Here is a 119322-nt window from a genome sequence, read left to right as displayed (position 1 = left end):
TCTTATTTTTTGTGTTTGGTTCGGTTTTTTCTGATTCTGCACTTGGTTCTGTTGCATTTTTTGTATTTTGGTAATTGCTCGCCATTGTTGGTGCAGGAGATTGCAGGACGAACTTTCCCCCATGGATCTGGCAATTTTTGAGCATTGTCCGACTAAAGTAAACTCTTTAAATATCCCCCGAGTGGAAAACAAACCCATCACCCATTCCGCCCATTACTTCACTTCAATAACGACTGGTGGCACTCCACAGTCAGTTATCAATCGACAACGAATCAGGATAAAGTTTTCCCTTCAGCCGGGATGGGCCGAAATCTGTGCCTTCAAATTAACTCGTACCCAACACGTATCTAATTTCATTTTCACTACATGTGTGGCACATAAAAAACTAATTCAAAGCGCTCAATATAATTTATATCCTATCTGGACAACAAACAAACCAAGCGACGTGTAGGGGAAGGACCAAGCACCAGCACAACAGAAAAAGGACGAAAGTTAACGCCAGGGGACCAGGACGACCGATGCTCAATCGCACACAGCAATCAGCCCAAAAAGGCAAGAGAAATTTTTTGTAATTTTTATGACCCCAAAAGACGCATCAATTCCAAAGGGCAGATCTCCGAACAAAGGACCCCAATACACACCCAATAAGGAGGCGGCCAAAGCAAACTTATTTAAAGATGTAAGCGCAATAAAATAAAATAATAAAAATACAACTTTTCGGCCCGCCCATCTCCAGGGCCGCACTCTACGGCTTGAAGAGGGCAGGCCGCCTCTTCTCCGACTATAAACTGTTCCAAGTTATCTAAAGTGTTAAATCACCTGATGCCGTCAGCATGAAATTTACGCACATAAATCTTTCGGGGCAAGCCCAAGTCCAGAACTGAGAATGGGCCGCAAAAAAACATAAACCAAACATAAGCAGGACCTTCAAGCCGAAAAAACAGGACACGAACAACAACTCAAAAGCCTAGAACATCGAGGGTTGCTTAGAGGGTTATATTAACTTTACTTTTAAATTAGTAAAGGTTATACTAAGACTCAGCTACAACTATATACATGTATAAGTCTGGATTTTTAATTTTAATCAAATAATTTATTAAAATAATATTTTAATATATCACAGTTTCTCAAACTCACCCCGGGATGTGAGTTGTTCAAAAGGTTACCCAGCCAGGCCGTTGACAGTCAACAGTCCCAGACTCCAGACTCCAGAATCCCCTTTACGCTTCGATTTTTACCCCACTCCCGGTCCAATCATGCGACCCACCTTGCCCTCCGGTGGCGTAAAACGTAGCGAGCGGCAGTGCGTGAGGGTCCCGACCTCGAAGTTAGTTTGTGTATATTTTATGGCTTTATAAAAACGCTTTGACCTGTCCAAGTTGAGCGGGGTCAGCGATGAGATGCATGAGCCTGGCGTGTCTGGATTTTCGGGCCTATCATACGGCCATTGATTGATGCGGGTGATGGGACGGGACGAAACTGGAGCGGACCGGAAGTGCGCGTGATGCTCCGCCGGGGAGATGGGATTGGATTGGAACTGCTTCCGTGGAGCTTCTGATCAAATAATTCTGCAATTGCTTGCCCCATCGAAGCCCCAGCCAGCTCAGCGCGATTGCTGGGCTATTGTTTCCGTTGTTGTTGCTGATGATGCGACTCACTCCATAGCTCTGACCTCCCCCCCACTACTTGTGATGTTTTTTAACGACAAAAGCGTAAAACTTTTGCCCCTGCACCGGTGGCTGGATTAGCGGGGCTGGGGGTGGTGGCATCAATGGCAACATCAGCACTGCAAAATCAACAAACAGCGCCGTAAAACTGTGGCAAAGGCAGCCAGGGAGGAAAAAAGAGAGCCAGAAAAACAGCAGTAACTGGCGTTATAACACAAACAAAAACAGGTAAGCGATGCACATTTCAGCGGATGAAGGCGGCAGGCAGAGATGGGGGCGTGGTCGGGCGCTTTGGTAAGAGGTTAATGTAATGAATATGGCAGCGGCAATAAAAACAGCATTTGATGCGTGGAGGAATAAAGTTTTCCTGCTCGATCTCAATCGCTACAAGCTGTTTTCACTTTACTCCGTTCGGGACGGACCAATGGTAGAAATAGATACTGAGAGTTACCGGGAAAAGCCACCTGGCAAAAGCCATTTTTCGTAACCCTAGCGATTACTTTGCCAAAACATTACTTTGCAAAGCTAATCAGATTAAAAATTGCACAAAAACAAAATGTTACAAAGTCATATGGCTACGTATTCTTTAAAAGCTCTTAGCTTTTGATAATCTTCAACCTTTTCAAATCACTTCCATATTCACTCAGACTAGAAAATCTATAAACTCTAAATGATCTTTTGCAGAGCAGCCGTCTAAACACAAAGCACTGCCACTTTGCTCCTTTAAAGACAAAAAGATATCGCCTCAGTTGTTCCGGCTGAGCTATCTTGTTTGGAATGTTACCCCAGAGGCCTTCAACCGAACTGAAATTGAACCGAGTGAGTGAGCTGAGGAAGGTGAAAATAAAAGAAGCAGGAGCAGAGCTAAGTTGCCTGTGAATTACCTTGGAAAAGTTGCCGACAAGTTTGTGCATTTGCCCCCTGGAGGCCCCTGTGAACTCAATGATGCCCCAGACTGTGTGCAACAAGGTAGAGCCAATAATGAAAAACTACTTCAACATGCAATAAAGCAAAGTGGCAGGTTTTTCGAAAGCAGAATACGAATAATAATGAATTAATTGATTACAATTAAATGGGAATAGAGAAACTAACCGAAGGTTACCAATGCTGGGTGCTGCTGGTGCTGTGTGGCAGGTGGTGGTACCCTTACCCCCTAACGACTAAATGAATACCAGAGTAAATAAAGCGCTTTGGCGAAGGCAACAAATTTTCGTCGAAAACAAACTAAAGCGCACACATCAAGGGTATAATGGCACGAAAGCCCCAAAATGAACTTTTACTAATTAAAAGAATTTCGATAGAAATATACATCGAGCTAAATACCGGAGCGCTCAAGCCCTCTAATTTCCCGCCACTCGTTGTTCCGTGAATAGATATGTACCGAAGGGAAGCTAATTAAAATTTAATTGCGCATCTAAACGAAATTTACAATAAACAAGTGAGGAAAGCTGACCCATTAATGCAAACCAACAGGAGCTGACTACCAATAATGAGTCGGAAAGATACACGGCCGAATATCACGCATACGCAACGTTGAATCGAAGAGGTGTAATGAATCCTGTTTCCTGTGAGTGACAGCAGGAAACGTCGTCATGTGATGAGGCTATTTATAGGATTAAAGCCACATGAACAGGAAAAAGAGTGCTTCATTCTAGTTTGATCATAAAATTTTATAAAATAGAGCTGAAGATGAAAACAAAATGTATTGTTAGACAACCACTTGGCAAATCAATAGGTATTTCTGTGGGTATTATTCGATTTTAAATTCAATTGCATTATGTATTGACCAACAAGCTGGCAAGAGGCAAACAGCACCGTGATACTCCTCTAAATATGTACATTTAAAGTGGTCTATCGGTCGGTGAGTTGGCGGGGAAAATGAACAAACCATTTGGCTAAAATACTTTTCCAAAAACCAAACCTAACCAACAAAACAACATTCATGCGGGACAGACTACATACTACATACTATAGTTCATAGAAAACTCTGCGCCAAAAACTATTCTTTACATAATTTATACAAAATTTCGCACTAATTGCAATAGTTAATGCAGATTTCAACCGCATTTGAATGTGTACGTGCCACGCCACTCGCCTGCCCCTCGACCGCAAAATATCTCATTTACATACAACGCAGAAGGACATGCCCCACGCTGCATAGCAAGCTCGCCCGGCCACCGCGCATACCCCCCCTTCAAGAGCGCACTGACCAAAGGCGAACAGCTGTGGACCGCTCATGTGAATTGCATGAAGTGCTGCCACGTGCTCCTGTCGCTGTTGCCGCCCTCGCCCCTCTAGCCACTCCTGCCGTATCCTGCATCGTCAAAGAGCAGTGGCCAGTGAACCAAACAGTAACACGAGCAACCGCAATTGATTTTCGAGAGTCCTGTGACGAGGGGCGGGAGTCGCGGCAAGGGATATCATGTTTGCCGAATAACTGCGCTTTTACCACTTTATTAAATTACACGTTCTCCCCAAAAAACAATAATATTAAAACAATCCGGAAAACATAAAACGCAAGACACATGTAATTAATTTAGTTTTTGATTCAGAACGAATTAGGTATAGTGGGTGATTTAGGGCTTTAATTGGCACTGCACTTTACCGACTTAAATGTTTCTCTGAAATTATTCAAATTAAAGTCTATAACTATATCAACACCTAAGCATACATTTGCTCTAAGTAGACACAAGTATGAACTTTTCAAATAATTATCCAGGAATTAGAAGAGCATACTCCGATGGCAATCGATTTCTCCTTAAATACACACCCGACAACCAGGATACTTGAGCAAATACAAAGCTTGTGTCCAATAAAGGTATTAAGTGCTTTATTAAATGCATGCGATAATTGAAAATTCACAATCATTTTAGGCGTCGGACACTTGCCAGTAAACAGGGAGGACATTGATGGCTTGAATCGGTGTGTGGGTTAAGCAGCCAATTAGCAGAACAACAACAGCAATGTAGGACCGGGACTGGGACCGGAAGAGGAAATGGCAGAAAACGCAACCGGACAGGAAATAAAGCCGCTCATGGCAAAACTCCAGGCGAACAAGGGACCTCAGGCTGGGAGGCTGAGAGGCTGGACCATATGGAGATTGTTAGGTGGGAGGCAAGGGAATGGGCAGACAAATCACTGGGCTAAATAGACAGCCAAAAAGACGTCCGACGTTCTTGGTCAGTTACAGTTACATCAATTGGCAGGAGCAAACACACTCTCACAAACAGATGGACAACACTCGTCGGGGGACATGTTGGCCTGGAATAAACAGCCCGGCCAGCCAGAAAGCTAGACAGTTTGGAGCGGGAAACGGGGCCAACGGGACCAAGAAGGGGGGGGCTTCAAATAAAGATTATTATTGTTTGGGGGCAGCTGAAGCGGCATCTACACTATAACTTCAACTCATTCACATTTACGTCACTCCATCTGCACACATCCTCATCCTCATCCTTCTCCTCAACCAACTGCTGCACTCAAAGGAGAACAAAGAACCTGCTGAATGGCTGGGCGTGGTTTTGGTTAAAGGACCATTTAAGCTGACCCTTAACCGCTCTTTGTATTATTGGTGTGTGTTTACCAAACCGATAGTTAAGCGTAAAAAACACCAGCCGAAAGCAGTTTTCCATGTTTTATTAGCTCATGTTTGCATTAACAATTAGGGGTCGAGTGGGTGGAGTCCGGAAACAAATATGTGTTTTTAATAGATGTTTCAATAGAAGTACCTCGCAGTTGTGCAAATATTTGTCCTTTTATTTATGAAAATTATTTCATTTGATTTCACAATTTAATATAGGAATATGGACCTACTTTTAGGGAGCTTAGACCTTCCTTTGTAGTCAGTTTGCAAAAAAAAGGTAATTATGGGGAAATGCTTACTTAATTTACCAATAAGCCTCGTATGCCCACAATGATTTGTGGTCGCAGGGTGCTTGGCTCCCATCTGGCTGGTTTATTGTACTTGCTATTAAAATGGAAAGGGGAAGTTTTTAGCTTTGAGCATGCAATGCTTACGTTTGCTCGCCGCCCACATAAAACGATGTGAGGAAACATCGAGCCAGCCATGAACAGCAACATCAAATACGAATTTTTTCCCCTACCATACACTTGTGGGTGTGCTTGTGTGAGCGATGTTCGAGTGGCTGTGTGTGGGTGTGTGCAGGACACTCTCCTATAATGCAGTCCAACCGAAAATATGGAGTACATACTTGTGTAGGACATGCTTTTCCATTTGAGGCCATTGAATAATTAATGCCACTCAAAATGTTTGTTTCCCCATTGATGTTGTTGTTCTAACATTATAATGCAACATTCACGTATTCGCTGCATGTATGAATATCCATAGTACTGGTCAGTTTGCCATGAGGGTAACTTGAATGATAATTGACACTTAATATGACTGTTTCTCTACTATACTGGCAACAATAGAGAACCAATTCTCATGCAATGCAATTTTTGAAAGGTTTTTAATAAAATGGGGAAATGTCATCCTGAATAGTTTGAATCCACTTACTTACGCATAGTAGCCACTGGCCTGAAGTGCCTATTTGTTTAGAATATTTTTCCTTTGATCGCCGGGCAATCTGCAGAGCAATTCAATTTATGGGAGATACTTAAATTTTATATAGTTGTCGATAGCCGACAATGCCCAGCATAAACCGTGGCCGGGCACAAAAGGAAGATGGTTAAGTGGCCCTCCAGTATATAAAGAATATGCGGCTTAATCTCTGAGCGTTCTGTTCTTTCGGTGCCATGACAAATCGTCCTTATCGCTGGTCATATAAACATACAAAACCAGGGGAGCAATTCACACGCACCACACACACAGCACCAGCGACGGACAAAAAGCTGATAAAGATGTTTCTAGATGCTGTTTTTGCTACTACTGCTCCGTCTGTCGTTGTCTTTGCTTTTTTTATGACTTCAATTAACTCAGCTCTGCCGTGTCCTGTGATAGCCCGGCCAGGGCCAGCCCTGGCAGTGGATGAGAGGATTTGCGTTCATAATTTTTTATCTGCTCGGCTTAAGTTGTTCGCGTTGCTGTTCTCCACATTGTTGTTATTGTTGTCCTTGGCATGCATCATTAGTTAGCTTAATGTACTGTATGGATATCCTAGTAGTGGGCCACGCCCAACCAAAGCAGGTGCCTGGCTGCCCAACCAACTGCCTAGGCAGCCTCCTGCCATACTCCTGCCAGCTACTAGCTACTCCAAGCTGCCATGAGTGGATAGCTCTGGTCATCAGCAAGAACAATAATGACGGCGTTGCCATGGATATAGATACCAATCACGATTCGCACACACTCAGGGCCCATGCACACAGCAATACACAAGAGAGAAATTTCCCATTGAAGAAAAACGGCAATCAATTGCCAAAATAGAATCGCCTTAACGTTTCGCTACTTTGCCCTGTTTGTTGGTTACAGTGAGTACCTGCTAAAAACGTTACTCCTGGCTCAGTCGAGTAGAAAAGATTCCTTTCTCTTATTTATTATTGGGTTCTCTGTTCGCTTTTTCTGACATCTTGACTGCAAGACAAAAAACAATGAAAATTCAATAAATTTCTCGTATAGACTTTAAAAATGGCTTTAAATTGGAAGCTAGGTTATTCTAGGTTCTAGCCAGGAGTACAAAACAACACAATGTCAGTTTATACCTTAAATTCCTCTTAGCCATTGCCCACTGTATTTAACCAGCAAAGATAATCGCAAACAGAACGGCTCGCTTATGCTCACTGAGCCATTAAGACGGAACTCCCAGTACCAGTGGCAACAGCATCCCTGCTCCTTTGGCGAGACCAGAGCCTAGTTTCATGGCTGCACTTCACCTCGATTACCTACACTCCTCCTGTAGGACCTGGCTACCTTCATTTCTCCTCGCTCCTCCAAAATAGCGCTCATTTCGCGGGCGGCCTTTGTGTGTTTGACGTTTATGTTAACATGTGTGTTGTCTGCCAACGCGTGTCTCTGCGGTGGGTTGCGTGTGTGTGTATGAGAGTGGGTAGAGGGGGGTGTGCGGTGGTTGTTATGTGCGTGTGGGTGGCTGAGCATCTGCGGCGTGCCAGGAGCCCAAAGTCTGGGATCTGAAGCCCAAACCGGAGCCGGAGAAATCCCTCTCCTCTTGCCATCCGGCTTGTGCTGTGTCTGCCGCGCGGCTAACTCGCTTTTGTGAAAGTCGAAGAACAGTGGAACAAATTGTGCGGAAAATCGAATGAACATATACATATGGCACTGACTGTCGCCCATTAATCGTCTAAAAATAAGGTTATCGTAATTAATAATAGCTGCTAAGTGGGAAGTGAAAAAATATCTAGTCTTAGATATACTATATAACCTTATTGTTTATTAATCATTGTCAAGCATAGTTAAGGAAAACTTAAATAGTTTTAATATTTAAGTTTTAACCTTCTTTTTATTGATTTTCAAATTCTTACTTTTTCGTGGTATTGTATTTAAGTAGAATTATAAATAAATACTATAAACATAACATTCCATTTTTAACCAACAGTGCGTATGATTAATATTTAAATAAGGAATGTTTTCCATATCATTCTAGGCCTTAAAAATTCAATCTTTATTTTGATTTAATTGTTCAATATTGTATTTAAACTGTTGTTATTAAATATTTTATATTTTTTAATATTTTCTTTTTTATTTAAATTACTGGATTCATGTTTCTCATGCCACCTCCCACAGTGCATTTACGGCCTTTGTTTAACTTTCCCCCTGCCCCGGATTGTTGCTGGCTTTTGTTGTTATTTTGTTTTGGTTAGCAGTTGGAAAAGCGGCAGATACCAGGCTGGCCCTCTGCCGCGGATTCAGAGATACGGAAACCAGCCAGCAGGGTTCGAAGGGGGAGAAAGGGCCATAAAAAAGCGCTCGAGGTTGTTAAATTGACAACGTTAAACACTTTGTTTGGCATTTTCTGCATTATTAGGCCAACTGCCGCCGCTTGTCGCTGTAATTGATGCCAAAACCCAGTCAAAGGGCCGACCGTCTGCCCACCCCCGCACTGAGTCTTCTCCGAAACAGTGATTTAAATGGCTCAAAAGTTAAGTTTTCGTAATGCGTAAGCGGCTTAGACGGGTTCCCATATATGGGCCAACGATTGAGTGAAAACCTTTTTAAGGACAATGGGACTGGCTGACTGGCTGGCTGGTGTCGTAAACTGTGCGAACAAACATTTCAGTGTTACAGCTTCGTCAGTTGATTTCGCTGTCAATTTAAAATGACATTATTATATTGAAAAGTTTTTAATCCTTTTAAGTGGCTGCCACTGAGCGGAAGGATGAAATGAGATGAGATGCGATGAGTTGAGTGGATCAGAGCAATGAAGCAAAGGCCGGTGCGAAGCGAATGATGGGAGAAGGATTGCTATTTTATGCATAAAATTCGATTAAATGCCAGAAAGGTTAAGAACAAAAATCTCTGAATCTGACATCCTGCGCATCCTGATACGCTACTTTATCCTTAAATTAGGCACGAGCGCACGTAAATCTGTTGAATGTCATGTCAAAAGGGCAAAAAGTCAAAGCTCGTAAAGTCTTCCACTTCCCCTTCCTCTTAACATTTTTTTTTTTGTTTTTATGACAAAAGGAAAAAGGATTATATGCCAGCCAGACCCCAAACTTCTCTCAAGCAAATCGCATAAAATGCAAAAACGTATTAAAATTGACAATAAAGCGAATTTTTTATGTTTATGTGCAGAGTAAGAGTCAAAGCGGAAAACGCTACAGGAAAGAGACTGGGCGACCGTTTAAATTTTTTAAAATGCCGAACCACTTTAAAGCTCGTTATGCATTTTTTATGCCGCCTCAAAGGGCCGAACAAGCGGAAAAATAAGCATGAGCATAAGAGAAACCAAAGGAATAAAGGAAGTAAGGTTCTGTTTATTTGCCACTTAATTTGCCTCAGTCTGTTGGCAGTGCCGTACCTCCTACGGAAAGGAGGTTTCACCTTCTGCAGCGCCACTCGAGTACAAAATATCCGCTCAGCTGCAACTTATGAGGCACCTGCTACGAGCCGCCCTACTCCTTATTTTTCCATATGCATAAGCACGTGTCCGCCCAGCCGCCCCAGCATCTTTCATCCACCAGCTCTATTTTTGGCGATTTCAAGTTGAAGTTTGTGCAATTGAGGTTTTTCCACTCTCTACTTTCAAGGCCTTCTCGGAAAATAGATCCTACAACATATAAAGTATAGATTTCATTTGTGGGTAAATATTCTCTTATTTTATTAAAATTTATAAATAAGCATTTTAATCATGAATAATAAAAACACATATGCCCAAAAAAACATGCAAAATATTTTTCCATTCAATTAAATGTGCATATTTTTATGAAAGTACATCCCAACTCACTTCTATATTCGTGTATAATTTATTCATTTTAACACTTGTTCCAATTTATTTTTGTGGCCTCCCTATAGGGCATTTATCTCTCGGCTAGCAACTCTAAACTATTTTTTTCCACAATTTACCTTTGTTCTTTTTGGTTCGGAGTTATTATAGCAAGTTTGGAAGCATAAAAATTTCTTACTACTTGTCTGCAACGAACCGTAAAAACTTATGACTTGTCTATTGGGCACACACACACATGCGGTACGTGTGTGATGGAGAAAGGGCTTTTGCGAGGCGGGGGATCTATATCCGCTTTGTCTGCTAAACTTAGACCTGTGGTACTGTTGTTGCCGCCGATGCTGCACTTTGTTTGTTTGTGCCGGTAATATTTCCTTAAATCGAGTAAACAAGTGGAATTCAACAAAGCGGAAACGGAAGCACAATGCGTAGCTTTTGTAGCTCACACATACACGCACATACAAGGGCGCAGGATGGGGAACACGCTAGTAGTGTACTTCACATCCACACATGAGTGTTGCTTCCTTGGTGTAAGCTGCTTCCCAAACGCGAGGATATTGTCTCAAAATATGGCGGCAAATATATTTTTGCTCAGCTGCAACAACATCCCGGCGAGCAGCTCCTTTTCACTCTTTTCTCCATTTTGTTTTTCTTGGAAATTGCTGTTAAAAATAACAAAGCACGTCGTGAGTTCTCCTTGCTTGCCTGCCTTCTGCCGGCTGCCTGCTTGCTTGCCAAGTTACTTCCTTCCGTTTTCAGCCATTGTTTATCTTAGTTGTACCTACTCCGATCTCCCTCTAAGCCATCCACCCAGCCACCCACACCCCCTCATTTATCTGCCCGATTGAAATTGAGACAGAGAACGAGCCAACCGGCAATCGTATTTATTTGCACAGCTAAATGGCATAATCGAAGCCAACTCGGGTCAAGGACTGTCGACTGCTTCTCGGCAAATTCCCCAGCGAATCCGGCCGTGACAGGCTTTTGTTGTCGTGTTGCCTCAATTGCAATGGATCTTGGCATGGTTTTAACTTCGCATTTCGGCCACTTTAGATTGACACTCTCCAGGGTTAGTGCAAACAAATCAGAGAATCTGATGAAGTCGTTTCACGTCGCCGAGATTTTTGACATTTTAAAGAGCTACTGGTATTGTGGGATTATTTTAAGACTCTTGGCACAAAAGGAACAATTTAAATCAACTATTTCTTTTGGAAACAAGACGAAGGAATCATCTCTGACCTTATATATATCATCTCTTTCTTGTCTATAAGGCTATAGAGCTTCTGAATAAGATTCGTTTAATTTAGACTTCTTTGTTTGTATTACATTTTAAATACTTTTCTTTGTATTTATTTTTGAAATTTTTAAATAAAGAAATAGGATGGATTGCAGAAAGAGTACCGTGTATCATATTGTCAGGAAACTAGAGTACAGCAGTTCTTTCTGGTTTAAAAATCTTAACTTTAAAGCTAAGGTTTGTTATTATTGATTTTATAATATTAGGATAATTTTGCTAAGTACCTACAAAATATCATTTTTGTTTACTTGTAATCACAAACAACCACTAATTTTATCCAACGAAATTACTGTTTACTTTTTCCTAATGACTCATAATCAATAAACGAGTGGCTGCTTAGATGGTCCTCAGTTTCGGAGCTGTTGACAGATTTTCCCTCCCGATTTGGGGGCTGGCCTGGTCCTTGATGTCCTGGACGGAACGACAAAACCAGGCAACAACTTCAAAGTAATTTTAGGTAAGTTAAAAGGAAGCATTTATTAAATTCCACATAACTCGGAGCTGGTCTTTAGTTTTTGCTGCAAAAGAGCAAGGCAAGTAGGCAACTAAGAAGTTTCGGCTGCTGTTGATGCTTTCACCGGCATGCTTCGAATGCCTTTCAGTCTCTTTTAGAAACTCCCCAGCATAGCAGAGAAAAACTTGAAGCTCCGACCGGCGGCAATAACTTTAAAAAGAATACGCAAGTTGTGCCCAAATTGTTTGTCATCAAATTATGTGAACGGCGATGGATGTGGCCGGTTCTGTTGCCATTTTCCGGCTAGGTATTTGGGTTCGGACGAAACCACGAAAGCAGGAAGAGGGCCAAAAAATGGCCATCATTAAAATGCTGTTACCGGCCTCTGGACCCTGGCCACTGGGCTGTGGGCGATGCCGTGGCTTGACCCCAAGTCTCCGATTCTCTGTCGACAGAGGGCAACCGCAACCAAGATTGCTCAGGCATATACCCTTTTTTAATTTGCAACATGTCATTGGCAGAGAGACAAGCAAAAAGGCCGTGGTAACGGGGAACGCTATAGTCCAGCCTCTGCATCTGCCACGCCCCCTCTTAGGCAGCGCCCCCGTCAGAGCACGCTTTGTTGCGCCTTTTGTTGGGCCTTCTTCGCTGGGCTCCTTTTTTGTGAGTCCTGGCCAAATAACCAAGCGAAGCAAAAACAGAATTAGCAGCAACGCCGACGACAGCGATGGGAAAATACAAGATGGAGAGCAGGCAGAGCAGGATGTGGCGAGGGAGGGTGAAAGAGTTCCAAAAGGTGTATTCAAATCTAGAAAAAATAACTATCTGCAGGAAGGTGTAGGCTATTTGTACAAATCTCTATAATTTTCCCATAACTACACGACCCCTCGAAGGCAATGCAAACTGTGCTGCTCGATTGTTCGATGATTCGATTGTTTGTTCTTTTTAAGATCCAGTGTTGTAAAAGGAAAGTTAGGAAGTGGGAAAACACCTCGTCAAAAGGTGGTACTAACCATAGCTACAAGATGAAGTTAGTTTTTATTAAAATAGGGGCTTAAAGAATTCTAATATACTCAAAAGAAAATACAAAATGTTGCTGGAGAGAATTTGTCAATTAAATACTGGAATTTATTTATTAAACTCTATTTTTTCTAAAAATCTGAGTAAATCAAAAGCTCACAGCCATAAATCGAACCACAAAAATATTCAATCGCCCTGCGATGGTCACCGCAAAAAACATGTAGAGTGTGATAGACGATGGGAAATGACCAAAAAAGTACAGAGAAAGCTAAGGGAGAAAGGTGGAATAGGATAAGGAAAAAGTAAAAACAAAAGGAGGGCGGCAAAATGAAGACTTTGGGAGCAAGTGGGATGCCAGATACAATGTCATACAAATGACCCATATTAAATTTATTACGGCAACGGGAACAGCACAATGAAATTCAATCGCCAAACGAGGAGAGGGAGCCTAATGGCAAACAAAACAAATCACCAGCGCCTAACCCGAAAGTCTTTTATACACATAAGAATATACAAATATATATCTTTTTCTTTCGCCTATATATAGCCCAAATTTTTTATTATTTCCTGACGGGGCGGAGGAAAAGCAGCTTAAAGTCGATTTTTGCGGAAACTTTTTGGTATCGTTTTTCTTTTTGATTATATTGGGTTTCCCGCAGTGCCTGTTACTTTACGGCAACTCCTGTTCGGTTTTCGGGCCAAATTGATTTATAATCCTGTCTTAAATTTCCCCTTTTCTTCAAGTGTTCCTGAGTTGTTTTGGCCAAAGTTTTGTCTTTCGGCACCGTGCTCAGATTTTAATGAAATATTTCAATTACTTTGCGATTAATTGGGAAAACATTTTCCGCTGCATATTCGAGGTGTCGCGTCGCATCGAGTCGTGCTCGCTGTAGCGTTGAATTTTCCTTTTGTTTACCTGTGACATGTGCACGAAGCCCATTATCCTGCAGCTAATTAAGAAACGTGAGACAAATGACAAGCGCAGGAATATTGTCTGTTGAGCGGCAACCTCAAAAGAGACATGTACTGCAAATAAAACTGAAAGAAAATCGCAAATTGAAAAGATATTGGAGAAAATGCGACAGCGAGATAGCTTATACCTTACTAAAAATATTTTTATATTCTAATAAATACTTCTAACATATTGCTTTAGAACCGTAAGCTTGAGGACATAGAACAATGACATATTTTTGAGCGTTGGATGGTCCTATTAAGTACCGATACATCATACTTTTTGATACCCTGGTTATGTGTGGCCAAAAGAAACAGAAAACATAAGCCAAGAAACACACACTCGTCTATAAGTATGAACACAACCCAGAGCGTGCTGGGCTTAAGACTGAACCAAGAAATTTATTAATTATCAGCTGACCGAGGTCGAGGTTGTAGAGATATTCTCTGCCACTCGAACTTGGACGGGACTCTCAATCCGTACAAACACCCACAGACAATCACAGCAAAGTCCTGATTGGCATTTAAAGCTCTTTAGGAGAGCTCTCCATGGCATCCAGGGCGCAAGGAGGACGCCATGCCGGGGTCTGAAGAGGCTGACAGCAAAAATCGAACCGGAGTGACTACATTGAGCCTCAGCTGAGCTGCTTAACGCTGCCGGAGTTCTGACATAATCCATACAATTGTAAATTTAATAAGACCTCCTTCGCCAGAAAAGGGGAAAAGGTGGAGATTTATTGTGGCATTGAGGGGAGATGACTTGAGCAGTCAAGCCAATTAAGCAATCCAAATGCCTTGATTGTGGGCTTAAGAAAATGCGCTGGAAAAACATTCAGTTGGCCTTGTCGAAAACTTGACAGTCCTGTCCCACACTGTCGTCTTTAGGCCATTTTCTAACACTAACAAGTATTTAGATGAAAGTCATCACAATATCGTAGACAATTGTGCTCATTCAGTCAAATAAAAAGCTTAGGAAGTTGATTTTAAATTTGTGTAAATGAAAACAAGGAATTTCGGATAAACATTGAGTTCTCAATTCTACTTTTCGCTGCAAAATAATTTTCTCTTTTCAGAGGAAGTTTACTTTTATTTCGAGAGCCAAATATCGCCGGGACTACCATCATGGGGACTCAAGAAGACGTGAACACTGTCTGCACCAAGCTCGTTACCTTTTATTTAATGGACAACGAGGAGAAGTCGGCCCAGGTGTTCGCCGAATGGGTGCTGGAGAGCATGGATTTATTTTGGCAGGGCAAGATTTCTGACGCCCTGATGACTTACCTCACTATTGACAAGTTAACCGAGGAGCCGCGTCAGGCCGTCAAGTCTCTGAGAGTACTGCACGAGGTGACCACGCACTGCACTAACGCGGACCTGAAGCGCCTGGTGCTGAATACTGGACTTTTAGGAATTTTAAACGACATTCTGGACGCTCCCAAAGTACGTGGTTTGATTGTGCGCTCCACCCTGACCCTGATCAGCAACATTGTGGTGGGTGGGTGGCGTTTACGCGATGCCATCGAGGATTCTGGACTGCTAAGCGCCATGGTCAAGCTAATGTACCACCAATACAACGATATTTCCAGGCACAAGACCATGATGAGCCAGTTGGTGTGGCTGCTGTATCAGTTTCTCATGTGCAAGATGCCAGGACCCAGCGAGAAGGCCGTTGCAAGGATTGCCAGGACCGTGGCAAATCATCTGAATCCCAACCAGGATGTAACCATACTTATTCCACTTCTCAAGCTGGCCCGGCTTATTTCGGAGTACCAATCGGTCATGCTCTCGTCCATGATCCAGTCAAAGCTCCTCGCCAGGTCGGCCCCATTTGTTCGCAGTCCCGTTGTCGAAGTCAAGCGTGAGGCCATCTTCATTTTGGCCAACACCTGCCAGCAGCACAAAAAGCGGCAGAAGCATGCTCTCTACCGGTTCCCCAAGAGCATCATTCTCTACATCCACGGCCTGTTCCTTTACGGTCCCGTCGAAATACGTGTTCTAGTGCACCAGTTGTTGGGTGGGATCATTGACAATCGATGCATTCGGACCGGCATGATGCTCGGACTTATTCCGAAGGTCATTTTCTGCGCCAGCATGCAGGAACAGGAGGAGCAAGTGCGCAGCGCAGCCAGCTGGACTTTGGTCAGTTTCGCTATGCACCTGGAGCCTCGCAATTGGCCATTACTTATGGAGACCAAAGGATATCATGTCATGTGTGAAATCCTTCACCGCCAAAATGTGCCGGTTCAATTGACTCGTAATATTCTATGCGTATTCCTGAGGATAATGGAAAACTATCGCGTCCTCAAGCCATTTCTGGTTAGTTTGTTATATCAATGCAATGTCTGGGATCTGTTGGTGGACTATGCTGAGGGTGTAAACAGCGCCGTTCGCACTCTAGCCACACTTCTGTGCTATCATCGCAATAGAGACGTTTGTTGGATAGATGTTTTAGCCTAGAAATGCTTTAGTTTCAATTAAATGATTAGTTTATAAAAATAATTTTACCCATGTTTTTCATTTAAAAATTCGTTTTGTTCTTGGTCAATGTGTGAAACCTTATAACGATGGTATTTTTATAGAAATACTTTTAGATTTTTAATGGTTTTATAATATGGAACTTATATACGAACTAAATCCTTAGCGGAAAAGTTTTGACAACGCCAATTGTGCCTCGTAATGCTTTGATAAACGTGGTTATACGTCGATACTTTCCAACACTCTTAAAGTACATCGATATTTTTCGCATCTTTCCAAATGAATCTATTGATAACTACAAGTCGATAACTCTGTATCGAACGATAGGGATGATAAGATGTCTGGAGAAAAAAGCAGGGGAAGTCCCGGATTTAATATGATAGATAGAATACATTACTTCCCCGAATTGTTCGCGATCTCAAGCATGAACCCTATTTAAAAGCATTTTTAAATAATTAAAATGTACTAAAAACAGATGGGATTTGGGAATGTTAAGTTCAAAGCACTATTTTTGTTTCTACTCGAACCATATTTAATTTGTTTCCATTTAACCAATTATATATGTATATATGCCAGGCCAGTAGCATTATTTCAGTACATTTTTGAGTTGAGTTGGGAACGATTCAATTATTATTACACACGCTAATTGAATGGCTGCCAATCTATGCTAACACATACATTATTTATGCATTTTTCGCAAATTCTGTTTGCCTCCTTATTGTTGTTGCAGCACATTTCCATCCAGGAGTAGACCATAAAAGTTCCTCCTCGGTTGCTACCGCTTTACCATTTCAATTTGTTTGTTGATTTCTTTTTTGCGATTCAACTTTTTTTTGTGTGTTGCGGTTGCTGTTTTTGTTTTGTGTGAGTGTGTGTGTGTTTGTGGAGGGGAATTTACATTTTCGTTTTTGCGCAAAAATTTTACAAACTAATTGTATGTAAATATGTCAAATGTATGTCGTCAACACCTGCAGGTTGGTGTGCGTGTGTTTGCCGGTGTGTTTGTACTGCATATTGACAATTTCATAAATGCGGTAACATTTTCAATTAAATATGCGCAGCTCTGGCAAACACAGCTGCACAAATCGCACACACACACACGCATAGATGGATTTTCCGACACGCCTCTCATAGTATAGGCAACGCCCTTGCCTATACACTGACTATCCTGCCCACCCCTCCAACCCCCCCATACAGCCATGCCATCAATCCTTGGAAAGTCGATTGATATGTACATATGTGCAGGTGTGCAACTTTTGGTCGGTTACAAATTGCAAATCAATCAATAAATAATTGAAATGAAAATCATTTTGCTGGTTTCAACTTATCTTCTGCAGACGGAGCCCACACCCACTCCCACGTGGGAGTATATAGCCCTGCCATTGCGTTACGCTTCGGTTTGACTCTACTGCGTATGCAAATGGGCAAAATTGTGTACATTTATCACTGGGATCGCATCAGAGCCCAAATCGAAATCGCCCACTCCGGGCGGGCTCACTCCGGAAAAAAGGTGACAGACAAAGAGGCTGGAGAAAGGAACAAGGGCGGGGGCCAATCGAGTGTGAGTCCTTCGCCAGGTGTGTGAGATTAGTGATGAACTAAATTGTGAAATACTTTTCCCTTTTCCACAATAAATTTTCAAACGCTTTCCCTGAATGAATTGCTTCCAAAAATAAATTCAATTGCACTTGGTAATACTTTTAATGAATGAAATTATTTATGTAGGATTTTTGGTTAGGGTAACGAGTTCTGTACATCAAGTATTGAAAATTTCAATATATTTTGTAAAATATAAATGGAAAGATGCATATAAAAAAATATGAAGAATCATAAAGGTACTTTTGTAATGCCTCGCAAAACATTTAAAAAGCTTAATGTTTCGAGTTAAATTCAGTTGCAAACTTCCCGCTGTCCCTCTAAAAAATGTTTGTCATTTTCAATTTGAAATTCTTTCAATATTTCGGCAGCTTAGGAAGTAAGGGCCGAACTTGGCAACTCTTTGGGCGGAAAGGGCGGAAAATTCGCTTAGCCAGCCATTCCCAGACAATGCTGCAGCTCCATCTACGGGTTAAATTTAATTTCAAAAAGTTCGTTTTTTTTTTATATTATTTTTCTTGTAGCTTTTTTGTTTTTTTGGCCAATTCTTTTTTATTCTCAGCTCTTCGTTTTTGTCGTTATGCCAAAATCCCGCACAAATCCTTTGAGCTAGCACACGAACAGCTGCTTTTGGCCGGAGTCAGGGTGTTGTTGGCGCTGCCGCCTTTGTTGTTTTAAGCGATGCTGCTTTGGTTGGAGCTTTACGCACCAGAAATCCGTGGAGTTTTATTTTTAGCAGCCGAATAGTGCGCCATTTGGCCGGGGGGTCCAGAATCGGTCCAGAGGCCAGGGGTGTGACATTTTCAATTTTGTTACTGCATAAGTCTGACGACCCACAAACACAGACTAACAGACTCACGCGCCCGCCCATCGATCCGATCTTGATTGCATTTTGTAAATACCAACAGAATCAGACAGAGACTACACGCAGAGCAAAGTCTCACCGCTGCGGCGACAATTCAATCAAATTGGACACCCCAGACAGCCCGGGGGGTCGTGACCTGACCTGATCCGGGCCGAAGTTAGGCGGGCTGGAGGTAGGCGCTTAATTTGTTGAAGGATTTTGCACTGAAAAATTCTCTCTGAGTGGAAATTAAGTCTTGCTTTGAATTGAGTTTAAAATTGAAAGCTATTAGTCAATGGCAATTAGGTTAATATGAAACTAATTAGGTTAGAACTCATAAGCCCCAACACACTAGTATGAGATTATTAAAAACTAAAAACAAATTGTTAAACAGTTGTTCTCATTTATTGAATAAATTATTACATTATAATACACATGCAATTTATTTTCCAGGATCACAAATTTGAGGGGATTTTCGTGGAGGCGTCAAACATTATAATTTCTAAATAAACTTTGTGGTTTCGGCGGAGGAGACCACGATGGTGTCGGCGTGTCAAGAGCAGGACCTCCAACCAAGCCCCCTGCTAGGCCCCCTTCTCAGCCTTCTCAATCTAAATAAAGCCGAAAAATAACCCCGAAAAAACCCTTCAGATGAACTTTTGCCACTTGCAACAGCGCAAATGAAGTGCCACATGAGCGAATGCAAAAGTGAGTGTAAGTGCATTTGGGAGAGTGTGTGTAGCTGTGTGTATTGGTATGTGCAGCGAGTGTGATTGTGCAAGTGTTTTTATTAAAACCAAATGACAAAGTTTTCCCTTGAACAGAAGCCAGCCTTCCACTTCCACTTCCACAGGCGGAGAGTCGGAGAGCCCAACAACGTCAACAACAGGCAAAAGCTAATTTACACTTTTGTTGTTTCGGCTACTTTATGCTCATGAGTGTGTGTGTGTGTGCGAGGCATTCCCCATGCCCTGCCAGCCTCCGTTCTCCACGGCTCTATGCCGCCATAATGGAAAAACTATTTTGCGAGGAACAAATGTTGTCAAAAAATTTGTGAATGCTAAAAAACAGTCAACACAGCCAAGTGAATGTGAATGAAGGAGGCGGACTGAAGTTCGTGGAAAAAGCGGAAAAACTGAAATTCCAAATACAAAAACAAAAAAACAAATCAAATGTGTGAACTTTAACACTATTTACCGCCCAAAAGAGTGTGCAGCGGAAAAAGTTTATTCATTTAGCTCAACGAGCGCAGACGGCAGCAGCCAACCGCCAATCCCGCTTGCATCCTCCGTCCTCCGGCCACCGCCGTCCTCTGGGCAGACACAAGCACTTGCCACGCCCCTTTATATAGGTGGGATCTGTTTATTCAACTCTACCCTCTTGAGTTATAAAGCATTTCGAGTTCATTTTACTCACAAGTGGTTTTAATTTGAATAACTCATATTGAGGGAACTCTTCATAATTGATACAAACACGAGTTAAAGAGGCTTTTGCCTATATAAAATTCTTCTAAAGAGGTTCAAGGCCTAAAAGGAGACCGATATAAGATACTATATCTTAACTTTAGTATTCGTTTTTATAGTAAAATATTTAATAAAAAAGCTTCCGCTTCGTCACCAACTAGGACTGCTGTCTATAGTGGTTAGGTGGAAAACTAGAGAGCTATATTTGTCGTTTAAGTAAACCTTTTTGTAAGTAAATTTCAGACTTAATTTTTGAAATATTGTATTTATTTAAAAAATACAATATTTTTTATACAATGTTTTTTTAAATATTCAGAGAAACATTTCATTTAAGAAGCAGTGGCAGTGATAGCAACCACTTTTATTCACGTTTTTTAATTCTTCACAGTATCGTGTAACCTTAAAACACTCCCGGAATGCAATTTAGACAAGCAAGATTCATACAAATAAATAAAAAAGTTTTAAAAATAAACCACTGGCTGGGCTTCTGTATATTCATCCAAAAACCTGTCGGCGACAGTCGTCGGGTGGTTGGGGTTGACACCCTGCCGCCAACAATGAACAATTTATGTGGATGTGAGTGAACAAGAAAACGAGTCACCAGCCCGCCACTGCGGTGGGAGAACAAAAAAAAAAAAAAATAAACATAGAAAATGCATCCCGTGGGACAAAAACCGTCCGATCCCCAGGGAAGTGGCCAGGGGGGACAGAAAATTAAAAAAAAAACCGCGAAAATCTGCGGCGAGTCAATGCGGGAGACCAACTCTTTTAAATTTTTGCTCTTGTTTCGGACTGGTTAAATTGGTTAAGGTGTGGGTGCTCACAGTTAGTTTGGCACTTTTAGTTATTCTGACTCAGCTCGCTTGGGTTAATTGTTTTTATTTCGCTAACTCGCAGCGACTTACCGTAGAGCGTAAAAAATTTCAACAGAATGAAACACAAGCCCCTCGCAGAGCTTTGAATAACTTTCAGCAGCCACAAAATATTGGCTTAACGTGCCGCACCGTGCCGTGTCGGGGCGTTATATTTTCAGTTTTCTATGCAAGAAAAAAGTGAAATGCAAAAAACCCAGAATAAAGTAAGGAAAAATGGGAAGAGACCCGTGGCTAAGCCAGAACATGCGGTGAGGCCAAAAGAGCAGCCACAACGCTTCTAACATTTTCTTTTTCTATTTTTTAAATTTTTTTTTTGACCCGGCCAAAACGACAACGATGACAACAGTGGCGCCCGAGTTCATTTGCAGTTTTTCTCCACTGATCCAACGACAATACAACAGAAATTATGCTTAGGCTTGGGGTAGTCGGGGACCCCAAGGTAGAGTCTACTCGAAAAAAGTTATGAATGGGGCGAAATGCGAATGATGAATGATGTGCAACGCCGACTGATCCGAAGCCAAAAGGTAAACAAACTAGGGATTCGCTGGATGATAAATGTGAAATCTTTTTCATAAAAAATCTACACGGAAGTGCTTAAAAAAATGCATTTCCAACAACACCTACAAACCTCAAAGTCAATATTAACCAAATATGTCTTGATTGAATGAGGAACTATCAGCTCAAAACAGGCTCAATGAATATATTGGAAAAACTTTGACGGATTTTAATTAAATTAACTTTAATATTGTATTACGACTATAGAATCTGTATAAGCTTTCAAGGAGACTAAACTGGAAAGAAGCCAAAATTTAACCAAAAAAATATATTTTTATACTGTTTATAAATATTTGTAGATGGTCTTCAAACTAATAAACTTTTTTCATGTTAAGATTTATTTACTTTTTGTATATTGGATTACTTTTAATTTATTATAGGTACCAGGCTTCAAAGCATATTGAGTATCCAAAGTATTAATTGCATTTGTTCCCTGAACAATACCGAGATGTTGTATCCAAACCCCATATCAGTTGAAGTAGTTATTTAAATCTTTTAACAACTTACCCCTTTATTGACTAAATGTTTTTTTGTTTGTTGTTTAACCCTTTGTGGATTTTATTGTTTTATATTTTTTTCCTGCAGCGCAATTACACAGTCGCCTATGTAGTTAAATCCTTTTTTCTTGAATTTTCTCGTTATTCAACTTCTCCATTGCAATGGCAACAATTGTTGTGCGGCTCCCGTTGATATGGTTCTTGTTGTTGTTGCTTTTGTTGTTATTGTTGTTGTACATTCCTCCCCCAAAGCGAATGTATTCCCTATAAATTTTTTACGATTTTATGCAATTGTATAGTTTGCAAAAGTTTGTTGCAGCTATTTTTCGGTGCCTCCGTAGTGCCATTGTTTTTAACAAAAACAACACCAACAACATCGACGACAATGCACCAGCCGACCAGAGCCGAAGCGACACGCCCACTGGACGTCCTTCCCAGCCCCTAGCTCCCGCTCGCCCCGAACTCGGCGGATCCCATCCCGCCGGCTCTTTGGCCACATCCCTTAACCATGGCCTGCCGCAAACGCGCCGAACAAATGAACTCGAATGTCCTTTATATGCGTTCAGTGTTTATTGTGCCATTTTCTATGCTTCTGTGTCCTAGGCTCTGCGCTAGAAAACTTGGCAACAATTTTTTTTGTTTTGTTATTTGGGCTCTGACGCTGCTGTTGCTGTTGCTGTTACTGGTAATGTTATTGTTGGTGTTTTGTTTTGGTTGTTTGCTGGCACAAAAAACACATCTTCAAGGCCCCACAGCGGGCACCAAGCAACATCGATCCGTTTCGCAAAAGCTTTCGGATTAAATTCTACATAATTCATGGCGCTTTCTCCCTCCAATGGAATAGACGCACCAAAACTTCTAGACTTTAATGCGGCCAAGAGTTCCTGCAAGAGTTCGGCAGGAGGTTGTCGGAAAAGTTTTTGACAAAAATATCCCTTCCTGTTTGCTGACAAAATGTGATTGCCCCGAATGTTATAGCATTTGTTGTCTGCATTGGTCTGAATGGTTTCTAGGAAAATCATTGAATCGAATCATTTGAATTTTGATATTCGAGGCAGTCTCTGCTTGACACGCATATATTTTATTTGAAATACCCAAGAAAATATTAAAAATTCTTGTTTTCCTTTAATAAATTATTTCGAAACTTGATTTAAACAGAACTTGTTTGGTAATAAAAAATGGTATTTTTTTGAAGCACTGCTTCTGGTGATTTGTAGTTTGTTTTTAAAACATACATGTTGCAACCACCGTCATACATTAATTAAATATTTTGCTGTTTCAGCTATGAGCCCATAAAGGGAAACTGTATTTTTTAAAGCTTTATTAAGCAACTGCAATGCATCCGCTGGGGCATTATATTGGCAATGCAAGCCGCATCCATCCCCCGCACCACTTTCCCCACAGTTGTCACGGCTTCCTTTCATAGACAAATATTGCACAGGCAGATGCCCTGCGGCGGACCTTCTGCACTTTCCCCATGCACGGGCACGTACTTTTTTTAACGGCGCTTTCAACGATCTGTGTAGCCCCCACATGCCGTGTGCCGACCGTCGCAGTCCCAGCCCCAGCCAAGCCCAAGCCCCAATCCCATACACAATCCGGACCCCAACCCCTCATTGCATTTTTTTCACAGCATGGAAATGTCGCGGCTTTTGCTTTCCTCTCCTTTTATTCAGCTGATTTTTTTATATTGTGCTTTTTGTTTGGTTGCCCCGCTCATGTATTGCTGTTCTGTTGCTACTGCTGCTGTGCCCCAATGTGTTGCAACTTGCAATGTGCTGGGATGTGTTGTTGTTGCTTTTGGTGCCGATGTTGCAGTTGTTGTTCATGGCAGTGGTCAGTTACGGCTACGACTATCGCTGGCGGCTCCGATGGCCGCGGAGGACCGACCGTTCGCTTTATATTGAAAAATTTGAATGCTAGTAAAAAGTTTTAATTGTCGCCGCCACGGCTGTCACATGTTGGCCTGTATGGTTGGGTCATTTAAAAATGCCGCCACCATTGCTGTTGCCAATGCCGCGGCTGCCTGTTATTGTTAACAATATTTTTCAATACAATTTTCCCTTGATTAAAATATGCAATGCACTTGTTTTCCGCCCAAGCATCCAGCCGAGCCATATATTCCCTTGGCCAATGACAATCTACGATGCTTGCCACTTTGCCGCTTAACTTAATCGCAGTCTATTTACTCGAGCATGTGACAAGTGCAAGGCGCTTTAAAACGAATTTATTCTTTTGCGAATAAATCAGCACGTCTTATTTCTCAATAAGTTTCCCGTATCCTGTTCCAGTTTCATGTTTCCAAAATATTTCTCGCCCTTGTTGTTTACTTTGTGCATTTATAATTTACACTCCTTGCCTTGTTTTTCTTGCTGCTTATCTCTGGGCTCAGAAAGTTCGAACTGGCTAAAAGTTTTTAATGAGCAACGACGTTGGACGTCATCGTCCTTGCCCCAGCAGCTTCCCTTCGTTCTCCACCCGCTACAAGCACGCGGAATTCCTTCCCAAATTTGTTGTGCATCTTTGCAAAATGTTGGAGTGAAATCGTGACAGGGAGATGGAGGGCAAACAATTATCAAAAGCTTTAACTTTTTCAACAAGTATTGTTTCTTTTTTTCATCAAAATTGTATCCAATTTATTTTAAAGCTAGAGATGAAGCCAAATTTAATTGCATTTATGGTAATGGTAAAGGGTCATACCGAATGTTATGAGATACTGCATAAGAAAAAGTTTGGCAAATTGTTTAATTAACTAATTTCTACAGCCACTAATTCATACTAACTTTTAGAAAATAAATAAATTACTAATTTGTAATGTAGGTATTATAGGGATATATATAGGGAGAAGGATGTATAGTGGGAAATCGATCTAGAAATCGTTTAAGGTACTCCGCTTGAGAATCGGATGAGAATTGGGGAAGATATAGCCATCACTGTGGGCCAAATAGGGGAAAACCCCATTTTTCAAGGGCTCCCATCACAAAAAATGGACAAAAAATCTTGAAAATATTTTGTATCAAGATTTTAATGCAGTACGGTGCGAAATCAATCCAGAAATCGTTTAAGATACTCTGCTTGAGAATCGGATGAGAATTGAGGAAGATATAGCCATCACTGTGGGCCAAATAGGGGAAAACCCCATTTTTCAAGGGCTCCCATCACAAAAAATGGACAAAAAATCTAAAAAATATTATGTCTCAAGATTTCAATGCAGAATGGTGCGGAATCGATCCAGAAATCGTTTAAGGTACTCCGCTTGAGAATCGGATGAGAATTGAGGAAGATAGAGCCATCACTGTGGGCCAAATAGGGGAAAACCCCATTTTTCAAGGGATCCCATCACAAAAAATGGACAAAAAATCTAAAAAATATTTTGTATCAAGATTTTAATGCAGTACGGTGCGAAATCTATCCAGAAATCGTTTAAGGTACTCCGCTTGAGAATCGGATGAGAATTGATGAAGATATAGCCATCACTGTGGGCCATATAGGGGAAAACCCCATTTTCAAGGGATCCTATCACAAAAAATGGACAAAAAATCTAAAAAATATTATGTCTCAAGATTTTAATGCAGAATGGTGCGAAATCGATCCAGAAATCGTTTAAGGTACTCCGCTTAAGAATCGGATGAGAATTGTGGAAGATATAGCCATCACTGTGAGCCATATAGGGGAAGACCCTATTTTCAAGGGATCCCATCACATTAGTACTTAGTATTAAGTAGGAATTTTTATAGATTTCAGTTATGTTATGGGCGGGCGCAAGGATATATCTATAGCGAGGAGGCATCTGCCAAGAAAGAGGTAACTTTTTCGTTGAGAAGAGAAGTGGAAGGCCAAATGCTTAAATTAATACCTTATGTCATAGCCGTAACAAAGTGATTCAGTTACGGCTATTTAATTAAATTTATTCAAAAACTTTAAAAGTGAGTTTTTATGCTTCATCCCGTCATTGCAATTCTAACTTTAGTACAATGAAGTTGGCTTTTCTTATCGTTTCTATATTGTCCTTCGTTGGTGTTTCCTTCAGTGCAAAGGATCGTAAGTGTGGAAAAAAACCTGTGAGCCTAAAATTAATTTTTTTTTTTAACTTTTGTTTTTAGCAAGCTGCGTCCTTGAACTAAGTTATAAGGGTCTTTGTAAAATGATTGCTTTTGGTTTTACTTATGATAAAACTAATAACAAGTGTATTCCCACGGAGGGACAGTGTCGTGGCATTGGAAATTTCTTTAGGGAAGAAAATGATTGTGTGTCTAAATGCACAAAATAAGAAAATGAATTCTTCATCGATATTACGTTATCAACTTCCATTATATCATCTGTAATCTGTAAAAAATGCGAAGACGTAACCATATAAATCATATGTGTATAACGAAATAAAAAATATAACTTGAACTAACTTTTATATTAATGTGAATTGATTTATTTTAAATTAATTAAAGCCAATTTTAATTTTATTTTTTCGTATTAATTCTGGTGACGATGTTGTGTAATTTTCTTACCAAATGTAAGGCCAAATGTTTGGTGTAATAGTTATACCATAACGAAATTATTCAGTTATAGTTATTTAATTTATTAAAAGCCTTGTAAAACTAATTTTTTTTTCATCTTGTCACTGCAATCCATACTTTAGTATAATGAAGTTGGTTTTTATAATCATTACTGTATTATCCTCTGTTGGTGTTTCCTTCGAAAAGGATCGTAAGTGTCGAAAGAAAAGCGTGGGACTAAAAATTAATCTTCCCCTTTTTGTTTTTAGCAAAGTGCGGCCTTAACCTACAATATAAAGGCTCTTGTAGAGTGATTGCCTTGGGTTTTACTTATGATAAAACTATTAACAAGTGTACTCCCACGGCCGGACCGTGTCAAGGCACTGGGAATTTCTTCGTGAGAGAAAGTGATTGTGTGACTAAATGTAATGACATATGTTATGACATTTGCAAGAAAAAACAAAAAGGTTGAATTTTTTGATATATTGGGTCAAATTTTATTAAAAACCTGGTGGTGTAAGCAGATTAATTTTCGATCGATGTAGGTTGAACAAAATGCACTATATGCATGCATATATGTATATGCATCTGTAAAAAGTACCAAGCCGAAAAAATAAATCATAGAAGTATAATAAAAAAATATCACTTTCACTTTTTTTTTTTTGAAAACTATCGTGAAATAATGAACGGTTTTGTAGATATTAAATTATTTGACTCAATCCCCACACTCAATATCTCTACATTTAAAATTTTAAACCTAACCTTAGCCTAAATTGAAACCTAAACCATTTTTAAGCCTTATTTAAAAATCAGGAAATTAAAAAATTTGAATATAATAAATGAGGATAAAACTGGTTTCGAAACATAAATGACCTTAAAGAGGCTGCAATAAACATACCTCTTTAAGTATGAATATTTCGAAGTGCTTTGGAATTCCGAACATTCTTGGTCGTGTGCAAAGTGCATTTAATTGCAACTGCAGGTCAAGTGGCCGCCAAAGCAAAGCCGCAACGCGAACACATGGTCTAAACAAGGCTCTCGGCCCGCCATCAAGTTGCTCTTTTTGTCATTTATGCTTTTTAGAACTCTCGTAGCTGCGCATGCGTAGGGAGTGGATTGGGGAATCGGAGTGGATGGGCGAGTGGGTGGCTCGTTGCCACTTTAAGGGCATTACTGCACTCCAAACGCTAAGCCGCAATCTTGGCGAAGGTGAAATTCGTGGAATTTGTTCAAGGTGACGCTGGCGGTGGCGGTGGCGTCTTTGTTGGCTGCCAAAAGGCAAATCCGTCAACAAATTGGTGGTGATTAGGCGCCAACTCCCATGTGCCCGCTCCCGGAGGCGCGAGAGCCGACAGCGGCACTCCCACATAACACCGCCCGCCGGCAAGCCGCTCAGACAGTCACTCGACCTCCCTCGGTCATCCTAGCAGCCAGCCATCCAGTTTGTCGGTCAACAATTTAGACATAATTTGAAACGTTGCTTCGTTCCACACGCAATGCGCCTGCCTCGACATAAGCGACGCTTACGCAATGGCCACATGTCCAAATTATGCATAATTTGAGCGTTCAGTGCGGTGGGTGGTGGGCTGGTATGATGGTTTGTCCCACAAATGTGGGGGGCGACAGCCAGCTGGGACGAGGGAGTCACAGGTAAGCCGCCCGCGTGTTGATGGTCTGGGACTGGCCAGTGGCCCCCTCCGCCCCAGTGCACCCCCCATAAATTGGCATTAGTTTTGGGCGCGGTGGCCATTTTTGTGTGCATCGCCGAAAGTGGCAGCCATCGGTGGCTTAATAACTTTTATGCGTGTTTGCATATCGCTCTTGCACCGGGATTGATCGAAAATACAGACGAAAAACTCTCCACCCCATTGCACCACGGGGAATTATGAAAAATTTGTTAGAAAAAGTGCATGAACTAGATAACCAAAGAGATTGCGACTTTGCCGGTAAACTCGTTAAAAAATGAATTTCGATTAAAGCGATTGACGACGGGCATATGTCAGAAGCAATCCATTTCAAAGTTGATGAGGTTGTAACAATTTTAGACTGGACTAGCTGATGGGTTAATGTGTCTGTGGTCAGTGGGAAATTAATGTAACTTAATGAGATTATTAGATTGTGGTGGATCGTTAATCGCTTGCGGTTCAGAGCATGTAACTTCATAGCTAGTCTATAACAAATAGATACCATTTGCAGTCTAGCAACTTTATCAATTATTAAACCAATTCAAAATCCAGTACTTCTCAACTCTAGCAAGTCAGGGCTGAAAAATGTCGCTTGTTTCGTATTATTAGGGTTATTACTTCATGAGAATTTATCAACATCATCCACCGCCACCAGGGCCACCTGTTTATGATAAAGGGCAGCTTGGGATGGGTGGATGTATCAACATGTAAAGCAGATTATGTTAAACAGCTTCATGAGCTTGACACACGGCGTCGCGTCAGTGTGATAAGCCGGTAAACACGCAGGTAAGTTAAGAAAAAAATCAAATCAAATTTTATTATGGTACTTTGTGGCTGATTTGTGGTCGTCGAGAATTTGATTACTCATTACATTTTATATATGTATGTACGTATATCTCGGTAACACAAAATATTTAATATATATCGTTGAATATACTTTGGAGTTGAACGAGAACTTGCTTCTTGTCCAATATGGGGTCACTTTTCGGGTACGTTGCACTGCAGGCAGCTCTCCATTTGGGCGGTATAGTCCTCGATCTGGATGGTCGTCTCAAAAAAGTTGTAGCGCAAATGAACCGCCGAAGTGGCTGCATCCAGGATCTGCTTTGGATTTGCATTGGCAGCTACAGGGGAAGAGAGAGTGAAAGAGAGAGAGAAGGAAACGATTAGCCAGCATCACAAGGATAACGTTAATGGGGGGTGGACAATGGCCAATGGGCAACTGCCAACTTGCAACTCCATTCACTGGTACTCGCCCTCGCTCTATCAAAATTGTCCACGCTTAAAAAGCCATTTCAAAAATAATTAAGCTAATTGCTCACTGTCTGCCCATGGACATGGACATGGTAGGGACTAGGAGCAGGACTGCAAGGGGGACCAACGCTTAAAACAACAACAAATCCATTGGGATAATTACCATCCATGCCCAAAAGCACACACACAATCCCCCCGGACGGCGGACAAACACATGCATCAGCGCAAACGGCGCCCAACGACGACCTTTCTGGTCTGATTCGGTTTGGTTTGGCCTGGTCTGGTCCGGCTGAGCCACAAGGCCAAACTGAACGCCAGTGCCCCCGGCTGGTACTTACCAATGGCCAAATGCGCAGATAGCGCCACTTTATTAATGCTCAGCGCCCAGATGCGCAAATTGTGCACCCGCTCAACGCCCTCGATGCCTTGGAAAATCTGCAGGACCTCCGCGTAGTGCATGTAGTTGGGGGTACCCTCCATCAGCACCTGTCGGGTAACGAAACAACGTAATTTACATTTAATCCGATCTGGCGCACAATACGCTCAAGATTGCAATATGAATGGCTGTTCTTTAATTGTTTTCATTGCAAACAATTTTACATTACTTCTCCCATAACTCAATTATATTAATCGAGTTGTCAATTAACGTCGGCAATTTAAATGCAATAGACTTCGAATTCATAATTTCTGATTTTTTAAACCGCTTTAAAGCCTTCATATGTTTTTTAAGTATGTATAATTGCTTTTGGGATTAACAACCTAAAGCAATGCAAAGATTTCAATTATTTTTTATTGTCGGCTTTAAAAACGTGTTTATATATTTTTAATTACTTTATGCAAATGCCAGAAATTCAAAAGCCCTCAAACATTTAAGTTTAACCTTTCAAGCCAAAAAAAATGGAAACCAAATAAATATTTAAAAAAATGGCATGGTACATAATATCGAACCCCAATACTCACCAGTAGGGCATCCTTCATGATCGTAAATGTGGTAAAGAGCACAATGATGGAGAAGACAAACGTGCAGATGGGATCAACGATGGCATACTCCGGCCAGAAGTATATCACGCCAGCGGCGACAAACACTCCCACACTCTGGATGACATCGCCAATCACGTGAATGAGAGCGGCCCGGACATTCATGTTGACGGCTTCGCGGCCGGCGGATCCTCCATGATGATGGGCACCGGGTGCAGTCTCGGCCAGAACGGCGGCGATTTCCAAGTCCAGACTAGGATCGACCAGCTTGGCGTTCTGGTAGGAGTAGGTCGGCAGTCCGCTGCCCGGCAGCTCGGCATCCTCAGGGGCAAAGGTCACTCCGCCCTCAATGCGTTGCGTGGGCGAGGCGGAGCAGGGCGTGGATGTGGCATGGACGTGGGGCGGCATCTGCTTTAGCTTTTTGGACTTCTTCGAGGGTGCACCATGGCTGTGACCATGTCCTCCGCCCAGGCCATGCGAGTGCCCGTGCTGCAGCTGGACGCCCATTCTGGCCAAAACGAAGGGTTGGGAAATTGAAAACGTTATCACAAATATTTAATATGCTTGAAAATGTTGCAAGCTATGTTGAGCCGGTCGGCCAACCGGCTCTGTGTCCAACTTTCAACCCAACTCCCAACATCCCATTCCTGTCTGGGCCACGTTAGCCAGGCCACAGTACGAAAACAAAAACGCACCCAAAATGTATTTTTTTTTTTTTCGTTTTCCTGTGTTTTATTTGCTGGCCCAAGAGGGGTGCTCCGGTATGCGGGAAACGCTTTTGCATTGTTTGGCATTTTATTTCAGCATTTTAATGCACCAACAACACTCGCACCGCACAGTCAAGCAAACACAGCCAGGTCACGAACAGTGGGATCAGGAATCACTTTTTCTATGAAATTATTCCTCTATAAAAGATTTCAAAATTGGCAACTACACTCTACACACCAACTAAGTAATAGAAAAATTTCTCTACAAAACAACCCCGAAAAAACTTGTTTATATAATATTATTCATCATATAATATTCATATATAATTTGATCAATAAAGAAGTACCAGTATTCTTTAAAGATCCATACAAATTATTTTTAATTGATCCATTATGACCATTTGGCAACCATTAGCTAAGTGTAATAACAGACTTTCTCTCGCATTTATTTCCAAAACCCTTTAACTAGACTCTATAGGTTTGCAGTCATTTCCATAAATCAATTAAATTTTTCTTTGCAAAAATAAATAATTTTAGGCACTGTTCTCCAGCTCCGGCCGGCACCACGGGGGGAGCCCTGTGTACCGGAAGGTGTGTGCGAGCCCTGTGCAAGGGATCCTCCGAGCCGACCATCCAAACTAACCGCTCCTGTCCGATTTCGACCGACCCGACCCCAGGCCCATCTGGGCTGCTCCAGTTCAGTACGTCCGGACACATTGCCGCATGCAAATACAAATGTATTGTCGAAAATGGCAACCGGTTGACTAACCCACTCCCGGTTCCACGCCTCACAGCTCCCGCGCCACCACCCCCGGGGTGCTCTCTGGCCGGCCTCTCGGCTCACGGCATGCATCAGGCAGTTAATAGCTCGGCACATTGACTTTTTATTCATTTTAAATGCTCCGACATTGCAGATTTATGGGTTTTCTATTTGGGGAAAAAGGCCATGGTCGACCAACCGACATACCAACGGACCAGCGACCGGGCTGGGGGACACTGGACGGAACCGAATTCTCTCTGTGCTCCGTCCGCCGTTGCCAATGCCGCCGGCTGCACTTAGGCGGCTTTCGGCCGAAACAATGCAGTTTCGAGCATCAATAAATAAACTCGCATAAATTACGCACAACCATTGGCAGGACCAAACACAAAGCCCAAAGTGAGCAGTCTTTGGCGGCTCAAACGGATAAAGCTGTTTGGGGCTGCAACGCGGTTCCGACCATTCTAGACGACCCTGTTCGGATGTCAACGACTTTGGCTAATTGACGTCAAACCTAATACGGACATCTTGGATACGGATAGAACATAAATTATTCCGTAAATTATATAATATATTAACTGATTTGTAGCAGAAGCTTATTAATTTGATTGGATGTCATTATTTCCATAACCATAAGTGGACTTCAAATCAATTCACATTGATAACATTCCAAACTAATGAGAAATGAGTAAATTACATTATCTAATTGCTGCTAAAATTGCTGCTATCCACACATTACAATCGGAATATTAAATGCATAAATTTCATTTTTGATAGTCCCATAAATTTGTATCTGAAAATTTAACGGCAATAGATTTATTCGTGGAACGTAAAAGTAAATTTAAAAGTTACTCCGCTTTTGTGGCCCTTGGCATTTTCTCGATACAGTCATAGCGAAAAAGCTTTTTACGAGGTTCCGTCCCCTTTTTATTCGCGTGGACTGTCTTAGACACACTGCAGGTCAAATAAATACCAACACTCGGTTGTAAAAAGCGCGTTAATACGAGTGCAATAAACGTGTCCGGCTGTCTTTATTCTTTGGTCTTGTGGTCTTAGTTCTAGACGGAGCTCTGCGCTGGGCTCCAACCCCGTCCTTGTTCCAGAGTCGACAGCTTAACGAGCCACTCATCCGGGTGACAGATCAGACCAAAGCAGACCACACCAGAACCGGGCAAACCAAGACCAGGTCGTGGAGCAGAGCTCTCCCATCATGGCCCAAGACATTCTCAGTGGCTGCAAATCCTGGCAACAGTCACATACGCGACCAAAGCCCAACCAAGCCAAGCAGAGCCACGCCAAGGCGAGCTGAGTCAAGATATGCGCTAATATTTATGTTCCTGTCAATTAAATCAGGACATGGCACATACGCTGCCAGGGCTGCCGCCCTGAGCCAGGAGCCCGCCAGGATTCTTTACCCACCGCGTGCCCCGTGGCTCGCCGCTGAGTCGCTGGTCCCGGCACCGAGTCCTGGTGTTGTCATGGCTGATGTCGTTTGTTGGCCACTAACGAGGCGAGTAAAGATGCCGCAAAATCAAGGGGAAATGCTTCATTGCGCGCTACAAATTACAGCGACACAGTTGGAACAACAATGCCGAGCTGGCGGAGCTTGGGCGGAGGTAGCGGAGGTGGCGCGGCTGCCGGGGCCAATGTCGCTAGCATTGGCATTTTTTGCGCTCGAGGACACACACACACAGACGGGGTGGGAGTGACGAGGGGCCGTGGTCGGAGTAATGCCTTGGCAATCGGATGTTCAAAGTCGAAAAGCGTATGTGCACGGCATGGAATCTCTGGCACCACCATGGGAGCCCCACCGCTGACCACGTGGCCACGGAACTGGGATCAGTGGTGAGGGAAATTGCCGGACTCGGGGGTTCCTACTGCCAGTGTTGGTTGTTTTTAAGAGGGGCGAAGTAATACAAATTTGGCAAGGATAAGGTCATATTTGGTTAGATATAGGGTTTATTAAAAAGTGCACCCAAAATGTACAATGTCTTCTAAGAAATAGTTTTTAACATTTCCTATTTTCTACTTGACATTTCTAAGCTTTTTCTAATGCTATCATTTGGCAGCACTACTTCCTAGCGCTCGGTACCATTCCGTACAATTTATTTAGTGCCCATCAACGCACTGGCCCACAAGAAGCAGCCCCTACCGTGGCCCATCCTCCATCAGCGCTTATATTTATTTGCTCCTTGCTTTTCTTTCTGGTGTCTCGTATTTTTTGTTGCTGTTTGACAAATTATGGCCACATTTGGCCTGGTAGCTTCTTCGCCCAGTGCCGGCCGGGCCATCGCAGCGTGGTCTTAGAAATTGAAAATGAAATTGAGTTGTCAGGCTAACAAGCTTTCGGCTAGCTTCGGTCTCAAGTGGCTGGCCAAAATGGAGAAACGAATGACTGACGACCAGTCTCAATATTCACATGTCGAACACTCAGTACAAGTAAGTATCTGGTAGGAGGCACGGTAAGTGGCCAATACATCAAAGAAATTATTGAGAATAATGAAGAAAATAACGATGAGGCTTCCCCGACGTACATACTTCAAATTGTGACCAAAACACCAGAAACAATTGATGGGAATGGAAATGAGTAAGAAGGACCTTGCAAGATGGCTGCCTTGAAAAATGGCGTCAGACTCTAAACTTTAAGACTCTGAAAATCACCTTGTTTAAACTTTAAAGTACAAAACCGTCAGGAAAATAAACTTGATTAAATTTTCAAGATTCCACCTACATACGGTCCATCCTTCCCTCTTTCATATCAAATTTATTTGATTGCTTTAAAGAAAAAATTCCGTTGTGCATTCATCCATCTGTCCTAACTGCCATTCCCGTTGCTAAGCGCCTTCATCGCCACACTCTGGTTGTAATTGCTTTAGCACCTCTCTGCCACAAGCTGTCCCGCCCCCTGTCTTCCCACCACAGGATCCTCTCATATTTCACTGGCATTTGCTCTCGCTAATGTCCCACTTGCAGTTTAAGGTCAGGCTTTATGAGAGCTTGTGTGTGTTCGTGTATTGGTGTGTATGATGTGTACAGTAAAGCTTAAGTTGGACGAACCAGATATACGGGCAATAAATCGGGTATTTCAATCAATAAGGAACATATTGAAACACTAACATTTTATCAATTAAAATTATATTTTAATAAATATTTACTAATTGAAACACATCATTATATGATACAAACAGATTTCTACTTTTTTGATGGTCCTTCTCTAAACTTAAATGAAATGAAAAGCAATTAGATTCAATTTAGTCTTTAATATCACAATATCTTATTATGATAGGCAACATATATTTTCTTTTTTTATATTCCTGGATTTTCTTTCTTTAGATTTAATGGTATTAAATTCCTCACGGAATGTTATAAATTGATAGTATATCATACTATGAATTGTATGTAAGCCTTTTCAATTGGAAATATATATTGTAAAAATTAGGAAATGAATAGATATCCTAATAGAATCTTTTTTAACATCTTAGACGTTCCTAAACTTAAGATGGAGTATATTTTTTTAGTTTAGAGTAGACTCGATTAGATTCAGCTTAAATCTTTGTGTACAATTTCTTGTATTCTTATCTATAATTAGGCACACCGTATTAGTTTCTTGCAATAAATTAAAAATAAACATATATTTCGAACATGATGGATCAAATTCTTGCCTTTTGATTGCCCCCCTTCAGTTCTAAAATTATAAATCGAGTTCCGAATTCGTCCAATAAAATTTTACCGTACTAGAGATTTTATTCGACTCTCTCTTTTTTTGCTTTCTCCGACCAATTTCTGCTTTCTCCATTTGCCTCGCCGTCGCTGCTTTGGCCGTCCTAATGGGCGTTTTAACGATGTGAAGTCGACGGACGTCGTTGGCGCCACTCAAAAGTTAACCCAGTAACAACAACAAAAACAACAGCAGTTCACAAAGCAACCGGAAACTTCTGTGCGTGTGTGTGTGTGAGTGCGGTCTGTGTGTGTATGAGTGTTTTCCTGCTATTTTCGGCATTGTGCTAATTGAACTAAAAACTGGGCAAAAAAAAAAAATACCCAGAGAGCGCTCAACGACTAAATGAAACTAAGTAAAAAGCCTTCAATAACAGTAAGAGCAACTTGGACTGCAAAATAGTTGAAATTTGCTGCAAACTCGTTCACAAAATCGCATAACGGTAAAAGGTGGCCATTTAATTTCGTTGTTCGAACACAGGTTGAGTCCCGACGATGAAGAAGAAGAAACGGAAGTGGAAGACGTTAAATGGGAAGCGGACGAGAAAGAAGCTACAGCATTGACTTGACCTAACTTTCTACTTTTATGGCAGCATCCAAAGATGGCCTTAGCCACACCTTCCCCCATACTCGGCCATAGTCTTCTTGGCCACAATCTCTAAGCCAGGAGAGTTGCTTCTGCTGCACGTTTTTCACAATCAATTCACGTAATCAAACAATTCAAGTGGCAAACACTGAAAATGCCAACGTCAACTGGAAAATTTTTGCGCTACCCGACCAACTGCCAACAACAGCAACAGCAACAGCAACATTCGCTGAGCATAGGTGAGTGCAAAATGCAGGGGGAGGTGGCGAGAAAGCGCCACACATAACGTGTGTTTGTGTGAGGATGAGGGTGAGAAGCTGCCGCTCAGCTCGCCATTGAACGTTGCGATTTATGCGCCAAAAACTATGCTTCGACAGCCACATGAATGAGCATCACAGAAGGCGGGGGCTGCTGAGGGATAAGGACGCAAGAGGAGGCGTTGCATGCTTGCAGGTGCACTCCACGAAATCAAAACAAGTGGACCGATTAACTATTTAAGTAACGAATATTAAATACTCTTCAAATAATACAAAAATAATAAATTTTTAGATCAACCAAATTGGAGCTACCTTTAAAAGCAAAAGGCAATCGTAAGGTATCTTATAACATGAAACTAATCAAATTAAATAAATGAAAGCACAAAAATAAGTATACCTTATAGACAGTCTTTTAACTTAATAAATAAACCAACAAATTGTGTTATGAATTACCTTTAATTTCCTAAAATCAATTATACAAGTACAATAATTATTTACAAAAAAAAACTGACAAAGCTAGCAAGAGAGCTCAAAATTTCTGGCTAAAACTCAGAATAGCTGTGTAAACATAAAAGCAATTGGGAAATTGAAATAGAATTAAATAAGGCGTTCAACTTTGCTGGTTCGATTTATTTTTAGGTTGCTAAAGTAAAATGAAATCCTGTGGCATGAGACTCCCCATTGGCTACCGTTTCGAGCCATATCGAAGCCCTCTTCGATGGCATGCTACCCCATTCCCGTTTAGAGAATTCTCCACCTCTGGGGCTGGCCAACACAAACACAAGCAAACTCCTTGTCGACGTCGCTTTTGGCTTTTGTTGACGCAAGAGGGAAAAATAAAAAAAAAATGGGAAAAAAAAGAGAATGAAACGAGAAGAAATTCTAAACTTGTGGAAAAAGTTGTCGCTAAAATGTGGAGAAAGTTGCCGCAACAACTGGCAAATACGTAAGGGAACGCTCGCCGAGAATGGGAATGGGAATGCGAATGGGCCAAGGGATCGGGCCACATTTGCAGTGCAGTTCTGACCCATTTGCCGGCCTGGCCCTTGCCCGGGACAAGTTGATTGCGGCAATTGCAATTGGAAAACTGCCCGAGGGAAAACAGAAAAACTTTGCAGTCACACGAACAGACAACCGGTCGGAGTTGGACTTAGACTGACGTCCCCCAGACAGTTTGGCATCGAAGATCTGCATATCGGATGGGCAGTACTTACATGACATTAACCAATATGGCCAGACCCGATGTGATCAGCATGATCTTGGCATCCACTTCGTAGTCGCCGCTAATGAGGCGTCCGATGGCCAGCCAGACGAGGATTCCAGTGATGACCCAGATCATGAAGACAGAGGCCATGGCTCCGATGACCTCTGCGCGGTACCAGCCGAAGGACATCCTGTCAAAGATAAAGTTAAAAGAGTTAAGTTAATGAAGTCTTGATAGGAAGTCGGAAAAAGTTTATGAGAAATAAGTTAAGAATGTCACTTATAGTAAGAGCTGATAAAGTTTAAAAAGATCTAACTATAAGGGTCTATACGCGCTTTAAAAGTTAAATACTTTAAAGTACAGATACAAATTGCAATAAAATCAGAAACAGATTAAGCCCCCAATTGACAACCCGTCAAATTTTAGGCATAAGCTGGCTCGCATTGTAATTCTACATCAATAACCTTCATAAACCCCTCAAAGCACAATTCTGACACATGAGATAAGCTCCTCAGCCACACAACGCAGTACAAATTGAAGTTGACACTGAGCCTGGCGAGTGCGGGGATGTTAAAAATTAACATGAGTTGATAAATGTGACCAAAATTTGTCAAATGCTATTTTAATTTCAGTCTCACAGGTTTGTACTTTTTGGGGCGCGGTCTCGCCCCCCAGATGATAATTTTCGGGCCCGAAATGAGCCCCACTCGAGGGGGGAGGGTTTTTTGAATTTCCCTAATGTAACGAGCGTTTTGCATGTGCGTCCCCGCTGCTAATTTTTTTGTATATTATTTTTTGGTTGGGTCAAAGTCAACACCTGAACGACGGCAGCGGTAACGGAGACGGTGACGGCGACGGCGACGAAGTCAAGGGTCGTTCAATTAAAGCCAAACCCAGACCAGAAAACAAGCCATGCCGCATCAGAGCGAACCAAAGCCACCAGACCATACCCACCGAGCCACCAACCCACTAGCCCACCGAACCACCGGTAACCGACAGGTAAAAAGGGGGCGGCTACGGGGCTACCACTCTCGTTATAAAATTGAAATAATGGCAAAAGGCAACAATTTTGCCAGCCTGCTAACTAATGCGATGCCAGAAGGCAGCAGGCAGCTACAGCAACGAATGTCTCGCCATAATAATACAATTTAATTTCCAGCAAACATCCGTCGTGTCCCTCATCCTCCCAGCATTCCCTCATTGTGTCAATGTATGGTGGAGCCCTCGGTATATGTGTATACAAATATATATATATACGTTAGTTGGGGCCTTGCAGTTGGCGTTGCAAGTGCAGCCATTTGCTTAATGACCGCCTGCTGCTGCCGGCCCAGACCCCCTAGTCCTTGGGCCTTCGCCCTAGTCCCTCCCAGATGGAGGGCCGCCAGGCAGCACCATCGCTACCTCAATGACGGCTCTGGGTACACTGGGTCTGAATCAAATATAATTAATATAAAGCGGCTGGGTCCCATAATTGGAACTAGCCATAATGGAATTTAATTGATTATCTGGTAAAAGAAATAACTAACTAGAAACTCATTTTAATAGAAATTATTTAATTAAGAAAGTTTAGCATATATGTGCATCAACTCCAAAAAAAAACTCTTAATGATTTTAAAAACCAGTCTAATATACCATATATGATATACATATAGATATATCTAATACTTATGATTATTCCGTTTAATCTATTATATCCAAAAAATACATATCTATTTGAGAAATTGCTCAAAGCTTTTTTGGTATAATATGTATAATTGTTTGCCATGGAACCTAAATTTATATTTAAAAATAATTAATTTATTTCATAGCACTATTCATAATAATAAAACTAATTTTATATAATCCACTGTATTTTTCTTAGTTGTCGTTCATTTTGCATTTCGTTTTCTGCGTTTGCCTTTGCAATTGTGCAAATGTGTTTTGTTTTGATAAATTAGGCTTGTCAACTCGGCAACGCCAGCGCTAGCGCCAAAATGGGTGGAGAGAAGCCCGAAGGAGGAGGCGGGCTGCGAACCGCACTGAAACCAAGCCCGACCAGAAGACCAGGCCCAAAAGAGACGCATTCAACCAGACTGAGCTTGAGACTGAGGCTTAGGCAGAGAGCCCTCGCCTCCGTGCAACATGCAGCACCAACAGCATCATGCATCTTGCACAGAAACACTAAGAACTTGAAAAATTTTAGGGTTCGATTATAAGTTTCTATATTAACATTATATCCAATAATTATTCGTCTTTGAAGTTGCCTAAAAAAGAATGGTAATTTTTTGGAAACAAACCGGGGCGTTGGCCAGAGCTGTTTCAGAAAAACGGGCATCCCTTGAAAACTTTGAGTATTTCTTTAAAATTTTTGGGTTTTTTTTATATCTTTCTGAGCTATACATAATTAGATCTATTTTATCACCTTTTTTTAAGCATATGATAAGCATATAATTTCTTAAAGTGTAGCTACAGCCACCAGAGAGTACAAGACCAACTGGAACAAAAACAGAAGCAACATCAACGCACACCGACTAGGAGATGGAGGCACAGTCTGAGTCTGGTGGCATGAGCGAAATTTACAAAATTACCATGCAACACGCTTGAAATTGCAAAAGTTTTTCATTATTCACTTTGTGGCTGCAGTCGAGTCGTCGAGTGAGTGAGATTTTTGCATGAATGAGCAGAACGTGCCGTTCGCCTCCCTCCTTCTAGTTGAGCGCAAGATGGATGCCATGGCAGGAGGGGCCCCAGTGGTAAAGGGGCAAGGATATGAGAGGGTGCACTGTTCCCAAAGACCAATTGAAAAATGTGCAACGGCCAAACGTATAGTACATAGTACGCAGAGGCAGAGGCACAGACAGAGGCAACAGCAAAAGCAGCAGCAGTGGCAGCAACAGCAATAGCAATAGCAACCATTGCAGCCACAGACGCTGGAGGAAGGCACTGAAAATTTGGAAACAGGCTTTTCGCCTAATTAGACGATGGCGAATGGGAAAATGCAGGCAGCAGCGGAGACACGGCTGCTTGGGAATTCAGAAACACAGGAAGAATAGTCCAGTCGAGCGACAGAAATTATGGTGGCAGTGCAAGCGTATAAAAGTGGAATATAAATTGCATGGCATTGCAGATACACTAGTTTGGAAAAGGGAAGCATCCTTTAAAAGCTTGAAAATATACATAATATTAAAATATAAACGACATAATATTAATATTAAATATTAAATCGTTTGTCATCGTTTGTCATAGAATTCATATATGTATATTATGTCATAATATTAAGTAAAAGTAAACAAATATATGTAGCATCGGTTCTTATTTTAAATAGTTCTTTTTAAAAAGGTTGAAAGATTAGTTATTTATTTACAGCATCACCTGGTAAATTAGATACAGAAATTGCATCCAAAGATTGAAAACAATCGTTACAAATGTTTTGGAGCTATTAAGGACACCTACTCTTTAAGTCCCGGCTATAAAAACTCCAAAAGCTCGTACAATAATAGATATATTATCGAAATTTTTGTCCTATTCTTGAAATATAATTTATTCCTTTAATGTTTAAAAGAAAAATTCTGAAACCTTACTCCTCAATTATTTTTTCATTTCTTTAAAAAAAAACGTTTTGTCCTATAAATCTATTCCCTTAAGCTTATATTATCCCTAATAGATAAATAGACAAAATAACAGTATAAGAAGTCTTCCTTAAAAACTTATTTTTTCAATTGACCATCAGATCTTGGTCATAAATACTCAAGTTACGTTTCAACATTATTTTTTTTTCCAGTAAAGACCCAAATAGTCTGGACCTGCAGTAAAGGAGGGGTTACATATAGCTCGAGGCAAAAGTTGACACCAGACAACGACTAAAAGGAATGCAGAAAAGATTGAAAGTTTACGTTTTATTGATTTCCCTTTCCCCCAGTGACTTCTGGCAGTGTCTTCATTTGCCGTCTCCGGCTGGGAGTACTTACCGCTGCGTAGATGGGCGTCCGGCAATCCAAATGGCAAACAACGAGATCATAAAACTGGCGAAATCGGTGAGCAAATGTGCGGCGTCTGTTGCGATGGCCAGACTGTTCGATAGGACGCCACCTGTTCCAGGTTCCAGGTCGGGTGCGAGAGTAAATAAATGCGCAAAAAATTAACTCGACAATCTGTGGGAATTGTGGATGCTGATTGGGGCTGGAGGTGGCTGGTAGGGGCTGGTAGGGGGGACAATCCCTCGGCTTTTCCCTCGGAAAACAGTAAAAGGGAGGAGTTTTCACTTGCTTACTCTGCTCTTTCGTTCTATTTTTACATTGGAGAGACCCCGGGCAAAACAATTTCGATTTGAAAGCACGACAAAAAAAGTGCAAAGTAAGGGACACAAAAAAAAAATCCTTTCCTCGGACTGGCCCCCGAGTCCTGGTTTCCGTCCGATCCGGGTATGGAACATTGTAGGTAATTGCAAAGCGATTAACGGCAACAGCCGTCGAAGCACCGACGACAACTTCGCCACTCGAAAATTAAATGTTTATTGTATAACCAACGAACCCGCCACCCATTCGCCCCGTGGCCGTCATAACTGGAGGAGGGTTGACAGCAGACAGTAAGCCCTTCCGGTCGCCATATTGTTGCACTTCCGGTCCTCAGTTTTTAATCGTCTCGCCGTTGTCGTTGTCGTCGTCTTCATCGTCATCGTCTCCTTCGTGTCCTTTTTTGCCTTTTATACTGTGTCCTTTTTTTTCCTTTCCCATCCGCATTGTTTGACTTAACATTTTTTTGCTTTTCCTCTTTATTTTTTGTTTATTTGTTGGCTCAGATTCTCAGAGGTGAGCAAAATTAGTTTGGGAATTGAGCGAAAAGGGGAAATAGAAAAAGCAATTGAAAGAGCAAGGGTTAAGAGGGAGGGACGCCACCAGGAGACAATAAAAAAGGGGATTTCCCTACATCCACATAAACATTAACTGGACTCACCCACAATTTCAGCAATCATAAAAACCAGACACAATATGCTGGCTATGATCAACTTCCGTCGTGCCTTGATGTCCACGCCTTCGCTTCGGGCCCGATGGCAATGATCTCGCACTGGAAAAGTTCAAAGATAAAGGATAATTAATACAAAAGAGGTTATTTTTCAAGACATATTTAAGTTGTATTGTTTTTGTAACAAAGGAATTTGTTGAATAACAGTATCAAGTATTATGCAAAAGACTTGTTTTAAACATTTTCAGACTTCAGGTTGGTGTTCGTGTTCGAAACAACTAAAATGTTTATTATTACATATTGGGTTGATTTAATACAAATCCAAAGTTTGATGTGCAGCTTCCCAAAATATAACAATAGCATATTTGAAACAAAAGGATCGCACTTGATTGATTTATTTACATCGTGTTTTCCTATTACTTGTGTATGGAATATGAGTCTTAACAATGTATACAATATCCTCCGCTTCATGTCATTTTGTGATTCTTTTAAGCCCCGATTAAGACTGCCAGGCATACAATTTTTGTTCGAAAGTGTTAAATTAACAATGGGGCTGTCGCCCTGCACATCCATGTGTGTGAAATCGCTCTGGCTCCCCTTTGGGAAATACGTTTTCCCTTTACCCATCTGTTATGCCGTTGCGCAGGCAATACATATTTACAAAACAGGCATTTAAATTTATTTAACATGGTACGTGAATAATGACCACCGACGCTGCTCCTGCTGCTCCGGCTGCTCCTACTTGGCTGCCACGCCCCTCCCATATGGATTCTCTATATGGCCCATTTCCTGGAGTTTCCAAGCTTGTTTTTTATGTTATATTTTCCTTTTGGTTTTATTCTTTTTCGGTGTCAGTGACAGGCGAAAGTTGGTAGTTGCTTGGCTTGGTTTGGTTCGCTGGTTGGCTGGTTGGTTGGTCGGTCGGTCGGCTAGGAGCAGTCTATTAAATACTTTATTGCATTTGTCGCAGCCGTATTTCATGCTTTGTCATTTCCGCTGCATTTTCTTTGCACTTGCCCTGGTGGCTCCCACTCACCCACTCCCGCACACCCATACTCCCTACACCCTCGACATCTCAGATTTTCCCGTTCTGGTCGCCTTGTAGAGCAGCTTTCCATTGTTCGGAGCGGGAAAAGCTGCAAGAGCGTTCAGAGGAAGGTGACTGCATCCACACACACATATGTATGCTCCAGCATATGCTCCACTGCTCTGCAGTTGGGAGCCTTAGAGATGGGCTCGTGATGGGATGTCCCTGATGAGATTTTAATTATCCTAATTACATGGAATTTAAAACATTTCCTCAAAATTTTATTCAGCAGCCCATTGTAGTTTAGTAGCCAAAAAAATCATCTTCCTTTATCCCTTTTTCTTCTTTATATCCTTTATGTTCGAGCGTGTCACCCACCATGTGTGGCATCTCATCACTGGCCAGTCTGTTGGAGTGAGCGCGGTTTCTTCATTTGAATCCAGCGCAAGGCCACCGACACCACCAGGCCTTCGTCTGCCGGCAACCTCTTCCTGCTCTTGCTCCTGTTCCTGCTCCTTCGCCCGTTCACGACTCTCCACAGCCGTGTCCGCATCCGCATCCCCATCCGAATCCTTTGCTTTCACATGCTCCCTCTCGCACTTACACAGTGGCAGTAACAATGCCAGCAGCGAAATTAAATTCCTGTGCATAACCAAAGCCCAGTACTGGAGGTACTGGAACAGCAATGGCACTGGCAGTGGCGAAGATTGTGGCACGTGGAAATTTCACCTATTAGACCCGCATCCAGTTTCGTTGCAGCCGAAGCAGCCGCATGCACTGCAGCCAGCTGATGCATAAGAATCATCATACTTGCAATTTAAACAACTCCGATCCATCTGCATCTTTAATTGGTCACCTTGGACCGTTCGCCTTGTTTGTTTGCGCAATGCGGAAAGTATGTTGGAGATCCAGAGTGCGACAGGTCTCGGGCTTGTTCTCGGTCTCTGGCTCTGGCCTGGTCCACGGGGGGATGGTGGGTGTCACATGCTTCCTTGGCATTCATGGATGTGATTTTTCTTCCTCGCATCCATCTCTTGTTTGCCATGGCAACAATTGTGCCCTGCACTTGCACTTATAAATAATTAATGATGTCGGAGGCAAGGGTCAGCTCCCGAACACAACTCGATCCCAAGTGTTGGCTTACGAGCATTAATTTAATAGACGGAAATCTGCGACAAGAGCCACTCTATTATGTGCAAATATTAAATTAATTCCAGTAGCACGTCTATTGCCAAGAATGTTTTTTAAATAAAGAGGAAAGGTTAAGCAATGTATCTTTAAGTATGGGAATATTTTACCATATATACCGAGGCTATCGATGCTTCTGAAGACTGGTAAACAATGAAGTCTGGACTAGTATAATTGAAACATTCAAAAAATCGTCAACTCCTCAAATGAATACTTCTCCTCGGCATTATTTATGAAACTATTGGACAATTGGACCAATACAGCCCTTGCCTTCCATCCTCATTAGCAAGTTACCTCTTGTTGGTGCCGCTTCATAGATTTTGTATATATCATTGGTAACAATGGGACTGGATTTTCCATTGGGAGGCAGGGAGAGGGCATTTGCATTGCTTAGTGCTCCGGTAATTGCAAATCCTTCCATCTTGACCGCGTTTACCGAACGACTAACTACTTGACCGGACTAGCAACAGCTCCGGGGCAACCTACTAGATGCTACTGACTAAAGCTATATAATTGAATGCACCGAAAGCCCCCCAGTTCGACAACCTAATGTATTCCATGTTATAGGGTTTATATGTTAGTGTATAAACAGTTTCGAGCCAGTGCTAGTGGAGAAGTTTACGGTTGTGGGGCGGCCTGCCAACGTCGAAAGTCTAAAGTCTAGACACAACGTAATTTCATTTCTGGTTCGTTCGTCTGCCAATAAATCGAATCATCCGAAAAAGAAGGAATATAAATAACGATTTTTTATTCGACATTTTCGACTAAAAGATGCCCCTTAATATTATAAATTAATAGAATTTTAAAAAAGAAAACATGATACTAATGAAATCAAGTAAAAACTAAACTTTTCAAGTAGCAGTATATGGAAGTGGGTAAATATTACACGGAATCCAGGTTTCTTGGATAATCTAATCTCTTTACCGGGTAGAGTGTCAAGTATGAAAAATGTAACACTACTCGACTCCGACGAGGAAATTAAAATATAAACTTGACACCGCCACATCGATTTCTATGTAGGTATCTGACTACACACAAAGTAACTCGCATCGGGAAAGGAATGAGCCAAACATTTATTTGGTCCATCGACGATGTCATACGTAAATTATGGCGCACTGGCTCCTCCGCTCCTCCGGCGATTTATGACATATGGCCATAGTCGGATGCGGTCTGTTCTCAGCAGCGGTGTGTCAGCAAAGAGCATAAATTTTGATTATGCCCCTATTTGGGAGGGAGGAAGCCTGACGATTGGACGAGGGCGAAGGCAAAGGCGAGGCTGGACCAGAAGCTGGAGCTGGATGGATAGGTTGGCTGCTCAGAGCCACCATAATTTGGTTTGCCTGCCTGCCCCAAGAACCATCAGCTGATTGATGACGGAGGCGGCGTTTGGCCGGGATATTGGAGTAGGTGGTAAATGGTAAGTGGTCGTCTGCTCACCGTATTCGTGCACCATTTCCAGGCGGCATTTGTCCAGAGCCGAAGTCGCCTTCATTCGATATGGTGGGGCGTCGTTCTCTTCCGTCGATTTCCGTGCCATTTTCCAATTAGCAAGCGTTTACCCAAAATTAAAGCTTCTCACTCACCCATTTAGCTGCTGCCTAAAGTTTCAGTCGGATTATCGAGCTCTCCTCGACAAAAAAGGGCATGGGCACTTGGGAACAATCAAACATCTACAATATTATCTATACTATATACACCCACACAAAATAAAACACGAAAATTACAATGTGAAAACTAATTTTGTTGATTCTGTTTTTTTTGTCGATTTTGATTTGTTTGCATTTGACTTTTAGTGCAAAATGCCGCTGCCTGCTGCGTTTTCTTGATAATTTATGAATGACTGCAAATTGCTCCGCTCCGAGGGAGTCCGCACTGATTGAAAGCGACACGAAAGTGCCCCACAGTTTGTCACAGTCACTGTGACCCCACCTTTAACCCCATGCACCCGACTTTCCTTACCTTCAATGTTGTTGGAGCGTCCGTGTAAACAAAAAATTTGTGCAGGTGTTGAGGGCGTTGCCGGGTGATTGTTGTTGCCATTGCCAGCGCCTCCAGTCTCGCCTGCCCGGCCCTGGCCCTGCTCCAGCAGGTGGAAGGAAGGAGCTGTGCCATAGTTACTCCGGTGCGTCCGATCTGAGTTTCTTCTACATGAAAAAATAGAGATGCTTTTGTTAAAGGCGTAGTAGGCAGAAATCTTACAGATAGTGAGTTTTAAAGGACGTGTGCTCTTAAGTTCTTCAAAAAAAAGGATATCAATTTCCAAAATCAAGATAAGATAATCTCTATAAATCTTAAATTAATATTATAATATAATCTTATATAAAATATTATATGGTTTACTGTTTATTATAAGGCCAACTTAATTAAGAAACCCCAACAATGATAAAATCCAGTCCCAACTCTATTTAATAGTTAGATTGCCATTTTTAATGTCACGTAAAAGTCTGCAAACTAATGTTTTAATTAAAGCGGTTTATTTTGTATTCTGGGGTTTTTTCCCCTTTGTTTCCTTAAGTTTCTATAGAAATGCACTTGTTTTCCACAGTAAACAAGTGAAAGAAGCACGAGAAGAATGAGAAGTAACTGCAGCCGCAGAAGCAAAAGCAGCAAGTTGGAGAACTTTTTTTGGAGAAGCTTCAACTCCAAAAACCCCAACTGAGAATTAAAACGTACCGTTGCCGGTGCCAACACAACGGCAACTGCGGCATTTAAGCAGACACAATGTAACCGGGGCGTCACGCCCCCAAGCCTCCACCTCCCAGGATTCGAGGCTATAAGGACCGGCCCGCCCGCCCGGCCATCAGCAGGCAGTTCCCACTGTAATGAGCTGATGCTTCGGAAAGCGAGGAAAGGGTTTTTTTTGATAGGTGCTAAAATGAAAAGTGCAGCGAAAAATTCAATTTGAAGTTTTGTTACTTAACGCAAACTACGATGACTACTTAAAGGCCACGCCCCCATGCCCGCCGCCTTCATCAGCAGCAGCAGCACGTGAGGGTGCGTGTGTGTGATGTGCCCGTTGATAAGTTTGCCGTATGTGGGAGTGGGCGGACGAGGGTGGGCACTGTCGTTCGGCTGTGGGAGTGCAAGTGCGCGTAATTTTTACTACGAAAAGTGCAAATGGCGCTAAACTACTTGCTCTGCAACTTTCCAACGCAATTGCAACCGGGCGGGCACAAAGAAAAAAAGTGCCAAAGCTGCCAGGGGAGAGGCAGCAGAACTGCAATAAAATATGGCTAAAAAAAAAAACGTGTATATATGTATAAGGAAAAAACGTAGCCGGCGCACTTTATTTAAGCTCCTCTATCCGAACTTTTCGAGGCCTCTGCGCACCTACAATCCCAAGGCCCGGGACCCGTCACAGTTGTCGCTGCTCCCACGCGGTCCGCTCTTACGCCTATTTAACAAATCAGCAGCTCATTTGGCGCTTTATGTTAATTTTGGCCAAAAGAGATTTTATTTTGGCCAACTTTTTGCGTCGCGAAACTTTTTGGATAAGGGCAGGAGGCGGTAAACCGTTTTCCTCTTGAACTTACTTGGCAATCGGCGTATCCTCGTTCCTGCTCATTGTATAATTAATTTATTTTTTAGTAATTCCGTCTGGATTAACAATAAATTAACAAAAAAAAACACGTACAACGTCAGCACTACGTTACTACACAAAATTTGAACGACAAGTGTTCATCAAAACGGGAGATCCCGTCTACCTACTTTCCTGATCAGAGGCTGGGAATGATAAGATCAAGTCAAATAGTAGATAAGCCCAGATAAAACTTACAACTCCTAGGGTCTACAAAACTGAGAGCCGAGTGCAGTGCATGTGTGTTTGTCTTCTTGGTGCGAGAAACGAATTGGGTGAACGGGAAGGGGAGCAGCGGGACAGGGCTTAAAGTTCTTATCGGAGGAACTCATCCAGAATGAATATAGCACACGGTCTGCTAATTGCTCCCTTCAATGATGGTAACGTGCGGTAAGACAAGACACGCAGCGTTGTTTACTTTTCGAGTGGAGATTTAGTAGGCCGCCAGACACGCCCGAGGGTGAGCCGAAATCCATGTCAAAGCTTGGCGCCCAAACGCAGGGCTGCCAGACATTCAGAAAAAGTTTAACCTTGGTATATTTGTGGTATATATCGGTAGTGGGGCGACAGAATTTTAAAACAGACACTTGTTGGAATTTTAATCATTTATTTTGTAGCTTAGGTAATAATAAGGAATTTAATCGGTTTAGGGCTTTTTTCTAACGAAGGGTTTAACTCTTCTCAATAGATTCTTCATACTGAAAGTTATTAAAAATCAAACAATCTAGTACTTTTGCTTCTTCTTAAAAGAGAGTCATTGAAGGATTTCCGAAAATGACTAAATAATCATCTTATGTAGATTTTATAATAAAACACGTTGTGAAAACTTAAAAATAAACAGTCCCCGTATAAACATACTAAAAAGGGCAGAGCGCCACCCAGAAAATAACGGTATCGTGACTATCGATTGACCCCACGATGTAACCGTTAGAAACAACCCACCACCAACGCACAGGCAATGTTTAAAAAATCAATATGGTGGGCACAACGTGCAGGAATTCGCTTAAGTTTAGCAAATGTTATTAGCCAATGATGTCGGGGAGTTGTGCAAACGAATGATAGCTAATAAATTGCCGAGACTGCGGTCGCAGTGACAAAATGCCCAACTAAACGGATCGAGTGCGCGAAACCCGAAAAAAGCGAGTCCGAAGCAACAACAAGGCACCAAGTGATGGCCTCTTCCTCTTCCTCTGCGCGTGTGAACAACAAAGCCGCCCTCGCTTCCGCTTCCGCCGCCGCTGCTGCTGCTGCCGCCTCTGCTTCTTCCTCATCCACCGCTCCTGTTCCAGTTCCTGCTTCAACTCCCACTCCAACGCTTGGTGAGCTGATTAACCAGCAACTGAAGCAACTCAACCCGGACGAGCTGATATACAAGGATGAGCTGCAACTGCTCCTGCTCCTGACCCCCGTCCAGCGTCAGAAGCTGAGCCGGGAGCTGGAGGATGTCGACATTGGGGCGAGCACCTCGTCGGCGCCACTCTCCCGCCCGGAGAATCCCGAGGAGGATGACGACCTGATGGGGGCGGTGGGCGGTTTGAGTCTCTCCTCCCCAACCACAACCACAGCGGCAACAACAGCAACGACCAAGGAGCCGCTGCTGGATTTTAGGTAAAACAAAAAATGCCTTAAACTAGTGTGTTGTGGGTAAAAGGATACATATATATATCCTTGAATATCTATAGGCCACACAAAAAACTTTTCACTTTCACTTTTTATTCGTTTCCAACCGACAGTAAAAAAAATTGAAACCGACAATTTTTTTTGTTAAATGAGTATTATTGGAACCAAAAATAGGTTAGAAACCAGTGAAGGACAAACGAGCAATTATGCAAATTCATAATCCCCAATGAAATTAATTTAATTTGAGTGGCTATGCTAATCTGCCAATAAGCCTCAGAAAATTGGTTTTGTAAATTTTCCAAGTTATCGTGTGAGTGAGTGGTAGCCGACAGTCGGTGGGTGGCTGACCAGGTGGCAACCTAGACCACTAGGCTAGGTAACTGGGTGGCTGGGTGGTTGGGTGACTGGGTGGTGGGCGTTGATTTATCACCCCTGGTCGTGGCTTTTGATTGCATGCATTCGTACGTTTCAGTTAAGCAGCATTGTTTGCTGTCGAATTCAGAATTTGGGTCACTTCGTTTTGACATTTGCCGTGAATAATTAAGCCGCCCTCCTTTCCCATAATTGCACAGAACCCACGTACTCAAATGGTTTCAACATCTACGCCACCAGACGGGCCACTTCAAGTCCGAGGAGGAGTCGCGTCGCCTGCGCGAGGCCGGAAACGATTCGTACCGCAAGGAGAAGCATCCGCTCAAGGCCAGCGATCTCTTCACGGAGGCCATATTCCTGGCCCCCGCCCGGAATACGCTGGCCGCCGCTCTGGCCCATGCCAACCGCTCCCTAGTGCTCTACGACTGCGGCCTTTATGCGGTAAGTCGGCGATATACATATTTCTTTCCTGTCATGATATATGTAGTTTCTTTCGGCCGTAGGTCTAACCATTTAAACATTAATATAATATCATATTTTAGGAATCCTATGACGACTGCCTATGCGCCCTGGATCTGGGCTATCCGGAGGAATATTTGCCATTGATTAAGCTGCGCCAAGCCGCCTGTGCCTTAAAACTGCGCAACTTTGCGCTCTGCGAGGAGCATCTGCATGAGCTTCTGCACGTAGAACTGAACCAGGTCTTCGAGACGCGTACCCACGAGCTCTGGCACCAGTGCGAGGTCCTCAAGGTGGAACGCTTCGAGATGGCCGTGCAAACGGGCGACGATTTGGACACCAACGACTCGAAAGCATTCGAAATGTGAGTGTCATTTGAAGCTACAGGAATTTTGTATTAAAATACCCAATTTTTCCACAGAGCATGGCTGGATAACTCGTCATCACTGCATACCACCCGAGCCGTGGCCAAGAACGCGCTGATCTTCGAGTCCGAGGCTGTGGCCATGGTGCCCAGCGGCAACTGCCGGGTGTGCGACCATTGCGGGATCACCCAGTTCATTCCCTTCCCCTGCATTTACTGTTCCAACCGCCTGGTGGTCTACTGCTCCCGCCAGTGCCGCTTCAAGCATGCTGCGATTCATGCTGTGGAGTGCTTCGGCCACCAGATCGAGTTGTTCGAGTCCTTTGGCGAGGTGTTTGGGATGCCACGCCTTCTGCAACTGGCCCTTCGGATGCTCATAACAGGACTGCCAGAGATGTTGGCTCACTGCCGAAAGAAACCGACGCTCAGCAAGCTCTGGTCAGCCATCAACGGGGGATTGGTGGAGCGACAGGACATCGCGTACAGTGCCGTTCTTCGTCTGGAGCGACTGAGGGAGGAGCATGCCTCGGAAACGGCGATAGCTCTGGCCCTGGCTTCCCATGTCCTGGCCATATACCTCAGCAAGTGCACCACCTTTTTCGAGCAGTTGGAGAAGAGCCTGCCGTCAGCCTCCCGGATGTCGAACGCCGAGTGGGAGCTGCTCTGTGCCGCGCTCCTAATGCGTCACATGGGTCAACTGCGCCACAGATCGCTTACCCTTTGCCGATCCTTCGTTATGCCCGCGGATCCGCACGTCTTCTCACCTCTGAACGAGTTCCAGCTGTGGGCTTCGCCCATGCGCCTCCAAGAGGGCCACCTACATCTGCTTGCCGGCGAGGTGGCCGTCGTCTCGTATGCCGTCTATCCAGATACTTTGAGTCTGTGCCGACACAGCTGCTCCTCGACGATCTGCGCCAAGTTGTCTGGCCGCAAGATGACAGCGCTGGCTCTGCTCGATCTGCCAGCGGGCTCCGGCATATACAACTGTTTCGCCAGTGGCAACTACCAGCAGCTGCGCCGGGAGGAGCGCAGCCGACAGCTCAAGGATCGCGGCATCAGGTGTCACTGCAATGCCTGTCAGCTTTCGCACGCGGATGATCAGTTCGTAAGTCAGGGAAACTGCATCATATAACTTGTTCTTTCTGGAACTAACTATTATTTAAATTGTACTCATGCAGCACAAGTTCCATCGCTACCGTTGTGATAACCCCAAGTGCATGGAAGTCTTCACACCCGACGCTCTGCCACATGCCCCCAATCTGCGTTGGTGGTTATCCGAGGACTACACCCAGCCTGAATGCAATGGCGCCGAGCTCATAGTGTGTCCCCACTGTGGCGAGGCCCAGAAACTGGAGTGGTTCTGGGCGTTCCACACCTCGCTCATCGATTGCGAGCTGATCGAGGAGCGCTGCAAGCTGTACGCGGCCATCGAACGGGCCGAGGGACACCTGATGGATCTGCACGAGTGCAAGGTGGCGCTGGCCAGGCTGCTGGTGGAGCAGTGCCTCATGGTGCACAGAGGTGAGTATGGTCTCTACCTGGAAGGGCATCAGGAGATCTCATTAAATGTGTACTCATTGCCAGCTCACTGTTCCCACTTGGTTCAGCACTTTTCCACCCCACTTGAGATGCTATTTTGTTTATCTTTATTGTTAATCCTTAAATTTAATATATTTTCGAGGTATATTTTGGCATTAGGGTCATAACTCAATCATTCCCCCCCTGCTTTCTTATAAACTATCTCTTTATAAACTACCTTTCTCTGTCCGCTCCCTAAACTCTAAACTCTTGAACGAAACCCCAAATAGAGGGTGCCACCGTGCTGGACGACTGGGAATTCAACAAGCTGGGCTCCATCATGCGAGCCGTACTCCCCAGCGTAGTGGCTCAGTACGGCGGGCAGTCGATCGAGTACGTGAAGTACTTCGCCTACTTCTGGGACGTGATGGCGCTGAGCAACTACAAGTGCAACGATAGGGAGCTAATGCAAATGCTTAACGCTTTGGAGTTCATAGCGGACGAGTTCAAGGATATATTCATCAACTACTACGAGGATTATATTGCGCCCAAATTTGCTGAAGAGTCCTATGGAAGTGTCGTAGATACGCAAGTTTAGAAAGTAAATCGATGGAGAGCGAGCCACTCAAAAATACTTAGATCTGTTTTACTCTGTAGAGAATACAAAATAACACAAAAAACCGAAAAACCGAAAATTTAGGAAAATTCTATTGTTGAACCCATGCGAGAGATACATTACATACATACATGCAAGCGTACTTTGTGCTATTATTAAAAAAAATGGTGCTGAGATATTAAATTGTACGAAACGAATGTTACATTCATTTAGGTGATTAAGTCAGAATCAGACGAGGAATCAAAACGATCATACATATTATTGTACTAGTAGGAGTCATATCATGCACATTTTGTTCATATCACACCTAGGAAATGATTAACTGATTAATTACTGATCGATTGATTGATTGATTAAGATGGCAAATGACTTTTTCATTTTGCATTGCGAGCAATATTTATGAATCAACCAAATGCTAAAGCTGCAACTTCCCTGGGGCTGCCCGCTGATCGCTTTTTTAAATTTAGTTAAATTGTAGGCCTAACCCGGAACATCAACACCAAACACCAAACATCTCAGGCGCGCAGTGAGCAGCCCCACCGGATTTATTAAGTAAACAAAATAGATAAACCAATGCAACTCTAATTATAAGCATTATTTTAGCTTCTGAGAAGCTTCTACCTAAGCTTAGACACCAATCCCGATTGTTTGCATTACACAAAACGATTAAATTATGTACACACCGACCGGAGAACCCCCGAAATGAATCCAAAGAAATCCCTCAATCACAGACATATGTATTTGCTTGCCAATGGGCAGCCTGACTGTAAGCTTTTAATGCTTAAAAATCAGATAGGAATCAAACGCAATCGCTGCAGAAACAAACAGACAGAAGAACAATTTAAATTAATTAATATTTGAATTGTATTTAACGAACAAAATGTTTTTCAAACCTCGCCTTAATTTTTTAAAAGTGTTTTGGATTACGACGAATAAAAGATAACGAAAATATTCGACCACAAAATGCACTGATAACGCAAAGACCAGGCCGATCTCACATCGACACACCCACATGTGGACACACAGAATCACACACGCGACGAATATAAATACCAACTACAAATTACAACAAGATACTTAAACCAACTTCTAGTAGCTATAAACAAATGCAATAAAAATTCTTTTTAACAACAACTGTTCAGACCTTTTACTGGGATGCTTAACCTTAACTTATATAACATTCTATTTCATGCCTGGGATTACTTCTTCTGGAAGAAGTTCATGATGCCAGCTTGCTTGGTTTTGGTTGCTTCTTTTCCACCCTTGGCCGCTGAAGGCGGGGACTTCTTCTTAGACGCCGGGGCTGCTGCCTTGGGAGAGGGCTTCTTCTTAGCCGGCTGGCCTTTGGCGGGCTTGCGCTGGGTAATCACGAATCCCTCATCATCCAAATAGGTTTCGTTAGCCGGCTCCGTGTCCATGGACTCGTCGGCTACAGTGATGGGCTCTTTCTCCGCTGCCTTTTTGGGAGGCTGTTCCTCGTCTTCCGAATCGCTGATGCGTCTCCGCTTGGATGTCATGGGCTTCTCCTTATCGGACTCATCCTCTGAGCCAATCACCTTGCGCCGCATTTTATCCAGTTTCTCCTCCTCGTCGGAGGACTCGGCGCTCTCCTCGTCGAACAGTTGGACGGAAGTGTTGGCTGGAGTTTGCTTCTTGGTGGGGGATGCTGATTTCTTTTTGTTTTTGGGCGACGGCTCTTTTTGCTTGGCAGCAGCAGTTTCGTTCTGCGCGGGTGGAGACTTCTTTGATCCTGCTGGCTGCTTCTTGAAGAAGTTGTCCATGGTGTTTGATGCCTTGCTGGGGGTAGCCTTAACATCCTTCTGCTTGTTGCCCGCCGGGGCTGCTGTGAAGAAACTACTGATGCTGCCCTTTTTGGCTGCTCCTCCTTTGGAGCTCGAGGCCTGCTCTTTGGGTGAGGTCTTCTTGGACTCTGGTGAGACTTTCACTGGCTCCGATTTGACTGACGACTTGGATGGCTCCGATTTGACTGACACCTTGGATGTCTCCTGCTTAACCGAAGCCTTTGAGTCCTCATTTTTCACACCATTGGTTAGGGAGGACGTCTTGTGAACACCATTTGTTGCTGGGGCAGGCTTGTCGACTCCGTTTACACCAGCACGCTGCTCCACCTTCCCCAGTTTGACCTCCAGATACTGCATGGGCTGGAATATGGTGGCAGGCGACTTGGAGCCCCCGGCTATTTCCACGCTGTACAGCTGGGACTGCGCATCCTTCAGCTTGGATAGCCAGTCCTGCAGTTTGCTCTCCTGCACCACAGTATACACCTCGTCGTCTGATCCGGCTTCAGATCCTTCTGAACTCCGCTTTCCATGCACCAAGAACCTCTTTTCGAATTTCGTTGCCGGTTCCTGTTTCTTGATGTACTCTTCCAGGGTCTTGTTGACCTCCTTGTAGGGCAGTTTGTACTCCTCCAGTAGGTCGGTCACCATGATACGGCGGTCGAAATCAATAAGACAATCTTCCAAAGCCTTTTTGAGGGACATTTTGCTGCCGCTGTTTTCGTAAATAAAAATTGCGCGAAAACAAGAGCGTACCAGATACGCATTTAGCTATTTTATTGGTAGATATGGATAGCTTGAAATTCTAGCTATTTATATATATTCCGATAGTTGGCAACACTACTCTGCCAATTAGAATATAATATAATTAGAATGGACGAATTATAAAATTAATTAGGAAACATTTATATTTTGTGTCATTATTTATTTATTTTATTTAAGTTGTAGGCCAAAAATTTATGGTAACCAGCCTCTGAAACCTTCAAATTAAATACTATCTGGCAACGTTGCAAAGTACGTCATGACAAAAGCTCATTGCTTCTTAACGTATTTTCAAAATCGAAATATATTTGTGAGCGTAACGATTTTAAATCAATTCTGATTTAAATTCTTAATTCTGATAAATACAAACTTCAAGTTTTATCAATAATATTTAATTTTATCCATGTTATCATTTATTGTTTTACCTTAAAGTAACAAAAACCCTACCTATAGATTGTATGGTTCAAGAAAGTATTAAATTATTATTATTATTATATCTATTAGTACACTTTTGAAGAGTAAAGTGTTCCATAAAGGGCATTCATTTTATAAATAAAAGCAAACGAAAGTCCTTCTTGTCTTCATCTTCCTCGTTACCCGGTAAAGAAAACTTGCATATGCCAGCAAAAGATTTCCACACCCGAAAAACAAGAAGAAACTGGCTTATTACCATCATTATTGTTATCGCTATTGAAAAGCGCTAATTGTGCGCAAATAGCGAGCGCGCTAAGCTCACACGTGGAAACCACACCTGTCGGTAAACTGCAAGCGCGGCAAAAACTGCAAAAGTTTGGCAGAAGGAGGCGAAGGTGTTGCGGGATGTGAGGAATTTCGGGGTTAATTAGAATGGTCTTGGGAGCAGTCGAAAGGGAGAGTTGCTAGTGGGGTTGGCAAGGAGATGCACCCTTTTCCGGTGAAATGTCACTTTCCCCCTGCACAATGTCACAGTCGACATGAGCAATGGCCAAAACAGCAACAACTGCGACAAGTGTCACGTGCATATGAAATCGTTACGGCGGGCGCTTTATGAATGAAACATCTACTAGTGCATACCCCGATACTTCGCCTCCGGGGCATCTTGACGACTAGCCACCCAGCCGAGCTCCCATCTCATCCGCCCAACCGCAACACTTACCGCCCACCCATCGCACGGCAAGGCCGCAGGACACATGCGCAACGCCATCGCCATCGCCATCGCCAAGCAGCATTTGAATTTTGAATATGAATTTTGACACTTGATTATCAGCGCCGTTCCGCAGTTCGCGGCCAGTTGCAAGAGTGTGCGGACGTCTGTCCGGCAATTGGCGGAAAGCTTAACCAAAAAACCGGAAAAAATAAATTCGCTTTAGTGCGGCGGAAACTAAACTTGGGCTATTTAAGAGTGAAAGTGCAAAAAAGAAAGAACAAAACGGAAGAGGGCATTAGAAAAGTTTGACACTTTGCTCTCGCCCGTTGATGCTGTGAACCAAATTGTGGATTACAATGGGCTGTTCTATCATTTGGCTGCTGCTCCTGAAATGCATTTACTGCAGCATGGCCAGCTTCTCGGAGCTGAACAATTGTAAGTTGGCGCCTTGACAAAATCGATCTATTCAAATTCAAGAATGATTTCTTGAATTATTGTTATTGAATATGAAGTGCAGGAGGACATAAAACTAAGTGTTTCGGGTTGAAACAGATAGAACATGGATGGAGTGTGAGATATATAACTATAATAGAAATAGAATGCGTTAGTAAATAATTGAATGATAATAATAAAAAAAATCTACATCAGTGTGGGAACCATATTGAGTACATATCAACATTTAATGTTCAAGTGCATAGTGTTTAGGTTTTGCTTTCTAAAAATAATTAATTAATTCATAACCAAATGCAATATTTATTTTATTTCTAAAAAAATCCAATTAAATTATTGAAAATACAAATTTTAACATCATACACACATGAATCCCTTTAGAATCGAATGCGATTCAAACTTGATTGCAAGTATATGTAGCTAGGTAGCTATGTAGGTGGTAGATATATTCACTAATTTAATAATCCTTTTAGAAAAATTATAATATTGTCTTAGATTAGTAGAATAAATGTTTCAATTAACCAAAAAAAGCTAAAAAATCTTAAATAAACTAAAACAATTTGACTAAAACTAATTACTATCTAACAAGCTGCTTTGGCAACAGAAATTGTAACTTCGAAGGTTCGGCTAATTGACTCCATTTAACGTGCAAGTTGGCCGAAACAAAAGCGCTAACGAAAGCGTCATAAATAGCAGGGGCTTCGGCCAAAATGGAAGGCGGCCAGCAATCGGAAGTCCAACGAGTCCATAAGTGAATAAACTGTGGCCAACATATTCCCCAGACGGCGGGCTCAGGGCTCAGTGCGGGGGAAGAGTTACGAGGGTTAGCTTCCGCCCGGAAAAATGGTCTGCTCCATGAAGTTGGCAGGGGAGGGCAGGGAAAAATCAAAACAAATTTTCCTTGACTTTGGAGAGCCAAATACGATAAATATATCAAAATTTGTTGTTTAAATCAATGTGCCAAATGCAAATAAACATAAATATTGGCAAGCCATACCGCAGCGTGCGATAAGAAAGTGAGAAGTGAGCAGCACCAGCTTCGAGGAGTGATGCACGCCACCCTTGGCCATCCTGGGTGTCCTGACGGCCCCGCCACCCCATCGTACCACCCCCGGCACAGCGGGCAGGCAGACAGACAGTCGCGGAAAGGCGACGCTTTCCCACTTCCTATTGCACTCTGCGATATTTTATTTCATTTTTTCCTCCTCGTAGCCGGTGGTTTCTGCCGCTGAAGTGTCGGCTCCTTGGGTGGGAGTAGCAGGAGGGACTGCAGTGGGTTATTTTCCATTTCGCCGTTCATTTTTTTTTTGGCAGACATTGCGTGCTGATTGTGATTCGCTTCGCCTGCACTCGCCTGCAGACAGTTGGAGTGTCTAACAGGAGACAGGACATTCACTTTCCGTTTCAAGTTCAGCGGCGTGGGGCTGGCAAGGATTTCTTGGGGAAGCAGTTGCTTAAGCCTTATCAGAAATTAAATTCATTCAAAAGAGTGACTGCAACTAACAACTCATAGTCAATTTCCTTAAATAAAATTGGCAACAACAATGGCATTTAGCGACTTGAAAGTTCATCACGAATATACAATCAGGCTTTACCTTTCAGGCATTACCAGAAAAAAAAAGGTTTATGTTACACTGAGTCTTAAAAACAAAATAAATGGTTCTTATACCATGTATTAAGTTTTTTAAAATCCATCATAAAAGCTTTTAGCTGAAAGCCACCTCTTTGTTCTCAGTGGACATATGGATGTGTTTTATGGTTAAATAGCCCAGCTAGTTCCTTTCTTCGGAATGTTTCAATATGCAAACATGCAATAGCCAAATTGCAATAACAACAACTGGGGGTAGGCGGCAGGAACAACCGGAGCAACAATTCCAGAAACCATATCAACCGAAGGCTACATCAAACAATGGCGTCTCACACATTAAACGGCCGAAAAGAGCAACCCCAGAAACGGACCCGACACTGCATACTTACCGCGGACCCGGGACCCAGACCCAGACCCAAACATAATCGCAAATTATAGGCTATATGGCCTGGCCTGGCGTCGTAGGGTCCCCCAATTTGATGCTAGTTTGGTGGAAACACGCCCACACCCGCAACGCAATCAGTTTCGGGGGCTTCAAATGGCTTGAAATGGTGGGGCAGACGTCCCTGTTGAGGTGTAGCCAGGTTTTTACAATTTTCCAGGTACTAGCACTTCCCCCCTCCCCAGACCACTCTCCTCCATTCGATTTTTGCATTTTTTCGGGTTATTATTTGGTCATAATTGTAATTTAGGTATTTGCTGTGTGAGGGGGCTGGTCTCGTCTCCTGGCCACAAAATCATGCTACTTGTTAGGCATGTGATGTGATTTCTATTTTTTTCCGGCCTGCCTGGCGCGGCCCGTTCCTTTTATTTGTGGTCTGAGGCTTTTGTGGTTGGAGTCCTAGTGGTTACAAGGTGGCAGAATTTGAAAACTTGCGGTAGGCAAACTTGACTGAAAATGATTGCAAAAGTAATGAAAAGTAACATCATCCCTATCCCTGCATTGATTTTTACCTTGGGGTATGGGGTTTTGATTTGGGAAAAATAAATTTTAATTCTAATAACCAAAAGAAAATAAAAAAATTATAAATATATTTAAAAGAATATGTTATTAAAAATCAAAACATATGATTACAATTTTAAAACAAAAAAAGAAAGGATTCCTCCGCGAGGAGCAGAATCGTATATTCTCATGATGGGTTTCTATTTAACGGTATTGTATGTTAGTTTTCCAAGTACCGGATATAGTTTGTTTCGTCTTAAAAGAAATTAAGATAAATCTTATAAATTTCCTAGAAAAGCCCCAAGCTTCTCCCTTCAACCTTGAAAAACACTATGAGTTGAATTGTGAGATTTCCGATCATTAAATTATATGGCAGTTAGAAGGTACAAAATGAAAATGAATAATTAAAATTAATAAAGAAAAATATATATTCAATATTCAAATATTCAAATTAAAATAGAACAAATGTTGGTAGATACCAACATTGTAACTTTAAATTTTAAAGTTAACTTTTTAACGTTTAAAAACTCTAAAAGTTACTCTTAACTCTTTCATATCAAGGAAAAAAATAAGTAGTGTTTTGAGCCGATAGTTTTAAAACTGATAGACTAGCTTGTCGTGGAAATAGACAGGGATACAAGCAGTGGCGGATTTAACAGGTGGGCAAAGGCGCGCTTGCCCACTGGGCCCCCCCGACGAAGGGCTATCAGGGCCCCTCGAGCTGAGTGTTACACCTTCGATTTCTTTTCCACAAATTTGCCCCAAAATCTGGAAACAAAATATTTTTAAGATTTTTTGTCAAATTTTCTGGGCTGTCCCCTTCAAAATGTGCAAAATGCATGGGGAGCCCCATATGACCCACTGCGAAGGCCATATCTTAGGAAATATTCATCCGATTCTTAAACGGAATACTTTAAACGATTTGTGGATCGATTCTTCATAAATCTGCATCAAAATCTGGGAACAAAATATTTTTAAGATTTTTTGTCAAATTTTCTGGGCTGTCCCCTTCAAAATGTGCAAAATGCATGGGGAGCCCCATATGACCCACTGCGAAGGCCATATCTTGGGAAATATTCATCCGATTCTTGAACGGAATACTTTAAACGATTTGTGAATCGATTCTTCATAAATCTGCATCAAAATCTGGAAACAAAATATTTTAAAGATTTTTTGTCAAATTTTCTGGGCTGTCCCCTTCAAAATGTGCAAAATGCATGAGGAGCCCCATATGACCCACTGCGAAGGCCATATCTTGGGAAATATTCATCCGATTCTTGAACGGAATACTTTAAACGATTTGTGGATCGATTCTTCATAAATCTGCATCAAAATCTGGGAACAAAATGTTTTTAAGATTTTTTATCAAATTTTCTGGGCTGTCCCCTTCAAAATGTGCAAAATGCATGGGGAGCCCCATACGACCCACTGCGAAGGCCATATCTTAGGAAATATTCATCCGATTCTTGAACGGAATACCTTAAACGATTTGTGAATCGATTCTTCATAAATCTGCATCAAAATCTGGGAACAAAATATTTTTAAGATTTTTTGTCAAATTTTCTGGGCTGTCCCCTTCAAAATGTGCAAAATGCATGGGGAGCCCCATATGACCCACTGCGAAGGCCATATCTTGGGAAATATTCATCCGATTCTTGAACGGAATACTTCAAACGGTTTGTGAATCGATTCTTCATAAATCTGCATCAAAATCTGGGAACAAAATATTTTTAAGATTTTTTGTCAAATTTTCTGGGCTGTCCCCTTCAAAATGTGCAAAATGCATGGGGAGCCCCATATGACCCACTGCGAAGGCCATATCTTAGGAAATATTCATCCGATTCTTGAACGGAATACCTTAAACGATTTGTGGATCGATTCTTCATAAATCTGCATCAAAATCTGGGAACAAAATATTTTTAAGATTTTTTGTCAAATTTTCTGGGCTGTCCCCTTCAAAATGTGCAAAATGCATGGGGAGCCCCATATGACCCACTGCGAAGGCCATATCTTAGGAAATATTCATCCGATTCTTGAACGGAATACCTTAAACGATTTGTGGATCGATTCTTCATAAATCTGCATCAAAATCTGGGAACAAAATATTTTTAAGATTTTTTGTCAAATTTTCTGGGCTGTCCCCTTCAAAATGTGCAAAATGCATGGGGAGCCCCATATGACCCACTGCGAAGGCCATATCTTAGGAAATATTCATCCGATTCTTGAACGGAATACCTTAAACGATTTGTGAATCGATTCTTCATAAATCTGCATCAAAATCTGGGAACAAAATATTTTTAAGATTTTTTGTCAAATTTTCTGGGCTGTCCCCTTCAAAATGTGCAAAATGCATGGGGAGCCCCATATGACCCACTGCGAAGGCCATATCTTGGGAAATATTCATCCGATTCTTGAACGGAATACTTCAAACGGTTTGTGAATCGATTCTTCATAAATCTGCATCAAAATCTGGGAACAAAATATTTTTAAGATTTTTTGTCAAATTTTCCGGGCTGTCCCCTTCAAAATGTGCAAAATGCATGGGGAGCCCCATATGACCCACTGCGAAGGCCATATCTTGGGAAATATTCATCCGATTCTTGAACGGAATACTTCAAACGGTTTGTGAATCGATTCTTCATAAATCTGCATCAAAATCTGGGAACAAAATATTTTTAAGATTTTTTGTCAAATTTTCTGGGCTGTCCCCTTCAAAATGTGCAAAATGCATGGGGAGCCCCATATGACCCACTGCGAAGGCCATATCTTGGGAAATATTCATCCGATTCTTGAACGGAATACTTCAAACGGTTTGTGAATCGATTCTTCATAAATCTGCATCAAAATCTGGGAACAAAATATTTTTAAGATTTTTTGTCAAATTTTCTGGGCTGTCCCCTTCAAAATGTGCAAAATGCATGGGGAGCCCCATATGACCCACTGCGAAGGCCATATCTTAGGAAATATTCATCCGATTCTTGAACGGAATACCTTAAACGATTTGTGGATCGATTCTTCATAAATCTGCATCAAAATCTGGGAACAAAATATTTTTAAGATTTTTTGTCAAATTTTCTGGGCTGTCCCCTTCAAAATGTGCAAAATGCATGGGGAGCCCCATATGACCCACTGCGAAGGCCATATCTTAGGAAATATTCATCCGATTCTTGAACGGAATACCTTAAACGATTTGTGAATCGATTCTTCATAAATCTGCATCAAAATCTGGGAACAAAATATTTTTAAGATTTTTTGTCAAATTTTCTGGGCTGTCCCCTTCAAAATGTGCAAAATGCATGGGGAGCCCCATATGACCCACTGCGAAGGCCATATCTTGGGAAATATTCATCCGATTCTTGAACGGAATACTTCAAACGGTTTGTGAATCGATTCTTCATAAATCTGCATCAAAATCTGGGAACAAAATATTTTTAAGATTTTTTGTCAAATTTTCCGGGCTGTCCCCTTCAAAATGTGCAAAATGCATGGGGAGCCCCATATGACCCACTGCGAAGGCCATATCTTGGGAAATATTCATCCGATTCTTGAACGGAATACTTCAAACGGTTTGTGAATCGATTCTTCATAAATCTGCATCAAAATCTGGGAACAAAATATTTTTAAGATTTTTTGTCAAATTTTCTGGGCTGTTCCCTTCAAAATGTGCAAAATGCATGGGGAGCCCCATATGACCCACTGCGAAGGCCATATCTTGGGAAATATTCATCCGATTCTTGAACGGAATACTTCAAACGGTTTGTGAATCGATTCTTCATAAATCTGCATCAAAATCTGGGAACAAAATATTTTTAAGATTTTTTGTCAAATTTTCTGGGCTGTTCCCTTCAAAATGTGCAAAATGCATGGGGAGCCCCATATGACCCACTGCGAAGGCCATATCTTGGGAAATATTCATCCGATTCTTGAACGGAATACTTCAAACGGTTTGTGAATCGATTCTTCATAAATCTGCATCAAAATCTGGGAACAAAATATTTTTAAGATTTTTTGTCAAATTTTCTGGGCTGTCCCCTTCAAAATGTGCAAAATGCATGGGGAGCCCCATATGACCCACTGCGAAGGCCATATCTTAGGAAATATTCATCCGATTCTTGAACGGAATACCTTAAACGATTTGTGGATTGATTCTTCATAAATCTGCATCAAAATCTGGGAACAAAATATTTTTAAGATTTTTTGTCAAATTTTCTGGGCTGTCCCCTTCAAAATGTGCAAAATGCATGGGGAGCCCCATATGACCCACTGCGAAGGCCATATCTTAGGAAATATTCATCCGATTCTTGAACGGAATACCTTAAACGATTTGTGGATCGATTCTTCATAAATCTGCATCAAAATCTGGGAACAAAATATTTTTAAGATTTTTTGTCAAATTTTCTGGGCTGTTCCCTTCAAAATGTGCAAAATGCATGGGGAGCCCCATATGACCCACTGCGAAGGCCATATCTTGGGAAATATTCATCCGATTCTTGAACGGAATACTTCAAACGGTTTGTGAATCGATTCTTCATAAATCTGCATCAAAATCTGGGAACAAAATATTTTTAAGATTTTTTGTCAAATTTTCTGGGCTGTCCCCTTCAAAATGTGCAAAATGCATGGGGAGCCCCATATGACCCACTGCGAAGGCCATATCTTAGGAAATATTCATCCGATTCTTGAACGGAATACCTTAAACGATTTGTGGATTGATTCTTCATAAATCTGCATCAAAATCTGGGAACAAAATATTTTTAAGATTTTTTGTCAAATTTTCTGGGCTGTCCCCTTCAAAATGTGCAAAATGCATGGGGAGCCCCATATGACCCACTGCGAAGGCCATATCTTAGGAAATATTCATCCGATTCTTGAACGGAATACCTTAAACGATTTGTGGATCGATTCTTCATAAATCTGCATCAAAATCTGGGAACAAAATATTTTTAAGATTTTTTGTCAATTTTTCTGGGCTGTCCCCTTCAAAATGTGCAAAATGCATGGGGAGCCCCATATGACGCACTGCGAAGGCCATATCTTAGGAAATATTCATCCGATTCTTGAACGGAATACCTTAAACGATTTGTGAATCGATTCTTCATAAATCTGCATCAAAATCTGGGAACAAAATATTTTTAAGATTTTTTGTCAAATTTTCTCGGCTGTCCCTCTCAAAATGTGCAAAATGCATGGGGAGCCCCATATGACCCACTGCGAAGGCCATATCTTAGGAAATATTCATCCGATTCTTGAACGGAATACCTTAAACGATTTGTGGATCGATTCTTCATAAATCTGCATCAAAATCTGGGAACAAAATATTTTTAAGATTTTTTGTCAAATTTTCTGGGCTGTCCCTCTCAAAATGTGCAAAATGCATGGGGAGCCCCATATGACCCACTGCGAAGGCCATATCTTGGGAAATATTCATCCGATTCTTGAACGGAATACCTTAAACGATTTGTGGATCGATTCTTCATAAATCTGCATCAAAATCTGGGAACAAAATGTTTTTAAGATTATTTATCAAATTTTCTGGGCTGTCCCCTTCAAAATGTGCAGAATGCATGGGGAGCCCCATATGACCCACTGCGAAGGCCATATCTTAGGAAATATTCATCCGATTCTTGAACGGAATACCTTAAACGATTTGTGGATCGATTCTTCATAAATCTGCATCAAAATCTGGGAACAAAATGTTTTTAAGATTTTTTGTCAAATTTTCTGGGCTGTCCCCTTCAAAATGTGCAAAATGCATGGGGAGCCCCATATGACCCACTGCGAAGGCCATATCTTAGGAAATATTCATCCGATTCTTAAACGGAATACCTTAAACGATTTGTGAATCGATTCTTCATAAATCTGCATCAAAATCTGGGAACAAAATGTTTTTAAGATTTTTTGTCAAATTTTCTGGGCTCTTCAAAATACCCTTCAATGTACCCTGAAAAAATTTTGCCCACTGGTCCTTTTTCCTTAAATCCGCCACTGGATACAAGAAGTGATCCTGATTAAGAATAGATGTATTTTGTTTGGAGTGCAGATAGCTTAACTTCCTTGTAAATATATATTTTTTTTAAATTGTAGAACCCTCTATAAGGAAACAATAAACGATAGCCACCACCTTCTTGTTAAGTTCTTAAATATAATTTTCCCTAGACCGAAGGTTATTCCTAATCAAATATTAATTTTCCTAATTGTTGGATTATTATTATTATCCTGCTGCCTCGACTAACCGTTAACCTTCATAAATTTATGACAATTTTAAACATCTCCAGCACTTTGGGGCATCTGGCAAATATTTCTGGTAGGCCGTTGACATTCTGCAGACAGAAGCAGAAATGCGTGTGGAAAGGAACTTAAATAATTATGCTTATAATTGTGGATTAGGAATTGGATTGCCAATGTAAATAGTCAACACATTCAAAATGAAATACACTTTTTTTAATTCAATTAAATTTTTGCGCCTCAACTCCCCAAAATGGGACGCGCCAAATGCCAGTCTCTAACATTTGCAAGCCTCATAAACCACCCCACGGCTGACCCGCCGCCCATCCCTTATGTCTGCCCCATTTAGTCCCGTAATGAGGATAACCATAAATGTCAACCAATTGGGTTTTGGTGCAATCTTCCTTCCAGCGGATCCCAAGTTCAGCGGTCCCATCAACAACTCGACAGTTCCCGTGGGACGAGATGCCCTCCTGACTTGTGTCGTCCACGACCTGGTTAGCTTCAAAGTGGCCTGGTTGCGAGTGGACACGCAGACCATTCTGAGCATCCAGAACCATGTCATCACCAAGAACCACCGCATTGCCATTTCCCACACGGAGCACCGCATCTGGCAGCTGAAAATACGCGATGTTCAGGAGTCGGATCGCGGATGGTGAGTTTTAAAAATAACATTTAAGTTAATTACATCTTATAGATAGGGGTAGAGTGGTAGATAAATATAGGGTATTAGAAAAGAACTATCAAGTTTTTGTATAGGTTATATATGTACATATATAGCTTAACGATCAGCATTGCAATCTAGCTCTATATGCTAATGTCCTTCAAGGAAAATTTAAGAACAAAAATCGAAAAAATCGACTTGGAGATAATGTATTTAAAGATTTTAAGATATAAATGCTCCGATCCAAATACATTTTTAAGGATCTCTATACCTACATTAATTGGAATCCTTTAAATACATTTCATAAAATAAAATGTAATACATAAATTTCTGATTAAATTCAAAACTTAATTAAAAAGGAAGTTTTACTTTTAAACACCTTCTTATCTATCTCTTGAACTATAATCCTTAGGTACATGTGCCAAATCAACACAGATCCCATGAAAAGCCAAATGGGCTACTTAGACGTCGTGGTACCGCCTGACATTGTCGACTACCAGACAAGCCAGGATGTGGTCCGCTCCACCGGACAGAATGTAACGCTGACATGCAGTGCCACGGGTGTTCCTCTGCCCACCATTACCTGGCGCCGCGAGGAGACCATGCCACTTATGCTGACAAGCGACGATGACCGTGAAATTTACAGCGTGGAGGGTCAAAACCTGACCCTCTGGCAGGTGCAGCGATCCCACATGGGCGCCTACTTATGCATCGCCTTCAACGGAGTGCCGCCCACCGTGAGCAAACGGGTAATGCTGATCGTGAACTGTAAGTAGAAGCTAGTTAGTTAGATGCTGCCCAGTTTAATATATTTGAATTCCAGTTGCGCCCACAATCTGGACGCGATACGATACCATCTATGTCGGCCTGGGACAGAAACTGACGCTGGAGTGTGTGTCGGAATCGCAGCCGCCGTCTGTGAACTTTTGGCTGAAGGACTCGGAGCTAGTGCAAGGTGGGTCCTATGAGTCAGTTACGGTAGATCATGTCTACCGGATTGTGATGAGAATCACTCTGCGTCCAGTCACTAAACGCGACTTTGGAGAGTACAAGTGCAGGGCCAAGAATTCGATGGGCGAGACGGATCGCATTATCACCGTGCACCGTAAGTAGCAATAGGAGTTTAACAATATTATCCAAAAACTATAGGTGTACCTCGTCCTTAGACAAAGCCAAAAAGCACGGACAGCACTCCCATCAGACTGCATCCCGCGAAAATCAGTTCATTGTCATTGAAGGTTGGTTTATGTCAAGAATGTTTAAAGGATTAATCCATAATCCTTTCTTTATATTTACAGAATACATTGCCAACTCAGCCATGAGGAACCACAGGCTATTCGTCCTTTGGCTTATTTTTCCTTGTTTTTTCAATAAAGTTTCCAGTATTTAAACATTTAAAAAACACCCAGAGATTTGTCTTTTAGCCACTTGTGAAGCGTGACTGCATCATTATATTGCCTAATTCACAATTTAATATTAATTATACATTTTGATACATCAATTGTCCGATTAAAAGGGTAGAGTACTGCAGGTGAGAACATACTACAAAAAGGTAAAATCAAGTATTTTGATTATATTCTTGACTGGACATTCATTTTGATTTCGTATTAGTTCGGCTGGCTAAATAAAATTCCTCTAAGACATCAATTACAATAATTGGTTACATCTCCGGTCATCGTACACTTTAAAATTAACTACAATGTGTTTAGTTATGTACAATTGTACAATTGAATGCGTTTCGGATCGATCGAGTGCTCGACCCGAAACTCGTTCCACAACTTTTCGCTTAACATAGAGGAGATTGAACTAAGGAGACGTGTTCAACAGGTGTTTGTTTAGAATAGAATTGATAGCTAGTTGCTACTCCCCATCGGATACCTTCTTTCGGTATGTTTTGCAATAAATTAGTGTGATAAAAGTTAGTACTAGCTATGAGCGTGTCGAGGTAGGCTTAATAGTTTGTTAGTTGGGTTGGCTTACAAATTAAGAGCGTGGTGTTTTCCTTCTTGTATGTGAGGGTGTGTTCATGCACTAGCCTAAAACGGGTTACTAGAACTACGCTCAACTTGAGCTTTCGTGGCCGTTGGCCACTTTTGAGGGCTTCTCCATATTGGGCACTTCGATAGCCGGCGGCGGCGTGGCGCCCTTCGCCTTGGCGAGAACATCGCGCTGCTCGTAGATCTCGTTGACCAGCTTCTTAACAAACGGATGGTTGAACTTGCCCTCCGTGGAGTCAAAGAACTCCTGATGCTTCAGAAGGCAATTGTCGCGCTTCTCGTACTCGAAAGCCTGCATCACCATGTCTAAACGGTCCAGATCCTTGACGAACTTGCTCTCGGCACTCTGTCCATGCTCGTATTCCTGCAAAAATAATGAGATTTATGAAGATGTCGTGAAAGATAACCTAAAGACTCACCTCAAATAGTTCCATAATGCGCTTGCCCCGCGGCTCGATCAGTTTGCAGATGTCCTCCATGGCTTTGAACTCCATGGCCCGCTTATCGTCTTTGGACACTCCGCAGAAGGGCGTTATGTCGCCCACCAGACTCTCGGCCAAATCGTGAACCAATGCCAGCTCCATGCAGCGGATCTGATTGAGACCCTCGCTGCCGTCCAGAAGGAAGGTCAGCATACTCATCCGATACATGTGGCCCGAAATCGATTCGCAATCGTTGACATCCCGCAGCACCCATCCAGTGCGTTTGGTGTGCTGGCGGAGGAAGGAAACATTCAAGGGTTAATGAGAATTCAATATGAGCCAAACAATAAATGAACATAAGCTGGGTTAGCCGAGCTGGCTAAAGGAACCATCCTCCACCTGCCACTTCAACTAATTAAAAGCATTGACGAGGCGACGCTGGTGACATCGTTGCCGGGTTGCCTCGTTGCACACATCAAGGTTGGTGGCCCTTGCCCCAGACCTTCAACCTCAACCTGCCAACGCGGCGGGTGTAGACTGTTGCTATTTGATCAATAAACGTTTTATTTATAGAAACCGGCAGAGGTGGCGGTAACAAGGTCCAAAAGACGTTGCACGTCCATGGCCAATGAGGTTCGCTTCCCTTCCGAGTCCCACCAGTGTCCGATGCGAAATTGAGTTTCCCGTTTAATTAATATCATGGTTTAATTAAAGTGCAAGAAGTCACTGCTTATATGCGACAATATCAGTGACTTATCACAGCTAATTGATTAGCTGGCCTGATCGGGGTGTGGTCACGTAATGATTTTGGACCTTATCAGAGGACTTGTTCTTTTATCTTCCACCAGAATGCACTGCAATAGGGATACCAATAATCATGATATTGTTTTTTTGTAAACAATTAAGGTAATCTCATTTATTGCGATACTGGTGGAGGGTTATCGGCCAACAAGAGAAGCCCATTTAATTGAAGCAATAATTAAGAATCGCATTAATTAAGAACCATCATTGGCAGATCGTACAAAATAATTACTAATCCGTTCCGCTCTGTTTGGAAAACATCTAGATTCTAGAATATATTATCGCCTCAGAGAAACCTTCACCCCTTGCGGAGCACCCTCGGTTTGCTCGGGCAGCTTCTATACTTTGAAGGCCAAGATCAAAGTCACGCGTTGCTTTCAGTTTTTCTTTTTGCCTTTGCACGCTCTATATGCATTTCAAATACATTGTATATATCGTAGATTATTCACAGAATTTAGAAACCTGCCTAGAGGGAAATTTTGGGTGTAGTTTGTCGGACTCTGTTGTCCGGTGGACGTCAATGCTGACGACTGCGAGTTTTTGGCGTTGGGGACTCGATCCCAGTCATCCACTCAAAACAATGAAAACTTAAACACAAAAATAAATAAAAATTTCATCAGCCTCACGTGAGCTATTTGGCTTTTGCTTGTTTGCAATTTTTTATAGAGATTAGGGGAACTTGGAGCCACTGGACGTGGGTCAAATTACAAGTGATTCGAATTCGCAGTTGAGCTTGTCGATAAGACAGAGTCCCGTGCTCTCTGACGATGGGTTGAAAATTCAGCTGGGCTGATTAGATAAAAGCCAACTTAATGGCTTTAGAGCGTGTGGGCAGTGGCGTTGTCAGTTTTATGGCTTACACCCAGCTGTAGACGCCCTTTCATAACAGGGTGTAAACTAGCCTATATTGACTAAACAAATAAATTCCTATATCTATTCGAATATCTACATATATAAATATATATTTTTTTTGGCAACCAACTATAGAAATGCGTTCGATGGGACACAAGAGCGAGGCTGTCGCTGACATTATACAACATTTTTGAAAATATTCAAAACAAATTAGAGACAAAAAGCAAAGAGCAGAGATAAAATAGAATAGATTATTCGAAACGTAAATAAATACATTTTCGCGTTCTATTAGCTTTCGTTTTCACACTTTTGTTTATTTTCTTTATGATTGCTGCTGAGTCGTAGAACAAAAAAAATGATAAGGTTAGTCAGAAATATTACTGAAGGGTTTCAGCATACCATGACAACGAATGGAAACATCAAGAAACTTTAAACAACTTCATAATACTTTTCTAAAACAATTTTTAGCTTTGTTAGCACCTTGACACTCTGGCTGAAGGTTATCTGTTGGACTCCCTGTATCTACATATATAATCCCATCATTAAGGCCAAATAAATAAAATAAATCCTACAGTGATGGTCATGACTCCGCACTTGTAGCACCAATTTTTGCAAATTATCACGCGATTTGTGGACCAGAGGAACTCACAGAGCGATGTAGTAACCCCTCAGAAGCTAAATCAAAACACTAGGTGGAGCTAACTCTAGCAGAAGTGGGAAAAATCGATGAACACACATGAAGTTCAGTTGGAGAACTGGTTTCCTTTACCTTCAGGTTGCCGATGAGCTCCATAAACTGGAGGATCTCGCCTAGTCCAGTGTTGAAGCAGGGCTTCTTGCCGGCACTGGCCGATGCCGAGGCCACTTCATGGCAGGAGGCACCCAGTCCTGTGGCCTCCGCCTCCTTGTCGCCACTAGCCGTGATTTCGTCCGGTTTGTGGGCTTGCAGGGGCTCCGCCGCCAGCGATGACATGGCGAACTTTGTGGTGGTCTGCTGCTGCTGGTGTGGCTGCTGGGGATGATGCTGCGTGGCTTTGGCCCGCTGTCCTGTGGCTGATTGCGTGTGAATGTAGCGCTGGATGTCCTGGCTACGCTGCTGCAGTAGTTTCCCTGTGAACTGCTGGGCTGAGAAACAAACGACGTGCGCCGACTCCGACTCTGAATCACCGTGACTGTGACCGTCCGCGACAGAGTGTGAACTGAGAATATTGCTGGCGCTGGCGCTGCCGCAGTTAGCTTGACTAGAGGGCTTTGGTGGTGCATTTGCCGCTGTGGTTGTGGCCGCTGACGTCAGGTAGCCCACCTGGCGGAGCAGTCGGCAGAGATCGGTGCTGAGCGTAGAGAACATGTCGTGATCGTCGGCTACAAAGCTACAGCCAAAATCAGACACGTGATGTGTGTGTGTCGTCTGTGGGGGAGACAGAGAGACAGAGAGAGAGAGAGTACCAAATTGATTACAAAAATAGCTAAATCGGCAGCACTGCTTGTTATGAGTAATATTTGGGGAGGTTTTATCGCATGCGAGTTTTGTAATCACAGTTTGGAAGCCACCTAAGCAAGCAGTATATTGAGTAGTTTTAGAGCCACTGATAAATATATTTCTGTTTTTTTTTTTTGGTACAGCCAGCAATAATTATTACTTACAGAAATAATGATTTCGTTTTATAAATTTAATCAACAATTTATCATTAGAAAAATCTGTGTTTTTCCCTTTAATATTGGGGTTTTAAAAGAAAATTCACTCGAAAAATCAATTTAAATGAAGTCGTTGAAGATATCTTGTTCTTTTATATTTTGAAAATTTTATTGATTAACACTTGTCACTTGTTGAACTGTTATAACCGTTTTATAATTTAATTATTAATTGCACAAAACACATAATAACAAAACTTTATGGACCGTTCAAAGTGCAATTAATGACAGAAACAATAAAACCTTGTTATCAGCAGCCGACAGTCCAATTTCCCAGACACTCGTATAAACATAAATTCGAGAACAACTTGGTTCGAAATATTAGCAGCTGATAATAGTTAAAAAAGAATAAATATTATGTATATGTACTTCCAAGAATTTTTGTAATTTGTACAGAACTATTTAGATCTGATTTTCAGTTCGGGGTGGAAAATATTAGTTTTTTTCCAAGCCAGACTTTGGTAGAAAAAGATTGTACAAAATTTCTAGTACTCTAGAAAAACCTCTTATGCAAGAAACCTCATACAAAATAGTATCGTTCATAAAAGAATTGTTAAATCTTAATTTGTTTTGTTATTGGCACTGTTGGCACTATTATTTTGGTCTCTGCTGTGCTTTTTTGTCTCGTCGGCTACCTTGACACCACTCGGGGAGTGCAAGAAGTTCCGTTAGACGGCGGGAAAAACAAATATAGGAAGCGATTCCGACGATGAGACAGGCACCTCAAGGTGATGATTTGGGTATTTGCGTGTGGCGGCTTCTATTGCCAAAGGTGTGTGTGCGTTCTGTGGCACGTACGCCGACCGTTGCGCGGTTGTTGTTGCCCGTTTTCATGTAATATCAGCGACTAGGTGCTCCGCCCGCCAATGGCGAACTAAAACCTTTAATTCGGCAACCAAACGCGACCAAGACCGTCGACGGCGCTGCTTTGTAATTAAGAATATAAATATCACTAAGCTAATATAGACACCTACACATTCAGACTCGGCACACGCGCACAACTACAGCAACAACAATAGAGCCCAGCAGAAATAGTTAGAATTACTAACGGAATTTATGCAACACCATCGCCTGCATTCTGCTGTCACTGGGGGCCTTTCATTCCTCCTTGCTCAATAGTTTAATCGGCTCTCCGCTCTCTCCTTCTCACCCGACTAGCAACAAAGTTACGCGATCTGTTCTGAAATTCTTTTTTTTTCGCAATAAAATGCTAGACTTTCGATTATTGTTTTTTGTTCTTGTAACCGACCAGCTGCTGCCAGCAGAGTGACCGTTTTCGAATCCCATGAAAATCCCATGAGCAGCTGTTCGACAGGCAGAGTGACCGTAAAGCTGCATTTCTGAGATACTATGAGCTGAACACCTGTTTTCGTAATTCGCACATGCTTTTGTTTGTAAATAAAAAAATTAATTATGTTGGCGCCAATCAAACATTTGTTGGGCAACTACCGCATCGTCCTGGCCAGCGGTTCACCAAGAAGGCAGGAGCTGGTCTCCATGCTGGTATGTATCACTAGAAACTTATAAATCCTGAAATCCTTAATGAGTGATGTCTTTAAAGGGCCTAAATGCCGAACTGTGTCCTTCCACCTTTGAAGAGAACCTAAACCCGGAGGACTACAAGGAATTCTCGGACTATATAGAGGCCACAGCCCTAGGAAAAGCAGAGGAGGTCTTCAACAGATTAAGCGCAGCGGGAGACAACAATAACCTGGTAGTAATTGCGGCCGATACAATGGTAACCTTGGGAAAGGAAATCTACGGCAAGCCCAAGGACGCAGCCGATGCTATCAGGATGCTTGAAAAGTAATTTATTGATTATTTCCTTAAGTACTTTACGGGTTTAACCACTGTTTCTTTTATAGTTTATCTGGAAAGTCAAACCGTGTATTCAGCGGTGTGATACTGAAACATGCCAAAGGCGTTCGCCAATTCACGGATACAGCGGACGTTTACTTTGGTGATCTGTTACCAGAACAAATCAAAAGTTATGTAGACTCAAAGGATCCTCTGTACGTCATTTAGGAATTTTCCCCAAAACCATACTCAATTATTTTCTTTTAGCGACAAAGCTGGAGCCTATGGGGTCCAGGGACCTGGCGGCGCTCTCATCCAACGCATTGATGGCGACTTTTACTGCGTGATGGGCCTGCCACTGCATCGGCTCTGTTGCGAATTAAACAAGTTATTTCTGGAAGACCTCTCCTAACTGAATTGTCAACGTCGCGCCCATCACATCCAAACTGCCTTCGATGTATGCGGCAACAAGCGTCAGAGGCTACTCACGTCCCGGTGACTTTAATCTTGGCTGATAAGCGTCTATATCTCTACGCCTTGGCGTAGGCTTGTTTGTTTTTTGTTTTTTTTTTTAGCTACATTCAATTAAAAATAAAAAATTTAATAACCGCGAGCTAAAATTATTTATGAGCGAGCATGCCACAGTGGGCGATGAGGTGTTAAGTTAGGATTTAAAGGTATAATTAATAAAAATAGTCTTAATAAATTATTAATATCTCCAGATATACTTAAAAATTATAACAGTACCTTAGTATTTTAACTATAAATTGAAAGTTGTGTTCATAGAACCACGGTTCGCATAGAGCTTTGACTTGCCTTAATCATTTACAATTCGTAAAAAACAAAGCAACTCAGCATTTTTAAAGATAACACGATTATATAAACGAGAAGAGCACAATAATTTTTTTCATGAGCTTTGCTACAGGAGAGTTAGCCCAGTAGTCTTCAAACATCCACGTGAAACGGACCGATCATGTCCCAGCATACCCAACAACCGGCAATCCCCAAGAACTGCTATCAGTTGTGGGGTGGACGCTTTAGCCAGAAGCCCCATCAAGCGCTCCAGGCCCTGAACAATAGCCTACCCTACGATTCCAGGCTCTACGCGGATGACCTGGACGCCAGCAAGGCCTATGCCGAGGCACTATACAAAGCCGGACATCTGGACGCCGCCGAAGCAGACAAGCTGGTAAAAAGCCTAGAGCTGCTCCGCTTCGATTGGGTTGAGGGAAGTGTGAAGTTCCAGCCCGGCGACGAAGATGTGCACACGGTCAACGAACGGCTGCTGGTGGAGATCACGGGCGAGCTGGGCCAGCGTCTGCACACTGGACGCAGTCGCAATGATCAGGTGGTGACCGACATGAAACTATGGCTTCGCAAGGCCATTCGTGAAACCCTGGGACGCCTGAGTCGTGTCATTGAGACAGCCACCAAGCAGGCGGATGAGAATCTGGACGTCCTTATGCCCGGATACACGCACCTGCAGCGCGCCCAGACAGTCCAGTTCTCACACTGGCTGCTGTCCCATGCCTTTGCCCTGCGTGAAGATGCCAAGCGGTTGATTGAGCTCAGGGAAAGGGCCAATGTCCTGCCCCTGGGAAGCGGAGCCCTGGCAGGAAACCCCCTGGGAATCGATCGCCTGTGGCTGGCGGAACGCCTGGGCTTTTCGAGTGTAACGCCCAACAGCATGCATGCGGTGGGAGATCGTGATTTTGTGGGTGAGTCTACCTCGAATTAAACGACACTGGATCGGCCCCTCAAGTCATTTCAAAGTCGTCTATACTGCTATTAAGTTCTATTGATTTCTTATCAGAAGATGACTTGGTAAAGATTATATGGTTAAGAGACTGATAAGTGCTATGAATTGAGTTGAATTGTTTTATACAAAAATATATGTATTTAAATATTTTTATTAAATATTCAATAATAATTAATAATTTCGAATCTCTTCTATCTTTTCCAGTGGACTTTATTTACTGCTGCTCCTTGGTGAGCCTTCACCTCTCCCGTTTAGCCGAAGATCTCATTATCTACAGCACTAAGGAGTTTAACTTTATTCGCCTAGATGATGCGTTCTCCAGTGGCAGCAGCCTGATGCCCCAGAAACGGAATCCCGACAGCTTGGAGCTGATTCGGGGTATTTCAGGAGTCATCACCTCCAATTTAACAGGAATTATGATGACCATCAAGGGTACTCCGTCCACCTATAATAAGGATCTGCAGTTCGACAAGGAGTATTGCTTCCAGTCCTTTGATAAGCTGTCCCAGGTCCTCGAAGTGACTGATGGGGTCGTGTCGACGATGCAGGTGCAGCGTGATGTGATGGAGTCGGCCCTTAGTACGGATATGTTGGCCACAGATTGGGTGAGTTGCATTGTCTTCTTCTTAATTATTGATTTTGTTGTATTTTTAATTTTATTGTATTATTCTTCAGGCCTACTATCTTGTTAAGAAGGGAATTCCCTTCCGTCAGGCCCATCATTTTATTGGAAAAGTAGTTTCTCTGGCCGAGGGGCGCGGCGTGGGCATCACAGAGGTGCCACTAGGAGAGCTTCAGGCAATATGCCCCGCCTTCGGAGCGGACATCGTTAGTGTGGCGGACTATGCCAAGAATGTGTCGCAGTACGACGTTATAGGTGGAACAGCAACCGCCAGTGTCGTGGAACAGCTGCGATTACTGAAAAAGTTTGCCAAGGAATTGCGCAAACAGTCCTAAGACCGAAGCTTTATTTCGTTTTACTTTGGTTTTTTGTTAACAAATTAAAATTTTACATTTACAAACGGATCTCTTTGGGTTTGCTTTAGATTTATGTATGTATATACTGGTATGAATAAATATGTCGCGTGGGGCCTAGTTCACGCTGGGACTCTGGGGCGTGTAGGTGTAGGGTTCCTGGCTGCCCTGTTCGCCGTTGCCCAACTGCTGGTATCCGGTGACTGCAGAGTTTTGGGGCGGGGCCATCTTTCCCCCGGAGATGAGCACGCCGAGGCTCTGCTGCAGTTGCCAGCGACGGGCCTCCCGGATGGACTTGTTGCGGCGGAGAGTCTTGGCCAGCATGAAGGCACAGAGAACGCCCAGAAGCTGGACGAAGGCCACTGTGGTGGCTCCCGTGGCAATCAGCATGGCGCTCTGCGACACAATGAAGTTCATCTTGCGGAAGCAGCCATAGTCGAAGGTGTCCAAGCAGGTGACCTGGAGGGAATCGTTCTCATCCTTGGCCAAATTACCGCAGCAGGAGTTCGGCACAACCACGTCATCGGCGGGCAGGCTGGAGTTCTTGTTTGGTCCATAGTACTCCTTCCAGTCTTCGGGCTGGTTAACACCGCAGCATTGAAGCTGTAAAACGTTCATTGATTAGCAGAGTTCTAGTAGTAGTTTCTTGAAAAAAACCTACTCCGGACTGCATGAAATCCACACCAGCTTGCACATAGGGATCGTTGTCGTATTCGGCCAGGGCTTCGTGCATGGTGCGCATCAGCATTCCCTTCACCTGGGACTGCATCACGAAGGCGGCAATGGCTGCGGACACCTCCAGGATGAAGACCAGGAACAGGCACACACCATACTGCAATGGAACATATCATACTTAATTTTTTGTCCATATGTCTATGACTATTATCCTTACCAGGTTGATCACCATCACACTCTCCTTAACGGCTCCATAGCCGCCCAGAGTGGCCACCGCAATCAGAATGAATCCGATGGCTATGAGGAGGGCCGGAGGCGACGAGAAGTGTCCATCGATGAAGAGGCTAAAGTCTCCAAAGATCGCCTGGATCGTTGTTCCCACCATGATGAGTAGGACGGCGGTCAGCTAAGAGGGAAGAGGGAAATACTCATGTCATGTCACAACAGCTTAGCTTTTGGAGTGTGAATATGTGAGCAGATTTGAAGCGATGATTTGCGAGACATGCAATCCCTATATAGTATTCTATCTGGCAACTAATACCCCCTTTAATGTTATATGACATTGTGTAACGAGCAATATCTTGCCTTAGAATGAAAAAAAAAGAGAACTATTACTTTAAAAATATTATTTAGGCGCAAGGAAAATATATATAATACAAAATTTAATATATTTTTGTTGATAGTCTTTGAAATAAAAAATTTATGATACAATTGATACCATTTTTTTATTTGAGTGTATGTTATTGTGATGATGAAATAGTTAGCAGTTGTTGACCAACGACAAAAATCACCTTCGATTTTTTGTTTTGTAATGTAATGTTTGCTTAAATTAATTGGAAGTTTAAAATAGCACAGATTTTGTTTCCTTATATGCATGTGGATGTATTTTTCCATCACCAGAATCGAACTTCAATACATATTTGGGAAATCGCTATCTTATCAAAATGAGGGTACAATTTATAGACTCACTCAAACTGGAGAGAAAAAAGTTTCAAAAAATATCAATATATGTATAGTAAAACAAAAGCTTTATGTGTGGTTTCAATATTCTCATAAATGGGCCAATTAAACTTAGCATTTAACTTAATAATTGACACATTTTTAATTATATGGTATATCTTAGATCGTAATAGTGGTGATATAATTATCTCAAGTGTTTCTAATCTTATTCAAACAAGACCCCGCCGAAAAGAGGAAACTTAACTTTGTTCTTGACCCGTTTCTCTTTCCCTAATAAGTATTCTCTTTGCTCTCATTGGATCTCTTATCAGCGATATACGTAAAAGTTAAATGATTCACAAAAAAAAAAAAAAAAAAACAAAAGCAAAAACCTACACCCACACAATTCCATTACTGATAAGAAATGCGGTCTATTTGATAAAAATGAAACGCGCAGAAATAGGAAAAATGACTCAAGATGGCGGATTGTGAATCACGGAGTTCGTAATGGCCTGGAGGATCAACTCACCGCAAACATAAAGCTCACAATGATGAGCATATACTTGGCGCATCGCATTCCAGAATTCAGCTGTAATTCCCGATTGGCCATTGTGAAATTTTTGAATTCCCGCTGGTATTAAGCTGGAATATGTAAACTTTTAAATAAGAGGCACTTTCCGATATGAATATAGTATATTGTATATCGGTGACTTTAATAGGCCACCGACCGTACACACGAGCAGTAACGTACTTTAACTTTTGCTAGTTACCCGTGAACTGAGTGGGGACCTGAGTGTCGGAGCTCAGAACGCAATCACCTAACAGGTCTCTCCGGCGACAAGTCGGTCGCTCTCCTACGCTCCGGCAGGTGTTGTCTGGCCTTACCACCCCCTGTTCCGCCCACTCATTACTACACATGAAAAAAATATTATTTCCAATCAGTTTAACCTCAATTCTCCAACCTCAGGCCTTTTAAATAAGAAAGTATATTCTTGATTAAAATTAAATAAATAAAATTATTAAATCTTTTATTAAAAATATAATAAAATTATAATTAATAATAGTATTATTATGTATAATATTTCCCTTCGAAGCAAATCGTTAGATATATTTCATTACCAACGGTGCGTATGAGTGATTTTTTGGTTAAAGAGTCTATTAAACATGCGCCTACAGTGCGTATGATTGATTTTTTGTCGTTTTCTATAGTAAAATAGTTCCATATATTTTTCTCTGTGCACCTGTGACTTCCAATAGCGGGAAAACTTTCCAAGCGACGCTTATCAGGCAGCAATTGTTCATATTCTTCCAGTTTGACAAATAGTATATAAGATAATGGTTTCCTTGTTTTCATTAAGTGAGTATTTTGCAATGAATTGAATTACTGAAATCGAATATTGGAAGTTTTCGATTGTGCTGGAATACCGTTAATGGGGCTACCACTAAAACTAATACCACCTACTAATTTACTTCTATGTCTTCCCTGCAATTACATTTACATACATACATGCACTGCTTTTCAAGTTCACTAGCCAAGGTCGCGGGTCTAAATCGAGTATATTATCGATTTGAATTCATTTTTAAGTGAGTCAACTTTTATGGTTTATCGATTTTTTAATCGGCCTGCATTTCCGAATAGTTTGAATTATTCACGGGTAAACACAGGTGTGTTCACTCGTGAGTAGTGTGGTTATTTGGCATGATTTTTGAGACAATAAGAGCAAATATTATTATGACGAATTCCTACGTTCAGGAACTATTGAATACTTCAAAAAAGGTGTGGGTAATGTTGTATATAAAATTGTGGGCTTTAAGATTTCATAAAGTTGTATTTTCCTTCTAAAAGATCGAATTTTCTAATACATATATATATATGGTAATATATAATTATATGTCTAGTATAGTATTAGAAATGGATATTATTAGAAAATAGTTGGGTTGTAATGAAACTCAAGGTTTATAGTAAGACGCATTTCTTAATCGATAATCTTTTGTTTTTTTTTTTGTATACAAATAACATTGTGTATGTATTTCTGTTCATAGTGAAAAAGATTTACAAGTGCAGAATAATGCACTGAATTTTATTGACTCCAAAAGCTCATTCGATAAGATTGGCTTTCTGGAATTCAGCCAATAGTACCGCAACAATAAAGATAAGTCAGAGAAATGGTTCAAAATTAAAAGCCTACTGAAAGTATTTCGTACATTTTTCAAAGGTACATTTAAGTTACCAATATTTTATTTATACAAAGTCATATAATCAGAATAATAGTCAAAAGTAGCACTAAGGTTCTAGTCAAGCCTTAAACGTATAGGTCAGCACTCAGCTTTTGTGACGAAACTCTTACAATGGAGCTTAGATAAAACCAGTGATGCCGTTACGGATCTTGATCTCCCGAGCTATGTAGCAGGCGAAAATGACGCCGAAGAACTGAAAAATATAAATTGGTTAATCAGTGATGTAAAAGCAGCGTTATTTTTGTAAAAATTACCTGCAGGATGGCAATGACCACGCCAGCAGCTCCCAAGCTGACTGCGTGCGCAGCAATGTAATTGGAGAAACCTCCGAGACAACCATCGACATGGCGGACTTCCGTACTCGCCACATCATTCATGCAAGAAAGGATGCCCACCTGTCCCACTACGGGACTGCAGCACGAAATGGGGAGTTCTCCTGAAGGGAACTTCTCCTTCCAGTCCATGTAGTTGGTAACGCCGCAGCAGTCGAAACTTCGCTGAACGTCGTCCCAAAGAGCCGTGGTTGGGTTTTGTGTGGCATTGTTGTATTCCGCCATCGAAGCTTTAAGCGATTTTTCGATTAGGTTAGAGGCATCACTGCGCAGAACGTAGCCGCTGATTCCAGCTGCAAGCTCCAGGATGAAGATGATGGCCAGCATGATCGAGAAGCTTAGGACCAGACAGTAGTTCTCCTTGAGTGCTCCCCAGCATCCGAAGAATGTGATCACGATGATAAATGCTCCAATCACGATCAAGAATGTGGGGATCGAGAAGAACTTTCCGGCTAAGAAGAGCTCATAGCCTGTGTAAACCGCTCCCACTCCGGCTCCAACAGCTATCAGAATAATACCCGTGATCTGAGAATAAAATATGTATTATCATCAAAGTAATCAAAGCGAGCTTGCTAAAAATATTTTAAGAAGGTATTTCCTTTGCTATCTATAAGATAAAAATATTTTGGGAATATTTCTAAAAAAATAATCCATTAAACTAAATATATTTGTTTGGTATTACAGGTCGATTTATTATTTTAAAATTTGATAAGATAATAATAGATTCTACGGACATATTGGGGCATAAACTTATTTAATTAAAGTCCTTAATGGAGTATTGTTGAATAAATGAAAATAATATCTAGAGCCTATGTTAGGATAAGCTTTTTATTAAAATTTCCAAAATATTAATATATAATAATATAATATAACATTTTTATAGGAGGTATAAGTTTTATCGAATATGTCTACTAAATTAAAAATTAGGAAAATGTAACTATCAGTCTGCTAAGTGATTCCCCTGATCAGATTTTCCTATCTAATCTGTCTGTCCGATTTATCGCAATGTTTGACCTATGGCTGGATGAATGAGTCATCCTAGCAAAAGACTTATTTCAAAACTTACCAAAAAGATCAAATTAAATCCAAATAGGGTGTACTTCACCGCATTGGCACTGCCAGTTAAAAGAGACATCGTGCTTCAATTGTTTTAATATCTGTAAAGTCAATTATATATTAGCAGTTTTATAAACAAAGAAATTCGACTAACTTTTCGTTAGGTCAGAAACACAACCTGCTCGAAACGATTTCAAAAGTTCAGTAAAGTGTTGTGCAGACTAACGGGGAAACCAAGGAAAGTTTCATTTCTAATCAACATTTATATATATATATTTTTCTTATCAGGAAATGATAGCGCATTCTGCTTTTGTTTAAGCCAAATGTGGTCAACCCACTTATGTGTTTGTTGTGGTGATGTTGCCGAGACCAAGACAAGATAAACGAAAATTTGGAAACCGATAAGATAAAATCAGGCAAAAAAGTTTGCATTTTTGTTCAATATACTAAAATATTGACTAGTTTATTATACTTTTTTTAGTTTCATTTGTTTAAAAATTAATCTTGAATTGCAACAAAAATATCAATAATTTTGATAACTATGTTTCAAAACAGACGTAATATTAAGGCCTTTAAAACCATCAATCATCAAACAGCGTGCGTCCCTAATGCATTCGCAGTTCCTACCAATATTCATTGTTTTGTTTTAATCAATTGTTACATTTATCATCTGATAAGAGGGCCATCTGGCCAAGGGTTCCTTCGATTATCAGATTGGTGACTCATTTGTGTGTCATAACTCATTGCCAATGGTTATTAAGCACTTTATATGTATATATTTCTTTGCACTATTTCCACATATTATTTTAGATTATTTTGGATATCCAGTTTGCACTTTAAAATTTCAGTTTGATACAAAAATGTCATATTTATGGCCATGTTGTTTTGGATTTCATTTAACTGTTCTACTTACCGTGCAGCAAGTGGACAATTTTTAATTTGACGTGACGGCGGTTGGACAACAACTGAGAGCCGGCCTGCTCATGTGGGATTATTTGGGAACGAGAGGCACTTCAAAACCCCGCGTAATCGCGTTGTTGGTATGAGTTTAGTGATAAAAAATTAACGTACTAGTGTATGAAGAAAAACTTGGCAGAAAAGCTGCTAAAAAGCTTTTCAACGAGCTAACATAGTTCTGCGAAAAAGAGAATTTTTACCAAATACTACAGCTTTTGCTATTTTTTTTTATTTTGGATGAATTTGTTTTAAAAATTGTAAGTTTTTGTTGTTCCAATAACCCAATAAATCACCAACACAGAGAAATTAAAGAAAAATATAAATGTAATTTATGTTTTATTCACTTTTTCTTGTCGTATACTAAATGCTATCGAAAAATATATATGAGTATCATTTGTTATTTTTAGTGTTTAGTTTTAAATTTTTAGTTTTCATTTTGGGGATTGGCTGGCATAATTTTTAATACTTGAATTTCGAGTGCAATGCCAAAGCGTGGGGGTGAGCGTGTGAAAAATGTGAGGGAAATGCGAACAGGAACTGAACTGGAACATTCTCAAAGTCACATTCATTTTTGGGGTCGAACATTAGACATTCGGTTAGTTAACCCTTGCCAACTTTGCGTAATTTCTTTGAAATTTTTTTCACAATGCCCGAAAATTTCAAAAATTACCATTAAAGTCTTATCGAATCAGGGGGATTGTCGTTCATGTGTTAGTGGCTAATTGCATAAGTAAGTATATCAATTAAATTAATCATTTAATGTTTTAGTAGTTCGTTGCTTCGTCGGAGTCCCCATCATTATTTTCTATCCTTGCCGTGGCGATCGCGTTGATGCCTGCTGGCCGCAATTGTGGTCGTTGTCAGGCTGTGCACATGGTGCGGCTGCTCCCGGTGGCCATGTCCCGATCCGTGGTGCTTGCCACTTCCGCCGCTGAGCTGGTTCTGATGGTGTCCATTCAGTGTGCTTTTACCGTGTCTGTAGAAACGGAGAAAGGGTAACTAGTTAGCATTTTGTGGTGAATGTAGGAGACAAATATTTTTAATATATTTTCTACTATTTTATCATTTTCAAAGTTCTACTTCAACTACGGAGATCCAGTTGCTAAAGAAATATAGAATAGAGCAAGGCTTAATGTCATTGATGTCGTTTGGATTGGAGTTGTGCTTCGTTTTTTGTTTAATTCCAATTTCTTTGATGATTTCTGTTGATCTTTTTCTGGTTTCCAGCAACATGTTCATAGTCAGTTTTAGAGTTGATTCTACTGATAGAGTGGAGCGAGTTTCGGTTTAGTTAGAGATTAAATAGAGTGAGTTTATATTAATTGCCAACAAACATGCAAGCTCAGACTAGAGTTTAGTTGTTATTGAAACGTAGAAACCATATTAGTTGGGGGTTTGGCTAAAAGTTCGTTTCAAGGCTACGTTATGGGGAATTAATTCAAACGCTTAATCATAATTGGAGAGATTACATACTGTTCCAGGTAATACCAAACATGCAATACTGGGTGTTAGGAAAGAAATCAAAATTTTGAAAACGCTTACGCTGTGAAATGTAAAAACAGAACCAGACAGGCTCTTTTGTGATTGAGTGCTTTGGCCGAGTTTTGAGTTTTGTGTGCGCTCCGAAACAAATAATAATCGAAATAAACAATTAAATAAACATCTCTCGCACGTCAGTACTGATTTTGATTTGATTTGCTTGGTTTAGTATTAGTAGGGAACACAGTGGGTGGGATTAGACGGCAGTGGGATATAGAACTCAATCGTGCATTGGGATTATTTTGGGTGTGACTTTGTGACGAGATCCTTGCCGGTGTAAGCCGTTGCAAGTACATGTGTGTTTTTGCTGATTTTTGGTTTCTTGGGGGTGCTTTAAATTCGATCTCGAGTTGAGCGATTCCAGCGCTGACTATGAACATGTGCAGATGCCGAAGGGCTGGTGTGTGGACACGCTGCTGCGCACCTGCCGCATCTTGAGCCGCCTCGGCCAGCCCCCCAGCCGACCGCCCGTCCTCCTTGCCACGCCTCCGGCCGCCGCACCGCCACCAAAGAGCTGCGAATGATCGTTGCTGAGATTGTTCTGGTACGGACGCAGAAGTTTGTCCAGCTTGGCCGGACTCTCGCTGGTGGCATACAACAGGTAGTTGTCGTACACATGGCTGACACTCGAGTTGCGCTTGGCCGGCAAATAGGGCATAAAGGCGAAGCTCGAGCTGGTCGACTGGGTGGCCTTCAGGGACGGCTTCCGGCGGCCCACACTGCGGCACTTTAGCGTAGACTGGTTGGAGTAGCTGGGCGGTATCATCTCCAGCTTGGTGCGGTACTCATAGCTGGCGGGCTGGCCTACGGGCACGGGTATGAGGGATCTCTTGCGCTTGGTACGCGGCGGAGGCAGGGGAGTTTCCAGGGGAATCCCCTCCATCTCCTCAATGCTGGCATAATCAGCCTCGTTTTCGGCCTCGGCTTCAACAACCGTCTTTTCCGCCCCTTCGGTTACGTTGTTTGCGGCTTCCTGGTCGTCGGTTTGTGTATTGGCTAAATTCGTTACGTATACGTACGTCAGTTCGTTGTGCGATGTCGGTGGTGCTGATGCCGAAGTGGTGGTTGCTGTATGGTGTGCTGTGGTTTTCGATGATTTTTTAGCGCTTGTGGTGCTCGTTGTGGTTGTTGTGGACTTTTTGTGTGGTGTCGCTGAGTCATGGCTGCTGCGACTCGATCGCGTCTTACTTGGTCGGCTGCTCTCGCGGGTGCCCGAAGTGGTGTGTTCACTGTGCCTAGAGCGACTGGAGTGACCTGTGGCATAGAAATGGGAAATTCAATTAGAATGCCTCTTAAGGATTGCTGAATTTTCCAAGGAATAAATTTCTACATGAGTTAACTGGTTTAGACTAAACTGTGTACAGGTGAGAGTGTGGAAAAGTGTAGAGTACATATTAAGTTTATCAATTTTTCTGTTTAGTGACTGCTTGAAAAAACCTATATTTTAGTCTCATTATCTGAAAAACTAATATAATTTTTTTACATTTTTTTTTTTAGAAACTCTTGTCTCAAGTTAAATACTAACTTTAAATAAACATTCAGTTAAGTGTTTTAAAAAATGTATGAACGTGATAAAGTGCCTCGAACTATATATATATATTTTTTGTAATTAATATTTAGTGTGCCTAGGCAGATTTTCCTGGTTTCTGCATTAAGAAAAGGTGCAACTTAGTAGTTAACTGACTATTCTGATCTTGAATTTAACTCGCAAACCTAATACGCTTATTCAGCCTCTGGGGCTGAGTGGCACCCATAATAAGCAAGCCCAAAACAAGTAGTTCTGTAAGAGATGTGATCACATTAACAGGATCATCTTTTAAATGATTTTCCTTTTGGTCAGGGCCTCATCCTTTGATTGTCTTACCTCTAGAGCGAGAGAGCTCCTCCCGGTGTTTCTCGCTTCCCCGCGAGCGTTCCCGGTCACGTTCCCGCAGTCCGCTCTGCCTTGAGCGATTCTCCTCGGCGACTCGTGAGGATCTTACCAGACGACTGCCGGAGGAGGTCTTCGTCTCACTAGATTTCTCCACCTCCCGATTGCTGTTTCGGCCGTGATGTGAGCTCCGCTTGGACTCCAGCGAAGAGGATCCTGCAGCGTGTGCACTAGATCTGGTTCGTGGTTTAATACGAAGTTCGGATTCCTGTGTCTCGTGGCGTGACTTCTCGCGCTTCGGGGTGCGCAGACGCAGACGCTCGGCCCGGTGTTTAGTTGCCATCTGGTCGTCAGAGGAGCCACCGCCTTGGGTCATCGATTCGCGAGAGCTGGAGCGCGAACGATCGCGGGGACAGCATTCAATGGAGGACTGGGATGAACTGCGAGCTCTTGTGGGCGATGGCGTCGACTGTCGGGAATTGCGTCGCGCTTCCGAGGCAAAAGTGCCACGGGCCACACCCAGAGACTGGGAGGCAGGGTAAACCTTTACCTTCTCGTCGATTGTTTCCAGGGGCTTAGAGCTGCGACGCTGCAAGGAGCAGGATCGGCGCCGCTGATCCTTGATAGCCGCCTCGTCGGAGAGAGCCTGCCAAGGAACACAAAAGGGAATTAGTAAAAAACTACAAATAATTATGAATATTGTGATGTTCCACCTTCAAAGTTTGATCAGCGTTGCGAGTCATTTCGCTCAGGATCTGTGCATCTCTTTGCAGGTCGCGTTTCCGTTCGTAGCTTCCTGGTGATCTTGATCTGGATCTATCTGGTGACGGAGAGGGCGATTTCACCCGGAAAGTGGTGGTCAGCTCGTTGGCAATATTTTCGTAACAGTGCTCCTCGTTTTCGTTTTCATCCTCATCATAGTCGTGGGTCGTTTTAATGTCATTGTGCTGCGGGCTGCTGTGCCTCAGCAAATCGGGTCGATCGTTGAGTAGTTGCCACTTGGTGGTGGTTTTCGTGGTGCCATTGCTGCTGGCCTCCTCACTGTGGATTGACCTGCTTCGTGAGGGAAGAGTCCTGCGGGGATTCGTAGAGCCGGTTGAGAGTTTCGTTTGCGATGCCTGCTGCTGTTGAACTCCAAAGTAGGACAGTTCATGTTCACGCAGCTTTCTAGCCCCACGAGCTTCTTTGATTATTTTCAAGGTCTCGCTGCTTGAATCTTCAGCAGCATCCGCAGGAGCTTGATCATGGATTTGGGGTTGGATGAAAAGAGTTCTGGGCTTGGCAACCGGCACCAGTTGGCCTATGCGCAGAGTGGGTGGTGTGGCCTTGGGCTTTTCCACACGAGGTGCGTGGAGTGCAATGTTCATCACATTTGATTTGGGTAGATCTGGAAAAAAAGAAAGATTTTAAATATTGAAAGGAAACTTATATTTAACAACTATTTTCCCCCCAAATTTTAAGAATATATAAAGCTTTTGTATTTCTTTTCCTAAGTCTTAAATTTCTGTCGAACGATTCCTTGACTGAACTCCTCTAACTCAACCCTGATAGAAAGTGTTAGATGTCAGCGTTACCTGCTCGCTGCAGAATCTGATCTTGAGTCTCAATCTTCCAAATAGTGCGCTTGGCTTTCATCCGACTCCAGCTGCTGGAATACTCGCTGCCCTGAAACACTTCCGCCGGGCGCTGCTGCTCTGGGGATGAGCTGCCCTGGGTGCCGCCACCGCTGTCACTGTTGTTGTCCCGGAAGTACCGCTTCACCTCTTCGTCGGCACTGTCCTCTTGGTCTTGATCCTGGTCGGCGGCATCATAGAGCCTTCGCAGCTGAATGAGCTGCTGGCTAACTGGGATCTGTGTGTTGCCCAGCAACTTCAGACGGGGGGGAGCGAGCGGAGTACGGGGCAGGGAGTCGTACAAGGCGCTGCCGAAGAGATCGCTGCTGGTGATGGAGGTGGTGGAGATGGTCGAGGGGCGGCGGGAGGGGATGTACCCCTCCTCCTGGTAGCTGTGCGAGCGCAGCATAGGTGTGGGCACCACGATCGTCGGCTGGACCAGGGCGGACTCAATCGAAGCTATGCTCAGGCGCCGCATGGCCTCATCGAATTCGCTGGCCGATCGCATGGTGCGCATTATCAGGGACGTGGACTTCAGGCCCTCGTCCAGGATGCGCTGGTGCTGGCGAAGATCCTCCAGCAACAGCTCCTGGGCGCTGGGACGACGATGGCGGTGACGTTGCTGATGCAGATGGGTGCCTGTGGTGGAAATGTGCGGAAAGTGTCGTTGGTGGGGTTGACAATTCATGGTTCGGGCATTTTTTGGATTTTTTGGTTTAGAGCGTGGTTATCGAGCTTAGCGAGTGGGGTTAGATGTAGCATTAGATGTGGTTTAGAGAAGCGCAGCCAGAGTTCACAACATGCATTAAAATACAATCGAGAGTACAGAGTTCAAGTCAAGTAGAGGAGTCCATGGCTAAAACCCAGATAGTCATACAACATATTTCAGTAGACAAGGTAGGTACTACAATCTACGGGCATTCCAACTATCTAATCAAATATAAACTTAAAATTATTGGAATATTCAAGGGATACCAACCTGCATCAGGCCAATCTTCGGAGGCTCCCAGGCTCACGTTGATCTTGGTGGAATACCCATTGCCAGACGGCGAGGGTTGCGGCTGGTGCTGCCGTTGCTCCACAATACGAATCCGCTCGGCCACCGATTTAGTGGTGATCGGGGAGACACTGGTGGTGCCTAAAGACGAAACGTCATCCATTGTATAAAGCCTAATTAGAATATCAGATTAGTAAGTACACACCACTATCCCTGGCGGAGGGACTCTCCCGATCCGTCTTCATGGCCGGCACACTCCACAGCACATCGGCGCTCTCGATATTCTCGCCCAGATGGTAGGGCTTCGGTTTAACGGGCTTGTTTTTCAGGATGCCCCGGATGTTGGACAGCTCATCCGTCTCGTTGTCCGTGGTGTCCACGCCGCTGGTGGAAGTGTAACTGTTCCGCGAGGTGGACTCCATCAGACTGTAGCGGGGCTCTGTGGTCACGGTTACTTGTGAGCTGGATAAGGTGGAGGCGGCGGAGGAGGATGTGGAGGAAACGGTGCTGCTGCTCCCTATAGCCGACTGAGTGGCGACTTGCTGGCTGACCACCTCCGGTGGATCCATTAGAGTGGCGCGGTAAGCCACGGTGCTCGTTGCAATCGTCTTGCGCCGTTGGGAATCATCTCCGAACTGGGTTACACTATCGTTGGTGCCGCTGACTGTGCTGGCGGATTTCACCAGACTCTGGAGCGGTCCGCTGGCGGTGCGACGGCGCCGGCGAAAGTTTTGCGTCGGCGGCGGCTTTCCGTCAGTCTCCACGATGTTCACCCTTCCCGATTCGGCAGCAAAGTGAACCTCCGTCTTGCAGAACTCCACTCTCTTCTGGGCACTGCCCCTCTGAAGGTGATTGTTGAAGCTCGAGGAAGTGGTGGTGCTGCTCCTGGTCACAGTACCCCCATTAACGTGAACCTGGGATGTCTTCCGCAAATCACGCCAGGTTTCCTCTACGGCAATCGAATGCCGCTTGCTGAGCTCACCTTCGGTGGGGCTGGGCGAGATCTGAACTGGTTTCACCGCCCTCCCGAAATGTATAATGGTGCCACCGCCGTTGTGGGGCTGTTGAGGCATCGTTGCTCCACTCCTCTCCGTGGGCGACCAGTTTCCGAGTTGTTCGCCCGAGCGGCCCAAACCGCTGTCCGTCGAGGCGTCTACGCGGAAAATGCTTTTGTCTTCCGGTGGTGACATCTTTTCAAAGCCGTAGGACTTGCGACGCAAGTGCCACTCACTGGAACTGGTGTCCTTCTGACGTTGGCGCGATTCCAGACTATGGGTGTTGTGGACAGGCCTGAAAGCGGAAGGAGCCGGCAGCTGGGGAGCAGCTAGCTTCTCCACGGAGGGCTCCTTCTTCTTCTGGTGGTAGGCCAAGAAGTCCTCTTTGTAGAGACTCTCGTCAGAGAGTTTCTTAAGCTTTCCCCGAATCTCTTGCAGGGATTCGGCGGTGAGAAAGGTGTTTCGCTTGGCCACCGTCGGCTTGGCCGTGGGAGAGTTCAGAATGGTGTCCAGGGCGGCCAAATCCACGTGGTTGTTTCGCATGGCCGTGTTCAGCCGCCGACCGTTTTCCAGTTCCGCCCGCAAACGGGCGACACTCACCGAATTCCCGGGCAGGTCCAGGGGACGCGGGCGAGCGGCCACTGCCGGGGACTTGTAGTGCTCCTGGGACTGGAAGGAGCGGCGCAGTTTGCTGACCCGGCGCCACTCCCCCGTTGGCTGCTCACTCTTGTCCTCGCGCTCCCAGTCGTTGCTGAGATCGTCCGTGGAGATGGAGCGGGAGCGCTGGAGCATTGAAGATCCGAGCGAGGGCAGGGGCGGGGCGTAGACCGACTGGGACACCTGCTGGCGACGCTGGTGGCGGGCAGTTAGCCTGAAAAGTGATCCGAGTGGTATCAGGGTCGCTGGGGGAATGGTTAAAAATTTTCGGTAACTTACCGCAACTCTTCGTCGTCGTTGTTGCTGTTCCCGTCATCGTTATAATGCCGGAAACTTTCCAAATCACGACGATGCGTTGGCGGAGTCGCAGCTACGTCAGCATCTGCTCCACCAGCAACACCAGTACCAGCACCACCCACGCGACTCGGTGGCTGGCCATATAAGTCAGCCTGCTTGGCCCAGGCCGCTGGCGATGATGATGATGACAATGATGACGATGATTCTGGTCCGACAATTGCATGTAGGCTTATTTTGCCCGCACTTCTGTGGGTGTGGGTGTTGCTCGCTTGTGCCGCTGCAGTTGTTAAATTTGAATTGTTGCTGCTCTGGCTGGAAATGCTCGAGCTGCTTTTCTGTAAATGGCAAGCAAACAACAACATCAATGGCGAATTGAAAAATAAAGTAAAATCGGGCACAAAGAAGAGCTCAGTGGAGCTGATCTGAGCGCATTATGGGGGTCTCGAGGGCGGGTGTGTGTATGGTACCGGGTATGGTTATCTTTATTGACGTTTTTGTAATTGCCACTCTGTGGCAGTGGGTGCATTGTTTGACAGGAACTGCTTGAGGAAGCTAAGCACTTAAGACGCCTATAAATACACATACAAGTGATCGAGTGCAAACCAAGCAAAAGCTAATGAATTTCCGCATTCAATATAAATGGTTATGATTGATTTAAATCCTGTAACATATTGCAACCCATATCATGGCTTAGGTTTAAAAGCTAAATGATTGATTATCGAGTAATACAAGGTTATATAAATTCTATTTCAAAATTATATTTATAGAATCATCTCAAAGAGCCTAATAAATCAAAAATCATCCAATGAGTTCCCAGAAACTTTATTCTAAAATTTGCAAAACAAATGCGGAATTCCCGAAAAGAAATTTTCGTGTCAAGATTGATGACCAGAACCGACTGACGATTGTGGGCGTTCGTCGTGTCTCCAGACACTTTCGCAGTCACTTTTGGGGCTGCCCAATAATTAGACACTTTTTACAACTTCGCCTAATGAGTGAGACGCGCTGCTGGTGAAATTTCCTTTGTGGTCATGACCCAGATGTCCGGCTGAAGTGGCAGGCATTGCCTAATTGAGCTGGTCTATTATTAACGATTTCCATTCGATTTCGATGCAGAAGCTGACTCAATCCACCATCCAAGCCAGACTGGCTGTGGGGGAGTGTCGTCTCTGGATGGTCTAGCAATGTATACTTTGATCAATGGCATTTGGCCAATTGCGGAATTTTGTTAGTTTTCTTTAGTAGCTGTCGCATGTTCTTAAATGATGCGGGGTAATTTATTAAAGCAAATGAAGTCATTCATTAGAGATCGCTCACTAAAGTTTATTTATAAATTTAATTATCAGCTGTTTGAGAACAACTACAACTTTAGGAGATGCCTATTACCAACTTGCAAGATAATTTTACGACCTCGACTTAGTACGAGATTTCAATAATTTTCCCAAAGGCCCTGAGCTAGGTAGATTTTTTTGGCCACTACCATTGACCGCTGTTAACAACTGGCCATTTTTGGTCATTGCCATGGCCGTGGTCAGGAGACTACTCCTCCGAAAAGAAAACCGACTACAAAAGCAAGATGGGAAAAGCAAACATGGGCGCATGCTAATGAGCCGACAAGGCGAAGCAGAGTGGCCGGGGAGGCAAGTGAAAAATTGTGGACTACCGCGTTTTAGCCTGGCCCAAGCAACTTACCATTAGATTGCTCAATTTCTGGCTGGGAGCCGTATCGGGTAACAAATTGAGGCCGACTCTATGCGAATACTCGTCTCTGTTTCTGTTTCTGTTTGTGTCTTCGTCGTCGTTGTCGCTCGCCTCGCCATTAATCACAACAAAATCAACATGATCGTCGATGAGCTCCTGGCTCAGCGCGGATGCGGATGCGGACGCGGATTGGGCTGTAGATGCGGATGTGGCTGAGGAAGCGGCGCGGACGATGCCAGCATCGCTGCCGCTTAGACTGCTATCGTCGCTCAGTTCGCAAATGTCAACGCCGGATGAGGCGAGCGGGGAATTTGGGAGGGGATGCGAAGGTGGACCGTGGCCATTGCTGGTGCGGTGGGTGGTGGTGCAGGTGGTGGTGGTGGATGTGGAGGAGGCCCACGAGGAGGAGCTCTTCTGCACCGTCTGGGTGCGGATCACCTGCATGGCGCCGTTGGCGGTGCGGGCCTTCAGCACCTCCAACTGTTTGCGTTGTGTGTGCTGTGTGCCGTTCGGCTGTGAGATGTTTTGGGAGTCGGATATCTGGGGAGAGAGTGGAGAGAGAGAATCGGGATTCAGTGATGGCAGGATAATGATAGGGATCAGTTTAAGGATTATCGTTAAGATGGTTTCAGTTTGTTACGGGATTGGTTTTTGTACTTTGGTTTGACTGTAGTTTTCCTGATGGCGGTATTGTGGCGCATACTATAAATTTGAGCAAAGCCTCAGGCTCTTAAAAATAATCTTAAAATATCTCAAGAAGTAGCTCTTTTAGTTTAAAAATTAAACGGTTCAAGTTGAGTCAATTTTTAAGCCTTTATAGGGCTTGGCTTGTCTTTTATAAGAGCTCCATAATGAGTTTATTGAAGGATATGGATTCTATGGTCATGTGTATGTACGTTTTTCTAACCCCTTTATAGAATGCAAACCATATCATGACTAATTCAGATTAAAGATAAGAACTTAACCATTACTCAAAGTAAATTTAGAAGTAATTAAATAAAAACTCTGGAAACCTTCTATTCCGCCTGATCTAATTGATTCATCAACTAATACTATTAAATCCTTGTTTTATCGATTATTTGCTTTCAAATCTCTTAAAAACGAGATAAATAAAACATTAAAAAAGTCATCGCAATGTGATTGTCTAAATTTCTGCGGTGCCCGAGTGTGCGGCGTGTGTGTGGGCATGTGGTGGGTGTGTCCAATGTGGGGCGTAAAAGCGGAGTGTCGCATGGCATTCGGCCGTTGGCAACGGGGCGTATGAAAGTTGCCAGACGAAACACTTGACCGTCAAGCGGCTACCCTCCCTTTCCCGTACACAGCATGCTCGGCGGCTCCTTGGTGGAACGGTTTGCTGGCTCTTATCTCGACAGCTGGGCGTGCTCGGGACCGTTTGCCCAACACACGTGACCAAACGCCAGCCACAAATCAAAAGAGTCTCGAGAGCGATTGCATTTGCAACTGCAACTGCACCGCAACTGCACCCCTTTGCACCCATGGACGCGAACAATTAGCAGATCCGTTGGATTCGATCGTGCCATGACACACCGCCGAAGAAAAGACTCGTGGTCCATAGACCCATAGACAAAGCACACTCGAATCACTGGCCCAAAGATCGATTGTGGCAATCGATTGCATTGATGATTTATGGTGCTAAAAATGCATAATATACTCGAAATGAAAACTTAACCCGCCGGTGTCCAGTTCGTGGCGTATTCGTGTCAATGACCATAAGGCAATTGCACATTTGACTATGAGTCAAAGTGCAGCATTGTTTAAATAGAATATCCATAAAAAAACAACACAAATTTTGAATGTTCTCCAAAGCGGTAGGTAACAAAGAAAACATTTAAATTGTATGCATATTGCGGGTTGAGTCATTTCTGGGTTCTTAACAATTCGGTTCTAGAGACTTCAGCTGCAAGTTGTAATAATAAAGGTATTATATGCAGGTAATTCTTTGGTTTTTTTTTAATTCTTATAATTTTTAATGGTTTTAAAACGTTGTCAGACCCTGTAAGCTTTTGAGTTCAGGGCTAACCCTTCAAAAAGTTCTCAATCAGAGCCTTTACTTATTCACTCTGGTGTCCGGTCTCTGGTCGGTTTCTGAGTCAGACACTGATTTCCATTCGGCGACTGCCTCTTCGAGCTCCCTATTGACCTCAGGGCGACAATGCATAGTAATTTCAGCGGCTCCCTAAAGTCACACTCATCCTTGAGCCGGAGCAGCACGGATGGCGACTGTGACCAAGAAAGAGGGCAACATTGCGGGGCAGGCATAAATTATAAGCCGGGCTCTGGCCCCCGGGCCATGCACGTTCTGCCGGAGTTTCTCACGATGGTCACGGGGCGGTAGTGCGAGGGGGAGAAGGTGGAGGTGGAGACGACTCTTGGGGAGCTGTGGCCGATTTTCCGCAATGTATTGCACTTTTCAGTGTGTGCGCAAAACGTCTATCGATGACCTCTTTTCCCAGCAAGCCGAAAACAGCAAACGCCAAATGCTGTTCGCTTTTCGTTACTTTACTGTCTTGTTGTGCCATTTTAGTCCCGGCTGGCATGTGTAGGCTGGCTGGCTGGTTGGTTGGTCTTGATCTTGGTCGGAGTCTTGTTGTCTGCTCGGGCTAATTAAGCTGTGCCAATCTGCATGGCCCAGGGGGTGTCCAATCAAAGCCCCAGCTGGCGAAAGAAAGCCAACTGTAAATGAATTATTTTGGCCTGGTAATAGTCAGCCAGCCGGATCAGTGTCATGAATAGCCTCAGCTGGGCAAATGGGCAACTGGGCAGCTGATGCAGATAAAATAAAGCCCAAAAACATACAGCTGAGAAAAGGAAACCACCAAATTGAAAATACCAAAGTCGAACGAAGCAAAGTCAAGTTGAAGGTTCAATGAAATGCAGAGACTTGCCACGACTTCCAAAGCCCAGCTTTCGCATATATTATATGCCAGCCGAAGTCGTGATGATGTAGAGGAAGACTTTGCTTATATTTCTGCTCTTCGGTTGGCAGAGTACACTTGAAAAAATACCGACTTCATTAAAGAGAATATACTTTCAGCTAACTTTTCTTTGTTTAGCTGTTCTATTTTTAAATAAGTTTTTTTTCTAAAGATCAAGTTTTTAACTCAAAAGTTTATTTACAATTTTTGTTTTGTGCAACGGAATGCCAAAATATTTAGTTTCCTGGGCCTGGGCCGCGCTTGAAACGAATTTAATGATGCTTCACCATCATCATCACGGTCGCAGTTGTCTGCCTGGTCGTGGCTGTCTGTCTGTGGCCACAAGATTGACTGTCTATCTCCCAGCTCCGAGTGCCTGCCACAGCCGTTCTGTGCGACTCCACCATATGCCCCATGTCGGTGTCTATCCGCCTGCCAGTGCGTCGCACCGTCCCACTGATTGGGTTCAGGTCCGGGGCATGCATGTCGCCTTTTGGGTATCTGGCTGCATGGCTGCATGGCTGCCTGGCAGCTCGCACAGATCGCCTTCATAGACATGCCACAAAGCGTTGACTCTTTTTATTTTTAGCTGGCACTGACTTTGGCACTCTATGCATTTAAAGACATGCACTGTGGCCTGACATTGTTAGGAACTTATGGTTTTATTGGTCTGGACTCTACACCAAAGCCTGAACGGTACTATGCCAGTCAAGAGAATATATTACTTTTAGTCCTGGAAAAACACCCATAAAATAATTATAAATTCTTTAATCGGTTAGACCTCTTCTTTAAGTTTCTATTTAGTACCTCAAACCCATTAACAGTCATCTTTAACCACAGTGCCCCTTAAATTGCCTTCCAAGGTTCTCCTTTGGTCCATCTTGGGCCATTTGGCTGGACCTTTTTTATTTGCCGTTCTGTGCTTTTTTAACCATAATACTATACATTTTATATGCATTATTTCTGTCACGATCTCGTTGGCTTTATATCTCTATATGATGCGGCGAGTAAATCATGTGCGCGCCCGCGTTTGCGTCATTGGAGTTGATGCCCCAAGTCGCCGATTGTTGCCAGCGCTCTCTTTCCCACCGACTTGGCCCGTCTCTCTTGGCCGCACGTTGGGCGCAGTGTGGAGTTCATTAGCGGCAGAGGAAACACTTAATTGCGGCAAGACACGTCAGTTGACATCCTCAATTAGTTGCAAGCAATTTACGTGTGGCGGCCAAGTGGCCAAATGGCTTTCGGAGCACACCGGTCGCACCCGGGCAGCACCACTGACCACAGGCAGGTCTCCACTGGAGCCGCAGCATCTTCTGACGCCCCTCTGGTTAGACTTGTGGCAACCCAGTGACCCACAAAGCTGCTGCGGCATTGCCAGCGGCTGTGTACCGTTAGCCTGAAAAACATTGTGGCAACAAGCAACCAGACTGCCGGCAAATAATTCAAAAGCTGCAACTGCAACTGCGCTTGCATGCTGGAAAATCTTACAAAATGTAAATTTCTGTTTGCTTTTTGCTGCCATTGGCCAGGCCGTCTCGCCACAATCCATAATGCTAATGAAGAGGTTGTCAGCGATCTATCTGTTGCCTAACGGTGCCTGGGTGCGTCTCCGATCTGCTGTGATCCGTGCTCTAGTCTGTGTCTGAGCGGATCGGTTATTGCCAAATTGATTTCCCCGCGACCCGTGGAGGCACTCGTGGCCGCCTTTGACTTTGTCTTTGGCATTGCCTTTGTCGGCACAAAACTCTGCGGCAAACAGCGGGACATCGGTGATATAAATCCCGGACTTGGCCATCAAACGGAGTCGTCGAGCTGCGCTCTTTAAATCGAATCTGATGCGGTCTAGGACTTGGCGGCGTATTCTTTCTGCCGATCGTTTCCAGTTGATTGTATTGATCGCTTCCCTAGTCGCTTTTCCAACTCTTCCCAGCGTCGTCAGCCGCAGTGGCAACAAAGTTCAATCGCGATAAGATACAAAGTCAGCGGAATGGAACAACTTTCAATGGGATTTTTTGCCGGGCCGGCTAGGTTTTTGGTGTTTCGGGTACTCCGCGCGAATACCCTGCAGCCATAAAAGTATGTCTGAAAAAGGGCATATCGGCTTTGATCAGGTGAATGTAACAGTCGCTAAATTGAGTGACTGTTCGGTCATTAAATTATATCGAATTTAGCTTCGGGATGATTTTATTTCAAATGTCAACTTTTAGCTGATCCGCATTGGCACATTCAAGCTAATGATATGCTGTTGGGTAATGGGAGACCCTTTTAAAGTTTGCAAAACATAAAACTAACTAAAAAAGTTTGAATGCAACTTTTAAATCGTTTAATACAAGCTTGAAAACTTTAAATAAAAGTTTCCATTCATTGTCTTAACTTGTAAAAATTCTCAAACAATTTCTCAGATGACTGATCAATTCTAAGGTCAATAATCTAAAAAATATGTTTCAGTATGATCTCATCGATGGGGCAATAGGATATTCCATTGTCTCATAAGCCGATCAGCATCGATGAAAAAATCACTTAATTATTTGGATCAATCTCTTCAGATTGAGTACCGGCAATACCAGAGCCATGATGTCATTGCATTTGATGGACGTTTCGGGCCAAATGGTAGTAGGGTAGAATATCTTAGAGTCCAGATCTCGTCAAGTATGTAGTGCTATTTCAGTTGGTCCAGCCCAGTCACGCGGCGAACTAAACTGCCATCGCGACTTTATTTTGTTTTGGTTCTGGGCTGTGGCCCAAGCCGAAGTCGGAGCCATAGCACTTGAGGCTCCAACTTGACTTGACCACACACACCACACTTTATTATGGTCTGGGGAAGACGACTGCGAGGATGATGATGATGGGGTTGATGACGGCTGACGGTGGATGAACAAGCACAAAATTAACGATAGGCCCCGAAGTATTGCTTTGGCCTGCCATCTAGCCAGACATCCAGCCACAAGCACTTATAATTAACCGACAAATTCTAGAGCAATCAATGGCTCAAGCGTAGCCTAAAGACAAGTGAAATCCAAAGAATAGCACGAATTAATTACCATCTGGCAGTGCCGAATCTAAGATCTCTCCTCGACGACTGCGAAATCGATTAATAAGTGGCACAGCGTCGAGCTCTTTCCTTTCCATTCTTTCACCTGGAGTTTCCATTTATCCGCTCAGCCATTCCGATTCGTGTGACCTCTTAATTACGGTTGAGTAAAAACGGTCAACGTATCTGCCTCCATCTTCAAGACCATGTCCATGTCCATGGCTGTGTCCATGTCCATGTCGATGTCTGGGACTTGATAGGCAGTTGGGGAAAAAGCTGGCTGACACACAAAACTGGCCAATTGCACTTGCGGTATTTGCTAACCACCATCAAGCATCTGTCGCATTCCGAAATTTTTATTTTTCCAGGCGCAGTTAACGTTCCATTCTAGCCAAACTATTAGAAGTCAGATCTTTGGGGTTTTCATCTGAGGAATTTGTGTTGAACTCGCCATTGCTTTTAATTGCCACCAGCTTAATGCTGTTGTTCAGCTGTTGCCTGCGTACATATATAGTGGCTTTAAAAACCACTATTAATTTTCGTTTAAGCCTTAATCGTTCAAGTTTCCTGTTGGTATTCTACTAAATAAACTATTAACTGATTAAAATCGAACAGCAGGGTAACCTAGACTGGCAATCAAGCCGCAATTGCCACAGCCTCCACTAAATTAGTGAACGCCTCCCATTTGGAGGGTCTGGAGTCTGGAGTGCAGACGACTTTACTAGAAGGCCTTTCAATTTCATTTAAAATACGATGGACAAACAAAAAGCCCAGCAATTAGGGCTGGCCAAGAGCTGGAGCCAAGCTTCAGTAGAAGCGAGTAGTAAAATCGCTTTCGATTTATACAACTGAAACACATGTACACTATAAGAAACGGTTTTTCGACTCAACGATTTGGGTTACCAAATCGGTTGCCGATCACGCTACCATCTTTGGATAAGGTTTTTTTTTTACTCACTTTGCCGTAGCTGTTCAGTGGTCCATTTATCCAGCGGTCTGCCTCCAGTCGCCCGCTGAACAGGGCTCCGGTATTGGGATCGATGCGTTGCCATTCACGCACCTCGCGCTGGAATGGGGACCTGGAACCCCCGATCCCGCTAACAATCCCGACCCCGGATCCCGAGCTGGGAGCCGTCTGCAGATGATGATGATGATGGGGATGATGGTGATGGCTCTGACTGTGATTGTTTGTTGTGGCCACTTCCATGTTGGAGCTGGGAGCTACTGTTGTGCGCTTTTAATTTGCACGCTCGATGCGCTCGAGCTGCTTTGGATCTGCTCGCTGCCTTTCTTCTGTAACTCTGGCCGACGCTGTTGCTGTCTCTTACTCTGGCTTGTTTCTTTCTCTCTCTGTATTGCTGTATTGGAACGGGAGGCTGCACTTAGCCGCTTCTTTGTGGTCGTCTTCTTTTGGGTTTGCTCGCCTATTTCAAATTATTATTTATTGTTATTATGCTACTACCGTCTGCTTCCCAGGCTTCTTTCGTGTTTCGTTTTGGCTAAATTAATGGCAACTTTAATTTATTATCATAATAATAATTTTCTAGCTATTCTAGGCCTGCTACTGTGTGCATGTGGCTGCCTCTGCCCCGAGACCCTCTAGACCCCCCTTATAATTTCCTTGGCTTTTCCTTTTGCACGCTTTGCTGGTTATTTACTTTTTGGCTTTCACGGTCTAATTTGAGACTTTTCTGAACCAACTGTCGGTATGTGTGTTCTTCTGTGCGTTGCCTGGAATGACAAGAGCAGAGTTGAAAGAAATTTTGTTAGTTAATTATGTTGCAAAGTGTGAAATGTATATACATGGGTATAATATAGAGGTACGAGTGTGATTTTTGCTGACTAGCTAGCGGAAGCAAAGGTACTTTGAACCGAGGTGCTTTTGAAGTCTCTCCCCAGCCGAAGCCGAAGCCGTCGTGCAGATTTCTAATTAAATTTGCGGCCAACGTCCAGCGGATACGATGAGATATTCCTAGACAAAGCTATGGTGACCGAGAGCCCCCAGAGGCAGAGTCTGAGATTCTATGGTTGCCCCTCGTTCCCCTACCCGACTAGGGGCTGTCAGCGGATGTCACAGTCTATTTCCGCTTCAAAGCCTCTGTCCGCCAATCGCAAACATGTGTGTCCACTTGTCTCTCTTTTTAGTTTAATTTAATCTCTTGTTTCGTTATTATTATTTCAGGTAGTTATCCGAAAAACTACGTTTCTTTAATGCGTATACTTTTGGGGGGCTGTCGTCATATGTCAGTCACATCATTTGTAATTGTCAGAGTTATGCAAGAACTTCATTTATTTTGGATCACTGTGGTCGGTCTTCGGTCGAAAGGTTAAAATTTGGTAAAATAGCGGGGCCTAATTAATGGCTTTTAATAGTTTTATTTTTAGACTTTTATGGATTTTTACTCATATATTTTAAAGTTTTATACATTGAACCGAGAAAACAAAGCCCTCTTACCAGTGTTACACCCATTTAGACAGTCCAAAAGAGTCGGGCGGCATTAACACTGAAATGCCAGTGTCTTACAGGTCTGGAAAAATGAATTCACGATAAAACGTTAAGGCTAAATTTAGCACAACCCAAGAGTCGAAGACCAGAGTGGAAAGCAGACCAGTGGATGCAATTGGGTGGACACCCCGCCTCCTCTGCGGGAGAAACACCCACAAGACACGGAGTGAAAAGCAATTTTGCGGAATATTTTATGCGGCTTTGGCCGACCGCTAAATAGTAACTGTTACTAAGTTTTCCACAGCTTCGCTTGGCCGATCTGCTCAGGCATTAACTTCCTCATATGCTGTGGAGAGCTGGCTGGTGGAAACCCGTTTTCCCCGTTGAACTTGCACTCGTTTTGGTTTTTGGTTTTGGTTTTTGTTTTGGCGAATGCGTTGCTGAATCTCTTAGCACTTTGCCTAGAAATAAAAGCAACCTGAAATTGCGGCTGCACTTTTTATGCGATTTTACTTCAGACTTCAGTGGCACGCAGACTTACTCCACATTCACAAATTGGATTTGTATTTTGGACACGTTTTGCCGGTTTTTTTAGAGAGACTTTTTTCTGTTTATACATCCCAGTGTGCGCTAGTTGATTGTGTTAATTAAAATTTAATTAAGCGTAATTTAGAGCAATTAAGCGTTAGCATAAATTTAATGACATGGAACTGGGCGCCACGGGCAGTGGCCATTTATTATATCCATCCAAACGTTTTATTACTTTGCATATACTTTTCTAGCCAAAAGGTTATGCTGATTGCGCACGGAAAACAAATTAAATGCATTAGGTTTAGAAAATTAAAATATTGGCAATATCAAGTTTGTTGCTTAAGTCATTTGTTTGGTTCGTGGCGTTCAAAGGAGTTTTGAGTTCTAGTCTCCAAATATCATTTGTTTATTTGATCTTTTGAAGTTCTTCACTCTTTAAGTATCCCAGTGAGAACAGTAACTAACCACAGAAATACAATTTTCAAGTTGAGTTGTTCACTTTTCAAGTCCACTTCGTGGCTTTGTATCGGACCCATGTTACAATTACAGTACCCAAGTGGCTTTGAAGGTCAGTCTCATTATAATATTGTTGTTATTCACAGATTGACTGTCACCCAACCGCAGTAAGGAAATATCCCCAACTGCAGCCGTATTTTATTGTTTTCATATTTGTAGCAACTGCCCAAAATGAAAGTCATTTCGCATGAGCAGATTTCTGCGGTCGATTCCAGTCATTTCCATATCAACTCGATGCGTAATTCGCCAGAAATTCGATTGATTTTGGTGTTGCTTCACGGGTCGAGTGTTTTCTATGTAGGTTAATCCCTCATTTTTGGTTTTGTATTACAATTTTTCCCTTCCACCGCCACTTGATTGATTTGCCATTTATTTATAAATAGTTGGCTGTGCGTGGGCTAAAAAAATCGACAGCACTTGGGGCCATGTTTATTTATATACGAAATAATCAAGCCTTCAATAAAAGGTGATTGAAAAGATGTGAGGGTGTTAAATTGGCATTGAAAGTGCGTTTTTGTAAAAATATTTCCCGCGGTAAGCTCCGGCAAAAATTGGAATTTTAATTCACACTTTTGTGTATTTGCAACGCGTGCGCGAACCACGAAAATCGTGCAACAATTGACCGATATGCAAATCGGTGTTGTTACTCCAGAGACAGACTATCTGACGGACTGACAAACTGTGCAAAATTTGCATAATTGGCATTCGCGTGTATTTCGTGTGTTCTAATTTGAATTTGATTTGTGCGACACAAAAACAGAAGCAGCACGCTCCCCAAGACATGGACACCAAGTGTGAACTGAAAGGTTGGCACTTCAATGAATTGTTGGTTTTGTATAGCCAAGGCATTGAGAACGAAGCTAATATCATACCAAAATATTATTACATTTAATTTACTGCCACATTTTTGATAAAACTAGTTTTTTTGTCTACTTTTTCAACAGCTTGATAAATCATTTGTTTAAACTTCCTTTGAGGTACCATTATTTCTTATTTTTTCGGTTTTTATTCTTTTAGATTTCGGCTCAAACCATTTATTTGTTATTTATCTTTTGCTGCCTTTCAACATTAATCTTTAACCTCCAGACTTGTGTGTCTCAATCTTTGGATCAAATTCTGAACAAAAATATATCAGTTTGTTGCGTCGCTACAATTCAATTATGAGAATATTATAAAAAACGTTTTGATTGCCGCCGCAATTGAGTAGCAACGCCTCTATATGAGTCTATTGATATATCTAGCCATAAATATATCTGAATACATACGAAAGAAACCACAATTGAGGCTGGCTTCCGTCATTTTATACTTGGGCAGGGTTTGGGTACTTTACTTATTTTTTTATTGCGGAATGGATTGTGTGCGGCTTGGAAAATAATTCATTTTTAATATATTTTTTAGACTTGTTTTATTTTGAGCTGGACCTGGTTGGAGGCAGGCTTTCGTTTAGCAGCCGTTATTAGTCACACGCAAAATAATCTCAGTTCTTTGTTTGACTTCCGTATGAGAAATGGCTGAGAATAGGAGAATGCGCAAATCGGTTAATTATAGAGTCTGTGGAATACTGTAACGAGGGCTGCTAATCAGTGGCACCCGCACTTGCTTTACCCGTAGATGGCATGTGCTTTTCATTTCCATTCCCATTTAATTAGGCAAATGAGCTAATAGTCTGAAGTTGAGTTGGCATTTGAAAAGAATACGAACTTATGGGCTGCAATTTGTTTTGCGACTAAATGGCCCCCCTCCCCGAGCATTTCACTCATATTACACAATTACATAATTATAGCTTGGGCCCGGCAGAGTGCCAAAAGCAGAGACAGGTTCCAACCTCTAAGCCATTCACACTCTACCCACGGGCTAGGTAATCGTTGCCGTCGCAGCTCTGTCTCAGATGCACAGACATATCATGGCTATAAGTATAATGATAGATATACTTGTTCCGTCCAATGAAAATTGTAATTTTATGATTTCCTGCTGACGCCCACAACCAGCCGCATCAGCCCCATCAATTTTCCGCTACCTGCACTTCGGTCGCTCGCGAACAGTGCGTATGCGTAATATGCATACGCTGCGTATGCGTAATGTGCAATTTTACCGCCATCTTGCGCAACATCTCCTCCCCCGGCAGTAAAGCTGAAAGTTTATTTTCCGAAAGTTTCCGAACCTAAATATTTACGATGGCCTAAAAATGTTGAATTTGTTTGCGTCACGGTTGTCTTGATTCTGCTACCGTTATTTTTAACACTTACACTCGGCTTGAATGGCCAATTCAAATATTTGAATCTTAATTAGCGGGTTGGGGGCCAGCTGTTTGCATTTCCAGAAATGATTCATGGAGAGATTTTTGCCCATGCTTTGGCTTAGAGAATAGTTACATTTTCAACATAATAATTCAGTACTTGTGAGTCACTGGGAATAGCGTAAAAATGCAAATCTGTCTCAGTTTACCTAAGTTTAGTTCCTCGCATAAATCCCATTCACCAGGCCCAGCAAATTGAGTTGCATGTGGCGGCGCCTGCAATTGTCAGGCAACATTCGCAGCTAACCGCCCTCACAGCGGTTTGCCCCGAAAGTGAAACAAACCAATAAATAAAACCAACATCCAAAGTTTATCAGACTCGAAAAATCAAGCCGCAAAATGTATGTAACATATCTGGGTCTCCCCGCCCTTCTTTTTCTCACTCCCACATGCATTTGTGACTTCAATGTGACAAAATAAATGAGCCGTTCGGCAGTGTTCGGCAAAAAAAAAGGTGAACCAAAATCAGGAACTGCATATTAAATGAAGCGTAACGAAAGAAAAACGACAACAGGAAAGGGGTTACCGCACAGGGAGCTATACATACATAGATGGATGGATGGATGGCTGGATGGGGTTTCGTGGAAAGGGTCGTTGCAGGGCCCAAAGTTAATTACAAGTGACGCCTACCAGGGAGCCCCTGTGTGGCCCTCGACCTCAAGAGTGTCTTTTTGCCTTAAGTGAAATATGAGCTGTTAACGTATATTTTTGTGGAATTTTTTGTCCCTTGTTTCTGTTTTGTATTTCTGCCGAAACATAATTTCAGCATTGTGTTTTAACACTTTTACTTTTTGGCAAGGCAACACCGGCAACTGGCAGTAAGAAATTATAATTTACATAATAATTTGGCGCTATTTGCTGATTGATTTGTGCTGCTTGCCGCTTTTTTCTTGTCCCCGGCTAATCTACAGCCTTGAACACCTTGAACAAGCTGTGAGCGCGCATATGTCGCCTGGTCTTTTGTTTGGCTTTAATTGGCTTCGAGTTTGGCAAGAGAAGGTAAAGAAAAACATGCAAAATTTTGCCATAGATAACGAAAGAAAGAAACAAACAACGAAAAAAGTTTAAAAATTTGCATATGGAGTTGGCGGTGGAACGATAAATTCGCATGGGTGGTGTGCGAATTTTGTTCGCAGATTAAGATAGATCGATTAGGCTTCCATTTACATAAATGGAATTTGATACGGAGAAAGATTCCCACTGGCAAACGCCCACGGGTATTAGAATCTTAATTGGCAGCAACCAGGAGGTAATCATCTTTTTAAAACAGCATTTCTCAGCTCGATTTCCAAATTGGTGGTCCTACTTAAGACCCCCTTCCAAATCATAAAACTGTAAAGAGAACTTTCATTCTGCAATTCGTCTCCATGATTTGTCCCCTCAATGTCATTACAAAAAATTATATGACCGAGTACGTTTCAAGTACCAAATACAATGCGAATACCAAAAGCCAAACAACTTTCACCCAACAGCTGGCAGCTGCTACCAGATACAATTTGCTGCTGTGGCTGCTGCTGTGAGAAATCTCTGACATTTCTTTTGATTTCAGTTCACTTTATTTTGCACCATTTTATGACACATTCTTCGGGCCGCTTTTCTCAACTGCTAATGGCAGTTCCACATCCAGCAGCTGCCGGCACAATGGGCGCAATACTTTAGGAGCAGAAAGCAAAAGCGAAAAGTACTATGGCACCAATCTTTTGACCGTAATTATATGCACAGTAAAAAGGCAAATAAAATAAGGTGAGCAGAAGAAAGTCAAGGAGGCGTGATTTGTCAAGCGGGCCATTTACAGAACAAAGAGAGCTGCCAGAGCAATATATGGGGAAAGTGATGAGAAGAACTCGCAGCCCTAGTAGTGCTTCCCATTTAGAGCCAGTAATTTTATGCAATATAAACTGTTTATGGCCTATTAGATATGCAAATTGAACACTATCCGCAATCAGCCTTATCAAAGAAATCATTTAACAAGTCGCCGTTGTGTTGTTCTTTCTGCTTAATTTAGCTTAGTTTGGCATCGGCTTGTTTTGTTTGCTCTGGCATTGCCATATATGTTTGATCTGTTGTACAACAACCTACCTTATCGCGCGAACCTTTCCTGATATTCGCCGCGAGTATTTTCAGTACTTGATGGCATGAGTACGTCATTGAACTTGACTTTGAAGGCGTTCCACTTTATAATACCATGTTTAGCTTTAGATCTTCACCAGACCCACATCCCCACTCAACGTCAGTGGCAAACGCATTCGGAGTCACATCTGTTGGCCGTAGGAAACCAGTTTCCTCCGAGACCCAACTGATGGTCACTCGTTTGCACAGTTGAAAATTAAAGTTAATTTTCGTTATTTTTGTGTTTTTTCTTTGTTTTTGGCTGATCAACCAGTGTGGGGGCGTCCGACAGAGACAGACTCAGAGAAACAGTCAGAACTGGGGGCAAAAGTTGCTGCCTCGCATCAATATGCTAATTAAAACTGGAAACTGGAAATCATCATCCACCGGCAGACAGAGACAAATAAAATGTGATTTTTTAGACTTTGCGTTCTGTCATGAAATTTTCCCCATACCTCCGCTTGGCCCATATCCGAAAGTCCCATTGAGTCACTGTGATTTGGTTCTTACATTTCGTTTACAACATCGGCGGCCCATTTCTGTGACCATTTCGTCAAGTTCGTTGCCTAAGTCTTCTGTTTTTACTTACTCATACCAGAACTGGATGGAAAATCGTCAGTTAATAAAGCGGAATGACTTGTTAAAACAAACATTTTGAATTGCCGTTAGCATTTTGGGTGAAATTACACAACTTAACGGTTAATTTCGTATTTTTTTGCGTAATTTTTTGGTTTTGTTTGTCTGGACAAAACGAAATAACGAGCTCAAAGGGCAACTCTTTGGTGTTGTTGCACAGCCGAGACAAAAACAAAAAACATCGGGGCCTGAATAAAAGACAAAACGGTCGAGCAATTCGTCAGCCTGACATGTTTTTGACAGCTGAAATGCTTTTGAGGGAATTTCGCTTCGCTCTTTGTTCATTCTTTGTCTTGGCTCGAAAAAATTTCAATTTTCATTATTTATTTTGCTTTTTGAGTTTGCTGTTTCACAGTTGCATGCGGAAATAATTCAGATAATCGATGACAGCTTCATTTTCAATTCTTTCGAGTGCCGAGCGAGAGGGTTTTCAAGAAATCTTATTATTTTAGTCACAAAAATGTAATTTACTTGCGGTCTTCTGCTAAAAAGTATAATAGTTGGAGATTTATATGCTGATGTGAGCTTAATTTTAAATATATTATTATAGTATCTGTTTATATTAATTTAAAATAAATTACTGATCATTAAGTCGATTTAATTCTCAGCTCCAATTTCGTTCTTTCTTTCGTTCTTGGCTAATTTCCATATCGATTGTCCGTCACATGGCTTGGACTTTTCTAATTTTGTAGTTTTTGGCGAAATTGCCGTTAAGTCATGAAACGTTGACCCGCAGAACTCGTTTGCCTAGGCTTCGCCATCAATTCTCAACATCTCTGATCTCCGATTGAGTAAGGTTAGGTTGAGCCGAGACTCGAATGGGATATTGATGGACGTCAGTCAATGGACGAGAGCTTAAGATCAGATTTCCGAGAGTTCTATAATCCCGTTGCGGGGGCGATGACAAATCTTTTCGGGGCACACGTGTCCCGTGCATAAAGATCAAACGAAACGTTTTTGAATATGTAGCCATATTGCGTCATTCGGATCATTCCACATGGGTCGCCACACGCTGGCCATAAAGCTGCAGTTTATGGGTCCGCAGTGGCTGTCATGGAGGAAACCATATCAAGGAACTGGTAGTTAACATAGCCAAAAACTAGACCCACAAAACTGATATTCAAACTGCACGTCCCGGCTCTAAAGATTGGAATCGCTTTCGGCTGATGGACCAAAAAACTGCATGGAATATCGTGGAATCTCTTTTCTAATACGATAGCTGGTTCTTCGACCTTTTAGATCCGATACTTACTAAAAGAGTAACGAGAAAAACAATGCAATACACATACCAAATAGATTGTGATTCAGCCATTTGATTAGCGCTGACACTTTGCCCATAAATAACCAGGTAAAACATGTGCCCCAAAAGGCAGCCAAAGAACAGCCAGAATAGACAGAAACAGAGGCCGAGGCAGAGTCCGAGTTGGAGTCCGAATCCAAGGAGTCGAATGCGCCTCTGACACGCATAAGTACTTAACAATGACCAAAGTGTACTTAAAAGGCTAAAAATGGTCAATACCACAACTACGTGGTTCGTACAAGCGACAAACTTGAAATGGCAGAAAACAGACAGCAGCAAGAGGTTCTAACTAACAAGCTCTCAAGCCTTTTGGGCGAAAGACAAAAGGATGGCTCCCCAGTCTCTGCTTAGAATTGTCTTAGCCGCAGCTACAGCTACAGGAAATGAGCCGCAGCTCCTTTTAGAGCTAACCATGGCCTTAAACAAACAGCCATTGGGACTAGCGTCTGCTACTCTTTTGCGACCAAGAATCCAGAGGACTGGCGATCCAGAGGAAGGAGCTGGACTCCAAGCAGCAGCCTAAGTGATGCAGCTTGTTAGGGCCTAAACTCCCTTGCTATGGCCATCTTTGTCTCGCTGTGTGAGAAATCATTTCAAGGTGTCTTTCGAATTCCCAGCCAAATGAATCGTAGTATAGGTATATTGATTTTATAATTTGAATGGACCTTAGAGGTAGTCCTACATTCAATATTACTCTACATTTGGTGTGAAATAATTCAAAAAGTAACCATAATATTTTTATTTCTCATTGAATTAGTTCCGAGGATTGGATAAGCCACTTCCTACCTTATTCCAGGGCATCAATTATTTCAAACACTTAACTGAACCCGTTCAAATAGCTTATTTCTTTCCTGTTGTTATGGCCTTTTTGCTGCTGAGGCTGCTGCGTTGCTGGTTCCTTTTGTGGCTGTCTTTAAAAATAGTTTATCGCCCGATCGCGCATTTATTTCGTTTGTCTCTGTCGAAGTGTTGCCCCATGCCCTCCCTCTCTATGGCCTCCCTGGGGCCCCCTGTAGACCTCAAAGTTAATGTTGTCAAGATAGCAAAAAGGAAATCAATGCAGCAGCTTGTTTCGCCGGGCCTCTAAGGGCTCTCTCCCTCTCAATATGTCCGTCTTTGTGTGAGTTACATGATAAATGCAATGCGATGCAATAACAACGCCGACCAACAACCGACAGGCAACAGCTGTGCCAATAACAACAGTAACAAAGTGTCCAAGAAACAGGAAATGAAATCCGGGGGCCCTCCGCCACTTGAGCACTATTGTACTGGGCCTTTTTTTTTGTCAGAAGAAGAAAAACAAACTGCGAGCGGAAAAAATATTCTAAATTGCTGATTAACACGCTGCCAAAGTCCGCTGGCTTAGTCACGGCGGCCCGTTCGAATGCAAAGTAATACTTATGGTTTGCGGGCACCATTTGTTCATAATGAGATGGTTTCTGCAATGGTTTTGGCCACAAGCCGTAATGCAAATCTGGCCAGATGATGACTTTCAGTTTTTTCAGATAATCGCTGCCTGCAATCAGTTAGGAAGATTGCAAATTGGGGATAGTTACTTTGTAATATGCAACTAAAACGCTCTTTATAAAAAGCACGCCAAATTTTGTTGGGTAATGAATTAAAATTTCATTCCGACACATATGTTTTATTGTAGCTTTCGCTTTGGTTGATTTATCATCTCACATAGTGCTTAATCAACCTAAATAAAAGATTTCGGTCCATCCAAAGACCTAATAACTTTCAAAATGGTTATTTGTGCACCCAACTTTTTGTTCATGTTATTTCTCCAACAATTAAATCGTAAAGCGCAAAAATTAATTATGACAAATGGCGAAGCGAAAACTTTTCATTTCAACGGAGGCACAGGCAGCAGCAACAAAATGGGGAAAAAAAAACATGGACCAAAATGAGAGCAATAATCAATAATCGATACAAAAGTAAGTTGTTAAGGAAAAGTGAACCGCGAAACGGAAAAGTGAAAGCCGCTGAAACACAGAATGGAGTTGAAAAAGTTTGAGGAAATTATGTTGAACACTGTGCGAGGTCTGGGCGTCTGCTACGACCGCAAGATATAGGAAAATTATATCGCAGTTCCGGGTTTTGATATTGAGTAACCCAAACCTCTGCAGCCAGTGCAGCCTTACGAATGCCAGCCAATCCCCCTTTAGCCACCCGAAGAGATTAGTGAACCTGCTGGGCAGTTGGATTCATGAAAAAAAAGCTGACTAAACAGACCATAAATTATGTATAGAGATAGAGACTTATTGAGTATTCCCCTGTTGTACAAAGTCAATTAATTTTCAGGGTCAGGGCTCAGAAACCAACCCGAAAATATAAACAGAAATTGCTTATTTCCTCACCCAGTTATCGCACCTCAATAGTCGCACAAAAGCCATTTCTGTCTTTAATTCTAGGTCAGCAGCAAACTTTACGTGTTCGCGGGCATAAATTTGCATACCGCTCCATATAAACATTGTTATATAATTCCGCCCAATTAGCCTGCATTATTAAATTTCAACTTGAACTTTTCTAACGACCATCTAGTGGGCTCCAGAGGAAATTGAGCTATCAAAAAACACTCAAAAATGGCATCCTATTACAGTATTGCATTTAAAGGTCAAGTTAAAATGGGCTTGAAAAATTTAATTTCTACAAAAAAAAAATAAAAGAAGAATACAGATAAAATTAAAAAACAAATATGTTTAAGGCAACTAATTTTATAATAAATTGCTTTATAAATCTTAATAAAATCTAATACTTTTAATTGGGTTCTTTATTGCCCACTGCACGCAAAAAATAAATTTAAATTCATTGCTGAATTATATTAACCATTAGTTTTGGCTTGACTTTTGGTCTCAGAATTTGGCAATTTGAAGCTGATGATAACTCACACGTTCTACAAAGATTTTTTGTATTATTTTAATTAAAAAATTAAATTATAAGTGGTATTAATTTAATTTTACAAACAATTGTTATATGGTGGCCATCTGGGTTAACAGGCAGAAAAAATCCAGCATCGACCTGCAGCGTTTTCCATTTAGAAATCTTGTAAAAGTTAATTGCGATTGCCGATTGGAGCTAATTGAAAAAAATTGTTTCTGTCGGCCACACTACATATTTAATTCATAGATGGCGGAAAGTGTAAGTGTGGAATCCGTATGAAAATGAAAGAAAATCATATGGAAAATTTGCATTACTTGCGTTTGATCCGCAGTTAAGACCTCGTTTATCTTACAACATTTTCATTGCCATTAACATTTTGCAAGCCAATCAACTCAAGAGCGTGAAAAACATTCACAATACATTGGCTAAAAAGTAGTTGAGCGAAAAAAGATAATAAATAATATAATTGCTAGACTCCATGGGATAAGCAACGACGAACAAATTAAAACCATGAAAAACAAGTCTTAAAAGAAACACCAAGACCAAAATGAAATAACAACATCAACTTAAGTTAGACAACAAAAAATGTTACAAATTTTCTAGTTGCCATTGTAGTGGTCGGTGCTGCTAAGATTGCGCAGTCAAAGACCTTCATGCTCGTAATTGGCAGCACCAAACTTAAGCCCATGCCCGAAAATCCCCTAGCATGAAAAAAAGACCCAAAGACGAGAGCCAAAAGGTGACGTCCCCATGAACAACAGAATATCGTGAATATAATTTATGCAAGCCACAAAAAATAAACAAAAAAAAAAAAAGAATCGACCGACAGGAGACAGGAGCCGTGTCAGGACTGAACCGTAATGAACCTTCAACTAATGGGATTTCATATGGCCTCCCTGTATCCATATTCGAAAAAAGGTTAATCACTCATCGGAGTCAAATGATCCTAAAAAGCTTGGACAAGACAATGGCTTTAAGGTTTCATGAATGTTTTTCTGCAAGAAAAATGTCTTTCTTTTGTACTCCTAATTGTTAGTAGTTGTCAAAATAGAAAATCCTTTATGGCTATTCTAGGGTATCAAATAGGCCTTAAACTAATAGTTGCCAGTTTTTGCTAGGTCTCTTTATTGCCATTGTAATTGTTTGCAATTATTACGGTTTGCAGGCAGCTTTGGGCTTTGGCTTCGGCTACGTCTCAGCGGGTGGTGGTGGTGTGGTTAGTTGTTGGTGGTTGCCGTCTCACCGGCCTGTCCACTCCCTCAGATCCTCCCGCAAAACCCGGACGGAGTGCCTGGATTTTCTCCACATTAAAAGTTTTTTGCCTGATCCATGGAATGACGTCAATAAACACATTTCGGCTTTTTGTTCGCTGTCATTTGGCTCTGGTTTGTGGTTTTAGTTGATGATTTTTTTTTTTAGCCATTTTCATTCGTCTATTTTATGACACTGTGCCGCGTTGATAATTGTCATTTGGCATTGCCAGGCTTGTCATCAATCCTGAACACTGATCACCGAGCAACTGTAAACCCAGAGTTTTTGTGTGAGTTTCGGTAAGCGGCTTTGATTTGTTGGTTCAATGACACAGTACGTCTCGGTTGGGGTGCCGATTTGATAGCTCATTTAAATGGTTCCATCAGGATGGAAGGGGGGCGGCTGAGTGGCTGCGACTGGGTCTGAGACTTGGGTGACAAGTGACGATCGTAGACATTTAGACGATCGGCTTTGGACAACTTTCACTCAGAGGAGACTCCAAGTAGGTGCATTTGGATAAAGAGATTAATTATATGCACGGCAAACCAATTATGTTGCTAAGTTTGTGTCTTAAGTCTTTTGTATTTGCATTGCAGGAGAAACTGAAACCTGATGGGATTTTTCCAATTTTACTTACTTATGAAATTATATTTTTTCAGGGGTTATTGACTTGAAAATTTGAGTGATTTGTTATGGAAAATTTTTGTGCTCTCCAAGATTAATCATTAATTTATTTTGATCCTAAATAAAATGTATAACTCATTGAGTTCTCTTTTCATGAGTGTGCAAAATCTATATTGCAAATCAAAATCAGATCAATTTCATTGTATCACTTAACGACTTTATTGAAAAGGCATTAAAAATCACTCGAAGGCTCTATAAATTCTATTAACCAATCCACAGATTGGTTAGATCCATTGATTCACAAACGAGTCGACATGGAATGGTTTTATGGTTCCACAAAACATTAGCATTTTTCGGAAATCCAAAGCACAGCCGACTCCCACTACAATTCAGTCCATTATGCATATCAAATGAAGCTATTAAATGTTTAATTGCCAGCATTGCCCAACATTGAAGACGGATGAAATGCAAGCTTCCACAGGGGAGTTAGGGAATCCAAACAAATTAGTTGCATTTTCCTCATTTGCATTTCATTTATGCAGATGCAGATGTCGAAGACTTTTCGTAATGTCCATGACTCCACGAACAAAGAGCCTAATTGAAGGTAATTTAAATTGATTAAACATGTCTATAGGCTGGGTCTCCAAGCCACTAAGCTCGGCTGTTGGCTGCACCACAACCCGGCTCAGTGGCTTGAGTTGGCAGTCTGTTTTGTGGAGGTGTTTGTTTGCTGCACTTTTTGGCTGCTCAATGATTTAGCATTGTCTTTGAAAAAAATGAAAAATGAAACAAGAAATGCTTGTCGTGTGGGTCGTTGTCAGTTGAGATGGGTGGGTCACCACCATTCGGCACCACAAACTCTGTGTGGGGTTCTGTTTAATATGGTAGCATGTTTTGAGGTGTTTATGGTTTAATTAAGCCCGGTAACGATGAAATATGAAAGGATTGAAATCCGTAAGCCAGAGGAAGATATAAAAAACAAATAGACTCTTACGTAGACCGTACCAGTCTGACATCATGATGGCCAGCAGACAACCTTGGCCCAGGCTAGAAATCCGATTTTTCTATGAATCACATTTGAGCATCCTGTTTAAGCCCAAAAACAAAAAATTAATGCCGAGAAATGCAAACAAATTGCAAACAGCCTGGCAGAGTTCATTGGAAACATTAGCTAGAAAATGATTTATAAAGAATTTTATTTTTGTTTCAGCCAAAAAAGGCAAAGCCAACAATTATGACTTGAAATCATTTTTGTTTTTATTCTCTGTAGATTTTTTCTTCGCATTTGATTCTACTTTTAAAAAATATTATGGCATAACAAAAGGAACAAATGTGAATAAAACCATTAAGAATTATTGCGAATTCAAAGCTCAACTCCACTCAAAATGAATTTTGGTCAGTTTCAACATTAAACCTTATCTGGTTATGAAGGGTGTGGAGAATAAAGTGTCAGGAGGCACATTGGCACTTAATTAAACAACACAACCGAAAGGCTTTACTCAATTTTTGGGGAGAAGGATAAGCTTATTTTGGTTCCCACCTCCTCCCCAATATGCAGAAAATGCATTTCGTGGAGCCCCTGTAAGTTAAGCTTAATTAAAAGCTTAACCCCATCTCGCTGTGGTGTCGAAATGCTCTTAATGTCAACCTCAGCTGCCAAAAGCAACCCAAGTTCTAACTCTGACATTCAGCTCGACCGATAAACCGACAAAAAGGCGCGTGCCCGTAAAATAAAAATAAATAGCAAAGAAATCAAGTCCTATCGTTGTTTTTTGACGAGGTAATGCAATATGCCATAAGCGTTGAGTTCCGCGCCCAGTTTTCCGTTTCAATATCTTTCGGAGGTGACAATTGGGGCCAACACCTTTTGAGTCCAAATGGTAATTTGCACTAATGTACGCCACAAGTCTCTGCGGGCACATTTATCGTCCGAAAAGCATTGAATATAGACATAAATTGAAGGATATATTAAAAAGGTTGGGTAGTTACTCAATACTATAAATCTGCATATAAAAATGGGAAGTATTTATAGGGTTTGATCTTATCGGAGCACCGCGATGACTAACCAAGAAACTATAAGACAGGCAATAGAATCATTGAACTTGAATGTACAAAATAATGATTCATGGTGGGTAGGCAAAGTACTTTGTCCTCCAATGAACTCCGATGAGCTGGATAGAAATGATATCTAGATACGGAAATATCATAGACAAATCAACTAATTAAATGAGAAAAATAACTTTATAAATCGGACAAAAGAAAGCAGAGTGAATATTCTATGCCATTGTTGGCGGCTCTTAAATAGAGCATAGAGAGAAATGGGTTCGGAAATCATAATTATAATTATGGGAATGACTTCTTGAAGTAAAAGAGAATGTAGTTCTTTCATTTGTAATGTTTGCCAGCTTTCATAGCAATGAATTAACAAAAGAACAAAGATAGGAAGCTTAGTCAATGAACTCGTGATGGGAGTTTGAGAAGTAGTCAGGTAGAAATTATTTGCATTCTAAATGTGGTAGCTAATTGTATTAATTAAATATTCATTGTGATCAACCAGAGTGAATTTTTTGTTAATTCAAATATTGTCGACTGGTTTATTTTGTTTGCCATTTCCTTCTACAATTTGTCTTTTTGGCCAACTTCTCTCGGGTTAATTTTGGCTATTTGCATGTAAGATTCGATGCCTAGTAAACACGTAAAAACAGGAAAATTTATGGCCAGGGGCTACCAAAAAAGTTCAGTGGAAATAAATCAAAAAGAGACGAATTGCACATACCTGTCCGCGATAGTCGATGGCGTTGATATCTCTTTTCGGTCCCACTGAGTCCACTGAAGGCGTTTTAGCTTATATTTTATTTAGCTTTATTTCATTATATTCTGGTCCGATGCAGGAGCCAACAACAACTGCACATTGACATCAATGTCGCTTGGCCGCTTTTTTTCCCCGGGCCTTGTTGACTGTATGTTCACCAACACACTTACGCACGGACACACACTCGCACAGAGAGACTCGCTCACAGACAGGGCTCAATGAATCAATGGCAATTCGACGAAAAAACGCGTGGTATAGGGGATTGTTTTTTTTTATTTAATTTTTAATATATCTTGCTCTTGATGAATACAAAAAAAATAAGCTGAAAACGCAAAGTCAGCAAGGCAAAGCATGTGGCAAAAAATTATTGAAAAATATTGAAAATAAAGTTTCAATGATCTAGCTGCAAGTGGGCGATTGTCTAAGTGTAACAGCTGTTGCCACAGGTGGGTTGGCTAGCTGGCTAGCAGACTAAGCTATTGGCTAAGAGCATGGCCAAAAGCTAAAACTTCTGAGCGTTGCACTTGACGGAGCATATGCAAAGCGGGTAGCTCTAACCTTTCCCTTTCTCGGACTTTTCCTTTTGTCTCTCAGATCTTTCACTTTCTTAGCAATTGTTTTCGGAACTCTGCCTATTCGGCTGCCTGCCTGGCCGTTAAGACGCAAACTTAATGCCAACTTAGTGCTTAGTGTTTAGGGCCTGAAGCTCTGGGGTTTTGAATATGCTCGTTTTGCATTTCACACTCAACGCTTGGCTTCACTTCAAGAGGTACGCGTCTGTCTGACATCAGTCACAGGCACAGCGTCTACAATTGTTTAGTGTTTACTCTTGTTTTTGTTCCAGCGAAATTATCTAGATTAACTTTATACTTTTATTTTCGGCACCGCAGAGGTGTGCGCTCGTACAGTATCTACTCGCGAGTGTGCGGATACACAGCCACACATTTATTTTGTACACATATGTCTGTTTGGGTCTGGGTTTTGGACGAACTCGTTTTAGGCCGACTGCCGGACTGCTTGGGAACCGAACCGACTGTCTCGCACGCCAACGCTATACTAAAAGAGTTTTGTGCTCGCACCGCGCATTAAATAAGCCGCGTCCAACACCTGGCTCTAACGTTTCGACTTGGCTCAGAGGCTCGCTAGCCCAGCTCTCGGATGATGTCAGCTAGTGAGCTACGCTCTCCCGGTGCGCTGGAGCTTGGCCCGTAAGAGCTTCGCGGCCTGAAAGAGAATCAGCCCAAGCCTCTCTTTGGCTTAGTTCTGTTTTCATTTAATTTATTATTACTTACAATAACCATTCCTACACGGTGCCCAAGTCATTGTAATAAAAGTTGATTTATAGTGTATTTCTCAAAAAGGAGCTCCACAATAAACGGTAATAACAATTGAAAGCGATCTATGGGTAAGTTAAGTGCTCAGGAATGAAGTCATTCTTCTGCCACCCACTGCTGTGATTAAATCTGAGGAGGTCAGAGGAAATACTTTGAAATACTACAACTTTAATTATATTTTCTTACTTTTGTTCTTAAATATTAAACCATATTCCATACTTACCTTCTATAATTGTATATACTATCCCTTGTCAACTGTGACAACCCTATTGAAACTCTCTTTAAGAGTCTCCAAGCTGCTCTTACCAACCGGCTTTTGTTGCCCCATCTGGCGCTCAACCGGCGTTTTTAACGTAACGTACAACCCGCTTACGTGTTTCGTAAGGCATTCAAGTGTGCCATTGAACCAAGCTTTATGGGTCTTGCACTGAATCTGGAGATTATTAAAAACGAGCATTAATCTTTTAAGGTGTCTGTCTACTGGCCGGCCCAGTTAAGCATTTACTGCCTCTGGCCAAAAGCGAGGTGTCATTGATGCTCTCTCGGCCAGGGGAATTAAGCCATTAATTAGAACAGCACACTTTCGATTCAATTTCGCACATTCGAGTATCTCATTGCTGAACGTGGGTCGAGCCCAATGCAGTCTAGACTCTAGACCGATTACTACCCTACCTACAGCACTCATGACAACACGCACGATCCGAGATAAAATCCATGTCAAGTTCAGGCTGGTAGTAAGGTCTTGCCACGCACTGGGGCATGAAGATCGAACGCTCCGGCTGGGAGATCAGTTCTATGAAAACCCTTCAGTGGGTGGCTGAAACTAAAAACTAAAACTGAGCAAAAACTTGTCTAAGGTTGCAGTGCTGAGCTCGTTGCCCGAGGCGGTTTTCTCCATGGCTCTAGCTACACGCGCCACTTGACCCTTTCGGGGTCGGGCGGTTCAAAAACGTGGCTTTGGCTGCCGCATTCGCAATGCAATTGAAATTGGATTTGGATTGGGCTTGGGTTCGGGAGTTGGACTGTGCTTTTCCGATTTTCGAATTAGCCGCACTACTTGCTCGGTAGCCTGACCGGCTCTTGTACTGCCGTTCTCTTCCTTGGTGGAGTTTTATATTTTTTATTTCGCTACAAATTTTTAACAAATCGCATTTGAAAGTTATGGCACGAGTTTTAAGTTATCGTCGCCAGGCCAACAAATTGCACCTCGGAGTGTTATTGCTTTTCTATTTTTGGGGATTTTGTGTAACAATTTTTTCTCAATTTCTTTGGTTATGAATAGCTAACGGCAAGTGGTAGTTTCTCCAAACTTGGCTCATACCAACACAAGCAAAAACCAGACAACTACATGTTAGAAACTAAATAACTTCATAATTTTTTTTATTCTCAACTGCGTATTTTTGTCTTAATAAGCATATGAAATATCTGTACATCTTTTTAATAAAATGACGGAACTTAACGCGTTAATGCATCCGTTAATGAGCACCAAATGGGCGTGATCCCCTCGGGTATCACACCACGTACACCACGTGCC

General features: G+C 42.4%; 11 protein-coding genes and 1 long non-coding RNA gene across 29 annotated transcripts; 6 read left to right on the top strand and 6 right to left on the bottom strand.

The window, feature by feature from the left end:
* Positions 1–14603: 14603 nt before the first annotated feature.
* Positions 14604–16242, top strand: LOC108126697 (uncharacterized). 2 transcript variants are annotated; one of them, XM_017243369.3, is made up of 2 exons: positions 14604–14736; positions 14817–16242. In XM_017243369.3, exon 2 carries the CDS (start codon positions 14866–14868, stop codon positions 16198–16200), a length of 1335 nt encoding a protein of 444 aa, XP_017098858.2. In that variant the 5' UTR covers positions 14604–14736; positions 14817–14865; the 3' UTR covers positions 16201–16242.
* A 9718-nt stretch (positions 16243–25960) lies between these two features.
* On the top strand, positions 25961–26922 carry LOC108126753 (uncharacterized). The gene is made up of 3 exons (XR_001773388.3): positions 25961–26089; positions 26152–26749; positions 26808–26922. It is a non-coding gene; the product is annotated as an uncharacterized lncRNA (long non-coding RNA).
* Positions 26923–29014: 2092 nt separating this feature from the next.
* On the bottom strand, positions 29015–48523 carry ZnT35C (Zinc transporter 35C). 2 transcript variants are annotated; one of them, XM_017243825.3, is made up of 8 exons: positions 48373–48523; positions 46799–46983; positions 42616–42726; positions 41631–41751; positions 37694–37873; positions 30438–30963; positions 29816–29963; positions 29015–29347 (listed from the first exon to the last, which is right to left on the bottom strand). In XM_017243825.3, the coding sequence occupies exons 1-8, from the start codon at positions 48402–48404 to the stop codon at positions 29202–29204; spliced, it is 1449 nt and encodes a 482-aa protein (XP_017099314.2). In that variant the 5' UTR covers positions 48405–48523; the 3' UTR covers positions 29015–29201. The 2 variants fall into 2 exon arrangements, with proteins under 2 accessions (XP_017099314.2, XP_043068563.1); XM_043212628.2 differs by lacking the exons at positions 46799–46983; positions 48373–48523 and adding exons at positions 46277–46354; positions 46423–46631.
* Positions 48524–49253: 730 nt separating this feature from the next.
* dao (down and out) lies at positions 49254–54049 on the top strand. Of its 2 annotated transcripts, none has more exons than XM_043212607.2 (6): positions 49254–50024; positions 50609–50849; positions 50951–51231; positions 51289–52336; positions 52410–52752; positions 52816–53182. In XM_043212607.2, the coding sequence occupies exons 1-6, from the start codon at positions 49588–49590 to the stop codon at positions 52935–52937; spliced, it is 2472 nt and encodes an 823-aa protein (XP_043068542.2). In that variant the 5' UTR covers positions 49254–49587; the 3' UTR covers positions 52938–53182. The 2 variants fall into 2 exon arrangements, with proteins under 2 accessions (XP_043068542.2, XP_017099246.3); XM_017243757.3 differs by having other exon boundaries at positions 49256–50024; positions 53040–54049.
* A 434-nt stretch (positions 54050–54483) lies between these two features.
* On the bottom strand, positions 54484–55947 carry PolD3 (DNA polymerase delta subunit 3). The gene has a single exon (XM_017243758.3). It carries the CDS (start codon positions 55867–55869, stop codon positions 54565–54567), a length of 1305 nt encoding a protein of 434 aa, XP_017099247.2. The 5' UTR covers positions 55870–55947; the 3' UTR covers positions 54484–54564.
* Positions 55948–56857: 910 nt separating this feature from the next.
* On the top strand, positions 56858–68322 carry DIP-iota (Dpr-interacting protein iota). Its single transcript, XM_017243516.3, has 6 exons — positions 56858–57487; positions 66670–66913; positions 67335–67690; positions 67746–68027; positions 68089–68160; positions 68221–68322. Exons 1-6 carry the CDS (start codon positions 57409–57411, stop codon positions 68310–68312), a joined length of 1125 nt encoding a protein of 374 aa, XP_017099005.3. The 5' UTR covers positions 56858–57408; the 3' UTR covers positions 68313–68322.
* A 12-nt stretch (positions 68323–68334) lies between these two features.
* On the bottom strand, positions 68335–73957 carry LOC108126808 (5'-deoxynucleotidase HDDC2). Of its 5 annotated transcripts, none has more exons than XM_017243512.3 (4): positions 73661–73957; positions 71764–72402; positions 69339–69632; positions 68335–69283 (listed from the first exon to the last, which is right to left on the bottom strand). In XM_017243512.3, the coding sequence occupies exons 2-4, from the start codon at positions 72340–72342 to the stop codon at positions 68984–68986; spliced, it is 1173 nt and encodes a 390-aa protein (XP_017099001.2). In that variant the 5' UTR covers positions 72343–72402; positions 73661–73957; the 3' UTR covers positions 68335–68983. The 5 variants fall into 5 exon arrangements, with proteins under 5 accessions (XP_017099001.2, XP_017099003.2, XP_017099004.2 ...); XM_017243514.3 differs by having other exon boundaries at positions 73736–73957; XM_017243515.3 differs by lacking the exon at positions 73661–73957 and adding an exon at positions 73322–73339.
* Positions 73958–74020: 63 nt separating this feature from the next.
* Positions 74021–75172, top strand: LOC108126812 (dTTP/UTP pyrophosphatase). Its single transcript, XM_017243520.3, has 4 exons — positions 74021–74189; positions 74248–74492; positions 74552–74698; positions 74751–75172. Exons 1-4 carry the CDS (start codon positions 74100–74102, stop codon positions 74893–74895), a joined length of 627 nt encoding a protein of 208 aa, XP_017099009.2. The 5' UTR covers positions 74021–74099; the 3' UTR covers positions 74896–75172.
* Positions 75173–75323: 151 nt separating this feature from the next.
* Positions 75324–77268, top strand: Argl (Argininosuccinate lyase). Its single transcript, XM_017243511.3, has 3 exons — positions 75324–76201; positions 76447–76847; positions 76918–77268. The coding sequence occupies exons 1-3, from the start codon at positions 75457–75459 to the stop codon at positions 77197–77199; spliced, it is 1428 nt and encodes a 475-aa protein (XP_017099000.2). The 5' UTR covers positions 75324–75456; the 3' UTR covers positions 77200–77268.
* Positions 77182–79688, bottom strand: Tsp29Fb (Tetraspanin 29Fb). The gene is made up of 5 exons (XM_017243519.3): positions 79583–79688; positions 79361–79473; positions 78110–78298; positions 77879–78049; positions 77182–77820 (listed from the first exon to the last, which is right to left on the bottom strand). The coding sequence occupies exons 2-5, from the start codon at positions 79439–79441 to the stop codon at positions 77335–77337; spliced, it is 927 nt and encodes a 308-aa protein (XP_017099008.2). The 5' UTR covers positions 79442–79473; positions 79583–79688; the 3' UTR covers positions 77182–77334.
* Positions 79689–81028: 1340 nt separating this feature from the next.
* Tsp29Fa (Tetraspanin 29Fa) lies at positions 81029–83509 on the bottom strand. Of its 3 annotated transcripts, none has more exons than XM_017243587.3 (4): positions 83371–83509; positions 82468–82558; positions 81324–81926; positions 81029–81262 (listed from the first exon to the last, which is right to left on the bottom strand). In XM_017243587.3, exons 2-4 carry the CDS (start codon positions 82534–82536, stop codon positions 81188–81190), a joined length of 747 nt encoding a protein of 248 aa, XP_017099076.2. In that variant the 5' UTR covers positions 82537–82558; positions 83371–83509; the 3' UTR covers positions 81029–81187. The 3 variants fall into 3 exon arrangements, with proteins under 3 accessions (XP_017099076.2, XP_017099077.2, XP_017099078.2); XM_017243588.3 differs by lacking the exon at positions 83371–83509 and adding an exon at positions 82612–82689; XM_017243589.3 differs by lacking the exon at positions 83371–83509 and adding an exon at positions 82636–82654.
* A 211-nt stretch (positions 83510–83720) lies between these two features.
* On the bottom strand, positions 83721–117496 carry LOC108126847 (pneumococcal serine-rich repeat protein). Of its 9 annotated transcripts, none has more exons than XM_043212518.2 (11): positions 116419–116727; positions 100009–100781; positions 93075–93623; positions 91365–91717; positions 89639–91299; positions 89416–89574; positions 88398–89075; positions 87537–88210; positions 86818–87469; positions 85973–86207; positions 83721–84390 (listed from the first exon to the last, which is right to left on the bottom strand). In XM_043212518.2, exons 2-11 carry the CDS (start codon positions 100255–100257, stop codon positions 84213–84215), a joined length of 5388 nt encoding a protein of 1795 aa, XP_043068453.1. In that variant the 5' UTR covers positions 100258–100781; positions 116419–116727; the 3' UTR covers positions 83721–84212. The 9 variants fall into 9 exon arrangements, with proteins under 9 accessions (XP_043068453.1, XP_043068457.1, XP_070133230.1 ...); XM_070277129.1 differs by having other exon boundaries at positions 84233–84390; positions 86142–86207; positions 116419–116728; XM_043212522.2 differs by lacking the exon at positions 93075–93623.
* Positions 117497–119322: the final 1826 nt, after the last annotated feature.

The sequence above is a fragment of the Drosophila bipectinata genome, chromosome 2L (assembly GCF_030179905.1).
Source record: "Drosophila bipectinata strain 14024-0381.07 chromosome 2L, DbipHiC1v2, whole genome shotgun sequence".
NCBI classification, from domain to species: Eukaryota; Metazoa; Arthropoda; class Insecta; order Diptera; family Drosophilidae; genus Drosophila; species Drosophila bipectinata.
The sequence above is the reverse complement of the archived record's forward strand: the minus strand, read 5'-3'. Positions and strand labels throughout refer to the sequence as shown.

What these genes read in the sequence shown, in the direction of transcription:
- Tsp29Fa (XM_017243587.3), bottom strand. Translation starts at nt 82,536, where the DNA reads ATGTCTCTTTTAACTGGCAGTGCCAATGCGGTGAAGTACACCCTATTT. An exon ending in GATTTAATTTGATCTTTTTG is followed by an intron (nt 81,927 to 82,467) that starts GTAAGTTTTGAA and finishes TTTTATTCTCAG; the next exon opens with ATCACGGGTATTATTCTGAT. An exon ending in TGGTCATTGCCATCCTGCAG is followed by an intron (nt 81,263 to 81,323) that starts GTAATTTTTACA and finishes TATATTTTTCAG; the next exon opens with TTCTTCGGCGTCATTTTCGC.
- LOC108126697 (XM_017243369.3), top strand. Translation starts at nt 14,866, where the DNA reads ATGGGGACTCAAGAAGACGTGAACACTGTCTGCACCAAGCTCGTTACC.
- PolD3 (XM_017243758.3), bottom strand. Translation starts at nt 55,869, where the DNA reads ATGTCCCTCAAAAAGGCTTTGGAAGATTGTCTTATTGATTTCGACCGC.
- LOC108126847 (XM_017243580.3), bottom strand. Translation starts at nt 100,257, where the DNA reads ATGGAAGTGGCCACAACAAACAATCACAGTCAGAGCCATCACCATCAT. An exon ending in TCCCTCCGCCAGGGATAGTG is followed by an intron (nt 89,575 to 89,638) that starts GTGTGTACTTAC and finishes TTTCGTCTTTAG; the next exon opens with GCACCACCAGTGTCTCCCCG. An exon ending in GGAGCTCTCTCGCTCTAGAG is followed by an intron (nt 86,208 to 86,817) that starts GTAAGACAATCA and finishes TCTATGCCACAG; the next exon opens with GTCACTCCAGTCGCTCTAGG.
- LOC108126808 (XM_017243512.3), bottom strand. Translation starts at nt 72,342, where the DNA reads ATGTTCTCTACGCTCAGCACCGATCTCTGCCGACTGCTCCGCCAGGTG. An exon ending in AGCTCATCGGCAACCTGAAG is followed by an intron (nt 69,633 to 71,763) that starts GTAAAGGAAACC and finishes TTCCTCCGCCAG; the next exon opens with CACACCAAACGCACTGGATG. An exon ending in GCATTATGGAACTATTTGAG is followed by an intron (nt 69,284 to 69,338) that starts GTGAGTCTTTAG and finishes TTATTTTTGCAG; the next exon opens with GAATACGAGCATGGACAGAG.
- Tsp29Fb (XM_017243519.3), bottom strand. Translation starts at nt 79,441, where the DNA reads ATGGCCAATCGGGAATTACAGCTGAATTCTGGAATGCGATGCGCCAAG. An exon ending in GTGTGATGGTGATCAACCTG is followed by an intron (nt 78,050 to 78,109) that starts GTAAGGATAATA and finishes GTTCCATTGCAG; the next exon opens with TATGGTGTGTGCCTGTTCCT. An exon ending in TGGATTTCATGCAGTCCGGA is followed by an intron (nt 77,821 to 77,878) that starts GTAGGTTTTTTT and finishes AACGTTTTACAG; the next exon opens with CTTCAATGCTGCGGTGTTAA.
- dao (XM_017243757.3), top strand. Translation starts at nt 49,588, where the DNA reads ATGGCCTCTTCCTCTTCCTCTGCGCGTGTGAACAACAAAGCCGCCCTC. An exon ending in GAGCCGCTGCTGGATTTTAG is followed by an intron (nt 50,025 to 50,608) that starts GTAAAACAAAAA and finishes ATAATTGCACAG; the next exon opens with AACCCACGTACTCAAATGGT. An exon ending in GTGCCTCATGGTGCACAGAG is followed by an intron (nt 52,753 to 53,039) that starts GTGAGTATGGTC and finishes AACCCCAAATAG; the next exon opens with AGGGTGCCACCGTGCTGGAC.
- Argl (XM_017243511.3), top strand. Translation starts at nt 75,457, where the DNA reads ATGTCCCAGCATACCCAACAACCGGCAATCCCCAAGAACTGCTATCAG. An exon ending in GGGAGATCGTGATTTTGTGG is followed by an intron (nt 76,202 to 76,446) that starts GTGAGTCTACCT and finishes TATCTTTTCCAG; the next exon opens with TGGACTTTATTTACTGCTGC. An exon ending in ATATGTTGGCCACAGATTGG is followed by an intron (nt 76,848 to 76,917) that starts GTGAGTTGCATT and finishes ATTATTCTTCAG; the next exon opens with GCCTACTATCTTGTTAAGAA.
- LOC108126812 (XM_017243520.3), top strand. Translation starts at nt 74,100, where the DNA reads ATGTTGGCGCCAATCAAACATTTGTTGGGCAACTACCGCATCGTCCTG. An exon ending in AGGAGCTGGTCTCCATGCTG is followed by an intron (nt 74,190 to 74,247) that starts GTATGTATCACT and finishes ATGTCTTTAAAG; the next exon opens with GGCCTAAATGCCGAACTGTG. An exon ending in GTAGACTCAAAGGATCCTCT is followed by an intron (nt 74,699 to 74,750) that starts GTACGTCATTTA and finishes ATTTTCTTTTAG; the next exon opens with CGACAAAGCTGGAGCCTATG.
- ZnT35C (XM_017243825.3), bottom strand. Translation starts at nt 48,404, where the DNA reads ATGAGCAGGAACGAGGATACGCCGATTGCCAA. An exon ending in GCCATATTGGTTAATGTCAT is followed by an intron (nt 30,964 to 37,693) that starts GTAAGTACTGCC and finishes CGTTTTGGCCAG; the next exon opens with AATGGGCGTCCAGCTGCAGC. An exon ending in ATCTGCGCATTTGGCCATTG is followed by an intron (nt 29,348 to 29,815) that starts GTAAGTACCAGC and finishes CTTCCCCTGTAG; the next exon opens with CTGCCAATGCAAATCCAAAG.
- DIP-iota (XM_017243516.3), top strand. Translation starts at nt 57,409, where the DNA reads ATGGGCTGTTCTATCATTTGGCTGCTGCTCCTGAAATGCATTTACTGC. An exon ending in TCGCATTATCACCGTGCACC is followed by an intron (nt 68,028 to 68,088) that starts GTAAGTAGCAAT and finishes CCTCGTCCTTAG; the next exon opens with ACAAAGCCAAAAAGCACGGA. An exon ending in TCAGTTCATTGTCATTGAAG is followed by an intron (nt 68,161 to 68,220) that starts GTTGGTTTATGT and finishes TTATATTTACAG; the next exon opens with AATACATTGCCAACTCAGCC.